This window comes from Macrosteles quadrilineatus, unplaced genomic scaffold (assembly GCF_028750875.1).
Source record: "Macrosteles quadrilineatus isolate MER2022 unplaced genomic scaffold, UCM_ALF_1.0 Scaffold_7__1_contigs__length_78375512, whole genome shotgun sequence".
Classification (NCBI taxonomy): Eukaryota; Metazoa; Arthropoda; class Insecta; order Hemiptera; family Cicadellidae; genus Macrosteles; species Macrosteles quadrilineatus.
This window is the reverse complement of record NW_026542600.1, coordinates 50,877,916-51,022,094: the sequence shown is the minus strand read 5'-3', so window position 1 is coordinate 51,022,094 and position 144,179 is coordinate 50,877,916. Positions and strand designations below refer to the sequence as shown.

The following is a 144,179-nucleotide window of genomic DNA, read 5'->3' as shown; positions in this document are numbered from 1 at the left end:
CGATCAAATGAAATCGATGGCATAAAAATATCGAGTTTAAACATCGATATGAGAAAAATAATGGGGAAATGCTCGTGGCGCAAGTAAACAACATTCTAATTCTACCAACACAATAAAACAATTATTTATTGTTTTTATAGTTTATCTAACATTGATATTTAAAAAAAATTTGATTTTGATTTGAAACATCACAGAAAAATATAAGAACATAAAAATAAATGCATATTAAGTAATATGTTTTATTGGTCTAACGAACGTTTTATCTGAAACAAAATATAACGTTGGTGTAAAATTGCAAAATATATCAAATAAAAATTTTAGTATAGTACCTAAAATGTTCTAATTTCTTACATTCTGTGCGTCTAACATTTGAAAAGCATTGGGGAAGTTCTACTTTCAGTTATCTCAAAACGTTGCCAGAAGTAGTTGTTGTTCGAGCGTTTCTGGCGTTTATTGTGCATCTTCATTTTCTGTAAATATCAGGACGTTTTGAGAATGCATTCTGAAATTGTCCTTACTATGACATCCTTATCCGAATTAAGATTCCCTTGTAAAAAAAAACTGAGAAAACTATTTTAGGCTTATTTAATTGGACGCCATACGGATAAAACTGCCAAGTCCATTTCCAACATGATTCTCACATCTATCTGATTTACAATTTTACAATAGAATGTGAAATACAGAAAAGGTGAACCGCGTGCTTTGTTGGTAATAGCGTTGTAATAGCATTTGACTATAAAACACTATAGTGTTATATAACATATAAAGTGTTATATAGTCAATGGTAATAGCCACATTAGATACACGACGTCCCGACTTGGCCCAACTTTCATGTACTGTAGGTAAAATTTCTCTAGCTAAACAATAATTTTCCAATACAATTTAGACGCACACATGAGCGAAGTGCTTTACAAACAATGTTAATGATTTAATTAGTAGTACAAGTAATTAATTTGATAACTAAAACCTGTCCCGCCCATTTTTCCAAATAATTCAATCTGTAGCTTACATGCTTCAGATGGCTGTGTGAATGGCCTGACAAATCTTACATTAGTACATTTTAAAAGTGATAGTTATTGACTTACCTCATAAATTTAGTCTATATAGGTGTAAAAAAGTATTGATGGTAAAAAGTATCGTTTTATCAAATTGTATTACGTTTATAAATGCTATAAAAAATCGGCTACACCCATTTAACCTTATTAGATTCATTATGAATCTATTTATAGGTGAGATGAGCGTACCTTTAATTTTTTTATGGGTTTTATATCTTTTCACTAATTAAATGTTGTATCAAAATACCCCCGCCGCAGCAAACCTGCCGACTAAGCGAATTTCCATTTGTCAATTTGCCAAGTTTGATCCAAATATATCCATAAACAAGCAAACTACACAACATTTGACAATATTCTCCATAAGAATAACATGGGAATTTTAAATTTACATTTTTTTAAATTTTCTCCTTTACTAATAATCGAACAAAAATACTTTTATATACTAAATTATTTGTTTTTTTAAGCTCTTTAAAAAGGTCTAAAGAGAAATCGGGAAATTTCGTGTTTTGAGGGTCAAAAGTGAGAAAACCCAATTTTTACCCCATAAAACCCCCCGTAAAGCCCCGTTCCCATGGTCCGATCGTGCTGGTTCGCGAACTCATTCAAGTTTATCCAGCTTTACACCTTTAAACCAAATTTCATCAAAATCGGACAAAAATTACTCAAGTTATCGCGTTCACGGACATATATATATATATATAAGTCTATATATATATATACATATATAAAAATTTGAACGAATGGTGTTTTTGGCCTCTGGGGACATCAAAATGAAAAAGTAAATCGGTCCCGGGTCTAGGTCTTACCGTGCCACCTACGGTAATAGCTACTTCCCTATAGGGAAATTCGCTAAAAACTGCACACCAGTACTAAGAATTCTTAATATGTATGAACAGATTTTAACTATTGAAATTCGGATTGTTATGGTTTACATATACATTATTTTACATGCCCAAACAGTTACCAACATTTTAAGTTATCCGAGAAATTATAACATATATTTTTGCATCACGAAAAGTAAATATTAATGTTTTAACACAAATACAAGGTTTTAACGATGTTTCTGTATTTGGAAACTTAACAACTAAATTTGGAAATTTGGAAGCTAATATTATCTATAGTAAATTTTTTATTACCAGTTATTTTAGATTCGATTATTTATAGACAAACTGGACAAGACCAGAGCTAAGTAAAGTATTTAAATTTCAGTCATTAAGTAGGTCCATGTCCAAAAGGTTTAATTTACCCGAAAAATATCATTCTGTATAGTCACAAATCAAAATTCTTGTTTCAGTTTAATGAAGTCCAAAGTCCAGTCATAACTCAAACGCAATATTATACAGTAACCCATATTGCAGCAATATCTTATGCGGTAGCTCAACTACACGGTATTCCAATAAATAATGTCAATATTGCTGAATAACTACGGATTTTGGGAACATTGTCGTTTTAAATTACGTCCAGTAAACAGTGAATATAGCCTAATAACTTAATTTAACCAAATAGGATATTTTTTAGTTATAATTTAAAACGCGATTGCCATTCTAATTTGTTTGATCAGATGTTTGATGCCAATAAAAGGAGTATAGCGCCTAGCTGAGCTAGTTCAGCCAGTCACCGCTAGGTTTTCAACAGTTCACTCAGACTCCGGTAGGATTCGCTAATCTCGACTTTTCACCAAAGGTAGTTTAATTATGTATTATTTAAGTATTTAAGGTTAAACTACCTTTAGTATAGTGACCATCTTAAGCTAAAAACCCCAAGTAAACAACTAAAGTTAATATGTTTGTGATATAAGTCTAGAAAGGTTCCTAAATACGCTCTGCTCATGCTAGAGTCTCGCAGTGTTTCTAGTGTAGCTTCTACATGGCATGGGCTTCTAAACTCTACCTTTCTATTGAAAACCAATATCACTAGCTTTAACAACAACTTAAAACAATTATCTAAAATAAATAAATTCAGAGTTTACAAAAACAAGTACTTGAGTATAATGAAGTGAAGTGTTTTTGTATGGTATTAGTCACGGAGAATATTACAACAAGTTCAAATTAAAAATGTATAAGTTATTCTTATGGATATTACACGTAAACTGGCGTAGTTTGGTTGTTGATGCATATACTTTGACAAATAAGTTTATTTCACACTTAACAACTAACTTTTCTCAAAAACACATCTTACACAGTAGCACACTATTGGAATTCCATTAAAAAATAACCCAGATATGACTTTTTTGCGCGCGCGCTTATTAGTTCTTAGTAAAACCTCAAAACTAATCTTGGTATAGTTGCAGACTACATAGCCAGTGTACACATACCTAGCTCAGTATCAAATTTAGTTTGAAATGGAAAAAATTCCAATCACATTATTATTTACAGTGTATGTTAAATAGAGAAGTCTGTACATTACATATTTTTGGTAGAGTTTTCAACCACTGGACCTCAACTTCATTGTACACGTCATTGTTCATTGTTCACTGGGAAATCCAATGTCAACTAGGGCCTATAAAAAATGCACACTAATCAATGCAATAAGATTATGTGAAAAAAATATTTAAAGGAGTCAGCAAAAATAGTAATACATAATTGCTAGGCAGCGGTCTATTGCAATTCATTAAGGATATACTGCTTGTATATTTAATAATATATATAAATGTTTTAATTAAATAAGCGATTTTCGGTACTAGGGCTCGAAAAATTTAATTACAACTATAGATGCCATTTTGACCCTGGACAGCAATGCGTAGCTTTCAGCCTCCAATTAACGTCTGTAAAACTACTAAAACATCGTAGTGCGGTGAAAGATATTTGCCAATCATACTCAATTGACTCGGAACATTGCAGTTTCTGATTTAATTAAGGGCATTATTAAAAAGTACTCAAGCAGTAATCAATTAAACAGGGTAACGAATTGAAGGATAGATACAACTAGACTATAAGGACGCAAAATACGCGTAGGTACAACTAGTCGTTGGTACAACTAGACGTAGGTACAAATAGACGTAGGGACCACTAGTCGTAGGGACCACTAGTCGTAGGGACCACTAGTCGTAGGGACCACTAGTCGTAAGGACAACTAGTCGCATCCGTACAAGCTAGGTGATACTACTTGTCGGTGGGATACACGTCTAGTTGTACCTACGTCTACTAGTACCTACGTCTAGTTGTACCTCATAAAAAATGTAGGTACAACTAGTCGGGTGTGCCACCGTCTACTTTTACCTACGTCTAGTTGTACCTACGACTAGTTGTCCCTAGGCCTCGAGGTACAAGTAGACGTAGGTACAATTAGACGGCGGGACAACGAGACGCGGTCCCCCCACAAGTATATATTTTCTACACTATACGGTCCGACCGCGCTTATTGGAGATATTCTTCGGACATTTCCAGTGGGTTTTGAGTGTGTTTTTTACCCGTTGTATGGTGTTTAAACAATGTGTGATACACACAAACTCTGAACTATGGTTTTGCATGTGCTCGTAAAAGGTTTGGAACACAAATGGTTTTTCCGTTATGAAGGGATGGACCCAATGATTTCTGTTAACATTTGGTTCCAGATCACCTCACGCTTCTAATGCACAGACTAACATATGTGTTTCGTCCATGACTAAAAAGAGTAAACTGAACTATGTTTTAATAGAGTACTGATACTGGGAAAACCCAACATGAAGCGGTTCATCCGCCCCGTGTGGCCAGGCACTTAGCGCGGCTTAAATTCGCCTCGTGTGGCCGGGGCCTTAAGTTATTGCCAATTAATGTTAATTATGCATAAAATATAGTAGGCCTACGGTATGTCTGATTAGGTTTTATACCAGTAGGGACTTTAATGACTATACCAAAGTATTATTTTTGTAAAGACATAAAAATTAAGGTCAACAAGTGGTCAAAAAGATTCATACTAAACTATCACGACAATATACAAGCGCCACAAGCCTGCAGATTGGGGAACGCAACACCCATCACTGTTGGAGCGAACGATCTTGGAGTGAATGCAACAGTTCAAGATTATTACATATTTAAATTATTCTGATCGTTCACTCCAAAGTGCATTCGATCCAATGTACAGTAAAATTCTAAATTAATATTTTCTACTGGTTAGTCTACTTCTAGAGTTGACTGTACCCGTTGGATTGAATAAACATTGGTGCGAACGAACAGGCAAATAGTTTGTCAAATTAATTTTTGGAGTGAATGAAACATCTCGTTTTTTAGTGAACTGTATTTATTTCAAGGAATAGGAATAGCGAGCTGTTTACTTCTTATTCGTGTTCGAATAAATTTTTCGGTTATACCTAATAATCGATACATTAGTTTGAATTATTATTATTATTATCACTAAATTGAACCGTGACCCTCTGCTTGTAGGCAAGCACGCGGGAATTCTGTGTCGGTTCGGTTTTGTGTGTGTGTGTGTGTGTAGATTACTTACTTTCATTTATAAGCCAATCATCGATCTCGGGTTAGAGATACGACTCTCGGCTTTTCAAAAAATGTTCCAAGATGAAACCTATTACACTGGCATTAAACTGCCACAAACTACAGACTAACCCAGAAAGGTAACGAAAATCACCGCGAGAACCATCTGATGTGCAGTTGGAATTTGTCTTTCCAAGATGTAGTTAAGTAAAGCATTTATCAAATACAAATTCGTCTTTATCTTCGTTATAATTATGAAGTGATTCAGGATCATTAGAAATAATAATATAGTAATATCTTTAATAAATAAATAAACTACAGGTGATAACTAGGAGTAACAAAGCAAACTGCTAGCGCTACAAATGTCAGCGGCGAATACTCAAACTACTAGGGCAGTTGCCTCTAATCGCCGCAAAAGCGTTAGCTGTTTCGTCCTTCTCCTGAGTTGAGATAAAGATACTGTACTACGGTACGATTTAAAAACATGTAAAATTAACCTGAAAAAATGAATTAATAAACTAGCAGACAGTGTCACCACAGACAATATAATACTCTAATGGTTTACTCCATTGTCTGTGGTGTCACTTCGTGACTTCAAATCAAATCAAATCAAAATACTTTTATTCCAAAAATTAAACAGTACAATAATAGAACAATACATTACATGGAATTATTCCCCCGGATAGACCTATGATCGGGGGAAGAATTCTTGTAAACCATTGTTAGGCAATATACAAAGTATTTAAATTTTGTTCGATGCTATTACCTACATCTACTAGAAATTAAAAAAGACAAAGACCTTTATAAATTTAATATTAGAAAGGAAACCCCTAGTTTGATTTAAACAAATACGAAAGTCTATAGTAATACATTCAAAAAAATAATAAAATGGATCCTACTAAACTAGAAGTTATTGAAAACGGTAACAAAAACATGGTTGAATTCTGCATCAGCCGTGGCGAAAACATCTTTTTCACGACTATTCTGGCGCTGGCCTCCCATTGTTGAAAAAATATATATTGTTTGACAAGCCGAGAGTTGTTGCCTTTACCTAGGTACGACGATTGGCTTATAATTTCTGACAATCTCGTCAATTGTTGCCGTGGCCTGGGGCTGATAAGCTCAGTAGCGTGTGACAGAGACATATTTATATGCATCTGCCACTACTCAGTTATCATATGTACTGTAGGTAAAATTTATCTAGTAAGTACCTAACAAGAATTTCTAATACAATTTAGACGCACGAGCGAAGTGCTTCACAAACATTGTTGATTATTTAATTACTTGTACAAGTAATGAAACAATAATGTGGGGGTTGTATTATCTTACCCCCAAAATTACTATAACTAATAAATCAATCAAATGAAAAATGCCAAATTGTTAGGCTTGACAAATTGATAAACATATAAAAACGTTAGATGTAATTTATATTTACGATATAAATACATTTGTAGATGTACACTCCATAGTTAGAATGAATAGATCGTTCAATAAACTTAACTCAAGTTTGTTTGTATTATAGTTGTAAAAAACTGCAGTGATGAAAACGTTTACCCCCTTGTAGTTATAGAATTTCATATTGGCTATTGACAACAGGAGAGCTCAAACTACTTAATTGTACTATTGAATACTTAATTAATTATATAAGAAATTAGTATAACAATTGATTAATCTTACATTATACTCGTATTGTGTTGATAAAGTTCTAAATTAAATGTATATAGCACTATGGGTGTAGGCACATGACCGAGGCTGTAATCCTCTTAATCACGGTCGGTTGACCTGTCAGTTCTAGGTTGGTGTCGAACGCTTCCGCATCATACCGTGCATAGCCGAACTGTTCGCGGCAAATTTTTAGCTCTACCACCGTCGCTGTCAAAACGTATCGTTTGTAGGTTAAATTTAAATTTAATGTAACTGTCATAACCTAACCAATCTAACCAAAGTTGCTGATAATGTAAAATCAAATGAAGGTTTACTAATAAAAAAAAATAGTTCTGTCCATAAAATCAAATTACAAATGCCTAAAATTCAATTTTTTTATTATAAAATTAAACCATCATAACCTAACCAAACCAACCAAACTTGCTGATAGTGAAACAATTTAATAAAGGTTTACTAATCGAAAAATAGTACTGATCATAAAATTGTAATTTCTAACAAAATATATACAGTTAAGAAGTAATCGCATTCTAAGCGAAATCTTTGACAAAAAGTTAACCCCTCCGGTGGGATTCAGAACTTCCCCATCCCTCCTCCGGTGACCACTACCCTCAGGCCATAAATCAGGGGATTAACCCAAACAAAGATCTGGGACGCTGTCCGTCTCCCATCCTGATCCGAATTAAGATTTCCTTGTAAAAAAACGTAGAAAGCTATTTTAGGCTTATTTAATTGGATGCCATACGGACATAACTGCCAAGTGTATTTCCAACATGATTCTCACATCAGATAGATTTACAATTTTACAATAGAATGTGAAATACAGAAAAGGTGAACCGCGTGCTTTGTTGGTAATAGTGTTGTAATAGCATTTGACTATAAAACACTATAGTGTTATATAACATATATAGTGTTATATAGTCAATGGTAATAGCCACATTAGATACACGACGTCCCAACTTGGCCCAACTTTCATGTACTGCAGGTAAAATTTCTCTAGCTAAACAATAATTTTCCAATACAATTTAGACGCACATATGAGCGAAGTGCTTTACAAACTATGTTAATGATTTAATTAGTAGTACAAGTAATTAATTTGATAACTAAAACCTGTCCTGCCCATTTTTCCAAATAATTCAATCTGTAGCTTACATGCTTCAGATGGCTGTGTGACTGGCCTGACAAATCTTACATTAGTACATTTTAAAAGTGATAGTTATTGACTTACCTCATAAATGTAGTCTATATAGGTGTAAAAAAGTATTGATGGTAAAAAGTATCGTTTTATCAAATTTTATTACGTTTGTAAATGCTATAAAAAATCGGCTACACCCATTTAATCTAATTAGATTAATTATGAATCTATTTATAGGTGAGATTAGTGTACCTTAAATTTTTTTATGGTTTTTATAACTTTTCAATAATTAAATGTTGTATCAAAAAACTGCACACCAGTACTAAGAATTCTTAATATGTATGAACAGATTTTTTTCTATAGATTTTTAACTATTGAAATTCGGATTATTATGGTTTACATACACAGTATTTTACATGCCCAAACAGTTACCAACATTTTAAGTTATCCGAGAAATTATAACAGATGATATTTTTGCATCACGAAAAGTAAATATTAATGTTTTTACACAAATACAAGGTTTTAACGTTACTGGATGTTACTGGATTTGGAAACTTAACTACTAAATTTGGAAATTTGGAAGCTAATATTATATATAGTAAATTTTGTATTACCAGTTATTTTAGATTCGATTATTTAAAGTAAACTATTTAAATTTCAGTCATTAAGTAGGTCCATGTCCAAAAGGTTTAATTTACCCGAAAAATACCATTCTGTATAGTCACAAATCAAAATTCTTGTTGCAGTTTAATGAAGTCCAAAGTCCAGTCATAACCCAAACGCAATATTATACAGTAACCCATATTGCAGTAATTTCTTATGCAGTAGTTCAATTACCGTATTCCAATAAATAATGTCAATATTGCTGAATAATCTACGGATTTTGGGAACATTGTCGTTTGGTTGCATTATGTCCAGTAAACAGTGAATGTAGCCTAATAACTTAATTTAACCAAATAGGATATTTTTTTAGTTATAATTTAATTTATTTGTACATAATAATTGAAAATTATACATTTATACTAGTTTTAGAATAGGTTTATCGCGATTGCCATTCTAATATGTTTGATGCCAATAAAAGCAGTATAGCGCCTAGCTGAGCTAGTTTAGCCAGTCACCGCTAGGTTTTCAACAGTTCACCCAGACTCCGGTAGGATTCGCTAATCCCGACTTTTAACCAAAGGTAGTTAAATTATGTGTTATTTAAGTATTTAAGGTTAAACTACCTTTAGTATAGTGACTACCTTAAGCTAAAAACCCCAAGTAAACAACTAAAATTGATATGGTAGTGATTTAAGTCTAGACAGGTTCCTAAATACGCTCTGCTCATGTTAGAGTCTCGCAGTGTTTCTAGTGTAGCTTCTACAAGACATGGGTTGACTTGACTTAGAGTAACCATTCAGCGGCTGAATTCCCATTGTTAAAAAAAGAAATTATTGTTTGAAAAGCCGAAAGTTGTTGCCTTTACCTAGGTACGACGATTGGCTTATAATTGCAATGCTTAGTATAGTAAGTTAGTCGTACTGTAACTGTTGCCGTGGCCTGGGGCAGATACAGTAGTGTGTGACGGGACAGTGTATGTGTAGTTTCAGTTCAGTTATTATTTAGGTAAAATTTGGTGGTAGGTTAGTTCCGCAGATAATGACCCTAGGGCCATAAATGGGTAGGTTCGTTCCGCATTTGAATCTGGTGGGCCCCTTAAGTAGGTAGGTTATTTCCGCATTTATATTGTGACGGTGCAATTTCGTCCTGGGACAAAATTGTACTGTCGGCCTCGGATAGCTAATTTAATTGAGTTAGTCCAGGGTTAGTAGTAATAATAATAGTTAAGTTTTAAAATATGGGCTCAGATATGGTCGTTAAAGCATCAGCTTTCAGGGAATGACACATTCATCACTGCCCGGGTTAGGCCCTAATTTAAACAAAATTAATAATTAGGCGTTAATTCCGTGAGTGAAACACTGGTCGTAAATAAACTAAAAATATTAACTTCGAAAATAAAATAAAAACTTCTAATTAATGGATTTACCGTGTTTCACTCTTAGAATTAAAACCAATTATACTTACAATTTAACCGATTCGATTGTCGCCCTCAGCCTAACACCTAGGTTTCGACGCTACCAGGGTTATTTCACCACTGGTGTATTTACCGGGCTATTCCGCCCTCGACCTATCGTCTCGCAATACGCGGTCCGAGAGCTATTCCGCCCTCAGCCTAACCCTAGTGTTCGTCGCTTCCAGGGTTATTCCACCACTGGTTATTACCGGGCTATTCCGCCCTCGCCCTACCAGGGAGATGTTGCTAGCTATTCGCCCAGCAATCAAGTCCGACTGTCCCCTGTCCTGCGCGGCTTTTATAGGAGTCGCGACGCTAGCGCAGTGCGTGGCCGCTCGGTGAACTAATGACTCTGCGCGGGCCATTTGAATTCGTACGAACGCTCGTTTTCTGATCTCGGTAAATTTTTACCGTTACAATATTGACAAAGGTGGGTTACACTCCATTAGACAAGGGTAATTAGCCTCACTAAAAGCCGACGTAGAATGAATATTGAACAAATTTAAGTTAAATATCCAAAGATTGGATACGCTTGTATCCGATTCGAAATTCGGAATATTTATGATACAAACTCTACATATTTTAGGTTTAGGATGTAAGAAAATCACCTGTTTCATAAATGTTAACAAAATTGATATTAGTAATAATACTGATTTGACTATTTAGTAATAATACTGCACTCCGTACACACTATGATTAGTTGTGATAATAGTTATGTAAAAAATCTATGAACACACAGAATAGCACGCGGTCTAGATGCTTGAATTCTCCAAGTGATTGCAGCCACATACCATCCTCGCGTACTACAAATACTCTCTTCCCCCGATTCCCATATTTTAGGAAATATTTTTTTGGGAATTCCTAGAAATATTACACCGCATTGTTTACTACAGGGAATACAGCAGAGAACATATTTAGTTTGTTGTCAGTATTTACAAGACGTGTTTATTATAACTGTTATTATCCATGCGTATCTATGCGTATGTATTTCCATTAGTTGCATACGCTTTTAATAGGGTCTTTTAAACTCATAGAAAATTATGACTACTAGTTTTAATATAGCTTCTGTAGTGCCGGTACTAGACAACTGCTCGATTTCGAGCAACAGGTACACTAGTTTTGTTTTATATTTTTAATTTGTTATAAGATGCTTACAAAGTTTAAAGTTTTTCCTGTGACAGGTTTAGTTTACCAACTGAGCTATTAGCATTTTGTAACATAAGCGTATTTAAGCAGCAGCTGGTGTAATGTGATTTTTTTAGTTTTAAGATTGCGGCTTCGCAATAATGATTGGGATAATAATCTTCAATATAATAATAATCAATAATAATCTTCGCCCTTTAAGATTGGGATCGGTGAAAGAAATATCTGCATCAGCTATGGTAAAAAACTAGAGAAATCGTTACAACTGGAACATGCTACTTCAACTTTAACTCATTCAGAACTTGCTTATTTTTATGGATTGTTTCGGTTGACTGGCATTTTTGTACGCTTCACTGATCTTTACAATTTCAAGAGATCTATTGTTGAAGCCGTCAAATGCGGAACTGACCTACCAGATTATAACCCACCCTACGGGACCCGGATTAGTGTAGGTAGCAAATGCGGAACCAACCTACCCCCTAAAATTTATCTAGAATTTAGGTAACAATAATTTTCCAATACAATTTAGACGCACATATGAGTGAAGCGAAGTGCTTCACAAACATTGTTAATGATTTAATTACAATTTGGCTACAAGTAATTAATTTGATAACCACAACCTGTCCTGCCAATTGTTTTCTAAATAATTCAATCTGTAGCGTACATGCTTCAGACGGCTGTGTGATTGGCCTGACAAATCTTACATTAGTAACAGTGATAGTTATTGACTTACCTCATACATTTAGTCTATATAGGTGTAAAAAAGTATTGATGGTAAAAAGTATCGTTTAATCAAATTGTAGGCCTATTACGTTTATAAATGCTATAAAAAATCGGCTACACCCATTTAACCTTATTAGATTCATTATGAATCTATTAATAGGTGAGATGAGTGTACCTTTATTTTTTTATGGTTTTTATAACTTTTCAATAATTAAATGTTGTATAAAAAAAACTGCACACCAGTACTCAGACTTCTTAATATGTATGAACAGATTTTTTTTTCTATAGATTTTTAACTATTGAAATTCGGATTATTATGGTTTACATATACAGTATTTTACATGCCCAAACAGTTTCCAACATTTTAAGTTATCCGAGAAATTATAACAGATATTTTTGCATCACGAAAAGTAAATATTAATGTTTTAACGCAAATACAAGGTTTTAACGATGTTACTGGATTTGGAAAATTAACAACTAAATATGAAAATTTGGAAGCTAATATTATCTATAATATTTTTTTATTACCAGTTATTTTAGATTAGATTATTTATAGACAAACTGGACAAGACCAGAGCTAAGTAAACTATTTAAATTTCAGTCATTAAGTAGGTCCATGTCCAAAAGGTTTAATTTACCCGAAAAATACCATTCTGTATAGTCACAAATCAAAATTCTTGTTGCAGTTAACGAAGTCCAAAGTTTAGTCATAACCCAAACGGAATATTATATAGTAACCCATATTGCAGTAATTTCTTATGCAGTAGCTCAACTACGGTATTGCAATAAATAATGTCAATATTGCAGAATAACTACGGATTTTGGGAACATTGTCGTTTTACATTACGTCCAGTAAACAGTGAATGTAGCCTAATAACTTAATTTAACCAAATAGTATATTTTTTAGTTATAATTTAATTTATTTGTATATAATAATTGAAAATTATACATTATTACTAGTTTTAGAATTAGAATAGGTTTATCGCGATTGCCATTCTAATATGTTTGATGATGCCGATAAAAGGAGTATAGCTCCTAGCTGAGCTAGTTCAGCCAGTCACCGCTAGGTTTTCAACAGTTCACCCAGACTCCGGTAGGATTCGCTAATCCCGACTTTTAACCAAAGGTAGTTAAATTATGTGTTATTTAAGTATTTAAGGTTAAACTACCTTTAGTATAGTGACTATCTTAAGCTAAAAACCCCAAGTAAACAACTAAAATTGATATGGTAGTGATTTAAGTCTAGACAGGTTCCTAAATACGCTCTGCTCATGTTAGAGTCTCGCAGTGTTTCTAGTGTAGCTTCTACATGACCTGGGTTGACTTGACTTGGTCAAACCATACTGGTAGCCCAATAAGCAGGAACGACTGAAAAGTCTTTTTATTGTTTGAAAAGCCGAAAGTTGATGCCTTTACCTAGGTACGACGATTGGCTTATAATTGCTGACGATCTCGTCAACTGTAATTGTTGCCGTGGCCTGCTGGGGCTGTCAAGCCTAGTAGCGTGTGACAGGGACAGTTTTACAGTGTAGTTTATTTATATGCATCTGCCGCTACTCAGTTATTTTATGTACTGTAGGTAAAATTTATCTAGTAAGTACCTAACAAGAATTTACAATACAATTTAGACGCACATATGAGGGAAGTGCTTCACAAACATTGTTAATGATTTAATTACAAGTAGGCTACAATTAATTAATTTGATAACTACAACCTGTCCTGCCAATTTTCTTCCAAATAATTCAATCCGTAGCATACATGCTTCAGACGGCTGTGTGATTGGCCTGACAAATCTTACGTTAGTAAAAGTATCATTTTAGCAATTAGTCTACAGGTTTGTTGTGGCCCACAATAACATAAGGTTTACCAGTAAAACCTCTTTAATTCGAACTAATTGCGACCGGGGGTAGTTCGGACTATTAAATAGTATGAATTACAGAACATATTGTTGTTTTTATATAACAATAGCTAGGGGAAAGTGAAAAATGCTTTATAAAGTAATATACAGTTTTTATTTATTACAGTAGTAAACATAGGGAACAAACAGTACCGTACATTACAATTGAAATAATTACGGTGCGTATATCAATAAATACTGTATACTGTATAATAAAGAACTACTGTACTGTGTATAGAGTACACCAATGAGGCGTTGGGATTACAGGGGATTAAAGAGGTTCTACTGTACCTAGGTTTGCTGCAACAAGGTGCAGCAGGGGTATTTAAATTGTATGCCCTACATAGTTTATGTCAAAAAATAAAATCTATTCACATGATTGTTAAGTACGTACTATTTTTATGCGCTAATTTCTAAATGTTAGCGAATTTCTCTATCGCGAAGTAGGTAGCTAATGGGTGGCACGGGAAGACCCAAGTCTGGGACAGATTTACATTTTCGTTTTGATGTATCCAGAGGCCAAACACACTATATGTTCAAATTGTTTTATACAGGGTGTCTCACGAGAGGTGTCCCAAATTGATTATGGAAAAACGGCTTAACGTACGAGGATGAAATAAAATTATTTCCCGCTAAGTCGACACCAAAGGAATAACGTAAAAATATTTTTAACTTTTTCCCAATACAGGGTGTGCCAAAAACTGAGGGTCACTAGTTCAGATCTCGGAATTTTCAAATGTAAACATATATCATGTTATACATCATTTTAAAGGTATTTGATAGACAAACATTTTGGCGAAAATAGAAATTAATTGTATTTACCCGTTTTTAATCTATATTTTTAAATACTCTGTGTTTCCTATACCAATGCATTGTAACTCATTGTTGTGACTTTGTATTTAATAGAAGTAAATAGTAAATAGGTGAAATAACTAAGTTATCAAAATTTCAATAAAAACACATCTCAATTCTTTCCCTGTAGCTGCAATCCTAGGTACTCATTAAAATAAATGTTATCTAAATAGGAAATAAATCTGACAGTTTTCAGGGAATATTTTATGTAGGTAGTAAAAATCCATTCAGGCACATGGAAATTCGCTTAGTCAGCAATTATCATAGATAAAAGGAGTATAGACATAGTACATAAATCAAAATTCTTGTTGTAGTCCAAAGTCCAGCCATAACTCAAACGCAATATTATACAGTAACCCATATTGCAGTAATTTCTGATACAGTAGCTCAACTACACGGTATTCCAATAAATAATGTCAATATTGCTGAACAACTACGGATTTTGGGAACATTGTCGTTTGCTTACATTATGTCCAGTAAACAGGGAAAGGGAATGTAATAACATAATTTAACCAAATAGATATTTTTCTAGTTATAATTTAATTTATTTGTATATTATAGTAATTGAAAATTATACATTACTACTACGAGGTGACACCCTTTTAAAATAGGTTTATCCGTTTATCACGATTGTCATCCTACTTCTTTGATGCCATAAAACAGTCTGAGTCTAGCGTCTAGCTGAGCTAGTTCAGCCAGTCACCGCTAGGCTTTCAACAGTTCACTCATATTCCGGTAGGATTCGCTAGCCTCGACTTTTCTTAGTCGACTTAACAAGGTAGTTTAATTATGTATTATTTAAGTATTTAAGGTTAAACTACCTTTAGTATACTGACTAACTTAAGCTAAAACCTCTAAGTTAGAAATTTAAATTGATATGTTTGTGATTTAAGTCTAAACAGGTTCCTAAATACGCTCTGCTCATGCTAGAGTCTCGCAGTGTTTCTAGTGTAGCTTCTACAAGACATGGGTTGACTTGACTTAGAGTAACCATTCTGCGGCTGAATTCCCATTGTTAAAAAAGAAATTATTGTTTGAAAAGCCGAAAGTTGTTGCCTTTACCTAGGTACGACGATTGGCTTATAATTGCAATGACTAGTGTGTTAGTTAGTCGTACTGTAACTGTTGCCGTGGCCTGGGGCAGACAAGCGCCGTGCTAGTACAGTAGTGTGTGACGGGACAGTATATGTGTAGATACATTTTTTATATGTACTGTAGGTAAAATGTATCTATTTAGGTAACAGGAATTTCCAATACAATTTAGACGCATATATGAGGGAAGTGCTTCACAAACATTGTTGATTATTTAATTACCTACTTGTACAAGTAATGAAACAATAATGTGGGGGTTGTATTATCTTACCCCCAAAATTACTACTGTATAACTAATAAATCAATCAAATGAAAAGTGCCAAATTTTTAGGCTTGACAAATTGATAAACATATAAAAAGGTTAGATGTAATTTATATTTACGATATAAATACATTTGTAGATGTACACTCCATAATTAGAATGGATACGTAATAAACTAACTCGGGTTTGTTTGTATTATAGTTGTAAAAAACTGCAGTGATGAAAACGTTTACCCCCTTGTAGTTATAGAATTTCATATTGGCTATTGACAACAGGAGAGCTCAAACTACTTAATACTATTGAATACTTAATTAATTATATAAGAAATTAGAATGACAATTGATTAATCTTACATTATACTCGTATTGTGTTGATAAAGTTCTAAATTAAATGTATATAACACTATAGTCCTCGCCACCCTAATTAAGGCCGCACTAGATATATGTCGTGCCGGCCTTGGGCTGCCTCGAGTTTGGGTGGCGAGGACTATAGCAAATAAATGTTACTTTTAACGAATTCCCCTATAGGGAAGTAGCTATTGCCGTAAGCACTGTAAGACCTAGACCCGGATAACATATAAAGGAAGGGCCTTTTTCCCCAACTCCTGGAACATTTTACTGGTTTTCCACTCCTGAGGTGATTTCCTGTAAGGCTAATTTCCCACGAAGCCAAGAAGGTTTTCCTCACGAGAGACCTCTTTATTGAATTGATAGTTGTCCAACAGAATTGGCAGATTTGAATTTTGACTACCAGTTCACAATCTTGTGCTGTGACCACTAGATCTTCCTACAAACCCTTTTTATGATAAAGTCCTCATCAATTTAACAGATTTTCATGTTTTTTTTCTCTTTGATCTAAGTAAGTTTAGGAAGTTTAGTTGAAAGGTTAACAAAAAAGACCAAAAGATCTAACAATCCTTATTAGATTTGGTGAACTGACTAAAAATGTTACAGATTCCATAATTGCTTGATATAAAACTTTCAGCGTCAGCTGTTTACAATGGAATCAAAGATGCACAATGTAGTATACTCATTATTTAGTTACCATTCAATTATACTTGTATGTGATTTGTATTTCAAGGCATTATTAATAGTAAGTACCCAACTAAATCATGAATAAATCCACAAATAAATAAGTGCTTTTGTTAAACAAACGTTTTTTCGATGCATAAAATTTTGAAAACAACTAATTTTATACAGGGTGTTTTTCTTAAACACAAATTACTGTGAGACACTTTTACTTTCTCCCCCTATACCATAGTATATGGAGAAAGTATTGTTTTCGTCAAAATTTTCGAGTTTGAGTTTTGAGTGGATATATTCGTTTTGGGTCCCCCTGGACCCAAAAAAGTGGTTTTCGAAGTGATGTCTGTGTGTGTGTGTGTGTGTGTGTGTCTGTGTGTCTGTGTGTCTGGATGTGTACAGAGCTAGAGACTACACCTGTGGTCCGATTTCGATGAAATTTGGTATGTAGGTTTTAATCCATGGTATCTCCAGGCGTTTTTTTCATTTTTTAGAAATTTTGATTTTTAATGGGGATTTTCCCATAAAAACCCATAAAAAACCGGAAAAATCGGATTTTCTCAAAAATGGCCTGAACGATTTTGATAAAGATTTAGTATGTTGTAGCCCTTTAAATTCTGAACAAAATGGTACAAATCCCATTTCTGTAAAAATTACGGTTCAAAAGTTATGGTAAATTATGTTATTTTCCCATAAAAATCCCATAAAATAACAAAAAATAGAATTTTAGACAAAAAAATCCGTTTTTATTTAACATAGTATGTTATGATCCTTACAATTTTGATAGTTTTCTCATTTCTTAGAAATTTTTATTTTTAATGGGTATTTTCCCATAAAACCTCATAAAATGACGGAAAAAAAAAGATTTTCCCAAAAATGGCCTGAACGATTTCGATAAAAATTTAGTATGTCCTTTATATTCTGAACAAAATAGTACAAATCCCATCTCTGTAAAAATTACGGTTCAAAAGTTATTGTAAATTATGTTATTTCCCCATAAAAACCCCATAATATAACGGAAAATTATATTTTCCCAATATTGGCTCGAACGATTTTGATAAAAATTTAGTATGTTATAGTCCTTTAAATTCTGAAGAAAATCTTACAAATTCCATTTCCGTATATTTACTCTCACCGCTTAAACATGATAAAGGTTGTTGACAAACTTATGGGAGAAAGTATGTGTCAGAATGCTGATACCGTTTATTTTACCACAAAATAAGCTTATTGCTTGTTTCCCTGTTTTCTTTACTTTATTGTCGATCAGCTGATATCCATTGTTTTGTTATCTATGAGGTTTGGTAAAAGTAAATAATTGGTTTTATGTCAAAGGAGGTTTGGAAATAAGTTTCCTGGCGTGGTTCCAGTACATCAAAACATATAGACTAGTAAACAATTTTAGGAAACCGGATCAGTAAAAAAAAAAAAATTGTAAACCTAAAATACATACTCTATTTGAGCTTGCGAAAATAGTCTTATTTACAATAAATTCTCAATTACACTAAACCTCAAAGATAACTATGCAACAATGCATATCGTCTAAACAGCAATGGAGTAAAGAAAACAAGGATACCAATATATTAGCTTTTTTTGTCGTTAAACAGTGTCTTACAGTACCTGTAATTTCAATCTGCATCTCAAATATCTTTCCTGAATACAACTGATCTATGGGTTGGGTATACTCCATTGCACTTTGTCGGTATAAATAAGTGAATTTTTTTCCTAGCCTCAAAAGAAATCGTAGGGAAGTGATATAGTCAAATTATGGCTCAACACTAGGTACTGTAATCTCATTATGCATAGAGTTGATGACAAAGGTAGGTAGACAAGTTCATGGACATACAGTACTAAACTCATTTAAACACGCAATTCAATGTGAGGAATACATGTTCTAAAGAAATACTATTCACATTGTATTTGCAAAAGCAACCTTTATTAATTCAAAATTGCATAACAACAATAAATGGTATTCAAACACACAGAAAGAACAGTTTAACTTTCACTAGGCTAACAACAAAATAAAACACTAATACATATTCTATTACTACTACAAAATTGATAAATATTATATTCTTATCAAGAACTCAAAACATGATTTGTTAACCAGAAGATTAATCACAACATCCTAAAATTGTAGTAATAGATCACTTGATGATTACTGTTTATAAATAATTTGTGAATTATTGTCCACCTTATTTGTGATAGTACTTATAAGTAAAAATAAACATTTTGTACCATTTAAATTTACAATATTACATAAATCAAACTCATATAGTCCATTTGCTGACATAACATCTGTCAAACTATAAAAGTCCATGCGCAAATACGTACTATTTTAAAAACAAAACTATTTGAAAGCTAAAAACATTTCTCAAGTTCAACGTGAATATTATGATTAGTAACTCAAATTAAAACCAATTACTAACATGGCAAGGGTGAATAATGGTAACTAAATGTTTTAACTTAATGTTTCATGACTCAAATAAACATTAAATGTATACTTTTGCAGCCAAGAGTTGGACTGAAAGAAGTTGTACAAACAACTTTTTAAGGTGGTTTTTATAAAATTCATATATGTAGGTCATTACAAATTTATTAAAAGAATCACCCAGAATCTATATAAAGATAAATTAGGCATGAAGTGCAGACCACAAAAATTAATCTGTTGGACAACATCAAATTTTGTTTCAAGATTATAAATGGAATAAATAATTAAAATATATAAACTATGTTTAGCAACAATCACACATGTTTTAGTGAAATACAAGTGCTAGCAAAAGCATCACATGAATGTTTATTGAGTTTCCAAAGATTTGAAAAGTAATTAAAGTAATTAATTGAGTGAGGATAAATGATTATGTGAAGTAATCAGACTATTCAGTTATTACTTTAGATCCTTAGAATATGTGCTGAACTAGCAATTATAAAATGTATGCAGGTTTGCTGCAACGGGAGTGTTACAAAATTAGTATTAAGACCACGCTCTAAAATAGTTATCCTGTTTAAGTGCAATGTGTTAAAGGTGAATGAACTGATTTCAAAAACTGAAGCTCTCTTTTAGCTATAAAATATAATAAAGTATTAAGTAAAATGACAAAACAGAAACACTAACCATAACTATCTTAGTTTTACGACCATGGGTCAATGGTCCCAACAATTATTTTTAAATACTGATAGGGTTATTACAGAGATTCAAAAAATAATACTTGTTACAAAGCCCTGTTACAGTTTTGTATCAACAAAACATTAACTGGCCTTTCCTTTGAGAAAAGTAATCTGTACAGCAAATACATTTTTTTGACCAGATCTTTGTAGAAATCACTATTTCTTAGCGATATTATTTTTTAAGTTCTTTGACAGTACCTAAAAATTATAATGTGCCACTTTTTATTTAATTACTAAACCTAGAGTCTGAGGATAGAATTTTAAAAGCTGATGTTAAAATCTGATTAGGAGTGGAAAATAAATACCAAACACTTATCATGTTAAATAAATAAGTAATAAATAAAATGCCTTAAAATAAATACAAGTTAATGAATCGTTGATAAACAAACTATTTCATGCAATAGCATTAGAGGGGTGAATAGGGGTAACAAATTATTATTATGATAAAACTTGGCCATAGAAGATATGCAATCATATAGTGATCAATGTGTTAGAATTTGTGGTAAAGGTTAATAATGACTGAATCTGTCTCTAAAGATATTTGCAGTCTCTTCTATTACTCCCAAAACTACATTTCAAACTACAGTAGTTTAAAAATCAAACATTTGGATAACAACATGTCCACAACATGGATAACAACATGTATTTGTGTTGTAAATTGGTGATTTTCAAACAAAAATGTAGTTAACGGGGATGATAATATTGTTAGGATGATAATACAAAATATATAAAAAATGGCTTAGCTTATATACGTTAAATATCTGATAGGAAATTGTTCAAACTTCTTGGAACAAACTGATAAATTTATGTTGCTGAGAGAAATTATGAACACTAAAAAGTTATTACAATTGTGTATAACACTAGGTACTTTTATTGAAAAAACTATTACATAACCTTTTTCTTAAATGAAAAAAACCCAATGATAATATTACAGACTGGTTAATATGATATGATGGTTATATGGTAATATGAAAGTTTGAACTTTATGGAATTTTAATACAATTTAAGCAGAGAGCACAGAATAAAAATAGAGAGGCTATGAATATACAGCAAGCATTACGGGCAGAGAAGCCAAACCCCACAATCCTTGTAGGAAACAGTGTGATTCCAATACGATTGAGTAACACTTTCGCGATACCTGAATCAGTTAGATTTCTTGTAGTTGTAATTTGATTTGAATTACAGTAGCTTTTGAAGACAGCTTCACTCATAAAACAACGAGGCAGTGTCAATGTGTAGAAGCTTAGTACCTGAGGCAGAACTAGGATGACTCAACGATTCCCCCACCCCTTATACGGGCACGTTATTTTCGGGTGGCTTCACATCTCGCACCTGTCTATTTATATTCTGTGATCTCTGAAATCTTGACTAACGTATAATTATTTAAAAATCGTATTAGATTTGACTAGGATACTTTGACTATAATTTTTGTGATTAAACATTTTATATATTTTGAATATATAACCTCCTAAGATAAGTTTCAACCTTAAACTTATGTTCGTGCAAGTTCAAACTTAAAGTTCATTGCTAAACATATTAAAACTACTTTGGTATAACTTAAGATAACATTAAAATTCAGGCAAATAAAACCTCTCCTCTATGTAACAAATTAGTAACTACACTAAATGACATAACTAAACAACTTCAATATAAATAAATAAATATTTCATCTACACCACCTAATCTCATAAACAACAGGTACGCAAGCTTTGAACTTTTGGCAAATTTTGCAACTAAGCATAAAAATATGTAAAGTAAAATAACTTTAACTTGGAATGATGAATATTACCAATCGGTTTTGGTAATAAATATAGGTAACTCAATAACAAAATGATAAACATGGTAACACTACTGATAAAATAAAATAAAAACTCCTAGAAAAAATTAAAACATCTGTTATACATATTTGTACAATGAAATAAGATTAGCAGAAAAATATAGCTTTTCACGACTTAAGTTACTAGAGCTAAGAAAATATTCTCTGATATTTCTATTTCAATGCAATCACTAACTAACATCTAAACCTAAACTATCTCAGGAATAACAGCAGGTACAGAGTGTTTGCAAAAGAAAGCTCTAATTTTGAGGAAAGAAAATGAAAGAGATTAACTTACTTTAGTTTTCCTCGTAGTAAACTTTTACTGAGAACCCATTAGTTGCTCTACACAGAGGAAGATTTGAAATTTTTGTTGCAACTTTGCCTTAACACAACTCAACAACTACATATTTTCAAATAACTATGTAAAAAGACCTAACTGCATAAGACAGGTACTTGGGTATAAACAAGACTTGAGGGGTTACCGGATCCAAATAAAAAGGAAAGTATCATCCCTAATAATGCATATATGTAATCTAATATTATGTGTGTCTAATATTATTATCTAATATTATGGTGTGTTGAGGATATACCTCTTTCGACACCTAGTAGCATCGGTCCTCCTACTGTCGTCTCTATTATTGATTCAAATTAGAGAGTTCCTGTTCAAACACTCTGTAAATAAAAAAAAACTAAATTCAATTTTTAATACTAAATAAAAATAAAAAAAACATTTTGAATGAGATTGCTGGTTTTGTGTCCATAGAACTGATGCTTTACGTGTTCATAGTGTTGAATATGCTTCCAAATTTAATCTTGCATTGTTTTGTATGGTATGTAGTGTAGTAACTACAATTTTCATGTGCAGAGTCTCAACAACATTGGGTGAATAGGAGGAAACAATTTTTGGGTAATCAGATAATCCCTATTTGATGGTTTAGATGCAATTTTTCACCTCAAAAAGTTCTGATAGCAAAAGTCTAATGTGATGATTTTTTTCAAGCTCATTACAGGAAAATCAGTAAAGATGAGTAATCTAGAGAAAAAAAAAACTGTTGGGGAAAGAATTAACACCCTTTAAAGGTATCAAAACCAAAAATAATGTATCAAATACATAAGATCAAATGTTTAAAAAATCAAACAGAAATCCATATTTCCTTAGGCTTTGAGTATCAGAGTAGTGCAAATGTGCAACTCATATTTCGTTTCATGGAGAAAATAAAAACGGTAATTAATTGTTGGCTCATAGCTTTGACTAGAATTGCTGGTGCTGATCCTTAGTAATGATTAAATTAGGTTAAAACGTGACTGATTTTCATGGACCACTTATGGACACACAAGCACTTATGATACAAAGAAAGACACGGGTGTTCTGGTAGGTGTTTTCTTCTCTTGTACTTCAGTTGAAGGTTCCTCGGGTAGTTTGTTCTTCAGGTAGGCCAAGATAGCTTCAGTTCCCTTGGACACAATATGGTAGCTTGGCTGACGAAATTTGTTGCCAGTTACTTCAAGTGACCTAGAAAACCATTGACTATGATTCATCTAAAAAATATCAAGTGATAATAAGATGGATTTGAATAATAATTGTAGCATTATTATGGAGCCTCATTGTTGTTTATTATTCCATATTATTTAATATGTGTACTGTTTTGGATTATCATTATTATTTCTTTGTTTTTCCGTTCATTCAACATATTTTAAGACCTATTTCATGCTAATATATTTGAATAACTTGTTGCATGCCTAAAACAGATGTCTGTAAAAACAACCTATGTGTATTGCATGATTGTAAAGGCTGAATGACAATAAATGATGATTATTGATTAATTGAGAAGAAATTATTGTATTAAATTTTTTTGGCTTTTCCATTATATTTAAGAATGATCTATAACACTTTAATTATCATCCTAAAAATTATCATAACAATCAGTTTGGGTAGTTTTGGTATGAATAGTTGAAAATAAAAACAAAAAAACAGCTATATAGAGCATCTGCTTAAGATCTATAGTTGTAAAAATGATATGTTTTTAAACACAATGATAAAAGTCAAATATTCTTGTTGATCAACTTTTGTATATTTTTATTTTATGGTTGAATATCAATTGTGAACCAAATTTTCTACCGTTTTGAGGGAAAACTACAACCATTATGGCTCATTTTGGGTAAAAAATAGAATATCAGAGGCTAATAATGAGTCAACTAAATACATAAGACATAAGATGTCTGGGTAGTCAAATGGTTATAGTGCTCGCCTTCAAATATTAAAATCACTGGTTCGATTCCAAGCGAGATAGTTTCCAGACCCATTGGGTGAACGACAGGAACCAGACATTTTTCAAACGGATAGTATCCGCACAACAGTTATAATCAAAAGGGGGTGTCATTTTATTGATATATATTATGCCATGCCATTTTATTAACTATGGAGCATTGGACGGTAAACACCAAAACACCGTATGTTTGCGTATAATGAATATGCCTGAAATGGTGAAATAAGGCCCGTCCAAACCGAAGCGGGAAAGCGGCAGGAGCGGGAAGGTGGCAGGACGAGTTCCCGCGCTAGATTTTAAAACACATGGTGTTAGATGTGAGCACCCACACTAGAGCGGTACCGCTCCCGCCGTCCCGCAGCGTTGTTCGATCGTCCCGCCAGTTTGAAACATGTTGGATTTTCCCGCTCGTACCGCCGCGGGAACACATGGGTACATGACTTATTTTGTGCCGAGACATTTGAGGAGATGGCTGAGGATGATTCCAGTGCGTTCATTGAACAGTTCATCAAAACACGCGATGGTCATCCTAAAATAAATATAAAACCACCTTTCGTCTTTCTTTGGAACCGGCATAAGGGTATGGTACTCGCCAAATAAACGTCCATTTATATTGATTTCATGAACCTAAACAGATCGCCGTCTTGCAGCTTCATCTTATCTTCAGCTGTTGCTAGCAAAAGCAAAGCTTCTTCTTCTTGTACATTACGATTCATGACATGAACGCATAAAATACAAACATTCACTTAACACAACCGAACACTCTGTAGCTAAGATGGAAATGAACTGAGGAGTCGTCCCGCTTCCCGCTGCCTGCAGCTTCGGTGTGGGCTACCTCTTTCCCCGCCACGTATCGCTGCCGCTGGTTCCCGCCGGTCATTCACCCCCTTCCCGCTCCCGCACCGCTCCCGCCACTTTCCCGCTTCGGTTTGGACGAGCCTATAAGCCTATCATGGCAGTGCAGCGACTTTTCTCGTTCAATTTCATCTTAGATGCCACAATACAGTTTGCAGCCAAAATACAACACAGATGGATTCCAATTTGAGAAATGAGGGACATATCGGAAAAAAGAAGCCACTTGGTCAAAAATAGGTTGCTGTAGATGTTGAAATGGTTGGACAAGCTTTGATTCGTAAGTGTTGATATGCTCAAGCATTTTTTTCAGGTCACAGATGAGACAGCAACGTTAACAATACCTATGTTTATTTTCAATAAGATCGATCACACACACTGCTGAGGATTCAATGGCCGTAGTGTGTACAGTATTATGTTTATAGGAACAGGTGTTCATATTTCCGAGACATTCTGGGGGCCCCAATGTCACAAGATTTGAGCGAATTTGAATATTTTTTGGGCATTCTCAAATTACACGTCCACACTCACAAACCCCAAACCTTGGTGGGTCTCAAGGACGCAGTTAACTAAGAAGTGGCAACAATTAATGGTGGCCATCAAATGCTGAGACGTGTAAAGAAAGAATTTAAGAAAATGGTTGAAACCTGCATGAATGAAAGTGAACTCAACCTTACTGACATTGTAAAGCACCTTTCTATAAGTAAAGGACAAGAGTATCCAACTAGGTTTAGTAAATAGTGTACTTCTTAAATGGCAAGTTTGCAAACATTTTAATGTAATCAAAGTTATAATTGACACAAAAACAAATGAGTAAATTATGTAAATGCTTCAGTATGATAAATATTTTTTGGCATCACTCACCTTATTGAAATCAGGAGAACACAGTCCTACGTTTACATGAGAAGACAAAATAACCTTGAAAACGCCGCACGTTTTAATTGGTGCGGCAAAACGTTGGAGTTGAGAACTTTAGTCTGTGATTTTATATTCAGTTTTATTTTTATTTTTGTATTTTTATCAGTGTGTACATGTAATGAACTGTGATATGACAAGGACTGAGTTCTTCTGATTTCAATAAGGTGAGTGATGCCCAAAAATATTATCATACTGAGGTATTGACCTCACCTAAAATACTAGACATTTAGAAATATGTAAAATGCTTGTTTTTAAAAAGTATAATTTTGTCTTGTCACCTTTTATTACCACAACTACTTTAGATTGGATAATTGAGATTCTACTCAGTTTAAAATGTCATACTTAAGGTTAGTCATGAGGCCCAGTTGAGGTGGTAGCTGGAAGATTTCATTGTTGCTGATATTTAGAGTTTCTAGGTACTGCAGATTCTCCAAAGCAACAGAAGACTCACAGCCACAAACACTGCTCAGGTCTGCAAGTTGGTTATTGCTGAGGTTCAAGGTTCTCAGTAGCTTCAGCTCAAAAACAACCTTTGGAACTTCGCTAAACCTGTAAAACAGAAGTTTATTTAGTGCATCTGATGATGAATACTAAACAGTAGGGTATAAAAACCTAGGTAGTATAGGGTGTTTTGTTTTAAACACAATCCGAATTACATGTATCGTGAGACAATTTGTAAGAACGAAACAAGCATATATAATGGTATCCCTGTTCTCTTTACTTCATTGCCAATCAACTTAACTGCATTATTACATAGTTATTTATGAGGTTTAGTGTTATTGGCAATTTATTGTGAATAAGACTCAACATGGTGTTTTTGAAACCATAAAGAGTATGGATTGTAGAAGGATACGTTAAAAGTAATTCCTTGATTTTATGCCAAGATGGGTTTGAAAGTAAGCTTCCAGGTGTGATTCCTGTACCCAAAGAATCAACTATTTGTTGATGAACTATATGACTTGTCAAAACCTTAAGGAAATCGGGTCCCATCATCTTAGTAAAACTAGTAATTGCCACATAATTTTATCAATTAAAGTGTATAATTCAGTAAAAAATTATATAAATTCAATTAACAAATTTAAGGCTATGTTTTATAATTATCTACTTCAGAACCCTTTTTATAGTCTGGATGATTATTTTAAACTGGGAGAAATTGTCCTTTAGTTTGGTTTTAATTTCAGTTAAGAATGTGAATGGAGTTGAATGTTAATTGTAATATTTGGCCTGAAAGAGTATTTTGTTGTTTATGTTAAGACTTGGTTTGAAAACTGCAAATAGACTTTGTCAATGATAAGTAAATGTATCCTTATGGCAAATAAAGATTGATTGATTGATATAGAAATTAGAACCATAAAAATTCACACTGTATTTGAGCTTGCAAAAAAAAAAGACCATGTTGAGTCTTATTTACAATAAATTCGTAATAACACTAAACCTCATAGATAACTTAAGTATGCAAATAAATATGCATATCAGCTGATCAGCATTGAAGTAAGGAAAAAGGGATACCTTTTTTTATATGTTCTTGTTTCCTTGTAACAAACTGTCTCACAATAGGCCTACTTGTAATTTGTGTTGTGTTTAAACTTATAAGCTTGTTTTGTCGTAAATAGTGTCCTTTTGTAATTTGGGCTTCATAGTTGGGTGTTTGAGTTTGCAATAATATTCACCTTATCGTATGCATTTTTATTTCTATCAATCCTCATCATAGGGCAAGTGCTACATGGACAATGGACGTCTTTAAAACCAAAGTCATAAGTTTAAGTAAAATACTGCCTATAGCAATGACTGATAGTAAAAAATTAACTTTTTCAATAAAAAATAGTCTTTAATCTCATAATACTCTTAAAACAGTGGGTACAGCTTACAGGCAAATGGGAATAGTATGTGGCTCCTTTCCCTTGACTCAAGAGATACATGGAATAGCAGTACAGAAAGAAGAAAACACAGGGAAATCCTGTCTGCCTCCGACTTAAATATCTTGCAAAACCTCCCACATGAAAGAAACCAGCTTTAATCCCTTGCACCTACCATTGCAAACTGCTCACCAGCTGTTCAAGAATCAATTCTTGCCCACTACAACCTGGGCAGTCTTGGATTTGTTGATTGCCAGAAACAGAGTCTTATTGATACGACAACAATAGGTGAAATAACACCCCTCTACTAGGCATCGACATTGATGTACCAATTTGGTTGGTTGAAACTGCAGAAGATACAAGAGGGGACAGGTCTTGAATCAGTCATATGGCTATAGGCTTGTAACTCAGAAAAGGAGCAATGCAGAGAATGCTTACCCTTTGAGCACATGCCCAGATGGACCAACTAGACAACACACCACAAAGGGAAGGAGTGATAACTTGGATTGAGAATTCAATTTGGCTTTGAAACAAAAGGAAAAATGTTCCTGCAAATTGTGTTAGTTTTTTTACATTTTCAAGTTTTAATACCACTTGACCACATATGTTTAAAATTTTCTGTCTGTAAATACCTATACTTAGGGGAGGGAGAGAAATCCATCCCCTCCACTTGATCCTATTTTTAAAATAATAGCTCAACAGCTGAGACGTCAATCAGCTGCTACATATATACTAAGCGAAAAATTAATGGGGGAAGTTCAAACCCCTTAGATCTTGTGAAAGGACTATAGTTTCACAAGCTTAATAAAAATTGCACAGCTGTTGGTACTAACCTGTTACATGCCAGAGAAAGTTCCTTCAGGTATTTGCACTTGGTCAGCTCGGGACAGAGGCTTGAGAGTAAGTTCTGATCAAGGATTAAAACTTGAAGTTCTTTAAGTTCTCCAACCAGAGATGGAAGTTCCTTCATCCCAGTGTCCACAAGGTGAAGTTCCATCAGTGTTTCAGACAAGTCTGTAATACTGTATTGCGGGGTGATTAAATGCTGTTGGAATAATAATATAAATTGACTATTCAAAACAATGTGATACTAGTTTTATAGGCTGACAATAATAAAATGCAAGCAAAACAATGTGATAACAATGCTACAAGGGTTACTCAAGCGAGATGATCAATAATTTGTAGATTTTTAAAATACCTTGAATTTTCCTACCCTAAAGTAGTTAAATTTGGTCAATCTAGAACCAAATCTTAGTAGTGGTGCTATCCTTGAAAACTCAAATAGCCAGTACAATATTAACCTCATTCATGATACTCGATCATCCAACAGGGAGGGTTAGATAACTTAAATAGTAGGATAGCTGAAGAGCAGATGAACGAGTCTCTACTGTATTATACCTAGACAATACTTAATACCTAGCCTATACTAAGGTAAGTTAACTACCGTGTTGGTAGACGTTGTCTGCAGTGAGATAGATTGACAATGACCACTCTTGCAGTGACTGCATTTTCCCACACAGTGTCGGGAACTGGTTCATCAGGACTGGTGTGTACAACACTTCCACATCTTCGTAACTGACCTCTGCAAACAAAGATTGTTGGTCAAGGAAAAAAAATTTCTATAACTTTAAATTACGATGTGGGTGGCAAAAATGTTGGGTATGAGGGCTGTCCTTGAATTAGATCTCCAACATCCTTTATTTGAAGCTATGCAATTTGCAATTTGACATTTCCAAAATTGCCAAACCTGTCTTTAATAATTTTCAGTACCCATCGTGCAAAAAATGTACGGTAGCCTAGCTTTTGTGTGACAATTTCAACAACAAAGTCCTTGAAACCTGTAGGAAACAAAGTGAAAGCTCCGTTATAGTGAAATTGGAGTTTTCACAAATCTTTCACATCAATTTTAGCAAACAGTTTATCAGCGACAAAGCTTAGGTGTCCACTTTTCTCTTCTGTCATTAATGTTATTTCAACAATTTTTTAATTGAATGCATCGTTTCGGGGAGAATTTTCATTCATTACGCTCTGGCTGTTTCTAGTAAACAAGCTTGTGTAATATAGGCTGCCCTGACTGTGGAACCGTGACTGTTTTGATAAAGATGACAGCTACAAGCTTCCAAAGCCATGACAGCCGAAATTACGTAAGCTAGTTTACTAGAAACAGCCAGAGCGGGGGGAGTATGCCTTCCTGCATTCCACACACACGCCGATTACCTCACCGCAGCAATAAATATACCTGGACAAACTAAACTTATCTGGTTTTGTCTCAGCCACTGAGGAGGCCAATTCAAAGTATGGATGGACGAGATTGGATTTTTGGTTCGAGACTAGATTTTTTATTTCTCATAAAATTTCGAGACAGGATCGAGACGGGATTTCCCTTCTCATACACAACGGGAAATGCACGTTTGACATTTTTTTATTATTTTGTAGCATTGTTAGATGACTGTTTAAATACTAAAATAATAATAATAGGCAAGAATATTTAAAAACTTTTATTAAAAAACATCAGCATAATAAAATGGAAATAAATTACGCCTAACTTATTAAAAATGCTTACGGTTAGGAAACATGGTGATAGCAGTTAGGATAGAGTTAAACTCATCCTAAAATAAAATAAATTATAAAATAAAAGCAATATTAGTTTGTATAAAATAGTTACTTGTTTTGGATTTGTTTATAGTAGTAAAACATGCCTCACGCTGCTCACACTCAACAAAACTTCTCAAATGATAAAATAATTAAAGTAATATCTACATGTAAATAATTAATTAAATAAGAATGCCTTCGCAAAGGAAACACAACTACAACGCGTTCCTGTATTGCCAGTATTGCATTGACTTTCTGCAGGTGTTTTAAATTTTTTTTTTTAGAAAATCTCGATCAAAAAGAAATACTGTCTCTTATAACGAGATTTAGAATTTCCCGAAATTTCGAGACTTGACCATACCTCCTTCAAAGGGCGAAACATCTGGCAACACTGTATTAGTGACGACGTGGTTGGCGCCGAAAAACACCACCAATAACTCTCATGACACTGTCCGCGAAAGCCTACGCAAGAATTTCATTCATTATATTGGTTTTGGGTACTTCATACACTTGCCGGTAAATTTCTATAAGTTTTACTTTTTTGCACCTTACAACCAGCAGAAAAATCCGGCTAAACTAATATGACTTACGTCGGACTGGTAACTGGGCACAGTCCAATGGAGGAAACTCCTATGAACCATTGTGAGACAGGCTCAAGTAGATTCGGTGAAAATGAGGCAAATTCTCAAAAACTTGTGGCAGGGCGGTTCAACCCTGGGCCCAAAGAAGGATGATATCTGTTGGAAGGGCGCTGATTAAGCTTGATGAGATAAGAGGAATGAGCGTTCTACCCAAGGGCTGTCAGACTAAGCAGAGGGATGGTATCAACAGGTCACAGTAGCTGGGGTCAAAATCACCCCAAACCTCCCACCCCCCCCCCAAAAAAAAAAAAAAAAATGGCACAAAGTAATAAATTACAGATAAAGCGGTTTTAATGAATTTTAGATAAAAAACCACCACTTCATCAGTGTTCTTAGGACAATGTTACAATGTTAGTAGTATCAGAACAAGTGTTCGTTAGTCTATGCTGTAGTCAATATAAAGCTTTTTATTTAGTAAGTCGGTGGCTCAGTCGGTAGCGTCGCGGACTTCGGGCCCAAGACAGCGATGTCGTGGGTTCGGATCCTGGTCACTGCCGATAACATTTTATCAGTACAGTTCACCTTTGTACTGTACCGGCTCACTCCTTGCTTTGCTGCAAACGATCCACGCACGGGCGCTTAGTCTATGTGGACGGGCAAATGCAAGGTTAAAAGAGGCCGCCAACCTCTTTTTTTAAAAAAAAAAAAAAAAACCCTTTATCCAATAATTGGTACTCAACATGTAAGGTTGAAAATATATTGTGCTGTTCTTAACTTGCGTTAAGCCCAGAGGTATGCACCAGAGGCAAGCATAAATGTATAAAGCTGCTTACAAGGAGAATCTAGAGGGTGGAGCTTCATGAACAGCTACTGGTTGCTGATCCTCTTCTGAGGATGGAGGTTCTGCTTCTAGAGTGGCTCTCTCCCTTAGAAAAGTTAGAAGTCTGAGTGTGTCCGCCTTGGTGTAGTGAAGCGGAATGTCCTTGAATGGGTTGTTTGCTATGCGCAATACTTGGAGGTTGGGGTATTCAACTATGAATGGAGGCAACCTGCAAGCAAAGTTTTTTTTAGAAAATTTTAAATAACAGAAAAAGTGATTACTGATAAATAGTCTAGAGCAAATATGTTAAACTTTTCATTAGATAAAGTACTACCTGTACAACATAATTTCAAATACCAGAAACCAACAATCATGAATAGGTAGTCTAAGAGCTAATATAATGAACTTTCTAACTGATCAAGAACCATAGACCCCTAAAAAATATTCTTTGTATCATATTCATTGATGACTTAACAAAACTGACAATATAAGTGCAAGCCACTTTAATGTCAACAGTTTGTGAGATGGTATGTTTTTTTTATAAAATTTGTTGCTAATTAAAGTGCTCCAACTATATAATTCTACAAGTTTTTTGCTTAACGAGACAATCCTTTAGCAGAAGGAAACTGATACTCCCCCCCCCCCCCCCCAAAAATACAGGTTAATCCTTATTTTTGTGTTCTGCAACAAACCCAACTTAGATCGTGTCATATCTCTTTATTATACAATTAAGGTTCTAAATATAATTTGAGTTGTTTCATGATATTCATATTCTTTATTCATATTTTTGTCCTGAGGTGGTAATGGTGTCAATAAAAAGATATACAATTACATTACAATAAAAATGGTAAAAAAATTACAGTTAAAATAATAAAGCAATATATTGTTTGCTGTTTGTCAATGTGATGTAGTTTTCAATTTAAAATATTTATATACTCACGTAAATTAATTTCAAATAAGTTTTCATTACACATCTACAGGTGGTGTTAGATTAAAAAGAGTATGAATCTTAAATAATTGTATAGATCAGAACTATTTTGCTGACTGTACAGAATGGTAGGAAAAAGGATAGTTAGGTAAACAATAATTGCTGTGGAAAACCTTTTCACTAAGTCTTACGCAATTCAATAGATAATTTAAGTTTAAATAATTAATTGCTAGATTTGGGTTTTCTAGAAATACCCAAAGGAGAACTGGCAGGTAAATTTTATCTTTACAAAAGGTTATAATTAAATCAAAGTCTTAGATAGTTGGAAATCATTTTGTACTGGGCAGCGATGGAGACCTCAGGTTTCGACTACGCCTTTTCTTTCACAAAGTTTATGAAAATGGGGTCCCCTATAGGCTATACTTTAATTTTTGACTCTGCTCGAAAATACTCAGCTTTTGGATTGTTGGCAAAGGAGGCTTCTGGTGAAAAAATAACTACAGTAATTGTTAGCTATCGATTATTAAAAAAGTATATATTGAACTGTTCCAGGGCTTTTCCCCCCACCCTTCTTTGTTGATCTCAGATATGTAATAGTCAAATTTTGATAGGGGTAATTTTTCCAATCCCCGAATGGTTCGAGTGCGGCGGTTACGTGACATTGGTACGACGGCAACAATGATAGGCGTTGGCATTGCTCTAGTTCAGGACTACGCTGCGGCTGTCTCAGAGGGCTGACGTAGCGGTGGGGAGGAATAGAACAGAGACCGGCCGGACAGTGGAGAAGACTTCAGTTGGCATCAAGCGAGAGGTTTGCGCACACTAATCACTCCTGGGCTGTGCGTAGAATTCACTGCTCGGATGTATCCGGACGAAGGCATGCGAGACTTCTATTCGAAAATCGAGTAGATAAATATTGTGACACGTAAATACACCGTTATAGTCAGCGTATACGTTTTTATCCCTCTTTGCATTCACTTTGGCGAGTGAAATTTCATTATTCGTTAGGTCATCCTATATCGTTAAGAACTTAGTCTATTATATTTTACTGCCCGACGCTGCGAGTGCAGTGTCGCAGTAGCCTACGCTTTTTATTTTATTTATAAAGCGATTTTATTTATTTATCTCAGAGCCAAGAAGTGCATTGGCATATAAGCTCAGACTTATTTTATTTAGTTTATTTAATTATTTCAGGTTAACTACAATTCTGTTAAGTATGAGAGGATTATTTTTGGTTGTTTAGAGAAGTGATTTTTTTTCGTTAAGCCTAGGTGCAGGCCCCATCTTTTAGTTTCTATTCCAATTCATATTTTCATTCCTATTCGTATTCTAGTTAGAAACGACTTGTTCTTTCTCAGTGCGTCGCTGTGCTGACACCGTGTTGTCGTGCGACATAGTTGTAATCAGTGTTCGGTGTGTCGATGTGCCAACATACACAGTGGTGTACTCGTTTACTGGTAGATCAACGCAATAGCATCTTCCGAAGGCCGAGAAGTAGTAGCGAGCGACGGAGAGAGATTAGCAAGCGAACCATGGATGTCTCGAGCTGTCCAAGCGAACGGAGGTAAGTTTAAGCTAAGTGACCCTAACCGAACTAAACACCTCAAAGCTATATTAAAGGGATATGTTAAAACACAGTGAACATCTCAAATAGTTTTAAATCAAATCTTACGTGTTCAGTTTGTTGGAACTTAAGTCCAAGACTTGAAGGGATGAGAGATTACAAAAATCTTCTGGAAGCCATTTTAGTTTGTTGCTTTGGAGATGAACTTCTTTTAAAAATGGTTGACAGTTCAAACTTGCATCATCAATGTCCTGTAACATATTACAAATCTTCAGATGTTTTTTATTGTTCTAATGCTTCCAGGTTCTGATTAAAAACCATTATATATAATCTTAGATCATTGAGGGGTATAAAGATGTTAAGAGCTATTTTGCAGAATTCCATGCATGGAGTAAACCCATGCTAATTTAGTAAATCATACTTTTACTTAATACCCCCACCGCAGCAAACCTAGTTAACATGCTTGCTTTAAACAGTTCAATTTCTGTTTTTAATGCTTTAGCCACAAATGTGTACTACCAATACTGGTAGTTTACTAAAAAATTTTATTATAAGAAGATACTCAATATGTATTCTGTGCATAGCCATTCTTGAGTATACAGTTAGTTGTCCCTCGCCTCTGTTAACTCCTAAGTTTAACACCATTCTCAGAGGTATTATACCCAACTGAAACCTATCGCTAGTTGACGCATTTGAATAAAAAGTAAATAGACGTAAAAAATCAATATGTAGATGACCAGAACACCGATTTACGCTTTTCAATAGTGGTTGATTTTTCCCCTACAGAATCATAATCACAGAACAAAACCTGGTACATGGCGGGGTCATAGATATATCGGCTATAACAAGTGTCACATACTCACATAGAGGTGAGAACTGACTAAAATAGTGCTGAAGAAAGTAAAGTGCATAGCCTTGGTGTAATATATCAACTAGCTTGCTTCGTCTCGATGCTCTTGTTCGGGACCTTAATCCATGGACAACTCTCGTATAATGTGATTAAGGCTATCATGTTTAAATAAATAAAATAATACAAGTCTATAAAATGAACCAAAAATCTTAGTCTTGAACTCTTTTACTAGAACTTTTACACTTTTACAACTTTTACAACTTTTAGTTATCAGTGGCGGATATCGAAGGGGGCCGAGATTAATTTAAGGTTGGGTTCCTGGGCACTCAGGGATAGAAGGGAACGAGGTGGCTGACAGGCTAGCTAATGTCGCTACCTAATGTCGCGTCAGCCTCAGACTTCGTGGGACCACAGCCTTTCTGTGGAATCTCTCGTGGGCATGCATGTCACTCAGTCATGTCATGGGCTCAGGAGGAACACAGGAAACGCTCACGGGTGTTGCAAGCGTTGCGGGAGACAATTACCGAAGTCGCCGGAGACGATTACAGGAGTCACGGAGACTGCAAGTGACGCTCAAGGGTGTTTCCGCCGTTTAGGGAGACGATTACTGAAGTTTCGGAGATTGCAGGTTATGCTACTCCTAAAATTTGACCTTCTGGCCGTTCCGACCATAGCCCTGTTTCGTCATGGTCGGATATGTACTTTGATTGGCAGTTAAACTAATTATTAGGTATATTTAATAGTTTACACTGGAGTTCAAAATTTGTCCAAGAAAACATACTCTATTTTCAAAATTGCCCAAAATGTAAGGTATGTACAGTTTTGCAGGTGGTGTATTTTCTGTAGGTAGATCTTCAGATATGGCATGATTTGAGCTGTTTCTAGTATTATCTAGGCTATTCTTTTGTTCATAGATAGGACTAACCTCGAGAATATTTTGACTGAAGTCAATGGTAACCAACTCCCTGCATTGGCTAAAGTCTGGTAACTTCTTTAATAAATTATTTTTGGCTCTAAATACTTTTAGATGTAACAAATTTCTGACACAAGGTAGTTTTCTAATCTTGTTAGAAGAAACATCAATCTCCACAAGCCCTGAAACATAGCAGCAAACTGTTATTATGTATAGAACATTTTATAAGACACAGCCTCTACATCTATAAAAATACTGTAATAGTTTTGGCCTTTTTTGCATTTGAGGTTTGTTGAACTTGTATTAAGAATTTGTATAAACATTGTTGAAATTAGATAAATAGTAAAAATATACTATAGTGAATTAGTGAAACAGGAAAAGTGATAAGTGACACTAAGAGTGCAGAATTATATCTTTTCGGCAGTCAAAGTAAGGTACGGTATATATAGGATTTTAATTTGTAATTAAAAGTGACCAGGTTGCTGAAAAAATGGGAAATAATGTAATATCCCAAACAGTTTATATTATAAGGTCAACTGACACACAAGAAGAAAATCCGATCTGTTGTCATGTAAAAATTCCATTATGTCACATATAAAACCCTATCATGAGAATGGCGTACTTGACCAAAAGTTGGAGTGTTCCCAGCCTTTTGATAATGATAATTTAGGTAAAACTGGTGTACTCTGTATGGTGAAACATGTCTCGAGACCAGAGGTCCACATTGGAACTTTCTAATGATTAAAGGCCACAGGTAAATCCCAGGTAGACATAGGGCCAGGAGACAGGTTTTATCATACAGACTGTAATAATCATACGGCTAGCTTAATCTTTTGTGTACTCCCAGAACAGAGCAAACAAGTTGTTTATGTAACAGCTGATGTTTTGCCTTAAAGTTTTTGAATCCATATAACAATAACTCCATATTCATTTCATATCAGTGCTGATAAAATTGATTTAACTAAACCTAAACTGTGATTTTGTACGGCTAAAGACTAAATTGAATTTAATTTACTTGTTAATGTTGTACCAAGCATTTTAATTTAATTGAGTGGATTATCCGTCAAGTTACTCTATAAAGCTAAAGCTGTTAAAATGTGATTAATATAAAGCTCCAAGTAAAGTTAAGTCTGAGTTTTAACTTTCAGAAATATCCAGTGAATTAATACTGGACTATTTTGGTGAGTTGGTGGCCTATAGGTGGTACAAATTAGACTAACTATAAATCCAAAGGAGAAATGTCGTGGATTTGCGGCCCATACAGTTCATTCTAGATCTGTACCGGCTCACTAACTGCATTACTTGATACATTTCACGCACAGGCCCAAGGACCATATAGACAATAAAATTTAAGGTTAGGCCATCCTAGTGATTAGTAAAATGGATATGGACTCATGAGACAGAAATAGGAGCAAACATAATTGAACGAGTTTGTGTGAGTGTGGCCTGATTGAATCTAATTGACCTGTTTTGCACATCTGAAAATACACTGTTACAAAATACAGTTGCCTCTCGATATTTCAACACTTATAGAACTTGGAATTTGTCGAGTAACAAAAACGCCAGATTACAGAAAAAATACTAAATTTAAACTATAAGCTGAGAAAAGTTCCTCGACTGTTGGGCATTCAAATTAATTAGTAAGACAAGTTTATTGCGCTCAATACCGTGCTCCCTTCTCCCTCAAGATCATTCCCCATTTTTTTATTCCAACGGATATCTTCATTTTACAACCATACAAATCAAATAAGAACAAAACTCAGGATGGCTTATATCATTAGAAAGATCATTAGTAGTCCAGTCAATGAATGATCCAAAAGTAGGTGTAGAGTGCGTGAGCAGGTAACTAAGCGATTCCTTCAGAAACTTGTTCAGGGGGCTTAGGGTGTTAACATACCAAAAGTCCTGACTCCTAGGTGGTGAGGCAGGGGGTGGAGAGGGGAAAAAGGGGGGGGAGAAAGGTACGCATTTTGGGTTTTTTGATTATATCTCGAAAACTATCAACTTTTTGTATACTATAGTAAATTATAAAATTGAAGAAGATTAAATTTTCTACAAGAAAAGTATATAATGTGTTTATTTTGGTTCAACAGATTACGAGTTATAACTTATTTAAGGGGAGATGCCCACTTTTTAGATTCAATGCATTTTATGTGGGTAAACATCGTGTTGCTTAGGTACCATTTTAGAAAGAACCCTTATAGCTATGCATATCAAATTTTAACTACTTATTTTTATTGATATTTAAAACAAACTGTACTAATTTAAATATGTTCTACCAAAAAAATCATATTTTATTAAGATTTTAAAAATATATAATTTTTTTCACTATTTTATAAATATTAATTAATTTTATTGTTCATGTTTTTTTAAACATAGAAGCAAAATTTTAGTACACTTTGTGGGCCATGGTGTCCTAAGTAACAGAAAAAAATTTGAAGTCAGTGGTATTTATAGTAGTCTGGAAAATGGTACCTAAACATTAAAAAACACAGTTTCGGAAAAACTCATTTTAAGTCAAGCCTAGGCTGGCCTAGGCCTACCATATGCCACATTATTCCTCATCACAAACAGCACTATTATTATACACATTTGTTATGAAGAAAGAAAAACAAACACATTTTTGCTGACAATTTAACCTAGCAACAACATTAATTCAGTGCTGCCATTCAACAAAATGTAATTTCTAACTTAAATTTTATTGATGCTAATTCAGCCTTTTGTGACTAAAACCGAGTGTGTAGTACTATTTATATTATTTTTTATGATTGTTATACTGTAGTAAATATATTAAAATTATATATTTTCTGAATCAGGAAGAGATGAAGAATTTTTCAATGCAATAAACAAAAAATTAATTTTCTGATCGAAAAACTGGGCATCTCCCCTTAATTGATATCTTATTAAAATACTCCTTCCATAAGAAATACATGTAAATTAGTATGCGAAATGGGGCGAACCCTATCCGCCCAAAGGAAATATAACTGATATTCTGGAAATATTGACAAAATTTCCAGTAATTTGACACTTTAATCATGAAATTTTGTCAAAAATTAAAGCGAGGGTGAGCGTTTAAAAATGGGATGATTTAAGGTTTTTTTTATATTTCCAATAACAAAACACCAAAACTCGAAATTTTGTTACCTCGCCCTCGCCTTAATTTTGGATCAATTTTAATGATTAAAGTGTCAAATTACTGGAAATTTTGTCAAGATTTCCAGAATATCATTTATATTTCCTTTGGGCGGATAGGATTCGCCCCATTTTGCATACTAATTTACATGTATTTCTTATGGAAGAAGATTTTAATAAGATATTAATTAAATAAGTTATAACTCGTAATCTGTTGAACCAAAATAAACACACTATATACTTTTCTTGTAGAAAATTTAATCTTCTTCAATTTTATAATTTACTATAGTATACAAAAAGTTGATAGTTTTCGAGATATAATCAAAAACCCCAAAATGCGTACCTTTCTCCCCCCCCTTTTTCCCCTCTCCACCCCCTGGCTCACCACCTAGGAGTCAGGACTTTTGGTATGTTAACACCCTAAGCCCCCTGAACAAGTTTCTGAAGGAATCGCTTAGTTACCTGCTCACGCACTCTACAACTCATTCCTTGACTGGACTATAGACCAACTGTCCTTGTTTCATTTAAGTTTATGTACTGTAAAAATAATCCAATCGGATTGGACATCACAATTGAAATGATGCAAGCCTCCCGTCACAAAATGAATAAAATTACAGAATTGTTCACACATCGCCCATGACTCATTAATTACAGGGTAAGTTGTAACATACCACCAAGTGATGAATTAGCAAGAGTCAACTGAAAGAACAAACAATGGAAATACTTAATATATAGTATAGTCTACTCAAAGCACAACAAAAGTAACCTATCATACAGGGTGAGTTTAAAGTCCCTTCCTCCTACCTTTTTTTTAACAGTACAAGGTAGACGTTTTAAACTCAGCATATCTTTGTTAGACATAAATATCTTGTTTTTCATGGGTTATTTGACTCTCCACCTCCAATGGGGTACGGTCCACGAGGAGTAAGCCGAGATTCTTAAATGTAAGCATAGGTACATCAAATTAAAGGTCTTGTTGAACTAAAAACAATGCCGCAAACTGGACCTCAAATGGACAATCAGGTCAAAAATGACAGCTTTTTAAAGATTAATTGAATTTGCCATTTTTAATCTTTGCTGTAATACGCTACCTCCATCGGCGGGCACCTGCTAGAAAATCATAAATAAAAGCATAGGTTGACATGCACATCAAATTAAAGGTTTTTATTAGTAGAATGTAATGCCGCAAATTTGAGCTCAAAAGAACAACTGAGTAAAAAATGGCAGCCGTTTAAAGATTCAAAATGGCAGATTCAAGAAATCTTTGAACAGTCCATTTTGAGGTCTGGTTTGCAGCATTGTATTCTGCTAACAGAGACCTTTAATTTGATGTACATGTCAACCTATGCTTACATTTAAGAATCTCGGTTTACTCATTGTGTACCGTCTTTCTTTAGAGGTTGATAGGCAATGAAAACATGAAAAACAAGATGTGCGAGGTTCAAACATTTTTACTTATACTGTTAAAAAAAAGTAGGGGGAAGGGACTTTAAAATCACCCTGTATACTGTTTAGAATAGAATACAGAAGAGAAAATAAACCATACCACAAATAGCTGTCAACTCATGAGGGATACTTTTGAGCTTATTGTTAGATAGGTTTACATGCTTAAGGCGGTTTAAAAATCCCACACCAGATGTAAGTGTTATTAACTCGTTATGGGAGATGTCCTGAAAAATAATACATATAAGTTATTGATATGACAGCACTTACAAAGTAAATGTTCATGATTGTTTCTAAGGCACACTATTAATTTAACTGGTTAGTTAAGCTATTTGAAAAACTATGTAGAGCCCTGATTAGTTATCTGATTTGTAAACGGGCTATTTAAGTTTTTCTACGTGTGAAAATAGATCGAAAACAGGAGTCAACAATGTGATACATAGTAAAATAGTTTGTCTTTAGCTCATTCAAAGGTTAGCAGGATGAAGGTCGTTCACTTTTTTAACTCCACTATCACAAATTGCATAATATGATGTAGAAGTGGTTATAGTGCTACCCTAGGGATCAAAAGGTCACTGGCTCAACCCTGAAAAATGCTATTCGCTTTTAGATGGTTCGAAACTGTGCCCAGCTGACCGTTTTTTGCCCTAAGACGCTAGGCACGAGCCTGGGATAGTTTTTCACATTACTTCAGGCTAGACCTAGGGGTTGCGGCATCGGCATTATCACTTAGATAAAATCCATTGGTGATTCGGCTTGACCAGCTTGCTCCCCTGACCTTAAACATTGGGATTTTAATAAATGAAACCGCTCTAACTATGAAACAGCTGGTCTTGGTTAGTAACAGACTACTACACAGATAATCTGTGCTCTCATATTCAGATTCAAATATGCACCAAAGTGTGTAAATAATAATTGTGTGTTTTTAAATAATTGAATTGATAGCAGTTGAATATACCAATATCAGGAGATTTCTATATCCTTCAATATAGGCCAGAAAGGTATTCTTTTTTTGCATTTGCACAGGTCTGTAGCCCGTCTGAAGATTTGTCTGATTCGATTAGTTTTGGTCCGGTCCAGTCAGACTAACTTTCGTGTGTTCGAAAGTACACACACGTTCTATGATTCCACTCCTACACGAGGTAGTAATCACGTGACTTCAGAAATGGTCAGAGCGCTCACAGAACATCCCCGATCCTCACCCGAGTTCCAGAAGTATGTAGCTACACTTGTCACATACGCTCCGGTCTGCCTCCACCAAATGCAGATGAATGCTCCCATTGTTCGGATGTTGGAGTATTGTTCGGTGCTGAACCGGAGTGGACCGGAGAAATGTAGCCACCTCCATTAAAATACATTGTTCCGCATTTGGAAGGACCGGACCAGACCGAATCTGAGAAGTGTAGCCACTGCTTGAAAATTTGCAGGAATGTGGATTTATTGTTCAGACAGTACAGGCAATAAACTATGTAGTTAAACTGACTGTGTATGGGCCGCTTGAGATTTGTGTCAAAAATGTTTATTGCTAACAATAGTTTAAGTCAGAACATTTTATTCTACTACTACGCAGCATAGTTGTATTTGATATCATTTTATGAATTTAGAATTTTTCAAGCTCAAAAATGCTTCCCAGCTAGAAATATTTTAGGTAGGCAATTTTATGATGCGTGATAAAACTGAGTAGACCTACACCGATATTTTGTATTGTGGTTTTAAACACAGCAAAACCTCAGTATTTATGGATTATTTAAGGTTTGTCCAAATTAAAATGTTGTAAGCAAAAACAAAATCATACACAAAAGTTTCACTAATTGGAACTGTACCCTGTTCTACCGTACCTAATCAATCGGAATACTTAATCGCTCAGATTAGCCGGAAGTGCAGGTTTGTCGGTTTCTTGGTCGGATGGACACCCAGGTTACTATTTTAGATCACATACCGTAGGTATATTTTCAATTTAAATACAGTAACACTCTCTCTGCAGTAGGTGGTTTGGTCGGGAGTTCGGATTTAGTGAATCTCTGGTGTAGGCTACTATAATTTAAGTTACAGCTATGTTTATTATATTAGACTATAGAAATACAATATACAATGAATTAATTTTTCACTCAGCCAAAACATGCCATGTCATAATAATTTCCAGCCTTTTCTCGATAAAGTGCTAGGAAATATAAACAGGACCGTACTCAAACCAGTTTTTTCAGACAATTTTACCGGCCCCCGCCAAACATATACTTCAAGGGGGGGGGGGGGCGCAGTATAATATTTGTACTAGGGCCTGCCAAAGCTGGGTACAGCCCTGATTATAATACAGGTATAGGTAAGAATTAGCTTTAACCTATGTGCTTAAATTCACTTTTATACAATTTCTTTGCTAATAAAATATATTTTCTTAAATAAATGTTGCTGTTTTTGTATGCTGTAACTCACAAATGTATATACAGTATTTATATGTCCTGCTGAAAAAGCCATTATTTATTTTAATCTTAAAGCAATTTTTAAAGTCTTAAACACAAAAGACTTTGTAAGTGACATAAGCGAGAATCTAAGGTTATCTAAGTTTAGGCTAAGCAACATATTAGAATATTTAGTTAGATAGCTAAAGCAAACAACTGACCAAAATGTTTAGATCACACAGATTTCCAACATCTTTGTTAACACTTGTGATACAATTGTTTTTTGCTGTTAATTCCGTAAGCATATGCAGTTTGAAAATACATGAAGGTATGGAAGTTAATGAATTATTGTTCAGGTTCAGAACTTTCAGACACCTCAGGTCACCCACATCGGCTGGCAGATCGGTGAGTGAATTACTCTGTAACTGGAAAAATATCAATTGTTAATAATCAACGACACAAAAGTTAAATTTTACTAGTTAGCATTTGGTTTCAATTTTTAGGCTTTAGTTTTTAGGCAAGATACATAAAAGGTGTATTCAAAACTTAAATACCCCCGCCGCAACAAACCTGCAGACTAAGCGAATTTCAACTCGTCTGATTAAATTTTTACTAAAATATTTCCATAAATAAGACATATTTATTCCCAATTCAAATAACATTAGATTTAACAAGTGCTTAGGTTTGCTGCTACGGGGAAGGTAAATAGTGTTTTTAAACGTCAATAGAATAGGATGAAATAAATAAATTTGCCAAATTTATCAACATATATCTATAAACAAGTATTTCCTACCAACAGTTTTCATTTTCTCCATTAGAATAACATGGGAATTTTAAATTTACGTTTTTAATTTTCTCCCAAACCACTAGGCATACAAAAATGCCTCAATATACTAATTATTTCTTTTTTAAGCTCTTCAAAATGGTTGGGAAAGAAATTTCTAAATTTTATGTTTGTAGGGTCAAAAATGGGAAAATCCCATTTTTACCCCATAAAACCCCTGTTCCCATGGTCCGATCATGCTGGTTCGGGAACTCGTTAGAATAAATGTAGGTTTACACGTGTATAACAAATTTCATCAAAATCGGATCATTTTTGTTTGAGTTATCGTGCTAACAGACATATACAGGGTTAGTAAAAAGTGTGGAGACCCCCTGTTATTTTTTTAACGGCCCATACTAGAAAAACTAAACTTGGCACACCTTTATGGCATGTTATGAAGTACTTTTTGGGCATAACCGTCACTTGGTGTACATCCCCAAAATGGGGGATTTTGGGGGAAACTAAAAGATTTCTAATACAAAGACCTATCGAGTGACCCCTCATTTTAAAGGTCTTGGTAAAAGAAAACCAAAAACGCAATCTAGAGGTCTTTATCTCAATCCAATTCAAAATGGCAGCCAATTGAAATTCTCAGAAGTTGAATTTAACTTGCAGCTTTCCAAGTCTGGAGACCCCCTGTAAATTTTGTAGCGGCTCACACTAGGAAAACTAAACTCTACACACCTTTTTGGCATGTTATGAAGTACTTTTTAAGCCTAATAGCCACTTGCTTATTAAACCCAAAATGGGGGATTTTGGGGGAAACTCAAAAGTTTATAATAATAAACCCCATCAAATGACCCCTCATTTTGAAGGTCCTGGTAAAAGAAAACTAACAACGCAAACTAGAGGTTTCTATCTCAATCCAGTAAAAAATTGAAGCTGATTGAAATCTTTATAAATCGGAAATAATTTGCAATTTTATATTCAATTGGCTGCCATATTTCACTGTGTTAAGATAGAGACCTATAGTTTACGTTGTTAGTTTTCTTTTATTATGACCTTCAAAATGAGGGGTCACTCGATGGGGCTTATCATTTAAAATTTTGGAGTTTCCCCCAAAATCCCCCATTTTGGGTTTGGGAACTTATGAGAATTTCAATTGGCTGCCATTTTGTACTGAACTGAGATTGAGACCTCTAGTTTACGTTGTTAGTTTTCTTTTACCAGGACCTTCAAAATGAGGGGTCACTCGATGGGTCTTTGTATTTGAAATATTTTAGTTTCCCCCAAAATCCCCCATTTTGGGGATGAACACCAAGTGGCGGTTATGCCCAAAAAGTACTTCATAACATGCCATAATGGTGTGCCGAGTTCAGTTTTTCTAGTATGGACGGTTAAAAAAATAACAGGGGGTCTCCACACTTTTTACTAACCCTGTATAAATATATATACATATGAATTTGAACGGATGGTGTTTTTGGCCTCTGGGGACCTCAAAACGAAAAAGTAAATCGGTCCCAGGTCCAGGTCTTACCATGAGACCTACGGTAATAGCTTATTCCCTTTATGGGAAATTCGCTAAAATAACACCAAATAGATAAAATAAAATAAAATAACACTTTCTGATGTGTGGTAATTAAGTAAATTTCAGGAACTGCAACATGTGTTCTTACTACTTTAGGTAGGCCTATAACATTTCCAACTAAAATAGCTCTAATTGTTAAATGGACGGTTTTTATAATGTTTTCAATCTTAAAAGTTATTATTTTTTAGTTTGCAATGAATGAGATAATGGTTTGAACCAACAACAAGATATCAGTTGTAGTGTTCTCGGCTGCTAAGTCAGAACTATATTATTACAGTCCCCTCTAACTCTGTGACTTTTTACCATAACAGTAGGCCTCTTCGCTGACTTTAGATCAACAAACTGTAAGACTATAATATTTCACTTTTAATTGCTATTATTGATGAATATTAACTACTTCATTAGGCATTGTGGTGTCCAGCAACGTAAACAGTATTAACAAAATGGGACATTGTTCAAGATTTGTCGGGATTATATGGACACACAAACTAATAATACGAATGAGATGAAATAAGTTATGTATATTTGAACCAGCACATAGGTTGTACCCGTCACGTATGAATGCTATACCGAACCCGTAAAAGTTCAAGGACAACTTTAGGGACCTCGTCTAGCCAGCAAACCATTGACGCAATCAATCTAGCAACGCGGGTCAAAGATGAAGACTTCAAGTATCAGGTAAGTAAATTTACAGCCTTCGTCAGGTCAGCCCTAGATGTATGTAAATATTTTATTGTGTTTTCGTCAGTTGTTCTGTGTAAACACAACAAAAATGGAACAACGCATTAAGTAATATGTATATTATTTCAAATTACATTTTTCAAAAGACAACGAACGTACGTTACAACACACACACACAACACAACGTACGTTAATATGACAAGTCTAAGGAAATAAAAATTTTGAATGTGTTTTTTTTTAAGTAACCATACTGCACCTGGTGATGAAATAAGTTACAAGAATTTCAACACCTGTACAGCATGGTGAAGTAAAAGGTTTGACACCATGAGGCCTATGAAAGCAGTTAATATTTAATAGGAAGTCTATGTTGACAGTTGAGGTTTAATAAAGACATGTTTGTTACTACTGAGGATAGGCATTGTTGCATACACAATGTTAAAATACAAAACTGTAGTACGGTATTTAAAAATAAAATCAAATACACCAACCGTACCAAAGGCTACAAACATTGAAATCTTTCAATGGTGTCCTAAACTTCTGCGTCCATTGTTCTAGGGGTTTTCGTATTTGCTTTTTCAGTACAATAGAACCCTAATATCCGGCCTTGGTTTTACTGGTTTTATTTGGCCACTAGGAAGCCATTATCAAAATGTTTTTTCCGCAACTATAACGTAGATACTATTTTAAGACCTGATGATCTTCAAGGCCAACTTATTGTGAGTCATTTTAATATTGTTTGTTACTGAACCACTTTTTAAGGAACCTAACCTAGCCTAATACTTACATACAGAGTTTCAACACCCTCGCATTCGGAAATTCCAGGAGTCAAGACACTTATAGCTTTATGAGATAGATCTATTTTCTGTAAATCATTATATTGAGACCATACAGCTTCTGTCATCTTTTCTGGGTTCAAATCAATGCATTTTTTTAACTGAAACAAAAAAGGTTGTTAACAGTACTGGTATGTGCACCGTTAGTTAAAGAATCTTAGGCAGATGTACTAGGGAATCTAGATTAGTGCACTATGTTCCTTTTAATTATGTAAAATCTGCATATTTTGCTTTATTTCAGTCAATTGCTTCATATGGTTTACTTTACTGTGGTAGTTCTCCTAAAATTCACGAGGTACTTCTATCACAGAAACAAATTATCAGAATAATGTGTAAAGAGGATAGTGAAGCACACTGTAAACCCCTTTTTATTGATTTAAAAATATTGACCATCCTTAACTTATATATTTATCAATTATTATTGTTTACTTTTAAGAATAGCTTTAGATATAAAATGAGAAATGAAGTGCATGGCATTAGTACTAGGAACTGCAAAAAAATTATCAACCTCAGGTCCGGTTGGAAAAAACGAGATCAGGACATGTTGTTATGGGTATCAGGCTCTTCAGGGAAGGTATGGGGGTTTAGTGAGTGGGAGAAAATTTCGCGCCGTTCCGGCCAAACCTCGCATGCGGGGTTGGTTCGGCAGATTGGCCACAACCTAAACCCCAACTCTCACTTGTTAGCTGCGGAGAGCTACCTTCTGCCACTGGGTGTTGGTCCACCTACAGAACCAAGTGAGGGGGGCCCTAGACTAAGGTGTAATGCGATCCGTGCCAAGAGTCTTGTGGCACTGGGGGCCTAATATTCAGTGTCTTAACGGAGCCTTCTGGGTACCAGGGGTAACCCAGTCGTACGCACCCCTTACCTCTCTAATTGGGTCACTGGGGAGGTGGACTTAAATACCCGGTATTCGTGAGAACAATGTAGACAATCTGACCCAAATGGAGGAGGAAGGTCTACTGAAATCTAACGATGACGACAAGCTCGCAGAAACCGGAAAGGAACGAAAAACGACTTTCCAGGGGCGAGTTGCAAAGATGGGGGATAGCGGATGCTTAAGCCAAAGGCGAAAAGGTGCTATCCAGAAGTGAGAGGAGGCTGGTGTGGGCTGCCAAGCACCCTAACTCTGCTGCCTGCAAAGATAGTTCCTCCGGGAACTAGGATGCTGGGAAAAAGCAGGGCAAGGGTGGTACCCCCAAAGCTGACTCTAATGAAGCCTCCAGGTAGAAAGGTGGAGGCTGTGCTGACGCAGCCACAAAGGATTGGCTGGTCAAGCAAGTTCAGGAGCTGAGGAGTCCTTTTGGGGAAATCTCGCTACGGCTTGCCCCAGCCAGAGACCTTGTGAAAGCTGTGAAGGTATATTTATGTGCCCAGCCCTACAAGGTCTGCGTATGAGATCCCTCGTACGAAAAACGACTTTCCAGGGGTGAGTTGCAAAGACGGAGGATAGCGGATGCTTTAGCCAAAGGCGAAAAGGTGCTATCCAGAAGTGAGAGGAGGCTGGTGTGGGCTGCCAAGCACCCTAACTCTGCTGCCTGCAAAGCCAGTTCCTCCGGGAACTAGGATGCTGGGAAAAAGCAGGGCAAGGGTGGTACCCCCAAAGCTGACTCTAATGAAGCCTCCAGGAAGAAAGGTGGAGGCTGTGCTGACGCAGCCACAAAGGATTGGCTGGTCAATCAAGTTTAGGAGCTGAGTCCTTTTGGGGAAATCTCGCTACGGCTTGCCCCAGCCAGAGACCTTGTGAAAGCTGTGAAGGTATATTTATGTGCCCAGCCCTACAAGGTCTGCGTATGAGATCCCTTGGCCTATTGATGGGAGATCAAAGGGAAGAACAGGTCACCATAGTCAAAAGGCTCTCACGGTTCACCAAGGACTTGGGATTTGACGGAGAATGAGGATCTGTGAACAAGGGTGCACAATAAGCTGTTCTAGCTGCGATGCAATCCCAAGGTAACTTGTAAGCCTGGCCCTCTGTTAAAAAAAAAATGGCTCTTCAACAAATTATCATTGGCTGTGACAGATTTGGATTTTAAGAATTTAAAAAAAAAAGACTGCTTTTATTTTTAGTAAACAACCCACTCTATCCTATCGATGATTTTTGTTTCATGTCTGATAAGTTAATGAAAACTATTCGAAATAGGATGTTAATTGTGATTTAGATATAAGATGCGTGAATTTTAATTTATTACCCTCAAATTTTAATCTCTTGCCATGGTCTGTAACTTTTGTATATTTAATAATTTGTATAATCATTATAATGTAAAAGTGACAAATAAATGTCTTATGTCTTATGTAGCATCCAACCAAGTACATACAATATAAGCCTAACGTAGAATGTAGCACAATATTACATAGAGCAGACTTTAATTAATTAATAAACAGAAAATGTGTCAACCTTATGAGATTATTTGTTTTTTGCACAGCCCAGGACTGCAGATCATTGGTTTGCGCCTAATTAGCCCTCCTTAACTGTCATAGGTAGGTTACATACCGTAATTTAGTTCAAAATACAAAACAGATTAAATGAAATTTTCTTATGAACCTAAAAAGAATTCCAAAAAATCTATGAATTGATGAAGAAGGAAAAGTTAATGCAGTTTTACTAGGTACTAAGTTCGGCAGCCAACAGGATCTAGAATGTAGTGTGAGTCTTTTATGCACTGAGCGTTTTCTTTGCACTCCGCTAGGAAAATGTTTGTGCTTGACCCTTAGTGTTCAGTAGGTGCCAGCAAACACAGCCAAATTTAGAATCTAGGAAAACCGGCTTTTATGTTTTTAAAGAACCCAACTTTTCCCTACTAAGAAGGGAATTGGGAATTTAGAGGCTAAATGTGGCATTTGTAAGATCAGAAAATGGAAGTGGTATTACACATTTCAACCGTCTATCAACTACAGGACCAAACGATGGTCAGAAAGGGTTGAATAGTTAACTGCAAAGATGAAAACTGCAGATTTCTGCTTATTGTAACAGAGAAAAAACTGAAAATGCTGATGTGCTAATCGGCAGGATGGGCAAATACTTGATCACATAACTTATCAAAAGTGATAATAAAGGAGTGGAATAAAGCAGGTTCCACTGTAATATTAACAATAGTATAGTAAGATAAAAAAAAAACTAAATGCCATTATGCTATAGGAGGTGGCCCGTGAATAGTTTAATAATATGGACGCAGCTTAACTTATCCAATCAAAGCGGTTTTTAGTGGGGAAGGAGGTAAAGGTGATCAGCAATTAGGGCCTTGTAATCTGGTTTCTCATGAGATAGGCTTGTTTTAATAACCATGTCTTGGTTCTAAAAAATTAAGCCTACAGTAGGCTACCGTTATTTTTAAATGGCTTTAAAGATGAGTCGTACTTCACAACAGAAATAGCACTTCAAGAAAAACTTCAGGAAATTGAGTCCACAATGATTTTGTGAGACTAAGACAGACGTCAGAACACTAGTTGTTTTAGTACAAATATTTGAGTTCGATGAGCAAGTAAAATAGGCCAAAATATTTATAAAAATTTTAAATTAGCAACGTTTTCAACACCATAAATAGCTATCATCAAGATCCACATAGGGCTAAGGGCTGCTTAATCAATTACCGTACACGACAAGGGCCTATGCCCTACAGCATTGGAGCCAAGGTACCGGAAATAACAACTGAGAAGCGTATAATTATTGGTTGCAAACTCAAACCCTTTCAGTTCCATATATTTTTTATAGGATGAACAAAACCATGCTTAAAAACATCAATGATTAGGCATAATTTTGAAATAACTTTTATTAACTTGCATTTCCCAGGACTCAAAAGGTGTTAAGCTAATTTAACAGAGTTTCAAAAGGTCAGTGGTTTGCATGTGACACACTATGGGCCAAAGATATAATTGCGTCCCCGTCTTTTCCCCTTCGTTGCACCCTTAACAAACTTAAATCTCCCTAATAAAGCAGCCCTATGTTTTGATAGAGAAGAAGAGGAATACAAAAAAAGGCTTAATAAGCAGAATGACAAAACAAGTGAGGAAAAAAAATAGATTAGAGAAAAATGACAAAGACCAACATGAGGAAGGCAATACTCAAGATGAAACTAAACCTGAACAATTAGAAATACACTCATTCTACTGTGGAATTTGCAATGTAAAAATAGATAATGACGACAAAGCACTAGCATCTGACTGTAATGACGATAGGCCTACATGGTACCACATACACTGCATTCATGTAAGTGAGGACCAGTACAACGCTTTAATACAAGAAACAGATAATTAAGATACTACTAAATGATATAAAAGACCTAAAAGAAGAAGTTAATATACAGAAACAGGAAAACAACAGACTTTCAGAAATAGTAGTAAAAATATGGAACTCATATTCAAACTCAAAACTATCGTACGTGAATTCAGTCAAAAGAACACGGACAACAATAGGCTGGACGCTTTAGTAGATATTGAACACAAAGGCAACACAACAACTGGACATTCTGAAAAAAATCTAAACAATAGCCACACAGACAAACAAAGTCCCAACAAATATCCCACAAACAACGGACCATCCACCCACAAAGCTGATGTCAGTGCCACGAGTGGAGAGCCTACAAAACCTCGCTTAACACAGAACAATACAGGACCAAGCCTTCCCCTACTTATAGGAGATTCTCTAATAAAAAATATTGACAGACATCTAAACCGCCCAGAACAACCTCAGACACTTGTAAAAACAATGCCAGGTGGCAGGATACAAGATGTAAGCAAATTCCTTGCAAACCAACTCACATTAGCCAAAGACGTCATTCTTAATATAGGCTCAAATAATGTCTCAACGTCCAAAACACCCAACCATGTCATGAGACCTCTATGGCTGACTATTGAGGCGAACAAAAAAATATTTCCAGGCACAAATTGGCATGTGACTTCAATATCATTCAGGGAAGACTGTAGTAGGCGCTTCATTGACGAAACCAACAAAGCACTTGAATTTATGTGCACTCAGCTCATGATAAAATACATAGATAACACTAAAATACTAATTCATAACCATTTATGTTGGGATGGGGTACATCTCAGCCAAGAAGGAACAAAAATACTCACCTCACAAATCGCTGCTGCGTTAAAAATCCAAATCATCGACAATCCACCCAAACCTAGCGAAGAGAACGTAAATAACCCAAACTGCAACCTAGCCTCGCAACCGCAAATAGCATAACCAAACAACCAGAACAGAAACAACAAGGTAGCTCCAACAAAACAAATAGGCCTAACAGCAAAGATAAACATACAGCAAAGACAAATAAATCACTCCAAATTTTCCACTTAAACATCCAACGAGGACTACAGAACAAGATAGACAGACTTCACGTTAAAATAGATAAACATAACCCCGACTTACTAATACTCTCAGAGCATGGCCTTAAACATGAAGACCTATTAAACACCAACATTCAAGGATATAGGTACACTACAAACTAACTTCTGTAGAACGGCACATATGTGGGGAGGTATAGCTCTATACAAGAAAGCGAGTCTAAAAACTGTAATAGAAGAACTAACACTACATGTACCATATCATCCTACAGAACTTGATTTTGAAACAATTGCAGTTAAAATAAAAATTAAAAAACAAAATATAATACTAATTGGAACCTACAGATCACCAAGCCCCAATACAGAAGACACATTTCTTGAAAAATTAGGCCATCTAGCCTACTCAAACGTCAAAACACAGCATCAAATAAAATAATTATCCTTGGCGATACAAATTTCAACATCCTAAAACCAGAAGACCGAAGCATAATAAACCTAGAGAACCTACTAACCCAACATGGATGCCATATCAGACAAATACCGGTTACTCGCAAAACCCCCACCACAGTCACAAGCATAGATGGATGCTACACTAATATAAAAATAAATGATCTAGAAGTACAAGCACTTGAAAATACCATCTCCGACCACCACTATCTCTTATGTACAATCAACAATAAACCTATCCACCAAAAATTTATCTACAAAAATGCAAGAAACTTCTCAAAGGAAAACCTTGATCATCTCAAAATGCAACTAAAAACAACTGATTGGACCAATGTATATAAACCAACCTCAGTAGAAGCGAAATATGCAAATTTTATTGACATCATAACTTCAAAAATTAATTAAACAATGCCAAAAGTTCAAAAACGACACACAATCTCAAGTAAAAGGATATTCTGGGACGATGAAACACCAAGCCTAAGAGCAAATCTTCAAGAGGCGCAACAGAAATACAACCTAACAGGAAAAGTTGAAGATAAAAAAAACTTACTTGGAAATAAAACAAACTTATGACAGGGACATACAAACGAAACGCTCAAAACACACAGCAGACAAAATAAAGGAAGCCAGGGACAAAAATAAAGAAATCTGGAAGGTAATCAATGATGAGAGAAACGCACATAGCAATTAGATAACATAAGCCTCTTACATAACGAAAAATCAATAACTAACACATATCATATCAGCAACATATTCAACAAAATATTCCTACACTCAGACCTACCCGTAATAGAACTTATGGAGGAAAGCAACTGCAAGAAACACCATATTCCAACCTTGACAGCATTTGAACCCATAACCAGGCAAGAACTCGAAGATTTGTTTAAACGCCTTAAACCCAAAAAACTCATCGGGATTTGATGAAATTACAGGAAAAATGGTTACTTACTGACGATGCCTGAATAGGCGAAACATGTTGTGAGTTTATTCACTACAAAATTGAACTGTTGACGTAAAGGTATGTACCTGATCATATTAGTCTAATAAACAGTTCAGGGGCTAAATCATGAATTTTAAGGTTACTTACTGCCAAGAAGAACTAATAGAACCCATTCACCACATCATAAACTCATCATTGCAAAAATCAATTATACCCAGTAAACTAAAAATAGCCAAAATCTTCCCTAAACACAAAAAAGGCAGCAAACAAGATCCATCTAACTACAGACCCATCTCCAATCTCCCCACCATCTCCAAGCTACATGAACGTGCAATCTACAATCAACTCATTGAACATTTTGAAAAAAACAATATACTAACACCATTTCAACACGGATTCAGAAAGGGGCGTACCACAACAACAGCTATATCACAACTCTGCGAGGATATAACCAACATCTGGGAGGGAAAAGAGTGTGCATCAGGCATCTTTTTAGACTTACAAAAAGCATTTGACACAATCAACTGGAATACATTGCTACTAAAACTTCAGCAATACAATATCAAAGACAAAGCGCTTGATTTGATAAAAAGTTATCTCAGCAATAGACAACAATATGTAGAATTGGAACAACAGATTAATAACAACTTAATCAACACAAAATCTTCATTAAGAACAACCACCAGAGGCGCCTCAAGGATCAATTTTAGGCCCACTATTTTTTACAGTATATATAAATAACCTCCCGGAAGAAATTGGACAAGAAATTGGACAACAACTCAGATACATTCTCTTCGCAGATGACACGACAATCATACTTCCCATTGACCGAACAACAGATAACACCGATATCATCAATGAAACTCTTAATAAGGCCACCGCATACTGCAACACAATAAACCTGAGTATAAATAAAAACAAGACGACCCACATAAAATTCACACTCAACAACAACAACAGATTAGAAGAGGACTGGACCAATCTGAACATTGCAACGACCAACTCCACAAAATTCCTTGGCATAATTGTCGATATACACCTCAACTGGGAAGATCACATAAAATACCTATAAAAAAAACTGTCAACTGCAAGGCATGTGATAAAAAGAATCCGCACACTCACGAATGAAGACGTAGGTAGCTATAATGGCCTACCATTCGCTTTTTCATTCCCACATAAAATATGGTATCACAGCCTGGGGATCAGCAAGCACTAGTAACATTGAAAAGATCTTAACCATACAAAAGAGTACAATCCGGGCAATCCTGAGACTCCACTACCTAGAACACTGCAAACCCCTCTTCATCAAACTCAAAATCCTAACAATAACCTCCCAGTATATATTTGACACAATACTCCTAGCCAAAAAATCATCCCTCACCCCATGATCAGACATACACACCTACAACACCCGAAACAAACACAACATTAACACAAAGCAACACCGACTACAAAAAACCAGCAATACACCCATCAACTCAGGTACATATTATTATAATTTATTACCAGAACATATAAAATCAACAACCACAATCAACAGCTTCACAAAAAAACTCAATGAATACTTAATAAACAGGCCATATTAAAAAACCACAGATTACATAGAACAGCACACATACCAACACCTCAAATGAACAACTTCTTCAAGACCCCTCCAAGAGGGAAGAAATCTGACGACTCCCCGATCCGAAGATTGTGGCGAGGACTACGTGGTAAATGGTAAATGGTAAGAATCAAAAAGTGACCTCTCATTCTAACTTACTAGGGAAGACTAAATTCATAACACCTGCATGACAGAACATAGAGGTTTTAGAACATAAAATGAAAATTGCATCGCGGTATAAATGAAAATTGTACAGTAAATAAATTAGATATAAATTTCAAGGTGTTGGTTTAATAAGGTAACTTACATGATAAAATATATTTAAAATAAAGCTCATAACTGAAGGGCACGCCAGGTAACTTATAAATGAAGTAAATTATTATTCCTGCAGTCCCTGCAAGTGGAGGCATAGAAGTAGGCCTCTATTAATTAATTCTAATAGAAACTAGCTTGAAATGTATTTTTAATTGTAATATAGCCACCATGAAGTACCTATTTCGGTTTGGGAAACTTAATTTTGAAACTTGAAGCAATCACGCATGTCACTTCATCCATTAAAATACTTGACTCGAAAAAGCCCGAAGCTGCCACGTTTTTTGTTAACTAGACTTGACTCATAAATCTATTACTCATCTTTGACTACTGAATTCATAGGCCCTAATTCTACTGAACGAGATTGCCCTAATAGCTTACACCTTGCACGTAAACTTATATATTTTTATTGCCAAGGCCAAGGATGATAGCGGTTAGCATTGGCTAAAAGAGACCTTTGCATTAAGGCTAATTTGTTTACATATGCTATAGGGCTATTATATTTAATTATTAATATATACAAATTGCCTAAGGCCAGGCACACACAGGCAACTTTGAGTTTAGCAACAGTTGCCCAACTAATTGGGGGACTGTTGCGCAACCCACTCGGAGACTCTGAAGTCTAGCGACAGCTGAGCTGGAGTGCGCACACAGACAAGTTTTAGTCGTGAAACAAGTATTCAACTACAGGCACTGTCGAGCACGAAGAATGGTGGAATGTACTTTCCGAATTTAAGCTAGTAAATGGCGCATTTTCTTTTGACCTATCGATGAAGGAGTTGAATTCAGTGACTCAATAGTAAAAGTTTGCTGTGTACTTCACAATCTGCTGTTTGATTTTATCCTCTTGTGTAGGGTTGTTCCAATCTTTAGTAACTGCCAAGGACACTTCATCCCTCAACATCTTCTTCAAATTAAAATCCGAATAGTCTTTCAATGACTGTAAATATAAAGGCGGCCTCTCAACTTCATCAATTAATTGTTTGACATCCTCATCACGGACACTCATATTTAAGTACCCTAACTTTCAAAAAACTTCAAACAACAAAAAGAGAGCAAACACTAGAGACAGTTCTGGCCAAGAGTAGCTGAATTCATGGGGGGAGACTGAGCGACACAGCGACAATATATCGCATGTGTGTGCGTCTAACACTTGTTTCAATGGATACGAAACCTGGAGCGGGTACAGTTTCTTAACTGAGCTATGCTAATATCAATTGAAACTATCAATCCGATTAGTAAACCTTCAGCATTGTTTACAATTATCAGCAAGTTGTTTGGTTAGTTAGGTTAGGTTTGACAGTTTCATTTTATAATAGATATATTTAAAAATATATATTATTAATCAATATTTTCAATTCGAATGTTTCAATCGATATTAGCATAGCTCAGTTAAGGTACTGTACCAACTGGAGCGACAGTCCCGCGACAATTGAGTCGCAGAGCTGTCTCTGGCAAATTGGGTCCGGGATCATCGGTTGCAACAGTTGCGCGACTGTCCCTAGACTGTTTCCTTGGTGTGCACACTCCAATTTAAAACAATGGTGAACATTTTAGTCGTTCAACTGTTGCTAGACTCAAAATCGCCTTTTGAGCCTGGGATAATTTTGGTCCTAATTTCAGTTGATTGAAATAACCTATTAACAATAATTGTAAATAACTAGAATAAACAGTGAACAGTAAACAGTCTATGTTGAAGTGTATAGGGATACATTTCAAACAACTTCACCTAGTTAAAACTGTTGATTCCAAATTATTACTCCAGTTAAATAATTATAAAAGTGTACTAACCTCTGTCACGTAGGCATAATATCCGTATATTGCTTTTCCATTAGCTTACGTATGTCTTCAATAATATTTTAGTAGTACAGTATTGAAATGTATTTATTTAATAATAAATATACTTTAACTTTACTTTTAATAACGACTGAGAGTGAATTGAATTTTAATTTTAGTGACAAGGACGAGAGTGAGAGTGGTGGTGGAGTCTGACAGTGACAGAACGACAGAACAACACAAACAAACATACAGACAGAAAGAGAAGAAGTGACGATGATTTGCTCTAGTCAGTACGCTTTTAAAGCATTCCTTCATGCAGCTTTGAAAAATTGTGTTGACTGTTGAGGGAGAATTTGTTTGTTTGTAAACTATTATTTATAATATGTTATGAATAATAGGCTTAAGATAGTTAACGATCACGGCCACCTTTTGGTGTAGTTATGCATTTTATGACATTTGTAGTCGATGACTGAAATAATCAAGGGGTTAAATGGACTAGTCCATAGAGGGACACAGTGGACGTTACGTTTAGAGTAATTGAAAAAAACTGTTGAATCTTGAATGGTTAGTAAATGGTTATTATACTGTCTCAACTAAACTTATGTTATTTGTGAAAAGAACTGATAGTATATTGCCAATCTCTTGATAGATTATACAGGGACGCAATGAAAGCACACCAATTCATACAATAATACGTGTTGGTTAGTCTATGATAATACTCAATACTGACTCAATAGTATTTATTCTATTTACATATAAATAGCAAAACAAATAATGGCATTTTAGAGTGAAAATTTAAAAACGTACGTTTTCAGGAAAAGCACTTTGAAAATTTTTTTCCCCTTTTTTCAAAACTTTTATTATTATTTTTATTTCATTAACATTTGAAGTTTCATAAAATGTCCATGGTAACGCAATATCTTTGGTATTTTTTAAAAAAAAGAGCATCTTTAGTGGAGAAACACAAAATCCTGTCACGACCATAACAGACGTTTAAATGAATATTAAAAATAGTTAATATTATTTTTATAACTATGTTTTGCTATAAACTAATTTACTTTTATGACCATTATACAATAAAAAGGTCACTGAGCTTTTGGTATATTTGGTCTTTCTAGAAAAAAATAAATAAACTCAAAAAATTGAAAAAAAGCCAATAAAATCTTTTTAAATTTGTATAACTCCAAAAAAACTTACCTGAGACCCGAAAAATCGTTATGTTTGTATAGAGCTGTGCTTCTTTTGGGTATAAAACATTGAAATATGACGATATTTTAATTTTTTAAATTTTTATGATAGAAATCATAAACGTGATGGTCAGGGACAAGCGGTACGGTCGTGAAATTTCTGAAATAATCTAAATCTTTCTAAACAATCCTTCAATTATACTGTTGGTTATAATAAAAATAAGTGTTTCAATTGAACCAAACTGTTCAAATTACAATTATATTAAAGTTATTGTCACGACCAAACACACTATAATCCATAAGGCTGGATTGGTCGTGAAAAAACCCGCGATGGTCGTGAACCTTTGGTCGTGAAATTACGTGCTATTTGGCTCTGTTCTGGCGGTAGCCCTGCACCTCATGTTCGAGGATACAAAGTGAACTTCTAGGTTAATCTAGCAATTGAAATATCTTATAAACAAAAATTAACACCATGTCTACTTCATCGAATGACTACGTACGGTCATGGACACACCAAAATTACAAAAAACACAATCTTTCCTTTATTAATCTTGTAATTCCTCCTTTCAACTCGAAACGACCGGCACTACAATCCTGACGTACACCCCGAACTAGTCTCTAAAACCAACTGACTCCATCGACGCCAGGCTTGCCACTGTCGTGCTCCAAAGTTGAAAATTTTTCCCAAATGGTCGTGACGCCAAATCGAGGGACAGACTTATTTTGTCATGGTAGTCAGTTTGCAATGACAATAAAATTATAATATGCTCCTTTTTTGTAAGTTTAATAACCATTGATGACCTAAAAATATGGCTTTATATATTTCGGCATGAATAATTAGTCTAAAAACAGCGTGAAAGTTGGAAAATGTACCCTGGGGACACGTCATGGTCGTGAATTTCGAGACTTTAAAAATACGAAAAAATACCTAGAACCTATTTAAAACCAAATAAATGTGTGTAACATGTTGCCCCCGTCCCAAAAAATATTAAAACACATAATAATAAACTACAAATCCAGTATCTACGAAGTAAAAGGCCAGGGACATGAAAACGTACGTTTTTAAATTTTCACTCTTTAACTTTATTAAGTAATTTTTCCAATTCTTGAAATATATATATTCGTCCTTCAAGTGACATCTATTTTCCAAATAGACACTCTTTTTAGTCGCTTGAAAATTCCATTGAATACTCAGTAAAAGTGTTGAGAATGAGATGATAAAAGTAATTTTAAAATAATTATAGCATGAGTTATTTCCTTCTGTACATGGTCAATGGAAATAAACTATTCTTATTCTAATTTATTTATTTATTTATTTCCCAACGACATAGCCACTTTACAATGCACAATCTAAATTATGCATATTATTCAGAAAGTAAATAAAAGAAACGTGTCTTATAACACTTAAAACATATATTTACCGTCTTGTGAGTAACAGTAAGCGTAAATATATGTTTTAAGTGTTATAAGACGTTTATTTTATTTACTTTCTGTAAATTTAATAACACGTACAATGCTGATCAAGAAGTTATATTATTCAGCTTATGTAGCTTACATTCACAGCGTGTTACTTGTATGTAATTGCCGCAAACTACAATTATTAAATTTTATTAGTAACGTTTTTTTAGCCGTTAATGGTTAACACTCAAAATAATCGCATTAGGTCATACAGTGTGTGAGAAGGCAAAGACTTTTGGCGTCGTGATTGACGGGTGCCTGAATTGCTCAGATCATATTGTCACCTTTGTTTCCCAGCGAGCCTTATAGGGAGATTAAGAGGTTTGTTTAGGTTCAGAGGCTTGTTGCCTGAGGCTGCAAAACTTCAGCTCGTGCAGTCACTAATACTTTCAGTATTTTACTACTGCTTCCCTGCATATGGCAACAGCATTTCTCGGGAAGACATGTATCGGTTGCAACGTCTGCAAAACTCCACAATCCGGTGCATTTTCTGTTTGATAAAATTTGATCATGTCTCTCTCTTTCAAGAAGTATCTAGTCTGCTTCCCGTTGAAGCCATGTGCAGGTTGTGACGTGCTGCATGACCCACCGAGTGTTGTCTCTTTGTGAGCCCGACTATTTACGCGAGAGGCTTTCTCTTCGCGATGAGGTTTCCCAGCGCAGGACACGTCATGGTAGAGGCTTCACCTCCCAAGAGTTTCTCTAGAACTTGGGAGGAAGAGCTTCTCATATTTTGGTCCCTCGTTGTACAATGGTCTACCTGACGGCCTGAAGGTTGTTGCATCTAGCAAAACAAAACATTTAAGGAAAAACTCAAAGATATATATATTTGTTTAAATTGTAATTATTGTCTAGGTTTATAACGGCCAAATTGTTAGGTTGAATTGTTATGTAAATTTGTTTTCAAATTGCTATGTGTATAAATAATTGATTGTTGAATAAGATATTTAGCGTAGTGACGAAAGTTGTTCTGAAAAGCTGGTGTACCAGAGAAACGCTTAATAAAGACATTTTTATTTATTTATACATCTATTTTTAAAAGAGCTTAACTGTTAACTAAAAACTCTGTTAATAGAATAAACATCTATCCATTCAGTCAAATATCATTGACGTCCTTTTTTATTTAAAGCACAAAAACACTTAGATTTTAGCAATCCCCATATACAACTTATAAAAAATATAAAACATTATCAATGCTTAAAATTTCCGCATTATGTATACAAACGTTCATTGAAATTAATTTAACACTGTATTTCTACCATATTTGTGACGCCATGTACTGTCTTTAACTTCCATCCAAAGGCCGTTTTCAATAAGACCGGACGGAAATGAATTACAAAAGGAAAGGAATACTCAATTCCGAAAGTTGTGCTGTTTGATTAGCGATAGACTACGAGTTCGTGTATTGTTGATTGTATCGTTTTAGCTACATTAGAAGGTGAGCTCATATAATTATAATAGTTAAAAAAAGTAGCTGTAAAAATAGTAAAAAGTTATTTTATGTAGTTAAGGCCTAGTTTACGCAGTTGTAGATACTCAATATAGCTCTAATGCTGGGGTAGTTTTCATTGGTTTCAGTAGCCTATCATTTGAACTAACAAAGCCGAGTAAACTCATAGGCTACAACTATCTAGTTTTGTAGGCCTACTGATAGTAACAATTTATATAGGCCTACGTAAGCTTAATTAAAATTTATTTTGGCTCAAAATTTTATCGTTTTATAAGTTAACTAAAATAATGCTGAGGTAATATTACAATTTGTGGCTTATCTAGAGCTAAGTTAAGTTAAGTTAGTATAGCCTAGTAGCCTAGGCTTGCGACGCTTAGCGGCACAAGTCTAATCCACTAGGGTTTTATTGGCGACGTGTTGCTATTGAACTTCCTAATCATGTATTTTGTGATTGAAATAGGGTAATAAATTTATCACAAACATAACTTAAATAATTTAATAAGTTTAAACTTATAAGTTTTGTTGGCAGAGCCAGCTCTAACGCGCGTTTTTTCACCATTGAGTAGCCTACCGGTAGCTTAGGCCTTGCAAAGTGCTGCGACACAATACGAGTAACACATACCTACCTACCAGTGTTTTGTTGCCGATTACATTAAATGTTTCTATTAAACTTTATATTTTATATTTAGTTACAGAATTAGAGGAATCAATCTAATAAAGAAGATAATGCGGTAAGTTTCGTGGAGGTAGGCCTACATTAGTAAACCGAAATGACATGCCTAAACAATAAATATACTGTACGCTATTGTAATAACCAGTAAAGCTAATTTATCTTATCAAATCAGGTAAATAATGGTCTTTTAAGTACTTATTATTTCATACAAGTAATGAACATAAGTAGTGTCGGTTCAATTTAATATACTACAACTACAATACAGTAATTGAAACATTAACATAATTTATCTTATGAAATTACTTACTTTGTAACTTAATGGATAATAGGTTAATTTAATTTTTAGAGTGTTACAAACTAGACCTGGATTAATTAAATAATATTTTAGTTTGTTCATGAATTTAGTTCCATCTTGCCCATTCATGAGTAAGATAGGCAGATTTATCATTAATATATTGCCAATTTAGTATGGTTTCATCTTTAATGAAAATCCTAAATGAAAACCTCCCTTAGGCCTAAGATTCGAGGCCGATTCAGAATCAACCTTACAATTGATAGGCATTGTGTTTCTGGCCGCTCCTGCATTTGACTAGACACATCAACGTCACATCTAGTGTGTTGTGTTATTTTATACAGCATGCAGGCACTGAGATATCTCGTCTGCTCAAATCTTAGTATTTTCGTGTATATAGTGATTTAGCCGAATTTATTTATTACGGTATTTCAAGTTACACTATTTATAAATGACAATGGACAACCTACTATATGTTCTGTCTGACTGTCTACAAATTTTCCTAAAAATACTGAACCCATTATTTGTAATGTTTCTAACTATAGAAGCTTTTGTTGCAAACTGTGAACAGAATTGGTATGTTTCAGCTAAGCTGGTTTTTAAAATTTAATTCCACATGTGGCCACTTAGCTGAAAAAATAATAAGTACTCAGTGTACTGTGCCAAACTTTTTTGGGGGAACGAGCTGGTCTAGTGGTGCAGCATGGGATTTCAGTCCCTGAGGTCTCGGGTTCAAATCCCGCCAGATAAATGATAATTGAATGTATTTTATTTAAGTGTTAGTGCCGCAACCCCTAGGTCTAGCCTGAGGTAATGTGAAAACAATCCCGTGCTGGTGCTTGGCGTTCTAGGACAAAAAATGTACTGAGTTTAAACTGAAGGAACTGGAATGATAATTAATTAATAACAAATGACAAGGCTTTCTTTAGAAAATAAAATCCCAGACATAGACTAGTTTCCAATATGAGTTCCATCATTAAAACAGTTACAAAGTAAGCATGATAGGTTTGTTGATGTTTGCGACAGGTTGCAGTGTACAAACCAAATAAGGTAGGTACATTGTACAAGGCACGGCTCGAAAGCCTTAACCACACATTCGTAAAATATACTCCGTGGGAACAACGCTTAGTGATTTTGTCTCTGGCTTCACTAGGAGTGAGAAGAATTCATGACAGGCCAGGCTTTAGATCAAACTGGTTTAATTGTCAATCATGAACAGTAGGCCAACTTAACAGCTTGCATTTTTGCATTCCTTGTTGGCGTCTTTTTCTTCCTAGTGGATTTTTTATTAATGTTTTTAAGTGTGCTATGTCCATCGGGACATTGTAATTAAATTTGAAGACAATAAAACTGGGAAGTTCCTGGAGTTATACGCTGCTGAATCCCGATGCTGACTGTACGATGAAATCAATCAATGACCTCTTCATTCCTTTCAAGTATACACTTTCTTACCCAAAAGCGCCTATTCTTCTCTTTTAAAATCAGTTCACATGACTGTCTCAACTTGTCGACTTAAATGTGTTCAAAAACTGAACTTAAAATTGCACAATTTACAACAATACACTCTGCCATCGTTGGCTTTTTGAGGCAAACTAAATCCAAAAGGATAGACTATGAAGCGTGGATCGTGTGAACAGTAATCCCATATTTACTAGAGTTGTTGCTCACAATAGTGTGTTGACAAGCGTGTTTTATCTCAACAACTTGTCAAGTGATGGAGAGGGTACTTAGGTACCGGTATTCATTGGAGTTTACGTTGCTGGACACTTGTAAACAACCTGCAGTGCATTGGCATGATTGCAGATGTTCCTTGACTATTTATGACTGCGTGGCGGCACCCAACAACCCAAAAGGTGTGTGACGCAGCAGACCGCAGGCTTCGAGAGTGGTCTAACTGACCAACTGACCTCCAACAAGCTGCTGCCACTTGTTCAACTCTGTGTAGAGATCATCACACCTACAACAACCATAGCCTGTTAACAAGGACACCCTTGCTACAACTATCAGTGACGTTATGACGGTGGGCACAAGTGTGGAACCGACTGGGACACAACTTGTTGACCAAACGAAGGTAGACTTAGCTGGTAGTAATTGGCATAACAGTGACAAAAAGTGGAAATTATGTAAAAGGAATAAGTATGTTAGTTAAGCACAAAGAAATAACACGACAGCTCAAATTCCTTGCAAACCAGTTTTTCTCTCTTAAACAAATAAAAGAGATGCCTCGTGGTGTTGTTGTTAGAACCACGTCAGATCATAGGTTCATGGTAAATACATTCTAGAAATTAATTGTACAGTATAGCAAAAAAATCTCAAAACCAAAGAAATACATAAATACAATTTTAAAGAAACATAACAACACACATTGTAGCCTAAATCTGTACCAATTGGGTCCACTGTTTTTGGCAAATACATAGTCACACTGAATCAGTTAGCATAGAACACCAGAGTGTAACCCACTGGTGGGAGGGGGGGGGGGGGCAGTTTCATAGTGGTGTTAACGCTGATGTCTTATTTGTAAATAAAACTGAGAGTGATTTAGTCAGTGCCATCGAAATCAGTTTAGAAAACTCTCAGTAATTTGTGGCTCATATTTAAAGTTTTATGAAACGAGCCTCAAACAGAGGTGGTCAAGTGCATTGCGGCTGATAGAATCCAAGATGTTAAGAGAAAACTTTTGGGCTATATAGGATTTGTCTGTTTACCTTTCATGTAGGTCGTAGGTTGTCGAGGTTACAAAAGGTGGGCACGGTAAGAGAGTGTTGGTTGGTATGAAATGGTAGATCTTCTGTAACTGACAAGACACAGTTTCCAAAAGTTGAAACTGTAGGCCTACCCAATAGTCTTATAACACACCATAACATTTATTTTTAATCCTTACATGATTTTAATTTTCAGCTGGATCTAATGTGCAATAACTTTCTATTCTCTTTTGTAGAACAAATTTTTGTGTTGGCAGGAGTGACTTAGCCCAGGAAGGAGTCCACTTCTATTGAAGGGACACTTTTTTCTCTGGTTCACTAATTGTGAAATACATTTCGGCAACTCTTAATTATCTGAGAGAAACTCAAATCCTCTCTCTTGGATTTGACCTAGCTCCACCCAAACATATACCATATGCCGTATACCAGGATATTCAATGCTTTTGTAACGTCGCCACTGTTACGTCTATGTTATAGATCCACGGGAGATAAGTTTGGGACTAGTGAAATAAAATTACATGGTTACGTTAAAGACCAAGGCTGCTTGAACACTGTATGGGGTATAAGAGGTGGGCCAGACCTTTGACGATTAATACAACTAGCGACATTCCATCCCCATGTTAAATTTGTTACAAGCCTTTTTACCAAAATCGTCGTAGTTGATATGAGCCACCGACAGATTGTTCTGATCTAAATTACTGATTTTTGTTGTACAGTATACACAATTTTTTTTACCAAATCAAACTAATGGAATTACTTATTGTGAGCTATAACTGTTATGACCCATCAACTTGGCCAGCAACAAAAAATAATGTAGAAAATAGAGTTTTAGTCACTAGCACATTCTGACTGGTGATTACAGTATATATACAATAGGCTCACAAAACTAAGTTCTTTTAATAAAAAATTGGCTATAGCTGGTCCATATAGATGGGACGTCTACTTCAGGTAGTGATAACTTTTACGATAAAATCAGTAAATGCAGACTTGTTTGTATATTTTTTTTTTATTTTAGACATGATTTCTTGAATATGTCGTTTTGAATATTTGAACGGCTGCCGTTGTTGACTCAGTTGTCCTTTTGAGTTAAAATTCGCAGAATTTTATTCTACTAACAAAGAAAATTTATTTGATGTGCAGGCTTACTTTTAAGATTTCCTTCTGACTCCTAGCGGGCCGTACCCCTTAGGAGGTAGTGTATCACTGAATAATGTGTTAAAATAATGAAATGATTTTTTGAAATGATTTTGATGCCCCTCAGTAACTTTGTGCCAAATATCGTAGCTCTATCTTTTTTATTTTTTTATAAATATTTAACTGTCCCTGAACATTTTCCACCCTGTATATAGTAGCTATTATTGATTTTAACAGCTGATATAATAGAAAATAATAGTTTACCAAAGTCTAATTTAGAGCAAGGGAAAACATATCAGCTGATTTTCTTTTGCTTTGAATTTCTTTTCCCTTGCTGTCAATCAGTTCTCCATTTACACACTACCTGCGCTAGTGTTTGTTTACAATTTATTTGTATGATTGGAATCAGCTGTGTTTACCGTTCATCAATTCAAATGTAAACAGAAATATACATGAAAGCTATAGTTATTTGCTGTATTTTAGCTTGTAGTGCTTGTTTAAACAATAAACATAAGTTGACCTTGAACTTATAGTTTTTTGTTTACGTTGTTATGTAGGTTTGTTTGCTTCAACCTATTTGCTTTTATTTTCATATTAGAATAATGGTAAATAGCAAATATAATAGTTTTAATTACACAGAAGTCTGTTACAGCGAATGTGATAAAAGTTCCGTTCGTAATTTGTTTCAAAAGTGATTTCCCAGCACTTTCTCCAATTTTCCCCAACCTCAGTTTTGCCCCATACATGAAAATAACATTCACATGCTCGGCTTTGCCTCACACAAGTGCAACTTTTTACACTCAACGTTTAACTCACAAACTTGTACAGTGAAGAAGTTAAAGGCTTTTATATTGGTTATATGTATGTTACACAAAGTAAAGAAATCTTTAAAATATATACCAGCAGTATTTGTGTTTTTAGCTGTTGGAAATAAAATTACATAAGTAAATAAACGGTATCAGCATTCTGACACATACTTTCTCCCATAAGTTTGTCAACAACCTTTATCATGTGTAAACGGTGAGAGTAAATATACGGAAATGGGATTTGTACAATTTTGTTCAGAATTTAAAGGACTATAACATACTAAATTTTTATCAAAATTGTTCGAGCCAATTTTGGGAAATCCGATTTTTCCGCTATTTTATGGGGTTTTTATGGGGAAATAACATAATTTACAATAACTTTGAACCGTAATTTTTACAGAAAAGGGATTTGTACCATTTTGTTTAGAATATAAAGGACTATAACATACTAAATTTTTATCAAAATCGTTTGGGCCATTTTTGGGAAAATCCTATTTTTCCGTTATTTTATGGGGTTTTATGGGAAAATCCCCATCTAAAATCAAAATTTCTAAAAAATGAAAAAAAAAAACTATCAAAATTGTAAGGACCATAACCTACTATGTTAAATCAAAACTGGATTTTTGTCTAAAATCCTATTTTTCGTTATTTTATGGGGTTTTTATGGAAAAATAACATAATTTACCATAACTTTTGAACCGTAATTTTTACAGAAATGGGATTTGTACCATTTTGTTCAGAATTTAAAGGGCTACAACATACTAAATTTTAATCAAAATCGTTCGGGCCATTTTTGAGAAAATCCGATTTTTCCGGTTTTTTATGGGTTTTTATGGGAAAATCCCCATTAAAAATTAAAATTTCAAAAAAATGAAAAAAACGCCTGGAGATACCATGGATTAGAACCTACATACCAAATTTCATCGAAATCGGACCACAGGTGTAGTCCCTAGCTCTGTACACATCCAGACACACAGACACACACACACACACACACACAGACATCACTTCGAAAACCACTTTTTTGGGTCCAGGGGGACCCAAAACGAATATATCCACTTAAAACTCAAACTCGAAAATTTTGACGAAAACAATACTTTCTCCATATACTATGGTATAGGGGGAGAAAGTAAAAATATCTTGCACTAAACCAATTACAATCATCTGTTTGTTCAGTGAGTGTATCTGAAGAAAATTAATAAAGTAAATTTCCTGCACCCATTGCATTTTGTGTTTCAGCTTACCCAAGATGGACAAAATTTCTGAATCCTTGGAACAACCTGCCTCTGAACCCGAGGATAGAACGCCAATAGAAGTAAATGTAATTACAATACAACCAGAATCTTCGAAAACAAGCTTTTATACGGCTGAGACCAGTTCATCACCAATGACCAGCGTTGATTCACCAACCACCAGCGTTAGTTCACCAATCACCAGTGTTTCTCCTAGTAGTGAAACACCATACCCCTCTAGCAGCTCCTCTGAGCGCCAAGTCAACACGACGCCAATCACATCATCCTCTAGCACCAGCGTGTCGTTCTATACGGCTGAAGCTAGGGCAGAGGTATGTTGTGTAAAATCTATGTTTTATTGCTGATTCATGCTTTTGCCATCACAGTTATTGATAATAAATATTACTATTTCACTTGTTTGAACTTTTAACAGTTTATTTTAGGCAGAAACACTAGACTTTAGAGAAACATTTATAATGATTTGAGCTAGGTAATTCTTATAAACTGACTAGCATTTATAATAACACTTAAGCACAGACAATCATAGAAGAAAACATAATATGTTTATTTTATAACATGAAGTTATTTTTGCAGGAAGGTGAAGTTATTTTTGAAAATGATTTGGATTGCATTAGTGGTGACTCAGTCACTAACATAAATCGAGGAAAACATTTGATGACAAAGCGAAAGCACAAATCTGTGTCTGAACCAGAGGTGCCCATCTCCCCCAAACCCAGAGGCGCAATCCCCCCCCCCCAGGATAAAGGAGGAGTTCCCCCCCAATTTATGCTGCCTTATATTTTAAACCTACCCTTGTCAAACACATCTTGTCAAACAATCCTTAATAAATGTACGGTAGTGTCAAATTTTACTTGCTACATATGTTTTGGCGGTTCTTAAACTCCACCATCGTCAGGCTTACAAAAGGATCCACTTTTAGAGGTGTCGTCAGAATATGTTACACACATTAAAAACAATACACAAAACTATAACAGATATGCCTATCAATTCATGCGTGTAAATTGCCGTGGGCAGGACTGGAAGTAAACTGAATCCGGTTATGACGGACTGACGTGGTCTCTGGATTGTCGTCTGTGTTAACAAAAGCTGATATTGGACTAATTGTAGTGACAAAGGAGAGTGTTGGAAATATAATAGGATTCATAATTGAGTTTTCCATTCAAAATTATTGACAATAGTAACCAATTTATATGCTGGATAAATTATGGTTTCGAAATTCTACATTACTGCAGGAAAGGAAATTTATTAAATACTTTGAGTTTGAAATATATAAATTCATGAATGCCATTATGTTTTCAACACTCTTCTCAGTCACTACAATAGACCAATATCAGCTGTTGAAAACGTAGACGACAATCCAGATTCCAGAGACCACGTCGGTCCGTCATAACCTGAACCTGATTCAGTTTACTTCCAGTCCTGCCGACGTCAATGTACACGAGTGAATTGATAGGCCTGTCTATAGTAATCGTTTTGTGTTTTGTATTAAATGTTTGAAACTAATTATTACAACACCTCCAGAAGTTGATATTTTTGTAAGCCTGACGATGGTAGAGTTAAAGAACCGCCAAAACATATGTAACAAGTAAAATACGACACTACCGTACAACATGTTAAGGATTGTCTGACAAGGTGCGTTTTTACCATTCTTAGAAGCAATCTTAATGGCAAAATGTTGTTGGTTTTAAAAGTGAACTATACTTAGAAACACATTTCAAGCTGCTTATACAAAATTATACATTCATTATGACAGCTACCAAAAAATCATTCCCCCATGGCGCAAACGCGCCACAGTACCCTCCTTCTGGGCACCCCTGGCTGAACTACAGTCACTTGCTTTTTCAATAGAAATATTTATTTATTAAAAGAACTTTCTTAACACAATACATGCACTATTATATAATGTGTCAGCATAATATAAATCGTTGAAAATTTAAATAACATGTAGCCAATGTCTATTTCAAGCTTTTACATGCAACCCAGTCAATGGGAGAACTTCTTTCAGTCAACTTCCCATATGATAATGTATACAACTTACTCTTAGCAGGGACGGATTTGTCAATATCCCCAAGAGGCCTGGGCCGATGGGCGCAAGCCCTCAGGAGGCGCATGGTGAAGGATAATTTTTTTAAAAGGCTAAAAATAAAAATTAATGCCATAATAACTTTACATATTTTGCGAATTGATTTTGAAAAAAATCTGACTAATAAAGCATTTTAATTTAGAAGTTTATTACGAGAAATAATTGTTGGTTAAGTTAAAGTATTTTTCAACAGTACGCATCGACTTCGTTACAACATTGGTCTGAAACAAAGGAGAAAGTTGTAGGGAAGGGATGTTGTCGTATTGCCACTGCCACTATGCTGGCTCGCCGCACCGGCGCTACTGCTCATATTGAATAAGGGCACATGCGCGTGCCAATGTTATTGTCGAGACACTATTACCACCATCACCTCGCATACAAAAGTTATTAACCGTACTTTTATTCACTTACAACAACCTTCAGGATCAGGTTAAAATATATAATTTAATAAACTATGACTTTGTCTTAAAAATTAACAAAAACAAAATTAATCTAGGTTTGCAATAGGTTAAAAAAATGCAATACATTCCAAAGCACCATTTATATTCCTTTGTTTTGCCATGCTAATATAATTTAGATACAGTATCACCATAGAATAGCAATCACAAGTAGACTTCTTATCACATTGTAAAATTAAAATTTTGTTTTTTATGTCTATTTTATGGTAGTGAGCCTTAGTTTATTGATAGTTTCCATACAATAAAGCATGTGCATAGAATGAAGCATTTAATTTATTCAATTTTATTAGACTATTAACTTTTGTGCGATGCTGTTTATTCGATCCTACGTTAATACAAAGAGAACTGATGTAAATTGTTTTGGCGTGCAAGTTAAAATATCATTATTTCCACCAACTTAACTACTCTTTCACCTTGCATGTGTGCTTGAGCTCAATACTTTTTAAAATTGTGTTTGGTGTCCTGAGTAAACAGTGATACAACTCACTCCTGACAATCACCAACACTAGGGCTAGTTCCTGGGATTCCTGCCTTGGGCATTCTAATATGCCTCTTCCATTGTTGTACTATCAATTTGTTAGTTCCAAAATAAATGGTTATCTGAGCATTGTGAAAATGAATTTTTCCATCTAGCTCAGATAGTAAAGATGGGCTTTTTAGTGCTCACGCTTTATTACGGCTAGCCAAACGATTTAAATTGAATAGTAGATTCATTTGAATATTTCATATAGGATTCCGGCCATGATTTTTATATCACAATAACCCCCTAGCAGCATACCTGCAGCCCAAGCAAAATTTCATTTGCCTGATTGGATTTTCACTAAAGAATATCTTTAAAAGTGTCATATTTATTCCCCATTTAAATAATATGAGGGGACAGGGCGAATTGCACAGTTTAACAGGGTCCAAAACATGTTTCCAAGGCAAAATTAATCCAGCGCAAAACCGAATAACCTTTCCAAGATTATTGTTTGGAGCAGTTATTAGTTGATTGAGCTACTAAATTTACAATATTTTTTTTATATTAAATTTTCAAAAAATTATATTAAAGTTTTTGTTGCTGTTACAGGGTAATAATTAAGTTTTATTTTAGTGAAATGTTAATAGTTTAGTATAAAATGAATAAATTTTCCAACTTTGATAAAAATATGTTCATAACCAAGCAAGTTTACTTCAGTGGTGGCGATAAGACCCCGCCGGCTTCCCCACAAGTCTGTTCACTCCCCCTCTCCCAATAATCTTTAAAAAAAAATTCCACAGGTATTTTCAATTAAACTTGCACCTTTGCTTGGCACTGCGTCTCTCAAGGTGTCATTGTCGTCTTCCATGATCACAGCAAAATTGTGAATACTTCCTGTAGTCATGGAACCATTATCATAGTCAACCGTGAAAACCTAGGACATCATCAGATGAAAATGTCATCATCTCCCGCGTTGGCATCCCAATCCCTAATATCATTCGTGGTTACAGAAACATTATTTCTTTCCGTAATTATGGCAAAATCCTAGATATATCTTCCGTTGAAAAAAACTTCATCATCGTCTTCTGTAATAGCGTCAAAATCTTGAATATCTCTCACGGTCACGGAAACAATCGTCTTCCACTGTCGCAGCAAAATCCTGAACATCTCCTGCGGTCGTGTGGACATTGTCTCCCGCAGGGAAATGTTTCTGTCGATATCTGCGATCGCGGCAAAAGTGTTAATCTAAACAGTCTCGTGAGCTTCTTTGATCTCTTAAGCTTGTAGGTCAGGCTCTGCTCGGTTCAAAAATCAATAAAAAAAATCAATTAAAAATCAAAAGTTTCCAAAGCAAAACAGTTCCCGATAAAATTTCCCAAAAAATCCCAGTCAAGGTTCGAGGGCACCCCCTAGCTCATGTCCCCCCCCCCAACCACATTGCAAGCCCACTATCGCTGCCACTGGTTTACTTATTCTCCATAACCATAATATGGGAATTTTAAAGTGACTGTGTTTTTTTTTTTATTTTCTGCATAGCAAAGCTTTAACATACTAATAGTCTATTATTTAGCTCTACGCTAGCTATTCTATGAAGTGTTTTCCCATTAACAGCCACACTGTTGATATCACCTTTTTTACTCTGCACATCAGGGGCAACATAAAGGAGGAAAAATTCATTTATGTTAAGCTTGTATTGTTTTGTTCACGGATGCTACTATATGTCTAATTATTGTTACAGGGTGACCATGAAGAATGCTGCTGCCAATGCAGCCCCTGTAGTTGCAGCCCCTGTAGTTGCAGCCCCTGCAGTTGGATCCCCTGCAGTTGCAGGCCCTGCAGTTGCAGCCCCTGCAGTTGCAGCCCCTGCAGTTGCAGCCCTTGCAGATGTTGCCACTGCAATTGCAGCCACTGCAGTTGCAGCCACAGCAGCAGCCCTGGCAGATGCAGCCCTTGCAGATGCAGGTCTTGCAGATGCAAATGCTGCGATTGCAACTGCGCCAACGGCTTTTTTGCTTGCTGCTTATGCATCTGTATCAAACTAGCTGTATGCTGGGCCTATGTTTTTGATTAGAAGTTTCACAATCAATCTAATAAATGTTAAAATGTGATCTGTTCCTTACGGGTATGTTACACTTAGAAGTTGTAAGTTATTTTTAAATTGTTTAACATAACTTAAAGTTGAATAAATTACAATGATGTTTCCTTGTACAACTTTTGTTTTATTCTTACTAATGCTAACAACAATGACTATAGTTTTCCATCACTAAACAACCATATTTTAGACTATTTGAGGTACTGTTACAGTATTTTGAAAGAATCATCTCATGTAAGCAAACTAAAATAATTAAACCCAAAATAATATACATAATATATATCATTATATGATATATACAATGATGGAAATGTGCAAACCATCTAATTAGACAAACTATGTATTTGTATGCTTAAAACATATATTTGCAATATTTAACGTGTACATTTGAACACACAGAATCTTTAAAAAGAATCAGTATCAGGATTTCAATTGTCCGAATAGAATAAAATACCATATAGCATCACAAAGGTAATTATTATATAAATATCTTGATTTGTAAATGCTATTCCCAAATATAGGAACGAAATATTGCCTCTTTATCAATTAATAGACATGATTGCATATACCTGTCATTGTTTTCTAGACATAACCAACATTTTTTCTTATTGTGTGAAAATCATTTATGTCAAAGCCAGCATTATTCACATTTCAAAAGCAAAATGTTACCTTTGTTAAATCCAGAATTTTTATAATCGACCCATTGTATGGAGAACACAACTTCTTCATATTTGCAATCCTAGGGGTACATTTTGATGCAGTTCGAAAATATGACTAAACATTTTTGTAGATAAGAATAGTACAGGTTAGCTTAGGCTTTTGCCTAAAATGTTTTTCAGCAAGAATGGAGTAGACTTGGCACCAAGTATAGCCTATTAACACGAGGGGTTTCATCCTACACGGAACTTATGGCGTGAATAAGAACTATGGTGTAGGTAGGTACTAAAGCTAGAATATATTAAGAGTGTACTGTGTTAGGAGTTACTGTTATCTGTTGTCTGTCCTGTTATCTGTTCTCGTTGGTAACTTGGAGGTTTTAGATATAAGTTTTTAAATAATTTATTTAAGATCAAGCTTCCTGTTATTTATTCTATGACTATGTTTAATGCTTTAATGATAAGATGCCATTTGACAATGTCAATTGCTTTTGTAGAGCTGAAAGACAATAAAAAGATTTGATTTGATTTGATTAGGAGTCCGGGGAAATAGATATCAATAGGACAGAAGAAATGTCTGTGGGAAAGTCCAGGTGATGGATGATGGAAATTATCAATAAATCTATGATATAGAAAGTATAAATATCCATGGGTCTAGCCTGAAGTAATGTGAAAAACAATCCCAGGCTCGTGCCTAGCGTCCTAGGACAAAAAAAATCAATTAACGAGCTTCATCATATCACTAGCTATTGCCCAACTTCTAGGATTCAGAGGGCACAGCAATTTTTTCTTGTTATGACACATCCATAAAGTACCGGTAATGGATGATATGAATACATTTTCTTTTGATTAACGGTTGTTGAAATATTAGATATTTAAATATAAAACGTATTGCTAGTGACCATATATGGTAGTCCTAATGGAAATTTCCAACATTTTTTTTAGCATCTTAGAAAAGTTGCTAAGCCAAATAAATCGGCAGAAAGAATATCGATCCAATTGCATGTGGGGACTTTAACTTTTTAACTTTATTGTAATGATAGTGACTCTGTAAACCTTCTTAGTATGTATGGAATGTATAGGACAATTTATTAGCCTACACGAGGTGATAATTTACTGGACAACATATTCACCTCATTAGAAAATAATTATATAGCCTCTGTGGTTAATAAACATGTTAGTGATCACCTAGCTCAAGTTTTAGCAAATTTCCCTATAGGGAAGTAGCTATTACCATAGGTGGCAGGGTAAGACCTAGGCCCGGGACCGATTTACTTTTTCATTTTGATGTCCCCAGAGGCCAAAAACACCATTCAAATTTGTATAGGCTATATGTACGGGGTGTCCCACGAAGGGGTTTAAACGTTTGATTTTATATTACATGCCCATTCATGCATCAAACTTTTTTAAACTTTACACAGTTTAAGAAGTATGATATAAAAATATTCTGGAAAAATTTCAACTCCCTAACCTTAGTAGAAACAAAATGGCGGCATATTGAAAAACGATGCTTTAAAAGCATTAAAGAAGGTATTTTTGGTTTTATAAAATATTTTTCTTGTTACTTTCCAGGGCAATATGACTTAAATAAAAAAACTAGAACATAGCCTAATGGAAAACCTTAATGTCCAAAATTATTCAAACTGTAACCCATCCACAGCAACACACTGATAACAGCGCGTAACAAATTATTCGTAAGCTCTTACAAAGAAACCCTGCGGTATCCGGAGAAGTTCCTCTTCTATTGATCGTTTTAGTTCCTCATCATTATTGAAGCTATGGGTATAAACTTGTTCCTTCAAGAAACCCCATAAAAAGATGTCGCAAACGGTTAAATCAGATGATCGGGGTGGCCAATCTAAAAAATCATTTCCGCGACCAATTCAACGGCCATGAAGGTTGCCATTTAGTAATTGCTTGACAGGATTTGCGAAATTTTTCCAGAATATTTTTAGAACCTACTTTGTAAACTGTGTAAAGTTTAAAAAAGTTTGGTGCATGAATGGGCACGTAATATAAAATAAAACGTTTAAACCCCTTCCACCCTATATATATATATATAATTATATTTGTGTTCGTTAGCTCAATAACTCAAGCAAAAATGCTCCGATTTTGATGAAATTTGGTACAAACGTGTAAACCTACATTTATTGAAACGAGATCGTGAACCAGCATGATCTGACTATGGGAAGGGGGTTTATGGGGTAAAAATAGGTTTTCCCCATTTTTTCCCTAAAAACACAAAATTTCACAATTTCTTACAGAACCATTTTGTAGAGCTTAAAAAGCAAATAATTTAGTATATTGAAGCGTTATTATGTGCCTAATGGTTACGAATAAAATTCCAAAAAATTGTAAATTTAAAATTCTTACAGTGTTAGCAAAAACGGGAGTGCCGATGGAGGCCAGGTCAAGTCCCTTCACACACACGCATCCCCACAGGTTTCCATCGGCACTCCCGTTTTGCTAACACTGTATGTTATTCTTATGGCGAATATGTCAACTGTTGTAGTTTGCTTGTTTATGAACATATTTTGATCAAATTTAGAAAATACATTCATTTCTTACTAAACTACAGTATTAACATTTTACAACAACAAACACTTTTTTACCCTCCCTGTTGCAGCAAACCTAAGTACTCGTTAAACTAATTATATTTAAATAGGGAATAAATGTGATTTTTTAAAGGAGACACATTAGTGTAAATCCAATCGGAAATTCGCTAAGTCTGTAGGTTTGCTGTGGCGGGGGTATCTTTTTATATACAGCTGTTTTTTGTTTATAAATTTGTTCAATGTAATTCTTATGGTGAAAACCCGACCTTTGAAATGGTCTCACGCCCTTAAGGGTAAGCACTTTTAAATTCTAAAACCATAATGCAAAAACTACGAATTGAGCCGAATCTTTTAACACAAATCGTTGAAACTGTTCCACAAATAAGGGAGGAGTAGTGTTCACAAAAAACAGCCCTCACGTATTAATATAAGAGATAATAGTGAGGTTTTAACTGTCTGTAAAACGATTATAAGACAAATTAAATATTTCATATTGATAACCCCGCTTCCGGTAGCTCAAACAGTTTTGTCGAAACAGCTGTGTTGGTTGTTGTGCTACTCGACAACCTACTTATTCTTTTAAATAAACTTAAAGATGTATTTTCTTATAAACATGTTTTCCGTCAAGAAAAGTCTAAGTATGTAGCTAAGTGAAATAAAGTCAGTGACTCTAGTGTACGGCCATTTAGGATGTCAAAAACATAGTTTATTCTTCGAAATTTTTATCCCATCTGAATGAACCAGAAATGCAATCTCCATTGTAAACAAGATGTTGCAAGTGTGGGCTGAACTAGATAATCTTCTGGACGTCTATCGCTGGCCAAATATCGATATCGATGTGAAATGTTTTGATATGATGCAAAACACCGTCGACTTCCCAAATTAATCGAACAAACGATGACGTCACGACCTACTAACAGCAACAGCAATGTGAAAATCTGCCCACCCACAGGGTGGGGGGTTCTAAGACTTAGACAGGGAAGGGACTAGGGAGGGAGAGATATCCTGATTAGTTTGAAATATGTAGGCGAACTGATGAACGATAAAATAGCTTGTTGAAAGATTTAAACTATAACCTTGATATGAAATCTTTAAGATGTTACTAAAACATTTTCAATTACATGCATACTTCGACGCTCTTGGCTCTGTATTTAGTGTTGCCTTGGTTGATTCATATTGGTTTTATTTATGGTTGAGTCTTCAGCACTAATGATGACGTCATAATGGCACCTGAAAAATCTCCCGTGTGCCGCATCGCTGAACGCAGACCTCCACTCCCACAGCCGGTGTTAACGTAAACACGTGTTTTACAGTTGAGTGAAGACGAATAAGATGGTTTTAATACGCACATACATACATATATATATAAACCTTACAGTGGCATTGATCAAATATGCTGCACACAATCAATAAACGACTAATTTAATTCATTTATATCCACGGTAATCTTTTACCTTCGATGTCTTCACCACAATCCGTAGATGAAAGAACTACTCGGTATAAGTATCCTTGAGGCAGTCCCATAAATGACGAAGCTGTAGGCAAATCTATTGGCCTATATGGTTAATGCGGACGTGCAAGAACAAAAAGGGCACAATTTTTCTCCTAAGCCCATCACATGAAAATTTAAGCTATTCTATAGTAATTGGCAATGTGTAGAATACTCGGTATAAGTATCATTGAGGCAGTATCATAAATTACGAAGCTGTAGGCATATCAATATGGTTAATGAACACCCACGACAGGAAAAGTACACAATTTTTCTCCAAAACCCATCATATCAAATCTTGAGCTATTAATGGTAATCGGTAATGTTTTGAATACTCATCATAGAGGCAGTCATATAAATTACGAAAGTATGGCCGGTGCAAAACACGGGAGATTTTTCAGGTGCCGTTATGACGCCACTAACTGCGTTACCGGTCCACGCTGACACCGACGGTGGGCAGATTTTCACATTGCTGCGTAGCTTAGCAGGTCGTATAGCAGGTCGTTGTAACGTCATCGTAGATTCGATCGATTCGGGAAGTCGATGTTGTTTTGCAACATAGTCACTTCGATATTTTCTATCGATTTGATCCTTTATCTGTTATCATCGTTTCTATGAATCTGATAGTCACAGTAGAACAGCCTTGGTCTTTTTCGTATCTCTACATAATGTACGCCCTGTTACAGAACGGGTACTAATACACTATAAACAAAAAACACGCATTTAAGTCACAAACATGGTGGAGGTAATGACGGATTCAAGATGGGTATGGTATGAGACTATGAGAATGAGAGAGAGAAGAGCCGGCACACGGTCAGCTCAGGGAAGTGGGAAGTGGCGTGATCGGGTTTGTTCCACCAATAGGATTTATTAGACAGAGTTACGTCATATCGTATGATTTACTACAGTTCGTATATGTTCCGTTGAAAGAGTACTACAACATAGTTGACATAGAGTAATAAAACATAAAATAAAACATGAATAATTAGGACGCATATGATACATACATAAATAATGTATGATACATATATAAATATAAAATTATAAATGGTTGGGATCCTATCCTACATAGCCATTCTATATGGTTCGCTTGTGTGGTGGCCAAAGAAGGAATCTACTGCAGCTGTCAAAGCTTTAGCAGGAGTTCAGAGGCTTGCTCTTATAATGATAACTGGGGCAGTAAGTAGCTGTCCTGGAGCAGCTCTAGATTGTCTGCTTGATATGCTACCTATCGACATTTACATCAAGGTGGTAGCAAGAAAAACAGTCTAACGCCTTAGATGTGAAAATTTATTGATAACCACAGGAAACAATAAAGGCCACTCCAAAATTGTTCAGGTGGTACACAATGATGAATTGGACCTGCCTTCAGATCACATGTCCAAAAAATACTCCTTTGGAAAGCCTTTCAAAGTACTAATACCAGATAGGAAGGATTGGTCTGGAAAAGGACCCATACCCTCAGGTGATTTAGAATGCTATGTTGCAAAACAACATCGACTTCCCGAATCGAACGAATCTACGATGACGTTTCGACCTACTTAGCTTAGGTAACAGTAATGTGAAAATCTGCCCACCATCGCTGTGTCGGTGATAGCGTGGACTGGTGACGCAAGCAGTTAGTGACGTCTAAACGGCACCTGAAAAATCTCCCGTGTGCCGCACCGTGCTTTCAGTGCGTTGTTATGTACAATTGTTTACATGTTACCACCACAACCACTACCACTACCAGAGAAGACCTGTCCTGTCACCGTGTCACCTGTCTATTTGTGTTACTTACTAAGGAAATGAATTAGGATTGAGAAGTACATTTGACATAAAATCGATCGATAAGTTCTGTTCAAGAATTAAACATGTTTAGAATAAAAAGTAACAATATTTATAGGAACCCTCTTACTAATTTTCGGGCTTTATCGACGTCGCAGGTAAATCTAGTTCTGACTGTTGATATAGGTTAGGTTTAGGAACCAGGACTTGTTTAAAGTAATAATATTTGTTTTGTTTTTCCATATTTTTTGTGTTTTTTAATGTTATGCGTTAAGGTTTTGGGACTGATTTAAAATACCTGCTGTATAATATAATTTGGATTAAGTTACTTAAACAGCAGCACACTTTTAACATATGTTTGGAAATTTGGTTTATTGCAACCAATTGTCTTACAGGCCTATACTTTCAAAATGTTCTACACTACATTGGTTGAATGCCTTTATTTATTAATCACTGTTGCGTGTACGTTGCAGCTGATTGGTCTTTTGACAAATCTCAGCAGTTGAGCTAAGCTAAGTTTTAATAGTAGGATCAAGACGTGGAGGGGATAGATTTCTTGGTACGGTATTTATTGCGACCAACATGACCGTGGGAACCTATATAGATTTAGGCTAGGATTATACTAGGACGCTGGCGTCCGGGACGCTAGTGGGGCATTAAATGGAATGGGGGTGATTATACTAGGGATGCCAGCGCCGGATGCTAAAAAAGCCACTGGACGCTTGATTTTGTGCCTCCCAGCTGGGAGGCTGAAATTTGAGCGCCCGGTGACTTTTTGCCTCCCGGGATGCACAAAATCGGTTGTGGGGCATTGGTTCAAATGTGGCGCATTATACTAGGTGGCTTGCATCCGAGACGCTCTCTTTCGACAAGTGCGTGAATATAGGGAATAAGCTGTTACCATAGGTCTCATGGTAAGACCTGGTCCCGGGAGCAATCTACGTTTTCAATTTGATGTCCCCAGAGGTGGCTATTAAGGTGAAGGGCGGGATGTGTTTGTGAGTTAACGAACCAGCATGAACGGACCTTGGGAACGGGGTTTTACGGGTTAAAAAAGGGGTTTTGTTATTTTTGACCCGCAAAACACAAAATTGCCCAATTTCTCTCTAGACAATTTTAATGAGCTAAAAAACAAATAATTTAGTATATTAAAGTGTTTTTGTACAGTTATTAGTTAAGGAGAAAATTCAAAAAAGTGTAAATTAAAAATTCCCATGTTATTCTTATAGAAAATATTGTTAACTGTTGGAATTCGCTTGTGTATGGATATATTTTGATAAAACTTGGCCATTTTGTTTTTTACTGAGCTATTAATGTTTTACTAAAAACAATCTTTATAAGCCTCCTTTAAAGCAGCAAACCTGCAACTCGTTAAACCTAATGTTATTTAAATAGATATAAACAAAAGTGACAAAACATTGAAATAAAATGGCAGTCCGAGAGGCTAGCATCCCAACACAAATCACGTAATTTTCGGCTTGAAGTGGGACGCTAGCCTCTTGGACGCCAGCGTCCTAGTATAATCGTAGCCTTATATATCACCAGAATTTAGATTTTTAGCTGAATATAACGGTGCAAAAATTTTTCCACGCCCTCAAATATTAACGGAGTTACGGCTGTTTTAAGTTTTATTTACTTTGTTTTATTAAATAACTTCTTTATCAGCATTGTACGTGTTAAAAAATTTACGGAAAGTAAATGAAAGATACGTCTTACAACACTTAAAACATATATTTATGCTTATACTGTTACTCACAAGCACAGAAAACATACTACTATAACCCAGAATGCCAACCGCATGGTAAAAAGCATTAAGTGTTTTGAGAGCTTTGCCTGTCAATCGTAGGCAGCGCCACCAGCGTTGCTATGCTGAGTGCATGGCAACGCTGGTGACGCTGCCTACGATTGACAGGCAAAGCTCTCTCAAAACACTTAATGCTTTTTACCATGCGGTTGGCATTCTGGGTTATAGTAATATGTTTTCTGTGTCACAAGACGGTAAATATACAAAAAAATGGTAAGTGGTGATCATTTTCTATTGGACACTCCAATCATCATAAGACTCTGATTGACAATGAACATGTCAATCAGATTGTAAAATTGCTTGTGACTGTTTGAAACAAAATTATTTTAGATTTAACAATAGATTTGATAAACAAACAGATAGTTTAGCTATGGGAAGTCCACTTTCGGCAATTTTGTCAGAAATATTTTTACAACATCAGGAAAAAGAAATGTTAAAGAATTTAAAAAAGAATCATGATGTAAAACTGTATGTTAGGCCTAGATATGTTAGGCTAGAAGACATTCTTGTTATCTTCAGTCAATCCCAGGAGCAAGAGCACGAAATGATGATGCAGACAGTTAACAGCTACTATCCGAACCTCACCTTTACCAACGAGTTTGAAGAAAACCAAAAGATCAACTTCCTGGACCTCACAGAGGAAAGACAACAAGATTGAGTTTGACATCTACAGAAAACCTACGCAAACGGACACTACAATCAACAGCAAGTCTATCCATCCGACAATTCACAAGACCGCAGCATTTAGATCCATGCTGTACCGAGCATATAAGATCCCACTTAGCCAAGCCAATAGGAAGAAAGAACTGGACACCATTAAGAAGATCACACAAGTTAATGGATTTCAAACCAAGACAATAGAGGACATCGCAAGAAAGATTAGCAGAAAAACCAATAGCCAGAATAAACTACACAGCAGAACAACATTAGAAGAGATAAAAGAGGAAAACATCAGATATGTCACATTACCTACACGGTGACTACAACACAAAGGACTGCTAACAGATTCAAGAAATACGGAGTTTCAATAGCCTACAGGACTCAGAACACCATGAGTAAAATACTACATCCAAAAATTTAAGATTGTAACAAATTCGACTCTTCGGGCATCTATTGGATCAATTGTAACGATTGTGACAGCTTCTACATTGGACAGACTGTGAACTTCGTCAACCGCTTCAAAAACCACATCTGCATGGAGGAACAACAAACCGGAAAGATCAAATGTCGCACACCTGTTACAAAATGGACACTCAATGGGAAAAATGGAGGATAATCTATGTATTTTGGAAAATTGTAAGAAAGGATATGTAATGAATGCTTTGGAAGAGTTGTATATTTATAAGGAAAAATGTAAAGATAGAAATAAGCTGATTAATAAACAAGTAAATCGACTCCAGTTGTACTTATAAAAATGTATTGGCCAGTGCTTCCGGTAGCCAATAGGATATAAGTAGGGACGCCATTCAAGATTCTTGTCATTAAAACCAACCTGAGCAATTTTGAACTCCGAGGCCAGCTCCACTCTTACAACGTTAGAGGAGCACAGAAGCTGAATACCCAGCGAAACAGACTATCCCTGACAAGAGATAGCTTCCCCGCAGTTGCTGTACATATGTTTAATGCGCTGCCACTCCACCTGAGAGAGCTAGAGCCTAAAATATTCAAGGAAAGGATCAAGGAGCTCCTCCTACAAAACCCGTTCTACTCATTTGACGAGTATTTTGAGGAAGCACCAACTTTCTCTTGACCGCCCACCGCCATCTAAAGCTTAATTTGTAAATACATGTTTTATTAAAGAAAGTTTTATTTTAAAATGTTTGACGCTGTCTATCCCGCCCTGGATGGTCAAAGACAAAGAGGAGGTAATAAGGTATATGAAAGTTTTGCCACAAGAAGTATATTCTCGGAGCTCGATACATGTTAGATGATTAGGCCTATTATTCTAGTTTAGTGCACTTTATAAGGGTAAGATACAAGCTATTCCTGATGAAAGTTAGGACGTTGATGGCGATGTATTCACCCCAGTGTACACACAGATTAAAATGGACTCATAATTTCAGAACGGAAACCTGGTCTAGTAAAATTCTTGTCAATTTTTCACAAGAATTCTTAAACAAAAATGTCATGGTTTTAGACCATAACCATGCTGTAGGCCTATAATTTCTAGCTTCCTATTATAGTATAACTTACTCATTAAGTTACTTTTGCTATAACCATGCTGACTAAGGTAATCTATATTTTTGCAGGCACTCTTAGCCAAGCTTCGATTGGCCCTCATTGGTCAGAGCACTTTTGCAGCAGAAGTTTACAAGCTTGTGAGGGCTCGTGGTCACCAAGTAGTTGGAGTATTTACCATCCCAGATAAAGCTTCCCGTGAAGACCCACTTGGTAATTTAGTTTTAATGAGTCATAGTCCTTAGTCAATGTATGTTCATTAGTTGAGTATATTTTGAAATGTTAACCATTAGACTGTTTTTAATTCTATCTGATTTCTTTGCAAAATATCTTATTCTCACTTGTTCGGGGTTTTTAAATTTATATGCTTGATGATAAAAGATCACCCCTAAATTATAATTAAGCTTATTTTAGTTATTCTTGTAGGTACTGTAAACTGAACTAAACCTTGAATTAGTTAAACCAGTTTTGCCTTTTTGATTTGTGGTTAGTGGCCTCTTTTTATTAGTCTACACCCCTCCTTGTTTTATACTCAAGTGTAAGCAGCATCCATATTGACAATATTAGATTTAGATTAGTTTGTCGTAACAATGTGTTACCTATTATACCAGTTTTTTTATGTGTTCAGCATTGTCTGGACACTATGATTGGTCATAGTGTAAAAGCTTGATTAGTGGTACTTATCAGCAGGTTAAGGGTTGATCCTGAGACTAGTCAGTAGCTTTTAGATGGTTTGATATTGATATGGACCCATCTATTCTTGATCATTGGACTTTTTTAAATGGTCCTAACTAAAGAAACAAGTGATCTAAGTCAGTGACAAAGCTAAAAAAGGCATTTCATACATTCCAAACTCATTTTTTATTTACATTTAAGGGCCGGTTTCCGAGCTCCAGATCTAAAGGTTCTGGACTTATTGAGTCGAGGCCTCAAATAAGCTCTCAGATCTAAATTGTCTTGCTGAGTCGCGGATCTGGACCTATGTGAGTGGAAGTCAATTAAACTCATGTTTTCACCCCCATATTCCCCTAAATCTAATGGACTAGCTGAGCGTTCCGTTCAAACATTTAAAATTATATTGTTAATTTTATCTTTGTCAAAGAAGTCGTAATCTGCCACCAGAACAAATGTTACTAGATTATCTCTATGCTTATCGTTCCACTCCATCCTCTGTAACAGGTAAATCTCCTATGGCAATATGCTACTTACTTTTGTACCTGAAACCCCTTTGTCTACTTTAAAAAGAAAAGTTTCAACTTTGTATCGAATCAGTCAAAATGAAAGAATCTGTCTAAAAGTAAAGACAAGCAAAAGAAAAGAATTCCAAACTACCATCCTGATCAATTTGTATGGGTAAATTTGAATAAGAAAACAAATTTTGGTGTAAAGTTTGTGGTAGGTCAAGTGACCAAGAAAATTAGCCAGACTGTTTATGTGGTAAGAGTGTTATCTGACAAAAGTCCATGTAAACCAGCTTAGAGAATATTATATTCCAAAACCTCATTGACCTAATCCTGATAAACTTCACACCAAAACACCGTCACCTAGACATGTGCCTAGTCCTAGTCCACCCAGACCATCTCCTGTTAACAATAACCAATCCACGTCCATCTCCACCCGTTCCCCAACCTTCACCTACGAATCCCCTTCAGCAGACTAGTAGTAGAGGAAGAAAATCAAGCCGACTTAAAGATTTACATTTTCCAAATTTGATTGATGATATCGAACTGTCTTTTTTGTCTTAGAAGCTGTTTACTGTTTTGTTGTCTGTATTTTTAAGAATTATAAACAAAGTAATTATTTAATTTATCATGTAACTTGAATTTGTTTATGTTTTAATTATTGTATATATTATCAACTGAACTAAAACATGGGAAGGTAGTGATGTATCATAGGTATACCCCCACCAGGTAACCGATAGCCGAACTCAGTTAGTTAGCCATTCCAGTCTGGGCAGTCTCAATGTTAAGGATGTATGTCTCTGGTGTCACTTAATGAAGTTTTTTTGTCCAATTACAAATATGAGTTTAATTACAATGAACCTACATTATAGTCTACCTCCAAGAACACATGAGTAAATAGTATAAATACTGATTTGACACAGCTCTTACTAGAAGACCAACAATTTAGTGAATACACAATTTCAAATAGCGATTTAGATATATATTTTTGATTTACAATTATTTGGTGATTTGTGTTGTAATAATGACAATTTATTTCTATGTTACAGCAACTGTAGCCAGCAAGGATAATACACCTGTGTTCAAAGTAAAAGCGTGGCGTAAGGGAGACCAAGCTCTAAAAGAGATTATAGACCAATACATGCAAGTTGGAGCTGAGCTAAATGTGCTTCCTTTCTGTTCTCAATTTATACCAATGGAAGTCATTAACCATCCTAAACATAAAAGTATTTGTTATCATCCTTCTATTTTGCCCAAGCATAGAGGTGTGAGTGCAATCAACTGGTAAGTTAGGTTTACCAAAAGCTCTCTAAATGATTTCTTAATAACGTTTTCCCTATATAAGAGAATAATAATATAATACGTTTAGAGAATAATTGCGTTCAGAAAGTATGGAACATTTTTGCTTACTCACTGGATGTCCAGCCAGCACAGTGGAAGAGTCATTGTGCTGCCCATCGATCGTCGCAATATTTAAGTCTGCTGCAACTGTAAATCTTGCCAGTTGGTTGTGAGGTGCCGTCTACGCTTTTTGATGGCCATACACTTAACAAAACCTGTAGAAATTTAGTGTCTAGGGTGTGAAGTGCGCGGTAACAAATTAAGAAATTAAAGTTCTGTCCAGAAATGTTCAATTTCAAAACGGCCGATCTAAAATGCCCGACCTCATTTGTCAAATTGCACACTTGAGCTCTTTCGATCATTCAAATTGGAGATTTACCCTCATCCCCCACCCTACAGTCCGTGATAAGGCCTCAAGTGACTCACCTTGTTTTGTGCACAAAAATTAAGACTTGGTTTGCAGCACAGCGCTATAATTACGACAAGGACCTCTAATTTTGTGTCACTAAGGGGCTGAGCTTGTAGGCGGCAGAATCAGTGGCGTAACAGAAGGGCTCGCAGTGCCCGCAATGCGGGGGGTTCCGTGAAACGATGAGCAGGATATGGCGAGCGAAAACCGGCGGGCAAGGATGCCCAAGAGACGAGATGAGTGGGGCCGAAATATTGGAGTTTATTCTTATTGAAATGTATTATCAATCATTCAATAACTGTATTGAACAAGTAATAACAATGTGATTTAATAATATGTTGTCGTCATTTAATTTGTTAGGCCTATTCAGTGATAACGAACTAAGGTAACAAATTTAACATTTTATAACGTGGGTCATTGATTATTATGCAACCACATTGATTTTACTTATCTGTGCTTTCATACACTGCTTATGCCTGCAAACATTTTGAAACATTAAGTTACCTGGGGCCGGGAGTCATGAACATTGATTGGAACTTTTAATATTGTATTATTTTACATTTTAGTTTTGCCTTAATATTAATTGTATTTAGTTAAAATACAATATATTGCTACTCTACTGACTTTGTTTGTTAGCCTATATCTTATTTTACATCACCACAATTAATCAACTAAAGACATGTTTGTAAGGTCTAGGTCAACGCTTGAAATTCATACGAAGACAAAATACAAAAATTAAATAGGCTATTTTAGCCTGTGATAATTGTATGTAAATCTTTTATACTAACAAACTTTTAGTGTATGAGTTAAGTATAACCATTGATGAAAACTAACCAAATGAATAATTGATAACATAATCAATCAATTAAAATAACTTAACGTATTGCACATTGTGTACAGAATGGAGTCAGTTATAAAAACACAATATTAAACCTAAGACTACTTACAGAGAATATTGTTATTATCAACAAATCAAATTTCAGGAAGTTTATTTAACACCACTATAAGATGGGATTTTTTTTGTAAACCGATAAATTATGTTTGGTGAACACCAATTCATTACCTTTTATGGGTGAATACTTATGAAAAGAGTTCAATTTTGGCAATCTTTCATGGTTTGATTTAATATAAAGAGCTATTTATTAAATGTATAAGCTAAAAACAGTCATAATTCCTATTTCTTTAACTATGAAATCTCCTTGATATGAAACATTCTGATCCATACGGATTGGATTTTAAAATAAGGTATTTTAATTTTATTTCAAAACTATTTACAAATACTGATACGGATATAACTATGAAGTGATGTAACTTTATCATCAAACCATGACTAAAATACCAATGTAAATTATTCTAGAGGTTAAATACCTTATTGTTGCCACTGTAATCCCCTGTCGTCTGGATGGCGACCGGTTTCGGCACTCATGGTGTCATTGTCAAGCCGTAGAGAAGTGTTGTCACCTATATATTTTCAAGACTTTATGACGACCTCCTAGGAGTGATAACACGTCTCTACGGCTTGACAATGACACCATGAGTGTCGAAACCGGTCGCCATCCAGACGACAGGGGATTACAGTGGCAACAATAAGGTACCTAACCTCTAGAATAATATTGTTAAGTAATCCGGAAAGCAACACCTAAACAAAAACAAAAAAAAAAAAAACAATGTAAATTCTTAACACGCTTTTATGGAACATTAACCATAATTTATTTACTATTACAGTTTTTATGATGAATCTTTTTAATTATGTTGTATCGGTGGTCTAAAAATAACTCATGAGAGGGGACCCAAAAAATAAGTTTGCAGGGGGGCCCGAAAAAATCTGTTACGCCACTAGGCAGAATTCTACGACATAGATTTTTGCGAGTCACATGGGAATTGCGGGCCTAGGCATGGTAAGACCTAGACCAGAGACCAATTTATTTAGATATCAATGACGTTTATTATGACCGTTTTATGAGGTGGGAGGAGGCATATATGTGTTTTGTCTTCTGATATGTTGCCACTTGGCAGTACTGTAGTAGTGCAGTTCAGCATATGATCAATTACTGTAGGCCAACCTACTAAACAATAATCGGATTTTAGGTACAGTTATGTAATGTATGTAATTTAATATTTGGTACAATTTAGAATTTTTTGGTTAAGAGATTAGATAGAGCCAGATTACGGGCAGGCGCGGATTCAGGGGTTGGCCCACCTGGCCCGGGCCCCCCTTTGGCAAAAAAAAAACAAAAAAAAAATGAGTTATAATTTATATGACATTTTGATAGTTCTTAAATACACACAAGCATACGTGTTTGACAAATCTTACTGCACAACATCAAAAAGTTATCCGAATACGCTATGACTACTGCAGTACTGCACATAGTATAGTGGGCGGTTTCTATGCTTTGCGGAATGGAAAACGGAGAGTTGGCCGCGCTGTAAAGGAGACTTGAGTGTCGCTAGCTGGCACCTGTTGGCTCGGCTGTCCGGCGTCCGCTGTCATTCTAACCTAAACTCTATAACAAAAGCTTTATGACTACCAATAATTCTTATTTAGAATTTATTCTTTTTGTTTGATTACTATTACGATAGTATGTTTAGAAAATGAAAATTAAAATAAAAGATATATCTCTCTCAAATTTAAATTAATGTGTTACCGGTATTTTCAATGAAACTTATAGGAATTTCTTATAATTTTATAGAACACTAAATGGTGAGATTAGTAAATATATGTATAGGCCTCTACAGTGCTTTTAAATATCTTTGACACATGTATACTGTTGAAACTGAAAAGTTCATAGGTTGTTTAATAAATTTAATAAAATCATGGTAATTTAATAATGACTCTTTAGTTCTCCTTTGTACGATATATTAATGTTCTTACTAAAAACATTGAGGGTTCTACTTTAGAGCCTTAAAAACTTTATTTTTTTTTACTTGATCTATTTCTATATGTAATCTACGAAGCCAAATTTTGTTTGATCAATACTTTGTAAGTTCTCTAAAAAGATAGTAAAAATGTGAGAGTAGTGATTTTATAACCCATTCTTTTAAGATCTCATGAGACCTAAAAAGTGGTATAAAATGGTGTTTTTGAGCACTAAAATTCAGAAAAACTTCCGGGAGAGGAAATTTCGAGTACTGGGGGGTATGGGGTATGGAAAACCCCCCGGTGGGTCGCCTCCCCCCTTACATGTTTAAAAATATTTGAGTCAATATACAATTAGGCAAATTGAAAGTCTCTTTAGTCTGCAGGCTTCTTGCGGCAGGGATATTAAATATCTTGATTGAAGTAAAGTCTCATACACCTAAATCAAACTATTGCATCATCAAGTGTTAATTTTGTAATAATTTTCCGTTTGTCGCTAAATAATAGGCCTAGTGCTGAAATGGCTGTACAATATGACAACGTAATAAATGACAACGTTTCTAGATGTTTGGATTACTTTACTCTCAGGAGGGAAGTTACATTGTCATCTGAACATAACAAGCCTGGTTTTTACTGCTTGAAGCAGGTGCTAAAAACAAAAACATCCAACACAAAGTCAGGTTTAAACATTCATATTATTCCTAACTTTTATGTTTCGAGTATTCATATGATATTTCTTGAAACCTTGTTAGGCTTTTAAATAACCATTTAAACCTTTTTTTATTTTCTTGATGAAGTTTTACTAACACTACTTGGAGTAGATAGTAACTTATTAGTTCTAAATAACTGCACTTTTATTATTACTTTGTGATTTACATGATTTGTGGTGTGCTTGCCAATGATTATGTTTCTTAAATAGGACTTTAATCAATGGTGATGAAGAGGCTGGATTCTCTGTATTTTGGGCAGACGAGGGACTAGATACAGGTCCGTTGCTTCTTCAGCAAAAGTGCAAAGTTGAACGCAACGACACTGTGGATTCCTTGTACAGCCGTTTCCTTTACCCAGCTGGTATTCAAGCTATGGCAAGTTTGTTTGTCACTGAAATTCACCTAACATCTTATGCTCTGTGTAAAAAGAGGATGTTTATATTTTGACAATTAATTACAATTAATTGAACAATTAATTAAAAGGACCTTTAGTTGAAAGAAGCTACTGTACTGAATATCAAGTATATATTATGTATTATGAAACCAAACACAGATAATGTCATGTCACTACACGATAGCTATCAGTTAATTAGAACAATTCGCTAAGAAACAACTAATTAGCCATTTAAGTTATATTAAGCAGAAAAATCACTTTTTTGCGAAATTCCCTATAGGGAAGTAGCTATTACCGTAGATGGTACGGTAGGACCTGGAGCCGGGACCGATATACTTTTTCATTCTGATGTCCCTAGAGGCCAAAACACTATTCGTTTCAATTTTTATATATGTTAAACCTATCAGAACGTAGGTTTTTGCCGCGAGAGTGGCTGCCGGAAACGATCTTGGCCTGACCATATAATAGTGGATCTGTTTTTTATTTTAGATTCATACAAGCTGCTTACTATACCCGTGCTTCGCAACGGGTATAGTATGAATAAAAGATGTGTAACTATTTTGTACAGCGATCAATAAGTATTATTCGTCTTGTTCTCTTCCTGTTGCAAAACATGGGTATAGCAAGCAGCTCGTATAAATCTAGAATAAAAATCAGATATACTAAACTATGGTCAGGCCAAGATCGTTTCCGGCTGTTGTTGTAAAGTTTGCTTGTTTATAGAAATATTTTGATCAAACTTGGAAAATTTATTTATTTTATACTAAGCTAATAATATTTTACTAAAAAACACACTTTATTAGCCTCCCTGTAGCAGGAAACCTAATTACTCTTTAAACCTAAAGTTATTTAAATAGATTTAATTTAAAATCAATTCAGGCAATGGGAATTCGCTTATTCTGCAGGTTTTGCTGTGGCAGGGGTTTTTCTTATCAGTATTTACCAGTATTGCTAACCAGATAATTTCTTGAAATTAAACCCTCTTAGTATAATAGTAACTAAAGCACTGAAGAATATAGGCCTATTGTTTTGTGATGCACTAATGAAAGAAAACAGTTTTGTTAGTGACATTCACAAAACTTGAAAAGTAAAAAGTCAAGTAAAAATACAACATAATTTAAATAACAAGCAAACCCAATGGGTTCTTAATTTAGTAAACAATGTGTAACGCTAGGCCTATTTCAAGTTATTGTCATCATAGGCTGATGCAGTGGACATGGTGGCTAATGGAACAGCTCCAAAAATAGATCAACCCACAGAAGGTGCTTCATTTGAGCCCTCAGTACGCAAGAAGGACCTTCAAAAGGTAAATACAAAAGTATTCTAAATATTGAATTATCTAAAATAAAAGAAGTTAAATGTTATTAGATCATCACATACCTATTGTCTTCTAAAATCCATAATTCATAAATAACGTTAAGAAGTTTTGGCGCATTCCATCAAATCTCCAAACCATCAAACCATCCAAATCATCTCCATTCTCAAATTTGATCTAGTCGTCAAAAACATATGCTGCCATAAATAACTTTGAAATATACTGAACGCTGATTTTTTCACATAAAAACATTAAATTATTTGTCGTGATTCACTTGGTCGGCCAAACAAAACAAGCCAAGATGCCGAATCAAATACAATCTTCCTATTTATAATCCTAAATAATTGGGCCTATACTGCAAATACAGTAATAACACGGGTCGCCGGAATGGTCGCCCCCGGAAACATCACCCCCCAGGCTAAACGTGACGTCACGAAACCAGACAACCAGCTGGTATAAAATCTATGTCCGCGACCGGAATCATACCCCCCCAAGGGCTCGACAAGTAATTTATCAAAGTCTAGTTGATACGAACTAATTATGTTATTAATTTTAATTCAAACAAGTACCAACGGAAAGGTCTACCCCGGCAAGGCATCCCCGATGTACACCCCGGAATCGTCCCCCCCTGAAACGCTACCCCTAGCAGGGCTGGGCTGCTCGGCAGCCTACCTGCTGCCCGTCCTCCCCAGCCCATTGTTCTGAGGGTCGGCCGCTCGTTCATTATTATTGTCGCTTGGACAACAGCATTTTTGCAGAAGAAAATTGCAGACCCTGTGGTGGAATATCAATCAGTAGATTTAGTTGTGTATGAACTTCTAAGACAACTACGAGCAAAGATTGACTTTAAAAAGATTCTTTTAGACTTAATTCATAAAAAAACTACCAACGATAATGCGTAAAGTATACATTTTTTCTGTTGCATTAAATAGTAGTTATACTTATCAACATCAGTAAACTTACCTTACACCCTAAGTAAGGTAATTGTTAAGCAACACATTTGTTAAAAATAGAATAGTTGCTAAATGTATTAAAAATGAATCGCATTGCTTTAGGTTTGGCCCCAATTTAATTAATAATTTGAAAATTAGAAACCGATTATTAAATAAGAATAAACATAATAATATCTATTAGGGGATTAATCCCCCAAATTCAACGAAATAATTAATTGTTAGTAATTGCAAATATGTAAATGATACTATTCTAAAGGTTATGCCAAAAAGTACCTTAATTCAGAAACAGCCTAGGCTAGATTCATATCACTGGAATAGAGTCAAAATATGATGAAAGTAAATCGAGAAGAGGACTTGCAATCAGTGTTGATATACCAATAAATTAGTTTTGTTATAAGATGTATATGTTTAGAAAACCTTTTTGCTACTGAAGTTTGCAAAATTATGTTTCATAATTACTAAGGGGAATATATACGTGAGTTAAAATTTTTAATAGGTATGTAATCAAAATGTTAAATGATGAGCTGTAAACTTGTATTACATCGTTTAAACAATAATAACCTTCGTATATACTCCAATTGTGTTGAAATAAATATAATTTTCAAAGGAAGGGAATGTCAATGCCATGATTTCATTTTTCTTTTAAGTTTAATTTTTTTAGTCTAGCAGCCGACGCTAATAATTTAAAGTCGTTTTAGTGTTGATGTAACTAACAGCTGTTCAAACTGTCATTGACGTTTTTATGTTACAGTTACTATCATCGGTGTTTGCCCGCATACTGTTTCAATTTTAAATGTTGTTTTTTCCTACCGTAATGGATCTTCGTATTCAGGAAATCTGTAGATTTGAACTATACATCTCTAAAACTTCTACCCTTGGGTAAAATCAAGATTTGTCTGAAATCAAATCTGTGTAAGTAGGCCTATAAGTTTATGCCATGAAAGTTATGTCATTTTTGTGGAATGTGTGTAGTCTATATCGATATACAAAAATTTTAAGGATTATAAAAATGTGAAACGTTGTAGCAGAAAACACTTCGGAAAATCCCTACCAAATTTTGAGCTGAGTTTATTGTTAGTGCAACTTCAGAGTATACTTTTTACGAATTACATTAACACAAGTGTACCTGTTGCTTGAATTCGAGCAATTGCGAAGCATTACGGGCGTTATTTTAAAAACGAATAAGAGTCATAATTTCCGATGACTTTATAAGAGTCGACTCAAAGATTATGGAAGTACTCAAGATGTAGACAGCAGTTAGATATAATCAAAATTTTTTGTAAATATCTTATCTTTTTTCAAAAGCTGACCTTGTTTTTTAGTGTTTTTTACAAATTTTCCCCACTCATAGCCGCATTAGGTTGTCTATAATCTTACTAATATTATAAATGTGAAAGTTTTTGTGTTTGTTTGCTTGTTTGAAGTTCAATCACGCATAAACTACTGGACGGATTGGGCTGAAATTTGGCATGATGATAGCTCACATTCCCGATTAACATATAGGCATATTCTTATCTTAAAAATCCTTTCGGGCTATGCCCCAGTGACTCTGTTGTTCACCATGTTAACCTTATGAGTATCTATATATTAATTTGGAACTGTTTTTCTTTGTGACAGCTATTTTGAGAGAACGGCTGGGCGTAGAAACTCGGTAGAGGTGTCTAAAGAAAGGTCCCGGTCTGTAGATGAGCCATCAAAAGAGAAACATGGAGAATTCCCTCGGGGCTCTGCCCCAATGGCCTTTAAATTCCCATCCCATGTTATACTTATGGAGGAAAACGAGGTTTTTGTCACAGCTAATTTGAGAGAACGGCTGGGCGTAGAAACTTGGTAGGGGTGTCTAAAGAAAGGTATTGGTCTGTAGGTGAGCCCTCAAAAGATAAACGAGGTAAATTTCCTTGGGGCTCTGCCCCAGAGGCCTTTAAAGTTCACTCTGCAATTTTGTTTACATTTCGACCATATGGATAATTTTACACTACTTTTAATGAACCAGCTGTTAATTTTAAAATTGTATTCAAAGGTCTACTGAAACTGTCAAAATTAAATGTTTACATTATTATTTATGATTTTAAATGGATTCTCCACTGCATGGCAAGTTTTTTTTAGTTTCAACTAAATGGTGAATTTATGATACGGTTTAAATGTTTTGTTCAAAAATTTATGCTTTTTTCCTCTTAGAAATTTTTAAATTATAAAATAAGTGTGACATATCAATTTCAAAGTAACATTTAACTATTCCTTATCGGGTTAGCTTATAATTTACCTCATTTCTTTTGAGGGCTCACCTACAGACTAATACGTTTCTTTAGAGACCCCTACCAAGTTTCTACGCCCAGCCATTCTCTGAAATTAACTGTGACAAAAACCCGTTTTCCCCCCATAAGAATAACATAGGATGGGAATTTAAAGGCCTCTGGGGCAGAGCCCCCAAGGAAATTTACCATTACCAAGGGAGGTATACCTGAAGTGGGGAAGTCTAAACTATTTTACAAAAAATACTTCCTGCTATAAATACAGTTGTACTCTACGAATTAATAGTCTGCAAATTACAGACGAATTCCATAAATCAATACTCTGAGAATAGTGGATACCATACTTAGGATTATGATCTCTTGCAAACTTTTAAGTTATACGTATTAATATTCTGCGAACTACAGGTGTAACTTTCAAAACAATGGGTGACCGTTCATGGAATAACTGTACTACTTCAATGTCAATTTAGTTATTTAATATCAGCAATGTGAAATCATGAAAAAAGTGAATGTGACACTGTTGCTTGCTTCTCTGTCAACGCAAACGTAAACAGTGTGAGCTTTTCCCTGTTTATTGCCGAAGAAACTAACCAATATTTACTTTCTAAATTCTTTTTACGGGAAAGAGTCCTTTACCAATATCAAATCAGGAATATTCTCAATACATTTATTTTACCATAAAATCCAGACAATTATTTAAATGTATATCATATACTGCATTTATTGATCAATGTTTACAATTTAAGAACTAGGAAATGTGAAAATATGTTTGTCAAGTGTGTACTGTATTATGTTGAGTGTAATGTTGAGTGGTTGAAGCATGCTCATATTAATACGAGTTGATTCCTTACTTAATTTGTACTATTACTATAAATATTTTATTTCATTTCCACGTGTTTCAAATACATTTTATACGTTGACGGAAAAAACTATTTGTAATTTATACATCATTTAATGTATAGAGTTAAGGGGGAATGTCTAGAGAAAGCATAATATCAAAGTGTTAATTTGTATTTATCTTAATATCCACAACATTTGCGTAATAATACCAAATCCTTCCCATTCTTTCGAGTTCAGTCGAGCGGTGGTAATATGGGACAGTCTCTACCCTTGTGAACAATAGCTGGCTCGAGTCACGAGCCCAAGCCCTACAGCAGGTATACCGGGGGTGATCATGGCAGGGGGGGACCTTTCCGGGGTGTGCATTTTGAAAACGATCGGGGTAAGCGTATCCGGTTAACATCAATTGTAATTAGAAAATCTGGTAATTGTATATGATAAGTGAATATAATTATCTAATTAATACGCAAACTCAAAAATAACTCATCATATCGACGAGTTCATGCTGCAACTGAAATTGAGTGTCCGCGGCCGGAAACATCACCCCCCGGTCTCTGACGTCATTATGACGTAGGGGGGTGATGTTTCCGGGGGCGACCTTTCCGCGTCCCCAATAACACTACCAAATAAATGCTGTCTAAAATCATCCATGGACAATCAAACAAGCAAAACAGCCTACAATTGTTGCATACTCATATCGTGCACAATTTCAATTTCTTTATTCATTGAGAAGTATACATAATACATACAGAATTTGAACAGTGTCACAGATTACAATTATTAGATTACAATAAGATTACAACAGATTACAATTATTAAAAAATAAAATACAAATAAAAAAATACAACTCCCTATAGAGATGGGAAAATATTTTATATTTTCTTAATGTCTAGTACTCTTGAGGGAGGTGGAAAAATTCTTCTAGAGAATAAATTAGGCCTACCATGTTTGTTAAGACATTTTTTAGTTTTGTTTTGAACTTTTTGGTATCTTTTTTCATTTTCAATTCCTCTAGGGATATGTTAACAAAAATTTACCAGAAAATGATGGGTTTTTTCATAAAACTTTAATCTGTGTCTATTTTGCAAAAACAGATTTTTTTCCTCGTTTCATTTTGGTGAACACCCGTTCATGTTTATGGGCAATAAATTTTTGATTATTTTTTTTTTATAAAACCTCATCCGATGTATCCAATCAAAATAAAAAAAAATATATTGCCCATAAACAGTTAGTATGTTTAGCTGTTTAAAGTGCTCTTTTGCCGAGACATCAGAATTTAGTCTGAGCATTACTCTCACTGCTCTTTTTTGATGTTTTAATATTTTATCAAGATTGATTTTGGTTGTTGCTCCAAATAGACAGATACCAAAGGAAATATTTGAATGAATATATGCCAAGTATAAAGGTTTTTCAAAGTTTTGACATCACAGTACACAGACATTTTTGAAAAGGTGAAAGTTCCAGAGTTGATTTTTGAATCTATATTATTTATGTGCTCACTCCCAGTTGAAACAAGTTGAAAATGCTAGCAAATCGACTCCAACCCCAAACTTTAATGGGAATATGCCTACCACTATAGACGAAAGTGATCGTTGCACATCCGAATCAAATTTTATGGACAATGAAAATGTTAATATTGAAGTATTAAATCTTTCTAGTATTGAAAAAATATCTAATGGATCCAATGATATTGAAACATATGCACAAATTGCAGCCCTAAATAAGACTTATAATCAAGATACCAAGGCTCTTAGTAGGCCTAAGCCCTTGGCAAGTTAGATAATGCCCCTGGAAAAGATAATTTTGTTTTTAAACTGGCAATATTGAAGAAAAAAAAATACAACAAAATTAAGACCTGACAAAGTCTTTCAAATATTCAGGCTGGCGATGTGTTCTGTTGGACCTGCGCAGCACTGGACTTTCATTTCCTGTCTCATGTTGAGGTTGTTCATTGATTCGTGGCGGTTGTTGTTCAGTAGGGATGGTGATGAGATCGTCAAATGGATGATGTGGTCTTGGTTCTTCCGAAGTGGCTTCTTGAACTGTGGGAGCAAATTTGACAGTCTTTGTTGGCATTTCAGTGAGTTGTATGTAGTTGGTCGATGTGTCTTTTAAACACATATCCACTGTCGAGTCTAATTAGATAGTGTAAGAGTCCATACTTATTAATAATGGTTCCTGGTTTCCATAGATTTTTGTTGGACCGTGCTTGGACTCTGTCTCGTACTTTGTACTGTCTTGCTTTGGTGTGTCGAATTGAGGATTTTAGATGTTTTGGTGGTTTTAACGCATCAAGTTTGATTCTAATTTGTCTGTTGAGAAAAAGTTCTGAAGGTGTCTTCCCGCTGGCCAAGGGTGTATCTGAAGAGTAAAAGTTCTGAAGAGTTTTCCCGCTGTGCTCGATATCTGAAGAGTATTTTCCTAACCTTTTGTTTCATTGTGAAAGGTTCTTCAATCATGGTAAAAAGTCAATTTTTGAGGGTCTGGATGTTTCTTTCAGCCAACCCAATGGTCGCTGGATGTCCCGGTGCTATGAATTTCTGAAAAATTCCTCCTTCTTTGCAGAACTGGTGAAATAAGTCGCTAGTGAAAATCGCAGCGTTGTCCGATACCATTACGTCTGGGAAGCCGTAGCGTGAGAATACATTCTGAACCATCTCTATGGTTGATGATGAAGTTGGAGCAGATGAACATACTTCTACTTCAGCCCATTTAGACTTGGCATCCACAATGACTAGGAAGTGGTGGTTCTGGAAGGGACCAGCATAGTCAATGTGTACTCTCTTCCAGTTACCTTCAGGTTCCTCCCAAGGGTGTAAGGGAGCTTTGGGTGGACTATGTCTGGTAGAAGCACATGCTCGACATGCTCGTACAACTCTTTCGATGTCTTTGTCGATGGATCTCAAATACACATAACAGCGGGCAAGCTGTTTGATCTTTGTCGATCCGATGTGTGGTGAAGTTCTTGAAGGACGGAGTCTTGAAGACTTACTGGTATGACAACTCGAGAACTGCGGAAGATGATGTCATCAGAAATGGTAAATTCTGAGTCTTCTGATTGATTTTGACACAGTTCTTTCAGTCATTTTGACAAATTTGAATCATTTCTGGTTTCCTCTTGGATTTTTTCATGTGTAAGATTAAGTGTTAAAATTACTTCAATTGACGATTCACATATTTGATTTACTTCTGTGTTGATTGATCTTTCTGCGTGTGATGGTGATTCGATTGGTGCTCTTGATAGACAGTCTACATTACAGTTGTCTGTGCCTTTCTTGTAGATTACTTCGTAGTTGTAGCCTGACAAAAATGCATTGTATCTCTGCAGTATTGCTGAAGTCATTTGAGGTATCTTCGCGTTCTGATGAATGATTCTTACAAGGGGTCGATTGTCAGTTATTAGCTTGAAGGGTCTTGCAAACGGGTATTGATGAAAATGTCCCACACTGAAGAGCCAAAGCTTCACGGTCTAGTTGTGAGTACTTTTGCTCAGCTTTTGTCAGAGATCTCGACCCGAAAGCAATAGGACGTTCAACTCCTGAAGGGTCGATGTGAGAGAGTATTTTTGCAACCCCTTGAGGACTGGCATCACAGGCAAGTTGTACAGGTAAAGCTGTATCAAATGGGTTAAAACTCGTTCACTGGCAATTCCTTTCTTAAGTCGATCAAAAGCTTCAGTGCATTTTCTGTTCCAGTAGAACTTAGTATTTTTTACTAGAAGTTGGCGCAGTGACGGTTGAGAGATTGGGGAATGAACCGTGAATAGTATGTTACCATTCCCAAGAATCTTCTAACTTCTTCGATGGATGTGGGCTGTTTCATTTTGATAATAGCGTTAATCTTCTCTGGTGATTTTAGAATCCTGTTGTGTTCAACAACATAACCTAGGAATTTGTTGCGTTGTTTAAAGAATGAACACTTTTGCTGATTGAGGTGAAGGTCATATTTCTGAAGTTGTTTGAGGCAAGCGTACAAGTTGGATCTGCATTCTTCCATTGTTGATCCATGTACTATGATGTCATCAAAGTAAAGTTCAGTCTTGGGGATGTCTCGAAGCATTTGATGGATGATGCAGTTGAACTCTGCAGGGGCTGTTTTTATGCCGAAAGATAGTCGATTCATTCTGTACGTTCCTCGATGGGTTGTTATAGTTTGTATTTCACTGGATTGATCATCAACTAAGATATGCATTGTATAAACCTACAAAAATAGTTTGACTTAAATTTGTTTCAGATTGATCAGTATCACCATTTGGCTTTACGTTAGAACGTTGTGTTGAAAGTTGACTTACCAATGTTATTATCACAGCTTGTTGCATTTCCAAGAATTGCTTGAATTGTTCTGGATCCATGTTGATAAGATTATAGTTGAAATGTTTCTAATTGGTAATTGAAAATGCAGCTAAATGAAAAAATTGCTGATAGTCCTGGCCTTGATTGCTTACAGGTAATGTTCATACAGTAAAAATCACTCTCTTGAGGTTTACTCGTCGCCAATCAAATTGTCGTATCCTTGTGTGTGTAGGCGTATTTTGTTGAGTTTGATAATTGAAAAAGGTTGCTTCATTTGAAAAGATTTATTTTTCAATACATAATTGATAGGTAAAAAATTTGTCATGTTGTTGATGACTTTATTTAACACTAATTATTAATAATAAGTAATTACTGAATTAAGTTATCTAGTTTTTATTTGTTTGTATTATATTACATTGATTTATATGTATCAAGGAATTGTAATTTGATTAACTGAACAATAATTAATTTATTTATGTAAGTTAGTATTTATGTAGTCTTGGACAGGGTGGCGCCCGAGATTCCTTATGCCACTGCACTCACAACGTCGAAATAAATAACTATTTTATAGTTATTGTCCATTGATATATAGGCATTATCATTATTGTAGAACTGATATCCTGAATTAGAAAAAATGAGTACATTTTGATTGATGTCTGATCAGGTAGACTGGAACAGCGGAGGCCTAGAAATCCACAACTTTATACGAGGGCTTGATAGTTCTCCTGGAGCTTGGGCTGTTATGAATAATGAAGAAGTTAAGCTTTTTGCATCGGGTTTGTGGGAAAGTGCTAAACCAGATGGACAGTGTGTACAGATAGATGGTATGGACACTCCTGGTTTAGTTCACGCTGGTGGACTTCTACTTGTTGGAAGTGATGGAAAAATGGTAAGTATGAGTATCCATTTCTTTAATTGCATGAGAGTGGAATCTTTATTGTGACAATTAATAATAACCAATATACTGTACAGTATGTCTAGATTTGCTTCATGAAAGAAAGATTAATTTTATCATCTGCAAGTTTAATTATTTGCATCATATGGGTTAAAATTTAGTTTCTTGTAGCCTTGGTATATAGAGCAAGATTTGGTATATTCAGCAGTCTCAACTATCCAACCTTAATGTGGCTGCAGCCAGGTCTGATGGCATGGAAAATAAGAAAAAAAAACATTAATATTATTAAAATATATATTTGTATTACATTATAAAATAATATATAAAATCTTATAAAGTTAGTGCATTCCATTTAATACAGTGGAGTTTTTTGTGTTTGTGTTGTCGGGGTTGCTCATCTGGACTAAATGTGGGGGGGGGGGACGTTCGGTCCGGATTACAAAAAAATCCAGAATATTGAGAGTCAAGTAAATACAGTACTTTATAAAGCTGTTTTTTTTTTCAATTTTGTTCCACATCCACAGTATTGATAGCCAAGCAAATTCAGTTCCACCGGTAATAATTTTTACCACCGTGTTATTCAAGTTTTTGATTATCCGAGGTAGGTAGTCTCGGTGCCGTTTATCTCAGATAATCAGACTTCTATTGTACTGTACCGCAAAAAAAATCACGATTGCCGATCCGGACTAGCGAGAGTCCAGACAAGGCCGATCCGTATGAGCAAGAGTCAGCTGTTGGGCATTTCCTGATCACCAAATCCCATAGTTTTTTTAGAAGTACAAAGAGTATTCTGTTTGGAATACTGTTTGGACTGAGACAAAGATGTCAGGGGTATCAGAGAGGTATACAGGTATGGGGAGAGTTAATGAACAATGGTAATGATTACACTGCAGCCGCCTGAAGCCTGGTGCGCATCTTGTAGGCTGTTGGGGTGACATAAGGAGTCTCAAAACACAGTATCACATAACTCAACTATCCAGAAGGAGGGTCTGATAATACGGAAGATAAGCGAAGGTCGGATAATTGAGACTACTGTACCATTCAAAACATGTAAAAAATATTGGTAAATTAAGAATGAATATAGATAAATATACAATGCATTGACAATAAGGGACCAAAAGCTCATTGCCAGAGTTGTATGTGGGGTCATATCACAATAAGTCTATAATGTCATGATCCTGACTCAAAACATTAAAAGGGTCTTATTTTAAAATCTTTTTTGAGTGTTAATTAACAATGTATCACAAAAGCTTGCAATTGCACCTTTGATTGATGCATGTATATTTCATTAATGCTAGTACATTTGATTGATAGAGAATAGAATACAGCTATGACATAAAAGTAATACACACATGATATGCATGCCAGGTAGTCTTGAAATAACTAATCTTATAAGGAATAAAGGAATCAATGATATAAGCTTCACTTTATTATATAAATTAAACTTGAGCTCAGTAGATTAGCAATACATTTTCATACATTTCAATCCCAAGCATTCCTTTTCCTTGGATCTGCATAATTATAATTTTAAAGGCAATTAATGAAACATAATTATAATTAACAAATTATAGTAATTTAGTTTAAACCCTTTTTTTCCATAAGTTTAATACAGTTTTTGTTAGGTGAACGTGGAGAGATTATCCGTGAAAGGTAGGATGATCCCTGCATCACAGTTTGGGAAACAGAAGAGTGAGGGCGATGCTTTAAAATTAACAGATAAAGAACAAGAAATGGCTCAGGCTTTAAATGAGATATGGGCAAGCATTTTGAGCTTAGAGGTAAATGCCAGCACTGATTTTTTTGCATCTGGTGCCGGTTCAATGGATGTAGTTAGGTGAGATTATATCTGTATTTGTCTATTTTATACTGATTTATAAACTTGGCAATCTATTGCTAGTGTGGGTATATTCCTGTTACATAGCCCATTAAAAAAAAAAATCAAAATTTAACTCAAAACACATTAATTAGAATTAATGGAATATGTGTGATTATTCAACATTTTTTTCAATGTGTTTATTTTGGCAACCCAATACAGCTTTACAGTAGACTCCCTCTCGTTTTGGCCACCTCAGGACCGAACCACCGGCCGAACTAAACGATGATATATAAAGAAGACTACTTTTAGACTACATTAACATCGATGTAAAGAGTGGAAGCAGGGAACCACTCCAGTTCTTGCTGACACAAAAATATCGTACCCTCCCGGATTTTATGGTATCCGCCTCTCTATATCTAAATAGAAGCAAATAGAAGCAGAGAACTGTTCTTGTTAGGGGTCTGCGGTGCACCGAAAAAGTCGGTACGGTACGGTACAAGCTTAATTACCGTCATCGGTTCGGTACAGCACTTTACACGGTACACAGTCCGGTTCGGTACAGCCTATTATAATAATAAATTACTTTCAGTTTACTATCGTAGTCAACGACAGTTGGTTCCGAGCACATAACAGTCTTATCAGATGTTTGTTTACGATCTTCATAATTTATTACTGGGGTGATGATGCAATAAAAAACCCATTAGCAGTCCCAAATCCATTAACATTTTATCACGACAATAACATTTCATCTCGACAATAATTGTTGTATTCAAGTACTTCCAAGAACTGTTGAGTTTTATCACTTTTATATCTTTACGACTTTTCCCAATTCTATTTTATCATAAAAATAATAGTTTTATGATGACTGTTAAATGTTATCTCTAACTCAGTCAGTATTTTCGTGAATATTCAATTTGCCGCTGGCATTGCCTACTGCCATAAAACTGTTAGGTGCTACATATTAAACTTGTAACCAATCTAATCTACAATCTTATTTATAAGTTAAAATATTTGTTATAAATATTTTATCTTTCTATTGAGAAACCACAAGCATATTTGTTGTTTGCATAAGAAGATGTGGCTGTTTAAGGATTAAATGTTTTTTAGTTTCCTAATTACGCGCTACCCATATAAAATAATGTAAATTTTTTTTTACTTTTTGATTTTTTAATGTTGTAATAATGTTTATAATCAAAAGTTGACACCCACTATGTGTGCCAGAATTTCAACCGTTTTGCCGTATCTCAAGCCGTTTTCGAGATATAAGCGTTTTTAGACAGTTTACGGACTTAGAAGATTTTTCATGGTAACTTTTATTTGTAGCCTACTCATATAAAATAATGTTATTTTTTTTTTTACTTTTGATTTTTTAATGTTGTAATATTGTTTATAATCAAAAGTTGACACCCACTATGTGTGCCAGAATTTCAACCGTTTTGCCGTATCTCAAGCCGTTTTCGAGATATAAGCGTTTTTAAACAGTTTTACGGACACTGCCCCAAGAGCCAAGTTCGCGGTCACGGGACTGGGGAATCCCCAGGTGGTGACGTCACCGGGGACGAGTCTATATATAGAAGTGGCATAGTAATGTCAATGTATTATAGTTAAAAATAATGGATTTAATACAGTTCTGAGAAGAAAACCGCAAAAATACGGGTAGCCGCGTACCGTACCGATTATGTACCGAGAACCGAGGTACAAAATATTGTATTGTACCGAACCGTACCGACCTTAAGTTTTCTGTACCGCAGACCCCTAGTTCTTGTTCATTATGGCACGAAATAGTCATGCTCTTTAAATTCTGTTTAAATTATTTCTGATTATTTAATATTTGCGGTTCTGTTATTTAAGAGAGATATGTTTTAATGTAGCTGTAAAATTTTATTTTCATTACAAATATTATCGTCTGATGTAAAATGGTGGACTCAATATCAATTTTTATTAATTTTTTTTTAACCAATTTAAATTATTGGAGATGCATGGAATCCTACAGTACCGCATTACGATCAATCGGGAACAAGGCAGTTAGTTTAATTCACTTTATACACATTAGACATTCAAAAAGAGTTCAGCTATGATAAATATTATCAATGAAAGTACAGTAATGCCAAACACTAAATTTGCATCTCGTGCTTATTATTTTCTTTCTCTAGTTTTACTTTTGTCTAGCCTAAATTATTATCCGTGAGCTCGAAGACAAAGCCGTATGATGCAATACCGATATCTCATTTAGTTGTTTATCGGCTGTTCATTCAATTGCTTTTACTTTACGATTCGCTTTATCTAGAACGAAAAGAAATAAAGCAGAAAAGAGCTACCGAGCCGGGGTTAAGTTAAGTGAAAGCATTGACTATTGGATACAGAAGAAGACATCCCATCTATATGGATCAGCTGTCGCAAATTTTTTACTAAAAAAGAATGTAGTTGTGTGAGCCAGTCACAGATTGTGCAAGGGTCTAAAACTCTATTTTGTACCTTATTTTTCGTTACTGACATAGTGTCTGGGTCACAATAGTTGCTATAGCTCATAATAAGTCATTCCATCAGTTTGACTTGGTAAAAACCATCAAGTAATCGGCAGAAATCAGTAATTTAAATCAGCGCAATCTGTAGGTGGCTCACATCAACTAAGACAAATTTTATTAAAAACCTGGCTACAACTTTAACATGGGGATGGAATGTCTATAGTTGTTGTATTAATAGTCAAAGGTGAAAGTCAATTCGTTTAAGTTGCCCACTATGAGCGCTATGCTACGACGCCATTACATACGTCACTTGTCAGCCATTATTTAAGTGCCACTGCAAGACAATAATACAACAATGCTACAACTTTTAAAAAGATCGACTGCCGTGCCAGGCACTTGAATCCACTTGTAATGTTTTCCTTTGCTTGTCTATTAGCTCTTCAACATGGGAATGTTGCTGGAAGTCAACAGTCCCGGAAGATCAAATAATTTATACCTGTGCCGCTAGGTCAAAAATTACAATGTTTGCAGTGTCTGTAGATCAAAAGTCCCAGTAAGTCAAATAATACAGTCCGAGCTAAAAACGTGGTCTATGTTAAAGCAATTGACTTATTGGGAATTTGACCTAATGCAACAGCAGTTTTAATATAACGAAATACGGTAAAATACAAGTTCAGTTTCGCTGAGTCAACAGTGCCGGAAGATCAAAAGCAATAAAAGTGAACGTCGATTCAGTGTAAAGTAGACCTCCTGCAACGCTTACTACACCAACAAAACTCGCTTTTAGTTACTTTGTGTTTTGTCATAATTAGAATAGAGCTAAAATTATCATATTTGGTACATAGCTTATCTATTAATGCTTCTTGCCAACTGTTTGGTCAACACTGTAAATAGGTATAGCCTTTCGTCAAAATTTGTGGCATAAAATACCCGCAAGGACGATCTGAAAATTTCTGGTTATTATATACGTTTGTAAAAGGAGGTCCATTTAATTGTAGAACTATTTTATGAGTTATAATGTAGTCTACATATAAACTGTGTAAATGTATTACGCCTCGGAAGGGTTGAAACCTGTCCAAACTATCATATATATATTATTAAAACGTAAATGGGGTTTTTTCATGATTCTGAATCAACCAGACGATGGATTTTCATTAGTTTTGTGTTGAAAGAAAGAAAATTTTGAGAACTAGGGAATTTCAAAGCTATAATTTAAAATTAGTGTCCCAGTTTTTTATAAATTAAGTTTTAGTTTTTAAAAAAAAAGTCTAGAAGCCGATGCTAACCTTCTCCAATAAGTCAATGCTTCTAGCTAGCTTTTAGTACAATATAATTAGCTTAACATAACAGCTGTAACATTCAGCATTTGTGACACAAATTCAGCATTTGGAAGAAAATTCAAATACATACGTACGTTGGATGGCTTATTTATACTATGTGTAATGCTAACCATTGATACATTTAATTCTTCGGTACGAGGATGGCAGATTAATGAAATATGCATAGTAAAATACAGTAGTAGGATGTTCAAATTATTTTTTAAAGTATTCTTTGTAATCATCGATTTGTTTTAGTCCAATATAATTTGTTTTAACTAACAGCTGGTTGAATGTGCTATGAATACTTATAAAAGGCAAAGCCCTCACTGACACACTCACTCTCACTCACTCATCGTCACTAATTCTCCCACTTCCCATTTACCTAGGAGGAGCTGAAATTCGATACACCGATTCTTTGGGCATTAAATAGGAAAACTGAGTAATTTTTATTATGATAGGGCATTCGAGCTTCGCCCCAGTGGCTCTAGGGTTTCCCATGTTAACCATATGATTTTTCATATTTAAAAGGAATTAATGAATCTTAACAGCTGTGTCAATTAAACAATTTATGACAACAGCTAATTTGCAACAAAAAGCTGAGTGAGCGTTTCGAACGAACTTCAACCTGGAGGCGAGTTAACCCCAAGGCAAGTGAGCTCAGCAAACGAGCTCCAACCTAAAGGTGAGTGAGCGTAGCGAACGAACTTCAACCAGGACGTGATTGAGCCATGCGAACGAGCTCATCTTGAAAATTAATTAGTTAAACGGGGCAAAGCCAGCGGGTACAGCTAGTTATTCTATAGAATTATTAGGTTTTTAGCGAATTTCGCATATAGGGAATAAGCTATTACCGTAGTACTCATGGCAACACCTGGACCCGGGACCGATGTAATTTTTCGTTTTGAGTCCCTAGAGGCCAAAAACACCATCCGTTCAAATTCATATATATGTAAGTGTATAAGACATTTTGGGGACGACTTTTTTGGGTCTCAAGAATTTATACGAAAATACAATATTGCAATATTTTGAGGACTTGAATTTCCGTATGTGTATAAGACATTCTAAGCACTTGACTTTTTCGGGACTCGAGAATTTAGTACTTTTCGAGGACCTGTGCAAATTATTCCATTCCAAATGCAGCGCGTTATCGATCTTCACCCTTGTGTGGGCCTCCCATTCACTGACGGAATGTCTCGTGGCGTATGACGACCGGATATAAATAGTCACTTTACACTCACTTATCTCGTTATTTTTTCAGCATATTCGTTGACCCGTCTGCAGGTCTTCTGTCAGAGCGTCTGTTGCAATAACTGGAATTCCTTATGTATGTTTGCTGCTGATTACGGTGAAGTATTGTTAGTAATTCCACCTAATCTTTAAAGTTACCCATTAAATTCATAGAAATAATAATATTTAACTGTTTGACGAGTACCCCTATTGTATTCAAAATACTAAACGGCCCAAACCAATATTTAATACAAGCCAAAGGTGTCTTATAGATTCCGAGTAAATTATTATAAACTATCAAATGGAGCATGTAAAGTGCATTATAAATAATCAACAAACCCTAACATAATTGACTATTGATTCAGTTACTGATTCGGGAATTACAATTGCTGATGATAACTGAATGCTCTGACCTGAAGCAGTGTTCTTCTTTACTTCTTTACCTATAAAACACATGGGATACAGCCTTTCTTCACTGATCACGTAATGCGTGATTTTCTATAAAGTCTTGGAAAAATAAAAGGAAAAATAGATAGAATACAGGTGTACTGTATGTGGTTTACTCACAAATATTCATCAAACTGTGTGATAGTTTGTTATAGCAATGAACAATTTGAGAGTATCGTATTGTTTAAGTCGATGGAAAGAAAATCTCTGTTGATCCTGTTTTACAAGCAAACCAAAAAGATACAGTAGTCACCACTCTATGCGACATATTCTAACCAGAAAATTGTAATCGTATGATTCTATAAGCATTGGTAGGATTGCAAAGTACTACACAAACACTATTTCAAGGGTAATAACAGTCACAATTTCCACTGACTTTAAAAGAGTCAACTAAACTATTATACTAATGGACACACAACTAAATGGAACAACTAATGGAAATTCTCACGATGTACATTCGTTCGATATAAGCATTGAGTATACGTCAGTACATACGTGTATACCCAATGATATAAGCAACGGTTCTTGCAATTTATTGCTTATTGTTTTTTAGAGTTGTTTTCGGACTTACTCTGTTTTCGGACTTACTCACACTCGTATAAGGTTTTCCACGTTTGTCTTTGATAATGTAGCCATGTTGCTTTGAAATGGCGACCATACAAATGTATGCATTTTAAGCCAAGTATGAATGGAGATGAGTGTGGGATGAGTGGAGCGATCTTGTTGTCCTGTTTGTGACTAAAGCCGACATAATCCTTAGACACAGCTGTTAATTAATAGTGCATACAGTCAATTAATAGCAGCAGAGGTCAAGTTTGGTATCAAATTAAAGGTTTTATTCATAAAAATACATTGCCGCAAACCCAAACTCAAACGATGATGATGATAATAACGTTAATGATGTCGCTAAAACGTATCGTTTGAAATTTAACAGCTGAAAATAAGTGAAATAGAAAAGGTTTTGGTTAAATCCATCAAATTGTAATTGGACACTAGTAAATACTAGTGCACTTGTTGCTACCTCCCCCTTCGTTTCATGTATTCCTCTCAATCAGTTCAAACCTAGGAGGATTAAACATTAATGTTACCTAATTAATGTTAAATCCTCCTAGATTCAAACCTGGAACACCCAGATCGAAACTCGCCCGTCGTTATTTTACCATCGCCCTTTTTTTAAATATATTTTTCAAAAAAGAAAGATTATATTGATTAACTTTGGATTTTAAAAATGTTAACGTTTTATTTTGTTAAAGATTTATGGTGATACATAAATATTGTGGTGTAGTAAAGTATATTATATTGTAGTTAAGTGTTAAATTTTGAAATTTTAGGGTGAATCGAGATGATTTTTTTTTATAACATGGGTCTCTCCTACCTTAACATACATACAAAGTTTCATAAACATCGGTTGGAAAAGTGCAAAGATAAATATTTGTATGTAAAAAAATACAAAATGGTGGATATCTGGTTAACGAAATGATTTCGGAAAAAATGTTATCCTTGATTTTCTGTTTATTTTGACCCAAGGAATTACTAGGTAAAGTATCTCCCCGCTTATTTTTAACACCCTGTTTATGATGTATTCTTATAGTGAAAAATGTAAGCTGGTAATACAGAAAGATGTTTTATAAATAATATGAATGTACTGGTGATCTGTATATTCATCTTTTTCTTGTTCTTAGAACTGTAAATTAAAAGTCCACTCAGCAGTCGCATCGTACGATGTAGTTCTTTCCATGCGTTGCGAAATGCTAAATTTGCCGTCCTCTTCAACCCAAGTTATCTATTGAACCACTGATTGAAAAATAAAAAAAATATATTTTACGCATCACACTTTTGGCTTCAACTTTGCCACAGACGAAACCTCTCTAACCCAAAAACAAAAAAAATCTCGCATGCTAACTTTTTCATGTTAGAAATCACGATTTAAAACTATTTCACCATACATATCAATTTTTATTAATTAGATCGGTAAATAGTTTAAAGTTCCAACAAAATAGTCATCGAGTAGGACTAACTAAGAAGCTCTGTGCCAATTTTCAAAATTTTAGCACAACTTTAAGTACACCAAAACACGAAATTATTGAAGTCATGCGTCGAGAGGACTATCGTTGTTTTTAACAGATTATACTTTTGACCTTCCGGCACTGTTGACTCAGCGAAACTGAACTTATATTTTATCTTATTTCGTTATATTAAAACTGCTGTTGCATTAGGTCAAATTCCCAATAAGTCAATTGCTTTAACATAGACCACGTTTTTAGCTCGGACTGTACTATTTGACTTACTGGGATTTTTGATCTACAGACACTGCAAACATTGTAGTTTTTGACCTAGCGGCACAGGTATAAAGTATTTGACCTTCCGGGACTGTTGACTTTCTGCAACGCGTCCTTCAACATCACAATTCACAACATCTGGACTGGGCCGGTGGGCCCTAATTTCGATAATATTCGTTCTGTTTTGATCAGTGTTTCAATGCGCGGGATTTATATCCCGAAAATGGGAATTTTAGACTTTGGGCGAGAATCGGGAATCGGAATTTGCTGCTTTCCATTTCCATATAAAAACTTGTTATTGGTTGGATAATTGTTTACGACAGTGTTATTGAAAGATGTAAGCATCATTTAAATAGTCTTTTCTAAACGTCTTACATGAAAAAGGTAACACCAGGACCGGATCGGATAAACCAGAAAAAGTAAAGCGGGATTTTAGATACGTTAAAGTGGGATAAAACGTGGTTCTCTTGTCTGGTTGACCCGATGAGTGGCATTTTTATTTGGTCGTGTGGACTGTAGAGTGTGAGTGGAATGTAACCGTTTGGTAATACAACTGTGAAATACCGAAATACCGCGATAGTGGTTGTCTGACTGTTGCTGTTTACATAAAACTGTAACTCATTTGATGTCCGTAGTTTCTTCTTCAGCATCAGATGAAAACAATATACAGTAATAAATTGTGTTTTGGATTGGAACTGGAACTGGAGTTGTTTGGTTTGACATTGGAAAATGTCAAAATACAGTATAACATCAACAATTGACATAACCAAACTAACAAACCGGGAATGAGAATTTTCCGTATTGAAAGATTGTTTAGTTTTAAATCAAAATGGATAGGCCTACTTTACATTTTTATTGTGTTTATTTGGTGTTTCTGATGGAACTAGCCTAAATTGTAATAATTTTCTTAGTCGCGCACAAAAAGATTCGATTTTTGAAAAAAATCGAAAAGATTTGAGATTTGAGGTTCAATGTTTTAAGATTTGGATTCGAGATTCGAAATTTCTGGATTCGACCATCACTACTTGATACTGACATTATTCATTTATTTCACACACAACAAAACATAAGTACTGTAGGCCTAAATACAATGAAAAAGAAACCATACAACAATGAAATTGAACTGGAATAATGTTTAAACTACAGTACTGCACTGTAATGACAAAGTTTAAAAGAAATCGGTAATTTTTTGCTGCACCTTTTCATTAGTTGTTTTCTTTCTAGCATAGTCACGCAATTTTCAAAAAAGCATTACGTCAGCTGCTGTAGAACTCGTCTGTTGTTCGATGTAGGTTGTAGCCAGTTGCAGGGCTGCAATTCCTTCTGCGTGACTCATTTTAAACTCGTCGTCCTCCTCACCATCACCACCTTCTTCTTCTCCTTCTTGGGTTTCTTGACATTGTAAAACTTATTGAGTTATTTCTTCGTCATTCAACATTTCATTGTCCATCTCCTTTTCAACAGTTACCTAATCCAAAACATCTTCTAGCTCAATATTTTCACTGTGATAGCAGTTGCTGTAGATTATTTAGGATATAAGCTTGGTCGTCTGCTTCACATTCAAGGCTGTGCACATCAACAACATTGCCTTCACTTGCAACAACTTCTTCAACATTCGGCCATACCTTTCTCCACGACTTTACGTTGAAGATTGTACTTCGTCATAGGCTTTTGCTACCATGAAAATCACGTCCTTCATGTTGATTGATTTTAACACTTGGATAAGATCAGTGTTTTCATCGCTCTCCAGTTTGTACAAAACTTCTGAAAGATACTTTCTCTTGAAGCACTCTATTACCCCTTGGTCCATTGGCTGTTGGAGGCTTGTTACGTTGGGGGGCAGATAGTACAGTTTTATTCCAGACTCACCATCACATTCTAACTCATCCGGATGGGTAGGCGCATTGTCAAGAACAAGAAGTGCGTTTACAGGGAGTTTTATTCTCAACAAACGACTTTTTACTTTAGGCACAAACTCACTAACAAACCGTTCTTTAAACACATTCAAGTCCATCCAAGCTGACTTCTGAGCCCGGTAGTACACTTGTAGTTTTGATATGTCCAAGCTTTTGAATGCTCTCAATTTGCTGATTTCCCGATTACAAAAAGTGGCAATTTATGGGTACCCGAAGCATTGGAGCAAAGTGCCACTGTGATCCTATCTTTACTGACCTTAAACCCAAGGGCAGAGATTTCTGTTTCTGCAGCAAATGTTTTTCGTAGCAAGAGTTTATAGAACAGCCCCGTTTCATCAATATTGTAAACCTGTTCCGGGTTTAGGCTATTGTCAGCAATAACTTGATCAAGCTTTTTCGAAAATTCAGCTGCACCAGCAGGGTCTGCGTATAACTTTTTGCCGCACACTCCAAGAAAATGAACACCATGTCTCTTTTTCCAACGGGAAAGCCATCTTTTACTAGCAACGAATTCCCCCTCATCTCCAAGTTTGCCATGTAAGATAAAAAACTGCATTTTCCTTTAAAATAGGGCCAGTGACCGGAAATTCCCCTTCTTCGTTCCTGCATGAACCACACCCATAGAGCATCGTTCACCAATTCATTTTTAGGTTATTTTAAAGTGCTACGTAATGAAAGAGCTTTTTCCGATTCGATATGCGTACAAAAAGCCTCGATTGATTTTTGGTTTCAACGCCAGTAATTTACGGTGCTTTTACCGACCCCAAAATCTGTACAAATACTTTGAACTGATTCACCTTTGTCTATTCTCTCTAGAGCTTGCAACTGCTGTGGCATTGTCACAAATGTACGTTTTCGTTTATCACTCATAATGATGTACAGTAGCCTACGTACAGTAACTTATAAAGTGCAGTAAACACAACATTTTCGAATCAGCTCACTAAGCAAAGTCACAACTACTTTAAGTAAATGTACACACACAAACGTTTTGTACCGTACTGAACAGTGAACACGTGTGCAGTGGACTAGAGCTAAAACGGAAGTCAGATAAGATAACCTCAATAAAAAAAGTAATTTTATTCCAGTGGCCAGCCGAACCATCCGAAGTCCGAACCAACCGAGGCCGAACGAGAGGGAGTCTATTGTATATCGTATTTGAGACTTTCTTAGTTAAGAAGATAATGCTACCTTTCACCAATACCACTTTTTAATGTTTCAAAAGACGTTATCCCACAGCACAGTAAAGCTTTTTACTGGCTCAGTAAAACCTCAATCTAAATTAATGAGGCTGAGTCCTGTTCGGATATAACCAGGTGGCTTATTCCATGAAATTTGATCATACAACAGAGAATCCGAAAATGGATCACTTATACATGATATTAAACATTTGACTTCCTGATCAAGTTCGATTGATTAATGCATTGGTACAGCATGATAGTGGTAGAAACAGTAGCCTACGTACAGTAACTTATAAAGTGCAGTAAACACAACATTTTCGAATCAGCTCACTAAGCAAAGTCACAACTACTTTAAGTAAATGTACACACACAAACGTTTTGTACCGTACTGAACAGTGAACACGTGTGCAGTGGACTAGAGCTAAAACGGAAGTCAGATAAGATAACCTCAATAAAAAAAGTAATTTTATTCCAGTGGCCAGCCGAACCATCCGAAGTCCGAACCAACCGAGGCCGAACGAGAGGGAGTCTATTGTATATCGTATTTGAGACTTTCTTAGTTAAGAAGATAATGCTACCTTTCACCAATACCACTTTTTAATGTTTCAAAAGACGTTATCCCACAGCACAGTAAAGCTTTTTACTGGCTCAGTAAAACCTCAATCTAAATTAATGAGGCTGAGTCCTGTTCGGATATAACCAGGTGGCTTATTCCATGAAATTTGATCATACAACAGAGAATCCGAAAATGGATCACTTATACATGATATTAAACATTTGACTTCCTGATCAAGTTCGATTGATTAATGCATTGGTACAGCATGATAGTGGTAGAAATTGTGTAAGGTGGCCAATATATTTAAGATTATAAAGAAGTATAACGTGGCCTTATTTTTAAACCTAACATGAAAATGTCCCCCTAAACCTTATTCTGTCTATTTATATTTCTTGTTAGCTAATATAATTTAATGAAATAGGCTATCATTAAGTTGACACAATATACTGTACATACACACACAAGGATCATCAGTTTGAATTAGTTGTCAGATTTGACTTAAAAGATTTATATTTAAGGATTTATTTGATATTTAATTAAGTTATGGTTGGTTTATTTTCATTTGTTGTCAAATCAAATTCTGTATTGTGCAAATTTCTAGGTCACTGATTTTTTTTTGTATTAGGACACCAAAAGTCCCCAAAACGTCCCCAATTTTACTTTTAGTTAACCGGTAAATACCCTGAACTTTATGTGTAGCTCACTAATGTATTCATTCTTTATTGCTTGTCTCTAAATGTATGCCCAATTAGGTTTATTTTAAGGATGGACGGGATTGAATTTTTAGTTCGGGACGGGACGGGATTTTTTCCTTTGCATAATATGGAAGTCTTGAGTATTGCAGTTACCAAACAAGACAAACAAAATCAATTTTTACAATTTGTGGCACTGATCTATAAAAACCAAAAAATAGGTTAAAATGTGCAGGTATAGAAACTTGTGACTCGCGGTCAAAATGACTTGCAGTCAGGTTGTGATTGTCAAAATGACTTACGGTCCCGGCGTGATCGTCGGTATTCAGATTCAGAAACACTTTATTCAAGATTTACATTATACAATTATAAATGCAGAATGGCGTCAATAAATACAATTAAGTCTATAAAATATTATCAAAATGCTCACTAAATGAGTAGTAACATTTGCTTATTATAAATATTTTCAATTTCTTTTTAAATGTCTTAATATTATTAATTTCCATTATATCTTTAGGCAGAGAATAAAAAAACCTAGTACCTGCAGCGGTGGGTTTTTTATTATAAAACTTTAAATTATGCCTCTGGATGGCTGGGTAGTTCCGATGCCGAGTATTATAATTATGTGTCATTCCCAATTTCGGAAGTGTATGTGTATTCATTTCACTTTTTAGATTAACTATAGTTTTATAAATATTTAATCCTTACACTGTAAAGATATTTAATTTAGCAAAATAATGTTTTGCTGATTGGTTTTCTCCTAAGTTTAACATGATACGTATGGCTCTCTTTTGTAAAATTAATATACTATCTAAATTTTGAATGGTTGTTGCACTATATAATTCAATGCCGAATGCAATATGTGAGTTTATGTGAGCATAGTAAACCTTCAGTAAAACATTCAACAAGCAGAGTTTAGACAAGTTGTGCAGCATAAATAGACCTGAACAAATTTTACTTTTTAGTTTATCAATGTGGTACAACCAAGATAAATTTTGATCAATTATTAGTCCTAAGAATTTAGTTTGAGTCACTTGAGTTAAGTAATTGTTATCAACTTTTAAATGAGGTTTTAAAGGTTTTTTGTAATTGGTTTTCTCTGAGTTAAGCAATAAGTTTTTTCAAGATAAATATTCATATATAGATTCAAGGCTACGATTGCCTATATATTCAATGTCATTTTTTGATCTACCAGAAACTATTAAATTTGCATCATCATTTTCTATTACTCACGGTCACGGCGGGATCGTCGAAATGATTCCGTGGTCATGGCGTGATCGTCGAAATGACTCCGCGGTCACGGCGTGATCGTCGGTATGACTCGCAATCACAGCATGATTCTCGGTAGGACTCCGCGGTCACGGTGCGATCGTCGGTATGACAGAACAGACCGTTTCTGTTCTGTTCTGTTGTGTTTTTGAGATCTCCCTCTCTACAACAACACCTTACAACTAAGATTACGCAGACCCTAAATCATACATTAAGGGTGTCGCAAGAAAAAAATATTGGAGTGGGGAGACGCTTTGAATTTCCCAACTATATTACTCACATTTTCCAACTAAATTACTCAGATTTCCCAACAAATTAATATTATGGTTTAACAGCAAGAATATTTTACCTTTAAAGCCTCTTTTTAGTTGACACTAAAAACAAAAAAATGAAGGTTTCTCATAAGTCATTACTGTCACTACACTGTAATGTTAAATAATAAGTTTACAACCTCATAAAATCAATTTTTTTATTAAAACTCATGGAACACGGCTCTCCTCGTTAAGAAAGAAATATCCTTAAAAAACCTTTAATAATTACTGTGTACCACGGATACATAACATACTGTAAGTTAGTTACTCAACATATGAAATTTCCAAAAGTTTTTTTACTTGAATTATTAATGTATATAGGGGGGTAAATGTCTGACTAGTTTGAAAATAAACCGTTAAGTTCAAAGCTTAAAACTTCTCAAAATCCCAACTCATAGCTTCAAATACCCGAAAATTCCCAACTTTTACACCTTTCAAAGATGATTAAGGGGGGGGGGGTGCCTCCCCACCCTAGCCCCCTGCATTTATGTCTAGATTATCATTTACATTCAAATTTGTGTTAGAAATGAATTAACTATAATGCATTGCAGACTGGTTGAAGAAATCAAAGAAAATCTTAAAGTTACTCTGCAAAACGAAGATGTATTTATGTCACCAGTATTCTCAGAGTTTTGTGAAACCGTAATCAAGAAGGCTCGTGGATTGTCTGATAAAAAAGAGTTGAAATATTCGGCAGTTAATATCAGTGCCAACAGTCTAAATCTAAGTTTTCCTAACCAGTTGTTTATCAACAACAATTTTGTTGATTCTGAGTCAAATGGATCAATTGACTGTATAAATCCTGCGGATGAGTCTGTCATATGTAAGGTTGGTATATAAATGCTCTGACATTTAAGGTTTAAAAATATAAAAAATGTATGTGGATTTAAAATTTTTTTGTCATACTATAGCAAACATAGCTGTTTTTAATGCATAGGTTGGGGGTTCTAAAGAAGCTCTTTTTCTCCCTAGGGAGGGAGTAAAAAGTCAGCTGGAGTCGACAATATCAGTTATCCATTTTTGTAACTATTCAGATTATTGAGAGTAGGTATAAAACTTTATATCGATTGTAGTTGAACAAAATTGCTAAAAACAATCACTGTTGTTGAGTAGATATTGTTTGAATAAGTTTAATCTCACAAGACGAGTGACACGGAAAATAGGTTCATGCCAAAAAGTGTCATTACCTTCATTAAGTTGACCGGGCACAATGATGTTTATGAATAATTTTAGTGTTTTTGGGATCAAATCTAATCTAGAATTTACAGGATTTTAATACAACAGTTTGGTAAGTGCTGAAAATAGAAAGTTGATTTAGTAAAGTACCTTATTTATTTCAGTACATAGAACTTGAATATTTGATCTGCTATCTCTCTTGAACTTAAACTTGCATTAGACCAAAATACCACAGCCTATTCCTGTCTATGGTCTTTTTTCACAATTGTTTATTTTTGTACAGCTTGTTTTGAATATCCTTTGATAGGTTTGAAAACTATCTGGAGGTACATAAAAGATATTTTAACGATAAGTGGTGTTTTAAAGTTGAAACTAACACGATGTCAACTTTAGGTGCAGTCTGCAACTGAGAAAGATGTCGACACAGCTGTTGAAATGGCCAAAAAAGCTTTTTATGAGGGAGAGTGGTCAAAGATTAGCAGTAGAGATCGTGGGGTTTTGATGCATCGACTCGCAGATTTGATGGAGGAACATAAAGAGGAGTTGGCAACGATAGAAAGCATAGATTCAGGGGCAGTATATACCCTGGCACTCAAAACACATGTTGGAATGTCCATAGAAACATGGCGATATTTTGCTGGTTGGACGGACAAGATTCACGGCTCCACTATCCCCATCAGTCATGCAAGACCCAACCGAAACCTTACCATAACTAAGCGAGAACCCATTGGGTGAGCATTGTTCTGTTTTAATCCTTTGTATTCATTTACTTAGGCAAATGGAAACGGTCTTTCAATTTTCTGTAAGGATAGAATAATAATTCTTTGCTTTTAACTTTCCAGAATAAATTGTTCCAATTAGGAAAACGTGTGGGAGGGCTCTCAACAGATATAGCCCAGTCAATAAAGATATTGTGTTGGAACTAATTAGTGAAAGGCTGATTTTTTCATGGATGTTAGTTGGTTATATAAGGATAAACATAACCTCTCTTAGAAGTTATGAGTAGGTGGTGATTTTTAGTACCTAATTAAAACACTGTCTTAGGTAAAGTAGTGTACACAACTCGCGTAAATAGTGTTAACGAGTAGAAATTTTTAAGGAACTCATCAAGGCTCGTACCTTAAATTTTCTACTCGTGTCGCTAACACTATCTTTACGCAATCGTTGCTTAAACTACTATTACTATTATAAGTTTTAAATGCAACTAGTTGACAAATTCAGTCCAAAAACGATAGGCGCAAGAGCGCTCAGACTGTGAGATTAGTCGAGTTGCAGCAAATACCTTTTGTTGGAATTTGTTATAACACTGCTGTTCTAATTATGACCATTTGCAGTTACACTATTATTAGTATTTACATTAGATTACCTTTTAGCGAATTTCCCTATAGGGAATTAGCGAATTTCCCTATAGGGAAATAGCTATTACCGTAGGTGGCATGGTAAGACCTAGGCCCGGGACCGATTTACTTTTTCATTTTGATGTCCCCAGAGGCCAAAAACACCATTCGTTCAAATTTTTATATATGTATATATATATAGATTTATATATGTCTCCGTGAACGCGATAACTTGAGTAATTTTGTCTGATTTTGATGAAATTTGGTTTAAAGGTGTAAAGCAGGATAAACTTGAATGAGTTCGCGAACCAGCATGATCGGACCATGGGAACAGCGTTTTACGGGGGGGTTTATGGGGTAAAAATTGGTTTTTCTCACTTTTGACCCTCAAAACACAAAATTTCCCAATTTCTCTTTAGACCTTTTTAAAGAGCTTAAAAAAAACAAATAATTTAGTATATAAAAGTATTTTTGTTCGGTTATTGTTAACGGAAAAAAATAAAAAAAATTGTAAATTTAAAATTCCCATGTTATTCTTATGGAGCATATTGTAAAATGTTGTAGTTTGCTTGTTTATGGATATATTTTGATCAAACGTGGCAAATTTATTTATTTTATACTAAGCTATTAATATTTTACTAAAGAAACGCACTTTATTAGTTTCCTTGTAGCAGCAAACCTAGGTAGGTACTCGTTAAACCTTTATTTAATGAAAATCAATTCAGACAAATGGAAATTCGCTTAGTGCAGGTTTGCTGTGGCGGGGGTATTATTTTAGTATATTTTTAAGTGCCGTATTTATTTATTGAAATGATAATCATACTTGATATGTTTATTGCAGTGGCAGATCCACAGAGGGGCTATAGCCTCCAAATTATGGAGTTATGGCTGTCCAATTTAAACAAGATAAAATGGTACTTTTATGATACAGGTTAACTATGTTTATACTTGAAAGCAAAAGGTTTATGATTCTAGATAAAAGTACCAGGGATGCCCACTTCTATGGGGGAATGACGCAGTGTGTATCATACAAATATTTCTTGGGGGGATTTTTTGGGTAGGTTTTAAAAGGTTTTGGGGGGAAGAGCTATTTCGTACAAATTGAGTGCCTTATCTTATCTTATCTAAGAGAGGCAGGCCAAGACTATAAAGCACTTCATCCGTAAAGTTGAATTATTGCGCACCCCAGACAGTTGTTTCATTGATAGACCTTACAAATTCAGGCATCCGATGAAAGCCTGTAGTCTTCCAATTAGTTCCTTCTCGGGAAGATATCTACCTCTTTCCACATTGCCAAGAATCATCCTTCTAGCGTCAGAGAGCTTATCACAATCATAGAGCAGGTGATCGGCTGTCTCCTCTGACCTATCGCAGTGCCTACAGATCGGTTCACCATCAAATAAGCCCATCCGTTGTAAATGTTTCCTGAATCCCCCATGGCCAGTTATCAGTTCTATCGTTAATTTAATTCTTCGCCTGTCTAGTCCCAAAAAGTCAGAGGCAACCCTTTTAGGAGGCCTAAGCAAAGTAAGCTTGCTAACCCTGAAGGGGAGTATTAATCCAATGTTTACGGTGATTTTCATTGGCCCATGACACAATAGAAGAGCATGCAATTTTTGGAAAATGCCACAAAAGGGTTGTGGACCAATCATTTTTATATTTTTTATTGAGCCAATGTGTTTGTATCTGTTTTTTGTTGGTTTTAAAATGTGTATGCAATGAAAGTGACACTTGATACACAGAGTAGATCTAGAACTCTATACTGATTTGGGGGATTATGCCTTGACCAGTTTTTTTTTTTGGGGGGGGGGATTTGCATCATAAGCCTTTAGGAGGGATGGGCACCCCTGAAAAGTACTAACTGCATGTCATTATGACATTGACACCTCAGTAAGCCTACATTGTTTACTAAGCATCATGTTATCAAGCCGAGCCGAGTCTGGCCTACAAGCTCGAAATTTTGAATTTCAACACCCTGTAAATACATAACCCAAACACTTTTTTATTTATCTCGTTTTGTTAAACTGTCGTTAAATATTTTTTTACATTGTTTGTTACTGCCGTTTTAGATAGTAATTTGTATTCTTTTGCCTAGACAACTTAAGTTCGCACCAGAGGAAATTGTTTGGAATTAAACAAATACCCAAACTGTACCTATATTATGGTCACACAATTAGCTACACGGTATTCATTTTGGAATGTTATCTTTGGTCTTGTATTAACAAGTAAAAGGAGCATTAATTAATAATCCAGTAACCTTGTGCATTTTACCTTGCATGAAATGGGGTAGTAAGTTTATTTTTTCTGTGTTGTATGTCATGGTACCGAGAAACTAAATCCAAATTTTCGACCTCAGCGACCTTCCGGATCACCGCCAAAAAGTGTAAAAATCGACGGAATTTTTTTACCTTGTTCAAACTTGGTAATAGAATTTTTTTTTATAGCAACCTCAAAAATAACAACTTACCATCACTAAAAATTAATTTGGAACAAACAATAAATTTTGTAGTTTTGCCTCAGGGTCTGTGGACTAATAACACCTTGGAACTACCCTCTCATGATGCTCTCCTGGAAGATGGCTCCATGCTTGGCTGCTGGGAACACTGTTGTGATGAAACCATCGGAGCAGTCTCCCCTCACGGCTCTAAAGTTTGCAGAACTCTCCGTCAAAGCAGGCTTCCCTCCTGGAGTGATCAACATTCTACCTGGCACAGGTATTTTAAGGTTTTTAATTTATTCCTTAAAACAACATGTTCATGATTCTTTACTCAGAACAATTTTAAACAAACATCACAATGTTTGTCTTCCATGGTCTTGTCCAAGTCTGCCTCCCTGTACTGCTCTTTTACATTCGTAGCAATCAACAAGATACATCTAGATACCTAAGCTTAAAATTGAATATTTTCATCAAAGGCAATTACAAGGGCTGTCCAGATTAAGTAACAAACGTTTTTCGTTGGTGCCGCTTAAAGTGGTGCTATCGCCACCATCTTAGTATCAGAGCGTTCCTACGCTCAGTACGCGTCCAGCTACAGGAGCTTGCACATCATATGCAGTGGAAAGTAAAAATCAGCTGGAGCCCACCTTACAACTGGCAAGATTTTCAATGACAGAACTATTTTACTATCCTAGAAAAACATGAAAACAAATAACAATTTTAAAAGTAGATTAGATTAGTGAATTATACATCTAGATAGTTTTTGCTCAGAATTGGACTTTTGTTTTGCCATTAAATGCCAGGACTTTGATACTTAGTACTGTACACAGATATCGACTGTAACACTGATTCCTTCTTGTGCATTTAATTAAACACTGTTGTTACAAACTACTTTTATGTTTTGGCTATGCAATTGGAAGAATTGTAGGTGGGCAAACCATTAGCATTGTCTTAGATAGGTTAACTTCCAATTTGCTTTTTCACTTAATAACTGATAACCAAGATAAGATTTGATCCCTCAACCTATCGTTTCCTCTTCTGGCCGGGAGACAACACCTTAGATGGCTCAGATACAACGAACAACCGTTCAAGTGCCTAACAATTTTATAGGTAGCAAATTGTGTTTAATTTACCCAGAATATTTTTAAAAAATGACTGTCATTTATGTCTGAATGGTGAATTAACTCTAACGAATTCCTCATGTTTTAATTCCATGTCAGCTCTGTCAGGTTAATAAATGTATTAGAAAAATTGTATACATATACCATCATGTAACTTTTATAGTCATTTTTTAAAATAATATCATAGTGACAATTTTACAGGAATTGAAACGGGTAATGCCATCACCAATCATCCAGATATCAGAAAAGTTGGATTTACTGGCAGCACAATAACAGGCCAAAAAGTGATGAAAAATGCAGCTGCTAATTTAAAAAAAGTTTCATTGGAACTTGGTGGCAAATCTCCACTAGTAATATTTGATGATTTTGACCTTGATAAAAGTGTTAGACTGGTATGTATATAGTTAAGATGAATCGAATCTTTGTACTAGTTTGTCGATTATATAATTAAGTATTTAAATACTAATTTAATACCAAACCTGTCTTGTGTTAAGTTGAAGGAGGCTACCTGACCAAGAGGGTAGAACAGGACAATGGCTCGGGCGACCATTCTGACTCTCTGAGTGAATTCAATTAGACCCACGTCTCACTGAATATTTGGAAATATAATAAATGTATCATATATCAGAATAATGAATTCTTCTAAAGTTATCTTGAAAAAATGTTTAAATAAATAAATAAATAAATATTACTTTATTGTCACATACACAAAAATACATTCCAAGTTTCTAGCGCAGCTAGAGGAACAGGTGACATTGTCAAATATGCATAATATAAAACAAAGAAAACATTCCATAAATTAAAAAAGTATTAAAGTAAAATTAACTATAAACTGAGTTATTGCCCAAAGTGTGCACCAATATTATTGTCATCCAGAAATTCAGATACAGAATAGAAGGTTTTTCCTATTAAATACAGTTTAAGGTCATTTTTAAATTTAGTTATGCAGCTAATATTTTTGAATCTATTTGGTAGACTATTGTAAAGCCTCAAACTCATATAGTAGGGTGACTTTTCGTACAGACAAAGCCGATGCCTTGGATACTGCAGGTTATCTTTGAAACGTGTGGGGTAGTGATGAACAAACTGCTTACTTACATATTTATGAAAATTACTTTTTAAATTTACTAGAGTTTTGAAAATAAACAGTGAAGGCATTGTCAAGACTTCATATTTTTTAAATAGTGGCTTACATGATGTTCTTTTAGATTTAAAACATAGAATTTTTTAAAAACGTTTTTGGATTTTAAATATTTTAATTGCGTGGGAAGTGGAACCCCACAGCTCAATACCATATTGCAAATGAGAGAAAAACATGGCATAATATACCATAATTTTAGTTTTGGTACCTATTATATTTCGCAACACATAAATTTGGAAACAAGCAGTGTTTAATTTTTTTGTAAGCATATCAATGTGCGGTTTCCATGACAAGTTTACATCAATATGTAAGCCAAGAAATTTTGTACTTTTTACAAAGGATAAAATATCACCATTAAAAATCAAACCAAATGTATAAATATTTTTATTTTGAGCGGGCTGAAATTTTTAAAATTTGCGTTTTTGAACTATTAAGTTTCAATCCATTCACATTAAACCAGTTGGATAGCTCTAGTAGTGAACGATCTAGCTCTACTTTCAAATTATTAGAATTGTTAGCCTTAACTATTGCTGTAGTGTCATCAGCATATTGAATGAGGTTAGAAGAAACGTTTTTGGGCAAATCATTTACAAATATCAAAAATAATAAAGGTCCTAGAATTGACCCCTGAGGGACACCATATTTAATTTTACCCCATGTTGAGGAAAATGTTTTACCATTTTTCTTTATAATTGTTCTTTGATACCTATTGCTTAAGTAAGATTGTATCCAAGACAATGACTTTGCAGAAAATTTGTAGTATCTAAGTTTTGTCAACAGAATATCATAATCTACAGAATCAAAGGCCTTGGAAAGGTCACAGAATACAGCCGCTGTACTCTGCGACCCATCCAAACCCTCCGACACCTGATTTATGAAATCAGAGATAGCAGACATTGTGCTCATTCCAGATCTAAAACCAAACTGTTGGTCAGCAAATAGTTTGCTAGCATAAAAAAAAGAATAAATTTGATTGTATGCAATTTTTTAAAAGATTTTAGAGATGTTGGGTATTATTTTGTTATATACGTTCTTATATAATCCCTGAAAAATAAAAAAAAATCTAAAATTAAACCTTGTTATAAAAATGGTAACCCAAAGGAAATGTGTAATTACAGGCTTATCTCATTGTTATGCTCATTATCCAAATTTTTTTAGTGAGTTATGCATATACAACTTTCAAAATTCTTAGAGGAAAATAATTGAATAGATGAGGAACAATATGGTTTTAGAGAAGGAAGGTCTGTGATTGACACAGGAGTCGATTTCTGTGAATCTATAATTAATTCAATTGATTCAAAGGAAAAAGTAGTTGGAATATTCTTGGACTTAACAAAAGCCTTTGATAGTGTCTCACATGATTTACTTCTTGAAAAACTTAAATGTAACTGTGTAAAAGGGAGAGCTATTGGGGCCCCTATTATTCTTCATTTACTTGACTGACTTCCCCTCATTGATAGAATCTCCCAATAGTGTTTGTTTATTTGCTGATGACATCAATATAAAAATATCCGGTAATTCAAATTCTGATGTGGAAGTCTCTTCTTTTGTTGAGCTTACCAAATGTAACCAATATTTAAATGAAATCAATTTATTACCGAATCCAATAAAAACTAATTACAGTAGACTCCCTCTTATACGGACACCTTTTAACTGGACATCGGTTGAACCGGACTACATTCGGGGGAAATGACATCTCTTTAACCGGACAATTTTTATCAGCACATTGGTTTAAATGGACTAGATCTGCAGGAAGTGGGCGATACTGAAACGACTATTCTCGTGGGAAAGAGAGACTAGTGATCATGTGTCTAAATACAATGCTCTCCTAAATTTAAGTCGAATATCGCAGTAAACAGTTCGTTTTAACGAGTTTTTGGGGACATCGGTTTAACCGGAAAACCCATTATCCGGACTGGCCTCGGTCCCGAGGAGTCCGGATAAGAGGGAGTCTACTGTATATAAATTTTTCTTCAACGAGCAAAAATTCACCCGAGTTTAATATTTTTATGGATACAATTTTATTAAATGAAGTTAAAACAATAAAATTTCTTGGATTGCATATAGATGATAAATTCAACTGGGACAGTCATGTTGAAAACGTTTGTAATAAATTCAACTCATGCATATATGCATTAAGACAGATGTCAAAATTTAGTAGTTTAAAAACCTTAAAAATAGTATATCATTTCTTAATTGTATCACACATTTCTTTTGGGTTGTGTCTTTATGGGGGCACATCAAATTTTAACATAAATAGCATTCAGGAACTTCAGAAAATAGCAATTCGCATCATGTTAAAACTAAAATTAAAAAATCCGCAAAAGAGCAATTCAAAGAAATACCATAGGAATTATGACTGTTTGTAGCTTTTACATTTATCAAATAGCCCTTCATATTAAATCAAACCATGAAAGATTGCCAAAATTGAACTCTTTTCATAAGTATTCAAGCAAAAAAGGTAGTGAATTGGCGTTCAACAGACATAATTTATCGATTAACAAAAAAATCCCATCTTATATTGGTGTTAAATATTTCAATAGCTTACCTGACAATATAAAAATATAACTAATTTTAATTAATTAAAAAAACTGTTGAAATTATTTCTCACCAACAGAACCTTGTATAAATTAGAAGATTTTTTCCAACTTCCTGAAATTTGATTTGTTGATAGTAACAACATTCTCTGTAAGTAGTCTTAAGTTTAATATTATGTTTTTATAACTGACTCCATTCTGTACACAATGTGCAATACAAAAAAAGTTATTTTGATTGATTGATTGATATATCCCAATGTTGCCAAGTCAGCAATATCTAGAAGGCTTATGCAAAGAACCATGATGTCACCATTGGGGCTTAACAAGGAAATCGTCAGTCTATGTAATGCAACAGGTTATCAATCATTTCAGCCTCTGGATTGCTTATATAATCAAATAGATAACGTAAACTCTTACCTTAATCCACACCATAGTTTCTTTCATATTTTTGTCATCTTTTCAGAGTATGGGTGGTGTTTTCTTCAACAAGGGTGAGAATTGTATTGCTGCAGGACGTGTTTTTGTTGAATCAAGTATTCATGATGAATTCCTGCAAAAGGTGGTGGAGGAAACAAAAAAAATTGTGAGTTGACTTATATGAGACAATACGGCTCGCTGTCTACTTGTATCGGCGTCTAGTTGTACCTGCTGCATTTTGGCGTCAAAGTGCGACAGGCATCCAGTTGTACCTAAGTCTAGTTGTACCTCTTAAAAATCTGCAGGTACAACATGTCGGGTACGCGACCGTCTACTTGTACCTCATACATATATACATCTAGTTGTACCTATGACTAGTTTTATCGACTAGTTGTACCTACGTCTACTTGTACCTACGTGTCGTTGTACCTATGACCAGTAGTACCTACGGCTAGTTGTGTCTCCCATTCATTGTGTCACCAGTTTAAGGGGTTACTTTTAGAGTTTACAAAAACAACTAATTGAGTATATTGAAGTGTTTTTGTAGGGTATTAGTCACGGAGAAAAAAAAACTGAAATTAAAAATGTCTGTGTTATTCTTATGTAGAATGTGTAAACTGGTGTAGTTTGTTTATGCTTGCATAAACTTTGACAAATTTGTTTATTTCTTACTTAACTATTAACATTTCACAAAAAACACTACTTAATTACCTTCAATGCAAACGTAATGAAACCTCAATATTGAAAACCTGATGAAAAATAACCCAGGTATGACTTTTTTTGTGCGTGCTTATTAGTTCTTAATAAAACTAATATTGGTTTAGTTGCAGACTATATAGCCAGCGTTCACTGACCAACCTAACTCAGTATATTTAGTTTATATAGTTTAAATAGAATGAAAAAATAAAATACATACAAAGAAATGAACTATATACCTATTGTGATTCAACCTACGATTGCTAAGGTTTTTGAAAGTATTGTTCTGGTACATTTATACTTGATCCTCAAGAAGTACATTGTACCTGAGCAACATAGTTTTCTTGATGGAAAATCAACCATCATTAATATCCTGTGTTTCCAAGAATTTGTTATGTCAGCATTCGGTAGCTCTAGTCAGATCGACTGCGTGTACTTGGACTTTTCTAAGGCTTTCGACAGAGTTCAACATCGCCTTCTGGTAGCAAAACTGGCTGCCTATGGTGTTGGTGGTTCGTTGCTCAGGTGGGTGGAGAGCTATTTGAAGGAGAGATATCTCATCGTTAAGTGTGAAGGAGCTACTTCTAAACCATTCCCTGTAATCTCTGGTGTCCCCAAGGTTCTCACATCGGACCCCTACTTTTTTTTTACATCAACAATATTGGAACGGTCTTGACCACCAACTACCTCATGTTTGCTGACGACATAAAGATTTTCTCGGAAATACACTCCATGTCTGATCAAGAAACCCTTCAGAGATCCATAGGTAATGTCGTTGGATGGTGCAAAAACAACTCCATGGACTTAAATGTATATAAGTGCCAGGTTATGATATTCAAGAGAGGAATGAACATCCTCAAGTCGGAATACTTCATCAATGGGAGTACTCTTCCATCTATGGATAAAGTGAAGGACCTTGGAATATTCTTGATACCTTCACTCAGTTCCTTTGACCACATTGTCCACATCAAATCAAGGGCGCATGCACTTCTGGGGTTTTTCTTCAGGTCTACTAGGAACTTTCTAGATCCTCGGTCACTTGTATTGCTGTACAAGACCTTGGTCCGTCCAATACTGGAGTATGGCTCTGGGGTATGGTCGCCTCATCAGCTGGGTCATATTGATTTGCTGTCTCAAATTTAAGCTCGCTTCATTCAGATGTTGGGTATCCGGATTGGTTATGCATATACCGATGTACCAACTGAAGAACTTCAGAGGGTCCTTGGTATCGAACCTCTTCACACAAGACGTAGACTGGCTAGAGAGGCACTCGCTCCAGAGCAATTTTCCAGCGCAGATTCCATCCCACATCATATGCATACAACAACGGCGAGATTTTGTTTCGAAGTTATAGCTCCTTGCGAGACTCTGTTCACAACCTCCTCGGCGGAGTGTTAGTTAATTATTTAATTTATTACCCTACGTCCGTGCACCACGGATCGAGCAGAATTAGGTTGGAGCATCATTCCCCAGCTGTTGTATCTGAAATCTGTTGTAACATGATAGCGCACAGCAGACAGAAGTGTAAAACGGAGCAGGCGATTATTGGGGCAAGCGTTGAAGTAATTTTTCCATTTCATTTTCACCAAAGGAGCTGTGATGTTTCCAAAACGATTATGTGGGAGAGGGGGTCGTTATATCAAGAGAAAGACGCTGACAATTCGTTAAGCAGAGGTTATGAACACTATGTAGATATTCGGGTAATAAAAAATTCCTTAAAATGAGTTGACTTATAAAACTCTAATTTTATTTATATAGAAAGATAAGTTTCCCAGTCCTGTATCAACACTAGTGGACTGTACAACACTGATTCACGGTCTTTTTCCCAGTCATCAAAACTCAAGAACAACTTGATACACACAGAATATCCGGTTCCCGATCTAGATGATGGCTAGTTATTTAATTTAATGTACAGTTACATATAAGTAGCCGTGATAAATCAAACCTGTTATGTAAGCCACACGGTTATTAATCTCACTCAGTTTCGGATTTGCTTACAAACGTGATCGGAAATTGTTAGGGCCTACTAAGGATTCGTAAACAACATTAATTTATGTAAACATATGGGTGACAGCTAGAAAAAGGAAGTTTTATCCAAACAGCTGTTTTTAATTTCATGTATGCAGTATTCTCTTAACAGATTATTAGTATAAGTATTTCATAAATCACGTATGTAGTAAACATTGAGAAACAAACATGAAAACAATCGCACATAATTGGGATTTGATCGCCTGTTATTTTTTTCCAAAATAGTGAGGCCATATTTTAATGTCCAAGGACATTCTCGCCGATCCTGTGAATACAATTAAACCATTAGAATCATGATTGGGACTCTAGTTTTCTTTAGAGTAGGCTGCGTAAAATGCCTTCTGGGCTGTGACAGACAGACATAATTCTATTTCTAAACGTCATGGTATTTTAGGTGAGGTCAATACTTCAGTATGATAAATATTTTTGGGCATCACTCACCTTATTGAAATCAGGAGAACACAGTCGTGGTTAGGCGCTCACAACGTTTACGTGAGAAGACAAAATAACCTTGAAAACGCCGCACGTGCGGCGAATATTGGTGCGGCGAAACGTCGGAGTTGAGAACTTTAGTCTCTGATTTTATATTTACAGTAGTTTTATTTTTATTTTTGTATTTTTATCAGTGTGTACGTGTAATGAACTGTGATATGACAAGGACTGTGTTCTCCTGATTTCAATAAGGTGACTGATGCCCAAAAATATTTATCATACTGAAGATAGACATAAATTGAGATAAGACATGTTTCAACGTCTTTAATGTATAAAACGTAAAAATAACCCAAAATATGTATAATTCTGAGCAATGTACAGACAAAACTCTAACTTTATTTATATAGATTAAGTGGGTTTGAATTTTGAATATAAAAAAATCTATGAATCTATAAATATTCTTTTAGTTTTACAAATAATACTGGGCGGGGGAATAATGTTTTACATTGGTTGTGCACCTCATTTATGGTGGGGGGGGCTGGTGCTCAACTGGGGAGGGGGTGCGTCATGAGTCTAGGGGGGGATGGGCACCTCTGTGCAATGTGCCATTTAGATGATTCGTTGACTAACATATGTTGCGGCTCTTGTTTACCTTTTTATTAATTTTAAATAAAAAAAAAATTAACATGGATCTTAATTAGCATTGGGGTTGCTATGCTGGTGACGAAATATAAACAGAAAATCAAAACAAATGGAAAACATTCCAATCACATGTTTTATTTACAGTGTTGGGTGAAAATAGAGGAGTCTGTAGTATACTTCTAGTATACAATAAATGCACACTAATCAACACAACTAACACTTTAAGGTTATGTGAAGAAATATTTAAAGGAATCAGCAAAAATAATAATAAATAGTTGCTAGGCAGCGGTGGCAATTAAAAAAGTCTGTTTCAATTCATATGGATATTCTGCTTGTATATTTAATATAGGCTATATTAATGTTTTTAAGTAAATAAGCGAACATCTGATTTTCGGCCCTAGGGTCGTAAGGACCTGCTCGATCCCCTAATGACGACGATAGCTGGCATTTTGACCCTGGACAGCAATGCGTAGCTTTCAGCCTCCAATTAATTTTTTTAAACAGTTAAAACATCGTAGTGCGGTGAAACATATTTGTCAATCCTACTCAATTGACTGGGAACACTGCAGTTTCTGATTTAATTAAGGGTATCATTTAAAAGTATTCGTGCTGTAACCAATTAAACAGGGTACCGAATTGAAGGATAGATACAACTAGACTATATGGACGCCAACAACGCGTAGGTACAACTATTCGTAGGCAACTGTCGTAGAACTAGACGTAGGTACAACTAGTCGTAGGAAAAACTAGACGTAGGTACAACTAGACATAGGTACAACTGTTCGTATCCGTACAAGCTAGGTGACACTAATTGTCAGTGGCATACACGTCTAGTTGTACCTCTTAAAAATCTGCAGGTACAACGTGTTGGGTATGCCACCGTCAACTTGTACCTACATCTAGTTGTACCTACGTCTAGTTGTACCTATGACTAGCTGTCCCTAGGTCTATGAGGTACAACTAGAGGTAGGTACAACTTGATGGTGGTACTAGACGACAATTATAGCATGATAGTATGGAGTGATGTTATTGTTTCAACACTAGGCCAGAAGCCAGAAGTAACATTTTTTATTTTTTTATAACAAACTCAAGCATCACATTTATGACATAAAATGAGGTTACTAACCTGTCGTCAATCAGTCCTCTATTGTCGTGGATGACTATAGTTTCGGGGTTAAAACTCCATTTTCAAATCTTCTCTTCAGTCATCAAATGTCAAACATATTCTCTTGCATAATTTTGTGGTGGTGGATGTATAAATCCACATTTATGTCTTTCAAAATTGGCTTCAAGCTAAAATGAATCTTCAACCTAATTATTTTCACTAAGGTTTTAGTGAGTTACAGCTTACATTATGCACCATAAATTGCATATCTCGATTATACCTAGTTTTCATATTAAATAATTCCACGATTACGATTATACATATTGGTGCTATTATACAGGGTGTTAAAAAAGGTGGGGACATATTTTTATTTTACCTAGTGACTCCTTGGGTCAAAATAAAGGGAAAATCAAGAATACAATTTTTTCCAAAATAGCTTGGTTAACCAGATATCCGCCATTTTTTGCATAAAAATGTTTATCTTTTAATTTTTTCAATTTATCTTTATGAAACTTTGTAATGGGTCAAAAATTACGGTGGGGTAATATTTCACGCTCATCCTAAATACGTTGATTTGTTTCACGAAAAGGCAGCGACGAACGCTGGACCTAGTGACGTCATATGGAGGGGATGACGTAGTTCTCAACCCCGATGCCAGGGGCGGTAGGAGAGAACCGCTCAAGTAGCGCCCCGGTGCAGTCAGTCGTCCTTCAACCACGAAACCTTTGCTACAACCACGAAACCTTTGCTACAACCAAATATCTGGCAATAGCCGATATTAAAATCACGAGACGATACGAAAACTGGTAAGTGTTGAGCCACGCGTTAATGCTATATTTATTTGCCAGTACCATTTAATATAATTACTAATTTTAATCGGTCGATACAACGTGGTGTTTATAACACAAATTGAAATAATAAAACGGTTATAATGCTTGGTATCCACCAAAGCTTCGTGTAAGATAGAATCTACACTTACTCGTGTGCGTAGACTCCTGCCTTGAACATGCGTAATTGACGAAATACGAAATATAACTTCAAATAATTATATTAAATGGTACTGGAAATGGTACTTGAAGGATGACTGACTGCCCCGGGGCGCTACTTGAGCGGTTCTCTCCTACCGCCCCTGGCGTCGGGGTTGAGAACTACGTCATCCACTCCATATGACGTCACTAGGTCCAGCGTTCGTCGCTGCCTTTTCGTGAAACAAATCAACGTATTTAGGATGAGTTGATTATTTAGGATATTACCCCACAGTAATTTTTGACCTGTTACAAAGTTTCATAGATCAATTGAAAAAGGTTAGAACAAGAAATCATTTTGATTCGACCTAAAATTTCAAAATGGTGGCCATTTAAAATTTGTAAACCTAAATTACTCAAAAATGGCTGATTTTATGAAAAAATGTTAAGAACACTTTTATTTATCATTTTTATTTATCTATCAAACAATACTAAGTTCAAAAATATCGAATAAAAAATAGCTGAAATATTATGATTTTTGGTTGTAAAATGGGGCAAACCAGCTTCTGCCTTATTCTACCCCATTTTACAACTAAAAAATCTAAATATTTCAGCTATTTCTTTATCACTCTTTTTAAACTTGGTATCGTTTGATAGATGATTAAAAATGCTAAATAAAAATGTTGTTGACATTTTTTCACAAAATCAGCCATATTTGAGTAATTTAGGTTTACAAACTTTAAATGGCTGCCATTTTGAAATTTTGGGTTTAATCAAAATTATTTTTTTCCCTCACACGAGTCTCTTCTACCTTAACATACATACCAAGTTTCATAAAGATCGGTTGAAAATATTTAAAGATAAAAATGTTTATGTAAAAAATACAAAATGGCGGATATCTGATTAACAAAGCGACTTTGGAAAGAATTTCATTCTTGATTTTCTCTTTATTTTGACCTAAGGAACCACAAGGTAAAATATGTCCCCACCTTTTTTTAACACCCTGTACAGATATTATAAAGAGTGTCTTCCAACCCTACTCAATATACAGGGTGTTTCCAAATTGTCTGGACATATTTTGTAGACTTGTTCCTTGGGCTAAGACAAACATAAAATGCCTAGATTTCTGATTGTCGGCCTATTTGTGTTTTTTAAGAATTATTTTATATCTTGGGCATTTTTCAAGATAGAAATTTCAAAATTGGTATAAATGTATATATTTTAGTAGGTAAAAAGAGCTCACAAAGTTTTGTTACAATATCTCAAGCCGTTTCAATATGGCAGCAATTTAAAATCTTTAATGCCAAATTTCATGAAAACCGTTAATATTAAGAAAATTGTTTTTCACATCAAAAAAGATAGAGAATTTAATTCCAAACCAAATTAGACCTTGTTTGTTAAAATCGGATATTGTAAAAAAATACATTCTATCCAATACAGATAAGTTTTATTATTTTCCCCTTTAAATGATTAGGTAGTGGGAGATCCACTAAACCGTAACACTCAGCATGGACCTCAGAATCATTTGGCTCACTTGGAAAAGCTTGAGAAATACTGCAGAGCTGCAGAAAAGGAGGGAGCAAAACTAGTTTTTGGAGGGAAGCGTTGTGATCGACCAGGCTATTTCTTTCAGCCTACCATCTTTAGTGATGTTGAAGATCATATGTTTATTGCCAATGAGGAAGCCTTTGGCCCTATTATGGCTGTTTCTAAGTTTTCAAGCAGGTAGAAATTCAGCTTACTTTTTACCTTATTTTAGTTATTCGCCTTTGTCTTTTCATGTCTTTAATTTATCCTTCAAAATAGTGAAAGACAATGTATAAACTTTTATGACATAAAATTACATTGTAATTATGATAGATCTAAATCATTGGTGGACATAATTAAGACAAAAAAAAATTAATATTTATCCATTATATATCTACTTATTTATAATTCAGTTTTAAAAATCGTTGTACAACTAAATCTAGAGTTCCACTGGAACTGGAAAGTAAGTTTTTGACATGATTTATGGTAAACAAAATTTTAAACATGTTTTACATAAGAAATACATTGGAAACGGGGGTTTTCACATTTTGTGTAGATTTGCAAATAATTAATTATGAAAGTTTTATTTTATTAAACATTTGTAGTGAAAGGGTAAAATACCCTCGCCGCAGCAATCCTGCAGACTAAGCGAATTTCCACTTGTCTGATTAGATTTTTACTAAAATATTTCCATAAATAAGACATATTTATTCCCAATTTAAATAGCATTAGATTTAATGAGTGCTTAGGTTTGCTGCAAGGGGGAAGGTAAAAAGTGTTTTTTGACCAAACGTCAATAGTATAGTATGAAATAAATAAATTTGCCAATAGAAAATACTGAATTAATGTTTTTGTTATGCTTTGTAGAACTGAATCTACAGTTCTACTTGACAGATTTTATTAAATAATAGGTCAATGGAAAGTTTAATTCATGTAGATTTGTAAATAATTATGAATGTTTGATTTTTTTAAGATTTATGGCAGTAATGGGTAAGTTTGCCGGTATGCATAATCCAATCATATGAAACTTGTGTTGATAATTTAACAGCTGATTGTTGTATTGTTATATCATATTTTTTTTCTTTGGTTGCATGTTGTTGTTCACAATTTGCATTTGTGGTTAAAGTGTGTTCCTTATGATATGTGGGTGTTTCTAAAGTTATGTGCTTAATCTGTACCATTAATATAAGTGAGTAAAGTGGTGTATGGATTTCATAACTGTTATTTTCCTAGAGACTGTTGTATTTAACCACAACGAGCTCTGTGGCTAGTGAACTTTATAAACATAGAATATGAGTGACAATATTCTTAAGCAAGTAAACATTATTTTCTTAAAGTAGTATTAGACTACAAAATATTTTTTTCAAGAAGTATTGGACTACAAAGCTAAGTTATTCATAACACCTAACATTCTGAATAACTGAAGCAATATGACCCAAACCCTATTTGGACTAAATTTCACCACATATCTATTGTATACCTGGTTTTAAAAGACCAAACAGCTTGAGGATTAAGTAAGTGATTTAATTTGAAGATTAAAATGATGAATAATTGTAGAATAAAGAGGATAGTAGCTAGCAGGGGCTATTTTAAGGGGGCCGGCTCACATCGACGAGCAAAGTGGTTCCACTGCCGTGTGGCTGTAACGTCACCGCACGGACTCCACAGGTCAAGCTAGTGTGCGGCCCATATACATACTGATAGTTTACACGCTTCCCTACATTTACACAATTCAATTGTCCGTATGAAACTTATATCGTTGTAATCTGCATAAACTACAGAGTCTGATGGTCAAAAATTATTTTAGTTATGATCAACAATAATTTGTTTAAGCGAAAAAATGCTAAGTATTACAAACTTGTGAACTTCAAAAAGTCACTAAGGGAGGATTTTTTTATATTTTTGGATAGGAAAAAACTTTGAGCGAGAAAATTTTTTATTCATAGTTCTACTTCCTTAATTAGTCCGAAAAATCTCAATAAGCCCATCAGGTCGTTTATTATTCATCACGAAGTGGCGAGTGACACTACTTCACATTCCATCGTTCCATCGCTCATGCCCACACCATGTTGTTTGTAGCATGATATTCAAAAAATGTTAGTCTATTATATTAAAGGATAAGAATACATTATTCTTGATATTATTGTAAAAAATTATTATCTTAAAAATTGAGTAGAGTAAAGGGTATAGGCTTGAAATATTACTTACCTTTTTTTTTGTATAGGCCTACTGCCTACTCCTTGTTATGCTCTCTAAATACACTTAATTGAGTCTCTGCTTCTAGGAATGTGTAATGGTTTTATTTTAGTAAAATAAAGAATTTATTGGTTCAAAATAGTAAATGGAATTTTTAATACGCTAGTTTGTGCACTAGTTATACTGTACCTAAAATATTTTGAGGTAAGCGGGAAAAATTGCCCGCCAGTGATCATTTGTAACAATTGTCTTTTGAGACAATTTTTCAAATAACTGTTGGAAGTGTGTAAAAATGCTAACTTAATTAATGTGGAAGAACTGATTGACTATAGTTTTCTCGCTGAAAGTTTGTTCCAAACCCAAAAATAAAAATATTCCTCGCTTAGTGATGTAACGGTCAAAAAAGAGACCCACCTTATTCATATTTTGTTGACCTTATTCAGAATTATAGAAATATTAAACAAGGAGAGAGGATTATTTTTATTTATTTATTGGAATTATTAAAATTTTCAAAACCCCCTTTTCAGGGATGATGCAGTGCCGACAAAGTTTTTACCACAATCACAATCAGAGTACAAATCAGATACCCTGAAATATACGTGATAATAATAATCAAATGTATTAATGTAATGACATTAATAGAGTAAAATATTTGATTTCTTTCCCTAGGCTAGTAGAAGGCAATGAAATCAGGTTCGAAGAACCAATGTTGTTAATCGATCATGATTGAGTTAGAACAAAAAAATTATTAAATTGTTTTGTTAGATAGTTAATATGAAATCTATGGCAAATAGAAATATGATTTATACTGATTTTTAATGGTTTTTGAGATAGAAAAATGCTTTCACCGACCTTCGTTGATATTGTGGAGGTGTAGATCGGCGGCGTCTGGCTGGGGTAACCCATCTTCATTGCTGTTGGTCGGCCATGATGGCGTCTCTATCCTGTCCAGTATTGTACACTTGCACTGTCACTTATTAAAAGTTTAAAGAACACAAACTAAAAAGTATCTCTCCCAAAATAATCAGTAAAATAAAGATTCCTTTCGATAAAATCTTTGCCAGGGCAAATAAAAGATACTAGTTTAGAGTTATAAGTTTAAGTTTAGAGTTTATAATTATTGTGGGTAGCGTAATGCTGGATGATGTAATCGTAATGATGAACGGCAGTGGACTGTGTCTGAGCTGCGGTGGGTCTGTGTGTGTGGTGGACACTCGATGAGAGAGTACAAAGGTCAAGAAAGAATTGGTTCCTAACACCCAGTGCCAGTTCATCGACCTTATTCGCCATTGGCGATCAAAACACAATCGACGTTAACTCTCAGTTTTAAGCGTTTTGGGAACCAGGGTTGCTCCCCTGACACCCTGTACCGCTTCATCAACTTTATTCGCTGACAGCGATCGGGACACGATCGGTCAACGTTAACCCTCAGTTTTAATAGTTTTGGGAACCAGGGTCGCTCCCCTGACACCCAGTGCCAGTTCACCGACTTTATTCGCCGTTGGCGATCGAGACACAATCACTTGATGTAAATTGTAAACTGTCAGCTTCAGTCGTTTCGGGAACTAGGGTCGCTCCCCTACAACCCAGTACCAGTTGATCAACTTTGTTAGGAGTTAGGAATCAAGGTACAATTGCTTGAAGTCAACAATTAAATTTCCACTTTATTCCAGAGAAGAATTTTTTTTAAATAAAAATTAGTAGCTTACATAATTTGAACTCCATAGCCAAATTAGGGGAACAATTTAAATTTTCACAATGATTAGTAATACTTTTTCTTTTCTTTGTATATTTTTACCTAAGCCCGGAAAATGGGTATATGTTTTTTATTTTAATAACTGCTAATGTTATTGTGATTGCAATAGTGTTATATTTTTAATATATTCAATTAGAAACTCTTCACTTATCTTAATAGTATATTTTAAGCACTTTGTAATATGTAGATATATGTATTTATAGCCTATTTGACTCTATTCAATACATGTTATTTTATGTATAATGAATAAAGAATGATTTGATTTGATTGAACTCTCTCCTTCTGTCGTTTTGGCAACTAGGGCGCTCCCTTACAACCCAGTACCAGTTGATCAACTTTGTTAGGAGTTAGGAATCAAGGTACAATCGCTTGAAGTCAACTCTCACCTTCAGTCGTTTTGGCAACTAGGGCGCTCCCTTACAACCTAGTACCAATTGATCGACTGTGTTAGAAGTTAGTGATCACAGTACAATCGCTCGACGTTGACTTTCAATTTTGTTTGTTTCGGGGAACCAGGGTTGCTCCCCTGACACCCAGAAGGTAGGAGTTGGTGATGATGAGCCTTACAGAATAAACCTTTGAGCTTCGAGTCTGGATGGAGTTCTGAGCCTTCTCCTACAAACAAAAACTCTCGCGACCGTGTTTAGGTAAAAACAAATTTCAATTGACCCTTGGAAATTTGGGAACCCTTGTGGACTGAACTAGTTAGAGCAACACAGTCTCAGTGACTTTTCATTATTCTAGCTCCTCTACGTTTGTTGCTTAACTATAAAACCAATTCACTTGTCTCAAACTAAAAACTGTACGACGGCCCTGAAGGGACACTCAGTTTCTTTTTGTCTTTCATTTTACTTCGACTTTTTTCTCTAAGTAGTTCGACTTTTTTCTCGAAGTACTTCGACATTTCTATCTAGTCTAGTTTTACTTCAACTCAACTTCAATACGAATACGTTCGTTCTATTCTGTTTCTGATTCATTCTCTTTCTCTGTCTGCTGTCTCACTGTCTCTCGTCTCTGTCGCACTCAGGCCTAATAAAATCCTTGGTATCAGAAAAGTGTTTCCTTCTATGAAGTCCGAGCTTCTTGGTATACCTTTTAAGTGTCCGCTCACTTATGCAAATGTTATGCTTCAATAAAAGAATTGCAAGTATTTCAGGCTGTTGAAGGCCTAAACTAAAATATTGTTCAATCAGTTCATTAATGCCATATTCCATTATGTGTCCTAAAGCTCAAACCCCTTTCTATCTGCCAATTCTTATCAAAAATATGTCTACATCAGAAACACCCCTACATCAACAGTTAGTTGGGTTGTGGTTGCCGTAAAATTATAACAAACTATAATAAGCACATTCGAGATTAAAGTCGAAGTACTTCGAGAATAAAGTCGAAGTACTTCGAGAATAATGTCAAAGTACTTCGAGAATAATGTCGAAGTACTTCGAGAATAATGTCGAAGTACTTCGAGAATAAAGTCGAAGTACTTCGAGAATAATGTCGAAGTACTTCGAGGATAAAGTCGAAGTACTTCGAGATAAAAGTCGGAAGTGAATGAAAGACAAAAAGAAACTGGAATGTCCCTTCAGGGCCGTCGTAAAACTGTTTAGATATTAAAATTCTCCAGTTAGTGCAGAATAAAACGATGTAAGATTCATATTAAAATATAATCGTACAAAGGTAGGGAAGCGTGTAAAAGAGCAAGATTTTCTCTGGCCGCGTAATGGCAATCGGCTCGACTGTCCTCGCAGTGACGTCACAGGGAGGGGGGAACGGGACCATGTCGGCAATTGCTACATCAAAGACGTGAGCCAGCCCCTGTATTCTATAGCCCCAGCAGCTAGCTTACTTTGAAGTGTAGGTAGGCCATCAAACAATATTTTGTCCCCTGGAAGACTTTGTCAAGAGTAGAAAAAGTTGTAAAGAGTTAACCACTTTCTCTACACTTATTAAAGTCCCTCAGGGGGCGAAATATTGTGTTTATAGTGTCTCTTCTCTATGTTCTATGGCCTACCTACACCTTCTTCAAGGTAAGCTAGCTACTATCCTCCTTACTAAAATAATTCAAAATCCTGACTTAGACCCTTTCCTTGAACAAAACTAACCTTGAAGTAAAATATGTTAAAATATGTTAACAAATTTAAAATATTGCCTTTATGCATTGTACAAATGAATATAAATTTATTTTTCTGTTTCAAACTTTCTAAAAATAATGCTACTTTTCCAAAAAATATTTTGTAGACTCTAGTTTTAACTGTAGGATTTAATAATAAATCTTTATTTCAAAGTTAGCTATGTTATAAGATATTTAACTAAGGTGATCATAGTTTATATTTTAATTTTTTTCACAGTGATATGGATTCCTTAATTAAGAGATTGAACAGCATAGAGTATGGCCTGGCATCAGGCATATTTACAAGGGACATCAATCGTGCTTTAAACTTTGCTGAGAGGATTGAGGCTGGATCAGTCTTCATCAACACTTACAACAAGACTGATGTGGCTGCTCCCTTTGGTGGCTTCAAACAATCTGGCTTCGGGAAAGATCTTGGTATGTAACATACAACTTTCTTGGAGGAAAAGGAATCAATTTTTAAAAATCTTCTGTCTATTAAAGGTTATTTTAAAACAGAGTATTTGATAAAAATTAAACAAACGATATTACAAATTTTATGATTTAAAAAAATGTCATCTGAGTGTGTGTCTCATGTCGTCAATTTACAATTAACATGGGTTTTCAAGATGTCAGCTACTCCAAAGGGAAATGTTTTTGGTCTTTCTACGACAGATCTAAACCATCTCAAAATATTATGCAGAAGTCTACAGTTGCTCGCTAATTATTCAAGAAATCCCAGGTTGTTAAACATATGTTCAAAATACCGGGTGTCCCACGAAGGGGTTTAAACGTTTGATTTTATATTACGTGCCCATTAATGCACCGAACTTTTTTAAGCTTTACACAGTTTACAAAGTAGGTTCTAAAAATATTCTGGAAAAATTTTAACTCCCTAACCTTAGTAGAAACAAAATGGCGGCATATTGACAAATTTATCAATGTGCTTTCTATAAAAACTACTTTCATGATTTATTATTAGTTATTTATTTATTATTATTATTTATTAGTTATTTGATTTATTTTTAGTTTTCCATTAGGCTATGTTCTAGTTTTTTTTTTATTTAAAAGTCAAATTGCCCTGGAAAGTAACAATAAAAATATTTTATAAAACCAAAAATACCTTTTTTAATGTTTTTAAAGTAACGTTTTTCAATATGCCGCCATTTTGTTTCTACTAAGGTTAGGGAGTTGAAATTTTTCCAGAATATTTTTAGAACCTACTTTGTAAACTGTGTAAAGTTTCAAAAAGTTCGGTGCATGAATAGGCGCGTAATATAAAATCAAACGTTTAAACCCCTTCGTGGGACACCCTATACGTTCATATAGCTCTGTACTAATTTTATTTTTAAATTTAAGCTATATTGCAAAAAGGGCTAAAAATCATTTTAAGTTTTGTAATTTTACTAAATGTAATAGGAGTGAGTTTTTACTTATTACCTGCAGAGCTACCTGATTGGTATGCCTGCTTTTGTCCACTCCAAACCAAGGATCTGTTTTCATGTCAAAAGAACTGAGTGATTTCTTACACTCAAAAGGAATCTCCACTAGCCGATCTTCACTTTATAACCCTCCAGGTAATTCTCAAGCTGAGCGATGTTTTCTATTTTGCAATATATTTAGAAATATAGTTTGAAAGTTTGTTACAGTTTTAATTTGGTTGTTACTAAAATGTATTCTAGTTTTGAATGGTGAAAAGTTTATGTTCAATTTTTTACATGACTTCTGACATATGTTTCCGTTTGTTTAGGAGAGGAAGCCTTGAATGAGTACACAAAAGTCAAGTGTATTACCGTGGAGTACTAGTAGTACCATACCATACGTCACATCTTTTCTTTCCTTATATTTAAGATAAAGTCAGTCTGAAAAAAATTACTATAATGAAATCTCAACATTGCAACTTATGAGGACTTAAATATTTTTAGATATGTTTTCTAAGTTACTGTATTAAACTACGTGTGGAACATTGCTGCTATGAATAACCTTTGAGGTTGAAGTCAAAGGATAAAATATCAAATAGTCTTGGATACAGTGGCGGATCTAAAGGGGGGGGGGGCGAAGGGGGCATCCGCCCCCTCCCCCTGGAGCATACATATACATATATTTTTAACTGCATGTAATACAGTAGTGCATACACATTGCGTAAAATAATTTGTCACACTAACTTTGGACAAAGAAATGGTATAAAACTGCTATTTTGGAGACTTAGTTTACACATATTTTTCGGGGGGGTTCCCCCGAACCCCCCCCCCCAGACCTCCTGGTTTGCCCCCCCCCTTGTGACTGTTCTAGATCCGCCACTGCTTAGAGATAAATGTAACAGAGCCACTTACAGCTGGTTAGTACAAACACAAACAGAGTGATCAGAAATTTTATGGTTTATCCATGCAATTCGGACAGAGTAGGTATAACAATTGCCTTGATTACTGGTTTGATTCTGAGAAATGGTTCTGGGCCCACTTTCCTTTCTTTTGTTTTTTAGATATTAATTAATGATGCTTTTTAGTAACAGATACCAGTTTCAAAATCTAGTTTTAATAGAGTCTAGTTTTGACCTTCCCTTACAAAAAACATAAATTATGCAAATGGCATTAGAAAAAATAGTAAAAAAAGTAGTTAATAAGTAGGCCTAGCTGTAGTGATGTGGGCCGGGTAAATACCCAGTGGGTAGGTAAATATAAATTGGGTATTTACCTGGGTATTTACCCCAGGCCCGGGTAAATACCCAAAAACTGGGTATTTATAATTTGTATTAAAGTTAGAGAAGATTGAGATGTTTTTTGCAATTATTACCTTGTAAGGATAGCAAAATGATAATAAAATGTGTTAAACAAAATTTCATATGGTCAATACTAGCATTTTACTTCTCGGAATGATCACCATAAATACCCAGGTCTGAGCATAAAGCATAATCGGCATAAATACCCTGGCCGCATGGTTGCACTGGTCCTGACTACTTATGATTTTTTAATTTCTATAATAGATAGATGAATTTATTTTATTAAAAGTGAAGAAAAATAATTTGTAAAGTTATAATTATTATTTAGAAAGACAGGAAAATTTAATCTAGTAGTGGCCTATGGGTAAAAAACTTAAGAAAATAATTAAAATTCAATCTGTAGGATGGCAGGATTTATAATATTTTTGTTCTAGGCTAGATCTTTTGTTGGTATCAAAATAAAAAAATAAACTAATTTCATAAACTTGTGATACAAAAAATTTGAATCCATAGCACAATAAATCTTTCAAAATTATATTATAAGTTAGACAAAAAAACAGGAGATACATTTTTTAATAGGTTTATCCAAATATATTGTTCCCAACTAAGCAGTAACACAGAAAAGTTTAATGTAGACTCCCTCTTATCTGGACACTTTTAAACCGGACAATTTTTATCAGCCCATTGGTTTAACCTGAATAGATTGGCAAGAAGTGAGCGGTACTGAAACGACTGTTCTCGTGGGAAAGATTTGAGACCAGTGATCACGTATCTAAATACAATCATTGAC

General features: G+C 35.0%; 2 protein-coding genes across 4 annotated transcripts; one reads left to right on the top strand and one right to left on the bottom strand.

The window, feature by feature from the left end:
• Positions 1 to 22,851: 22,851 nt before the first annotated feature.
• LOC128997848 (leucine-rich repeat-containing protein 40-like) lies at positions 22,852 to 57,819 on the bottom strand. 2 transcript variants are annotated; one of them, XM_054423609.1, is made up of 11 exons: positions 57,652 to 57,819; positions 47,224 to 47,373; positions 43,629 to 43,832; positions 41,115 to 41,238; positions 36,449 to 36,618; positions 34,782 to 34,924; positions 32,195 to 32,410; positions 29,633 to 29,770; positions 29,022 to 29,210; positions 26,675 to 26,881; positions 22,852 to 23,808 (listed from the first exon to the last, which is right to left on the bottom strand). In XM_054423609.1, exons 2-11 carry the CDS (start codon positions 47,338 to 47,340, stop codon positions 23,637 to 23,639), a joined length of 1,680 nt encoding a protein of 559 aa, XP_054279584.1. In that variant the 5' UTR covers positions 47,341 to 47,373; positions 57,652 to 57,819; the 3' UTR covers positions 22,852 to 23,636. The 2 variants fall into 2 exon arrangements, with proteins under 2 accessions (XP_054279584.1, XP_054279585.1); XM_054423610.1 differs by lacking the exon at positions 57,652 to 57,819 and adding an exon at positions 55,565 to 55,689.
• Positions 57,820 to 80,180: 22,361 nt separating this feature from the next.
• Positions 80,181 to 143,298, top strand: LOC128997847 (cytosolic 10-formyltetrahydrofolate dehydrogenase-like). 2 transcript variants are annotated; one of them, XM_054423607.1, is made up of 15 exons: positions 80,181 to 80,312; positions 84,208 to 84,349; positions 86,367 to 86,601; positions 90,844 to 91,009; positions 92,230 to 92,334; positions 101,345 to 101,569; positions 103,198 to 103,409; positions 117,602 to 117,878; positions 118,620 to 118,957; positions 122,084 to 122,277; positions 123,323 to 123,513; positions 127,263 to 127,382; positions 134,559 to 134,809; positions 140,909 to 141,108; positions 142,421 to 143,298. In XM_054423607.1, the coding sequence occupies exons 1-15, from the start codon at positions 80,241 to 80,243 to the stop codon at positions 142,474 to 142,476; spliced, it is 2,784 nt and encodes a 927-aa protein (XP_054279582.1). In that variant the 5' UTR covers positions 80,181 to 80,240; the 3' UTR covers positions 142,477 to 143,298. The 2 variants fall into 2 exon arrangements, with proteins under 2 accessions (XP_054279582.1, XP_054279583.1); XM_054423608.1 differs by lacking the exons at positions 134,559 to 134,809; positions 140,909 to 141,108; positions 142,421 to 143,298 and adding an exon at positions 132,709 to 132,788.
• Positions 143,299 to 144,179: the final 881 nt, after the last annotated feature.

Bases quoted from the DNA above. Each gene is read 5' to 3' on its own strand.
- LOC128997848 (XM_054423609.1), bottom strand. From the start codon at position 47,340: ATGACAGAAGCTGTATGGTCTCAATATAATGATTTACAGAAAATAGAT. The intron at 32,411-34,781 runs GTAAGATTTGAT...CTTTGCTTGCAG, and splicing joins AGTTCCAACAAACTGAACAC to GTTGCCTCCATTCATAGTTG. The intron at 29,771-32,194 runs GTAAGCAGCTTT...CTTTGTTTGCAG, and splicing joins CCACCCTCTAGATTCTCCTT to AGGTCAGTTACGAAGATGTG.
- LOC128997847 (XM_054423607.1), top strand. From the start codon at position 80,241: ATGTTTAGAATAAAAAGTAACAATATTTATAGGAACCCTCTTACTAAT. The intron at 91,010-92,229 runs GCAAGTTTGTTT...TTGTCATCATAG, and splicing joins CAGCTGGTATTCAAGCTATG to GCTGATGCAGTGGACATGGT. The intron at 122,278-123,322 runs GTATTTTAAGGT...ACAATTTTACAG, and splicing joins CAACATTCTACCTGGCACAG to GAATTGAAACGGGTAATGCC.